Here is a 144179-nt window from a genome sequence, read left to right as displayed (position 1 = left end):
ATTCTGGTCCAATAAGAACAGTGGAAACACTGCACAAAACTAACTCAACTGTTTTCATGTCATTTCATAATTATGCACACATTATACCAACATTGTTTAACTTCAGCTTGCTGATAAGCAAAAAAGAACTCAAAGAAAAAGCATAAGTGGTCAGCTAATACAGGGAATTAACAGGAGCAACAAATGATGTGGGAGAGATTCTTCAGATGTCCCTGTCTGTTAGAATGCTATTCCTTCTTTCTGTGTTCAAAGCAAATTCTGGTTCAAGAGGAAAGTGTGACTTTTCAGGGCCTTCAGCATCCCCATTTACTCACTTTTATCTTGTACTTGCTTTGAGTCTTGCTGAACTGCTGTGTACAGTGAGTCCACCAGGATTCTGTGCTCAGGAAGGTGTTGAGTCCTACATGCAAATCGAGCAGCAAGGAACATCTTTTGCTCGTGCCACGTGCATCCCCTCTGCTCATACACATGCTCCATTGTCCCACAGGATTTCACTTACAAAACACAAAATCAAAGATGCAATTATTAAGAATTTCAGTAGCAGAGCATTAAACCAAGCAGGGGGCCTTCGTGAGCAAGTGATTCTGTGAGACTGCACAGGTCACACACCCTCAAAGCCAGTCTTTTGTACTGTCTTAATTTTCTGAGTGCTGCTGCTTTGTACCTAATAGCACTATATCCAAACTCCAAGTTCAGAAGAATGAATCATATTATAATAAGCTGAAGATACCTGATTTCAGTACACTGTGAAGACAACAAACTATGACAAATGGTTCCCAAGGGCTTTTCAAACTTCTATCATAACTGGTACAGGAGGCAGATACATATGTTTGCACACCAGGACTAAGGAATCATTTTTATTTGCAGACATTTATAATTGCTTGGCCATTGACTGAGCTATTAAATAGTCAAGTCTGAGCAGAGAGCAGGTAATTTAGTGGAGCAATATTTTCTCCTCCATTTCATTATTAAAATTGAATATAAGTTAAATTATACAGTAATGCAATTGCAAATATTTTAGCCAGGAGGACATTGTCCTCTTTAGCCTCTTTTGAAGGAAGAGACAATCATAAACAAGATGAACCATTTCCACAGTTCTTTGGGCCTGGGTTGATTTTGCATTTTTTTCTTGCAGTTTCTTCTCATGTGAACTCCAGTTCTGAGGGCATATTCTCTAGCAACCATAGAAAAAAACAAGTTTTCTTAAGTTACCATCATAACTTAGAACTGTCTTGACTTAAGGAGCCATTCTAAGATTGTTACTTAGACTATATCAAGAAAACAGGTTTTCTGGTCTTTTTAACAAATGAGAAAACTTAGTCTTATGAAGGCTAATTAACACACAGCTGGTAAATAGCATTAGAATTTGCACCCAGGACTGGCAGTGTATTTCTTACTCAGTTCATTATCAATTAGCTCACTAAAGACAGATATAGTAATGATAATATCTGTACAATTTTACAAAACTAGAGCTATTACATTCCTTTCTCCACTGTCTGATTTTTACATTTACATTAGTCAGTTCTGTTATGTTCTTATGTAGCACGGTATACATTTTTTGTCTTTCTACACTTTCTCACTTTTTTTTTTACTTCTCTGCCACAATTCAGTTCAAAAACTAGCTATAGGCCCCTGAAGTGATCGCTAAGGTTAAATTTCCCAGATTCAGGTTCTATCCCAACTTGCCTTTTGAAAGATTGCCTGGTTCAGATTTCAGCTCTGCCATTAATAATACAAGTATGTTTCTTAAACTACACTACAATTAGAAAATTTTGTACTAAACTTTTTCCTTGGTCATTCATATATATACAATACAAAAATATAAAATATATATTACATATTACATTTTATATGCATTTATGTTTATATATAATTTATAAATTAATAAAAAAAGACAAAGTAAAGTTATAAATTGTCTGAGAGATGTCACATTCTCACACCAAATATACTGATTTTAACATTTGATCAAACATTCAAAGAAACCGATTTCTTCATTATAGTGTCTATGTACATTTAGATATCTAAGTTTATCTTCCACATCCTGTGCAACATTTATTATTTACTCAGTAAAACTGAAGGCTAGTATATGCAAAGCAGTGAATTCAACATTTTATTTGAATAACTTGCATTTGCTTTACCAGGATGCCTAAAATGGTTCAATGTCTGATAGATGTTCTTTTCCAAACTTAAGGAGACCAAAGGCCCACATTGGAAGAAATAGCATTCTCTTAAGAATACAACTAAAATCAGACAGGCTGTGGAGTGGGTCACACAAAGAATTCCCTAAGGTAGGCCACATAAGGAAATAGCCATTCTTGTCACTGAGGATTTGACCTTGAATTCTTCGTATTTCTTTAGGAATAAGTAAAAGACTTTAAATGGGTTTTGTGGTTTATATAAATTCTGTTCCAATTTAGTTCAGAGAACATTCTGGTTGTATTCTTTGAGACTTTGGTTTCTGGGCAAAAGTATTTCATAGCAGATTTATTGGTGTGAGTTTCATTTTTTTATTTTGGTTCACTTTAATATGAGGATCCATCAAAGTCTGTATTTATACTCAAAGTCATAATTTATTTTATTTAAGAACCAGCTTATAATCAGGCAACTCAATAAGTGAACAAGTCAAAATACACAAGAAAATAGACAATAAAAGAGTTAATTGTATAAAAAAGACTCTAAATAATGTTAAGGAGAATTAAAAAGACTAAATATTTATGCTGTGCACAGTAGTTGATGTTCCAGGTGCTTCTTCCCAATTTAAAAGATTAAAAGTTGATATGCTTAATACATTTTGAGTTTATTCTTGTACGAGGTATAAGAAGGTGATCTAGTTTCATCTTCTTTCACATATCTGTCTAATTTTCCCAACACCATTTATTGAATATCTTTAGTCCATTTTATGTTTTTGCTACCTTTGTCAAATATTGATTATAATCCATGGGTTTATTTCTGGGGTCTCTATTCTGTTCCATTGATCTATATGTCTGTTTTTATGCCAGTACCATGCTGTTTTGATTACTATGGCCTTGTAGTATAGTTTGATATCAGCATGAGTCTTCCAACTTTGTTCTTCTTTTTCAAAATTGCTGAGGCTGTTTGGGGTATTTTGTGATTCCATATAAAGTTTTGAAACATTTGTTCTAATTCTTTGAAATATTCCATTGGTATCTTGATAGGAATTGCATGGAATCTGTACATTTCTGTGGGTAATATGGACCTTTTAATGACGTTAATTCTTCCTGTTCATGAACAAGGTATATGCTTCCACTTATTTGCATCTTCCTTAATTTCTTTATTCAGTGTCTTATAATTTTCTAAGTACAGGTCTTTTACATCCTTGGTTAAATTTATTCTTAGGCATTTTATTCAGTTTGAAGCAATTGTGAATGTCATTATTTTTTTAAATTTCCCTTTCTGATAGTTCATTAATGGTGTATAAAAATGTAATTGATTTCTGGATATTTATTTTGTATCCTGCTACTTTACTGAATTCATTTATAAGTTCTAGTGGGTTTTTTGGTGGAATCTTTAGGGTTCTCTATATACAATATCATGTCATCTGCAAATAATGACAGTTTTACTTCCTCCTTTCCAATTTGGATGCCTTTTATTTCTTCTTCTTATATGATTGCTGTGGCTACTACTTCCAGTACTATGTTGAATAAGGGTGGTGAAAGCAGACATCCCTGTCTTGCTCTCGATCATAAGGGAAACACTTGTAGTTTTTGCCCATGAGTATGATGTTAGCTGTGAGTTTGTCATATATGGCCTTTATTAAGTTGAGGTGTGTTCCCACTATTCCCACTTTGCTGAGAGTTTTTACTATAAATGAGTTCTGGATTTTATCAAATGCTTTTTCTGCATCTATTGATATGATCATGTGGTTGTTATCCTTCAATTTGTTTATGTGGTGCATCATGTTTATTGCTTTGCTGATATTGTACCAGCCTTCCATCCCAGGAATAAATCCCATTTGATCATGGCTTATGATCTTTTTAATATATTGCCAGATTAGGTTTGCTAATATTTTGTTGAGGATCTTAGAAGAAAACATAGACAGTAAAATCTCGGACATTTCTCATAGCAATATTTTTTTCTGATGCATCTCCTTTAGGAAGGGAAACAAAAGAAAAAATAAACAAATGGGACTACATAAAACTGAAGAGTTTTTGCACAGCAAAGAAAACCACCAACAAACTTGAAAGACAACCCACTGAATGAAAGAACATAATCACCAATAATACATCTGAAAAGGGTTAATATAAAAAAATTAAAGAACTTATAAAACTCAACACCAAAACAAGCAAAAAATTCAATTTTAAAATGGTTAAAAGACCTGAATAGACACTTTTGCAAAGAGGACATACAGATGGCCAATAGACATATGGAAAGATGCTCAATGTCACTAATCATCATGGAAATGAAAATTAAAACCACAATGAGATATGACCTCATGCGTGTGAGAATTGCTATCATTAATAAATCAACAAACAACAAGTGTTGGTGAGAATGTGGAGAAAAGAGAACCCTCGTGCACTGTTGGTGGGAATGCAGGTTGGTGTAGCCACTGTGGAAAGCAGTATGGAGTTACCTCAAAAAATTAAAAATGGAACTGCCTTTTGACCCAGTGATTCCACTTCAGGGAATTTATCTAAAGAAATATGAAACACTAATAGGAAAGAATATATGTAACTCTATGTTCATTACAGTTTTACATACAATAGCCAAGATCTGGAAGCAGCCCAAGTGCCCATTAGTAGATGAGTGGATAAAAACACTGTGGTACATCTACACAGTGGGATTACTACTCTGTCATAAAAAGGAAGAAAATTTTTATCCTTTGTGACAGCATGGATGGACCTAAAAAACATGCTAAGTGATATAAGCCAGTCAGAGAAAGACAAGTACTTACATTCATATGTGGAATTTGATGAACAAACTGAACTGCCAAGCAAAATAGAGACAGACTCATAGAGAGAGAGCAGGCAGGCAGCTCTAGGAGTGGGATGGGGGAGGCTTAGAGGAATTGAGAAAGAGAAAGAGATAGAACTCATGGATATGGACAACAGTGTGGTGATTGCAGGGTGAGTGCAGGTGGAAGAGGACATAAAGGAGATAAATGGTGATGGAAAAAATAAAATAAAATGAAAAAAACAGTTGAAGTGATCAGGCTCAGCTGATGCTTCTTGCTCTAGTCTTTGTCAACACAGATACTAAAAGGACTGAGATCAGAAAGTTATTTCTGTTTTTCTTTAATCTTCATCCAAGAATTTTTTATTGACTTTAGAGAGAGGGGAGGGAGAGAGAAAGAAACATCAATCGGTTGCCTCCAGAATGAACCTGACTGGGAATCAAACCCACAACCTTTCGGTGTTCAGGACAATGCTCCAACCAACTCAGCCACCAGCCAGGCAAAAACTATTTCTTTTTTGATATGGTCGGTCTAATATATACTTGTATCTGTGGAGCCTATTTAATTTTTTAAACTTTCAGTTTTGTGGTTTTCCTTTGAATTTTGGATTTCTGAAATATGTTTTTGATCTTTATAGTCTAGAAAGAATATAAATGAACAAAAGAATATCAGATAGGGAGGGAAAACAGAAATCTATAATGAAAAGTGTAAAACAGTTCCACCTTCGAAAATGAATTTTATTTTATTTTAAAACAGAAGGAAACTAAAAAAAATAATTATCTTAAATTTGAAGCTCAAAAACCAGCTACAGGTTCCTGAAGTGATGGCTGAACCAAAATTTCCCAAACATATTCAGGAGCTATCTCAATTTGCTTCTCGAAAGACTTTTATTTCATCTGCAAGGTCCAGAATGCCTGTGTTCAGATGGCAGCTCTGCCATTAATGATCATGCACTTTGGTCTGCATAGCATCATTGGTAAATAAGGTCAAACATGTGCTGTCAGGATCACCCACCCCTTCTCACCTTTTCTCTGATTGCCTTTTGGGGCAGTTAGCCCCTCTAAACCTTCTTTCTCTTATCTGTAAAGTAAGACAGTATTAGCACCTACCTCACTGTGGGGTTGTGAACTTATTATTAATGTGTTTTCCATATAAGGTTGTTAGTTTAGCATAGTGCCCAAAAATGTCATTTATTGTTTAGTTAAGGTAGGATAAAACTCTCCAGAATTGTAGGAATTCAATCCTTTATAAGGTAAGCTCCTTGAAAGCTTATTCTTCCTCCATGCACCAAATCATCTCCAAAAGCATCTGGATAAGATAGTTTGAAGTAATAATCTCCAACACAATCTGGGAGATGGAAAGAATGAATATGTTCATCCCACATTTTAAAGATGAGGAAACAGTCCCATAGAGGTTACTTACTGGATGTCACAGGGCTGGTAAGAGACAGAGCTGAACTTGACCACACGTGTTCTGACTACGTGTCTTGCCATGATTAAAATGAAGTATTTCACAATTGTGATGTTTCCAATAAAATGCCATCAACTGAGAAACAGTAACACTGAGTAACAGTAACTGAGAAACACTAATGTTTGATAATCTAAGTTCTTTTCTTTTTTAGCAAAATCCATTCAAGTCACAAATGTGGGCAAATGTGCCATCCGACAGGGACATAGATAGTGACAAATTCCTCCAAGTAAAACTTTCATTCATTCAAATGATCCTCTTACTAGTAAGAGATTCATTCATCTCTTACTAGTATGAATTTAGTTGCATTATATTTTTCCTGAAACAAACTAAAGTTCCAACTGGGCTTGCAGCCCTTGTTGTCATTGGGAGGTTTTGCTATAATGTTATTTGTTATGTGAACTACAGACTTAAGTGTGAGGGTAAAGACTTCAGAAGTTCTGGATTGCTGTGACATACTGTTCTTGCTTTGGTTTGGCTTAATTTTCTGGACTATCAGAAGCAAATTCAGACATAACAAATATTTAAAAGCCCTGTCATAATATTGGCTTGATAGCAAGCATTTTCTTCTGTGCAATAGCTTATCCCAAGACAACTATAAAATTTTTAAAAATGGTTTTTGCTCATATCTGGAGTGTAGTACATCTTTTACAGTGCTTTCTTGAGCACATCGATTGTTACTTAATCTCTAATGCTAATAGGCATACAAATAATATAAGAAAATCAAACATTTGATATATAAGTCTCAGTCCTTCAGCTTCTCAAAAAAAGTTAATTTTTCTTCCTTAAAAAACGTCATTTCCTTCCTACATGCTTTCATTGACAATGGTACTAACATGTTCAATCATTTAGAATTTTAATTTACCATCTCAAGTTGATCAGCTAAAACTTCCTTTACATAATAAGGAAGTTAGGACAAAGAAAATAAATTACTGTTTTTATCTGATTATGTAAGTAAAAACATGTGTTGGTTACAGGACATAATGCAATTAACAAATGAAAGTGTTCAGCTCTAATTCATAGATCTGTTTGTATCACAACACAGGCTAAGCCAACATTGTGCTTGCAAGTAACTAGCCATAGAAACAACTAATCACATGGATGTAGTTTACCAGTTGCTCTATTTTTAAACTCTTGCTCCCATAATTGTATATTAATTTTTAATCATAAGAACTTGACAATATTCAGATACATTTTACCTGTTCTTTCTGTATCATACTGTTTGCTCACATTTAATACTTGGGCATTTACATTCCCCTGGGATGGGGGACATTATGGCATAACAAAATAAAACATAAAAATGGAAAATCTCATTTCAGTAGTCATTCCTAACCTTTAGGAATCGAGATGCCTTTCTTGTCTTGTTTTGATTTTATAACATGGACTCATTTTTTTATAAGAGATCAGAATGCCATATATACTTTTCAACAGAATTAAGTGCAAATTAAATCACACAAAAAACTTTCCGGAAATATTAAATAGCTCTTGCTATAAAGACATACCAGTACACCAGTACACCAGAAATCAATGATTATGAGTCAAGCATTTAGAGCTTGAAGATAGTGCAGACCAAATATACCAAATATACCCCTCACTCATCTCTCTGCCTTCCATGGCATTCACATTCTGGGACATTAGAGGTAGAGAGCACTGCCATTACTGATCAAACTTTACTGATTAAGGAGGCTGTTGGTTGGTATAGGCAGTTATTGTGACGACTCACATCTCTGCTTGCACACAGCAGGGATTTGCCAGGGTGTATATAAGGTTGTCTCTGTTTCCTCAAAATGTTTTGTTGTTGTTTTAGAGATGTTAAGATTAGTGTTGGGGGGGGGGGGGGGAAGCTGTGGAACCAGGTAAGGTGAGAAATTGTTCAAAATCCCTTCTGCTCCTCTAAAACTACTTGAACTTTACATTTACAATTTATGAAAGATTAGAAAACCCTTTAACTGCTGTCAGCTCTTCTTACCTGAATCCAGTACTCCCTGATAGTGAGATGCTCCTGCTCTCAGAAGAAGCTATTACCACGTGAAGGATGGATGATTCGTATACAAAGATGCAAAGACAGCTAAAACAAACTCATTAAAATTATTGTCAAAGTCACTTATATGAGGACTTTAGAATTACAATTACTGCTGGATTACTTTTTTGAGTAGGAAAATTGAGAGTAGGTTAAAACAACACATCACACATATCATGAGAAAGATCATAGAGTTTAATATTAACATACACCAACACAGTCCCACACCCTCTTCCTTTAAATGGTGACATATTTCAGTGTGTGTATAGTGACAACTCATAGTAACCAAAATATTCTCTGACTTTATATTAAATCCACATGTAACTTTCAATGCCAGTTGTAGTTTTCTACTTGCAATCTTTCATAAAAATCAGTTGTAGACTCATTTGACTTTGGTCATTACTTAATTATTAGGGAGTTAAACTTGTATCCATACTTAATCAGTCTAGTTTTTAAAAACTACTACTTTTTTAAGGTGAAATTTGAGTTCACTCACAAATAATTTGCTAAGAAAACTTCCTTACTTTTCCATTCACTTAGTAAGCTTAGGCAAAGTTCCACTCAAAATTATCATATTTCTAGGTTAGCAAGAGCTCATAATTACATAAATCTGCTCTTATTTCAAATCTTCTATAAAATTTTGGGATGTTTCAACAAGAAAGCCTCCCTAAGAAAAAAAAACCCAAAACGTTTTCACATTTTATTTCATCTAAAATATAAAATTAACATTACATTATATATATAAAGTTAGGAAATTACATAAAAAATTGCTTTTTTCTGATTTTATTTGAGTTTAAAAAAACAAAACATGCTAGCCACATTTCCCTCTTGACTTCTCTACATTAATTTGTTTATTGGGTTCTCTGCTCTCTTTTCTGCACAGAGGGGAGGTTGCATAAATGCATATTGACATGTTCACTGCAGGCTTATGCTGAAGGAGAATTAATCCTCCATTGTGTAGCAGTCAAGTTCTATTTAGTGGTTTGACTGTGAAGATCAATACAGGTTCTCTAAGGCATAATGGCAGGCTCCATTCACTCTTACTAGACAAACAAACACCCCTTTAAAAGTCAGTTCATGAAAAAAAGCTTTTTCTAGGCACAACCAGCCCTGGGTAAAATTTTTCAACAGTCCAAGTTTGAATTTCAGTGCTGCAGGCTTTATTTCTGGGCCCTTTTCCCTTTGAGTGTGACATCTTTCCAACTTTCCCCATTAAAACCTGCCTTCAAGAAACAATCTGATATATAAATTCAATCCCAAAGAAACATACATGAGTTCAAGGGCTTAATGTGTTACTACTCTCAGAAGAGCTGAATTTTAACAAAGACAAGAATTTTTAGGCAGATAAGTCTCTAATTATGGAATCTAATAATTCAAAGAGCAAGAGTGATATGGAGTTGGCAGGAAGTTCTTTCAGCATCATCATCACAGAAGTTACTCCACCTACTCATAAGACCATCCCTGCTGCTAAGAGTTGCCTGGCCGTCTCTCTTAACAACACATTCCTTCTCATTATTGCTCAGCTAACTCCTTTTTATTCTTCTAGATTCAGTTCAAGTCTTGCCTCCTTGTGGATGTATTTCCCAGGTACACTCAACTCTCAAGGAATCCCACAATAATTTCTATTATAGTAGTAATTACACTTAAATGTTATTTCCTATGTTGCCTCTTTCCCTACTGGAAGTCACTAAGAGCAAGGACTGCTGCTTTTAATTTCTACCTTCCCACACGTAGCAGAGTGTTGGGGACATAACACATCCTCACCTGACCTCCTGTACCAAAGTTACATAAATAGTAGACAGCAACCAGGGCAATCAGCTCATTCTCCCTTTCATCTACTGTACACCCAATGACAGTAATGGGCGGTAGTAAAGGTGCAGATAAGGTGGGATACAGAGGCTCTTCTACTCTCTTTTCCAAGAAGTTACAGTTCCTAAAGTCAAGAATTACAAAATGTTTGAAAAATATATTTAGCAGTTTTAGGTAATGTTTTGTTGAATTATTTCAAACTCTTCCACAGGAAAATACTCTTTCCAAAGTGAGTTGATTACACAAAGAAAGTCGCTTTAAATCAGGGATTGGCAAACTACAACCTTCGGATTAAATACAGCCATTCCCTGTTTGTGTAATGCTTGCGATCTTTGAAGAGTATCTACATGTTTAAGTGGTTAGAACACAATCAAAAGAAGGAGAATATTTCTTGACACATCAAATTCTATGAAATTCAAATTTAGTGTCCATAAAAAGTTTATTTATTTATGGACACTGATATTTTTATGGGATTATAATCACCTTCATTCATTAATGGATTATCTAAGGCTATTTTTGCACTACAAGAATAAAGTTGAGTCATTGTAACAGAAGCCATATGTCCTGCAAAGCCTAAAATATTTACCATTTTGCTCTTTACAAAAGAGTACTTTAAGTGGATATATTAGGAACCACATAGGCAACCTAATGACATCATTTACATTTCTTTTTATTTTACTTTTTTACATCTCTTTTTAAAAATAATTCAGAAACAACTGGGATGAAGAAAGGCCTTTCACTTAGGCTTGAGGAGAATAAGCCACTGGGCATCCCTCCTCTGTGTGACAGTAGAGGGGTAAAGGGCATAGTCAACAACTGTTTCCAGGAGAAGTTAGATCAGATAAATCATGAATGCAAATAATAACTTTAGGCATCTTGGAGATAGGAGAAAAAGTATATATATATATAGAAACGAGATAATTAGAGTTCAATTATTTGTTTATTACTCCAACTTCTTTCCTTAACTGTGAGATCTTTTGTGGGGGGACCAAGTATTAAACTTATTATCAGTATCAAAGTTGCCCACTTACTGTAGAAACCAGATGAATTTTTGAGGAAGGGAGAAGGCAAAAAGGGAAAGAGAAAAGAAGAAAAATATATTTAAGAGAAATATTTGCTTTTAGCTTTATTGTTTGCTTTAACTTCTTTTTGTTTGTTTTTTATAAGTGGAAGTTTGCTACATTAAGTGCTTTTATCTAAGCAGACAACTTTATTTGTATTTATAAAACCACTAGCAAATGTTTCAAGGACTATTTTCAAGGAATGTTACTTCTGCTATTTCAAGTTTAGGCCTCATTTTCTCATTATGAAAATCAATCATCCTTGATCACATAGTGACTGCTCTTTAGAGGTTAAAGCACTGTGTTGTGAAGGCTTTATCTTACAATTGTAAATAAACTGTTATCATAAACCTTCATTAGTGGTAGAAATAACAAGTTGTCAAACAAATCTTAAAAATGTAGTCTAGCTATCTATGGCAATGACGTCTATAATGGAACAACTATGTTCATTCTTATTTTTAATTTAAAGCACACATCATATATTTTCATTTTATTGCCCAAACCCTCATCCACAATCTTATTCTCCTTTGTACATACAAATATGTTTTCTTTATTTAAATTTATAACTAACAGCCAGGCTTTGACTGATTTAGCTATAGACTTTCATTACTATAATAACAAACTGGAAGCAAATCAGATGACAAGTCAGCATGGGAAGTGCAGTACTTGGTAGCTAGTAAGATGCTTGACTCTTACCATTGTAATTAGCTAGTTATTATGATAGGAAAGGAGCAAAAGGGAAGCCAGACATTTATAAGCTTCACCAGGAAGCTGCAATTTCACAGTCCCCAGGGAACCACCAGTCCATTCCCTTCACATCATGGGGGAAGGGGAAGATGGATGTGTGCACAGTAAAGTCGGGGTGACATAGGTAAGGTGCCTGTCCTTCAACCCTGGGACAGCCTTGGCTGGTGTTGCTCAGTGGTTAGAGTATTAGCCCATGAGCTGGAGGGTTACAGGTTGGATTCCTGGTCTAGGGCATGTATCTGGGTTGCAGGTTCAATTCTCGGCCCTGTTGGGGCATGTGCAGGAGGCAGCCAATCCACATGTCTCTCTCACATCGATATTTCTCTCTTTCTCTTTCTCTTTTTCTCTTTCTCTCTGTTTCTCTCTCTCCTACTCCCTCCCTCCCTCCCTCCTTCCTTCCCTCCCACTCTCTCTAAAAAAATCAATGGAAAAAACACATTTGGGTGAGGATTAACCTAAATAAATAAATAAATAAAATGGATCTTTGTTTAGAAAAACAAAAACCTGGGACAGAGATCACCAATTAGAGGGAGTGGAGCCAATGCCAGCTTGCAAAAATTTGGGAATGCATAATCCCTAGACAAAGGAATTATCTCTCTGTTGTTCCTCTGTCTCTGTCTCTGCCCCTGCCTGTGTTCCCTCCATAGCCATGTGGCCCTAGAAGCCTCATGGCCCATGATCATGTGGACCCCACATGCAATGGACTGATGGACAAAAGCTAAGTTAGCCTGCTGGACTGGACTGTGTAAGTATGAAACAAAAACTCTGGGCAACAGCTTTAATTCTATCATTATTAAAGACACAGCTGGACTTCTTCCAATGCTGGATGGAGGGAGGGGGCGTTGGAAACTCAGAGGTTTAATTCCACCCAAATAAATGCCACTCATTCTCCTGCGCCTGTATCAGAAATTTTTTTTTTTCTCGTTACATTGCAAGAAGCCCACTTATACCAGCAACAGGTGGGAACATGGAGCACACCTCACTAATAACCAAACTGGAATCCAGGGCTTTTCCCGAAAGCTATGCTCTGCCCACCCCACCCTGGTTCACGGCTAAGGCCCATTCTGGTTCCAAGATGTTATGACCTAGATGCAGAGCTGTTGTTTTGTTGACTGACTCCAAACAAAACAACAACAAACATAACACCAAAAATAACAACAAAACAAAAGCAAAAAACTCCATCAACAGAAAGGCTCATGAGCAACTGAACTAATTGTGGAACTATATTCATTTTTAAAGGTAACTTAGTTTTATATATATTCACCTGCCCTTAAAATATGCTTTAATTTATTACTAATGGCATGCTCAATAATCTGTTGAAGGATACAACTCTGAAATTATTCATTCTAATTAAGAGCTTCTTGCTAGCACTTAGTCACCATAGGGCTTGGAAGCCCCAAGGGTCAGCATTTATTACATATCGTGCCCATTTCATATAAGTAGAACATTTTACAACCATCAGATATAATTAGAATATTGCTTCATGTTTGCATTTTTCCCTCCCTCTGTCAAAACAGATATTTTGGTTCTTTAGCTTATTCTCAATTTACAATGGGTTGAAATGTACATCTTTGACAAAAATTGAAAAACCTGGAGCCCACCCCTAGAAGAAGACCCAATTTTCCCTTCATATGTAAGGTAGGAAGGCGAATATAGCTGAGATGTTTCAAAAATCAGAACAACATGATACATGGCACTGTTAACCAATAAAGTCTTATCTACATAACTACCAGGACTCTAATTCTAGTAAAATGTAATTTTCTGCTTTTGGGGAGAGGGCTGAAGTCAATCAACAAAACAAAGGCTTTACATCCGGGTCATAACATTTTGGAACCACAATGAACTTTAACCATGAGCCATGCTGGGGCAGGCAGAGCATAGCTTTTGGGGAAAGCCCTGGGTTCCAGTTTGGTTATGCCTCTTACTAGCTGTCAAGTGCTGCATTCCCCAGGCTGATTTGCCATCTGATAGGCTTCCATTTTGGCCAGTGGGAGCACTAGCAGGAGACTGGGGGGAATGGGAGAGGAGTCAGGGTATGTGTCCTCTTTCTTTGCATCTTCTAAGACAGAAGATGGCCCTCTTTGGTGGCTTTAGCGCCTTCTGTAAAGGCCTGGTAAGGATCCTTGGACTCAGAAAGCTTTCTCCTTGTTTTCCCCTCCATCTTCACCATGGTTGTGGCTTCTGGCTGCTATTCTTGGGTTATCTCTAGTGTTGTCTTGGGTTTGAGTCTCTACAACTCCATTGCCCAAGCCCTTCATTAAGTTCATTCTGTGCTAAATACTTACAATGATTTCTATTTTCCTGCTTAAATTCTGAATACAAACAATACTATTTTAAAAGTAAGATATTGTGCCTATAATCTAATCTCATTTCTGAAAAAATTCAGTTTAGATAGGAACATACAAAGAGATGTAAGAAATTATGCATTTAATATGCTTGAAATGTGCGATATATATTCTAGATTTTTTAAAATTTTAATTTCTAGTTTCAACTTGTTTTTGCATAATTTGTTTAACCTTTTTTCTTAAAATGAAACTTCAGGAAAATAGTATTTTTATAGAAGATTTTCTAGTTGGTTTATGTTTAAGCAGATGTACTTTTTTTGTTTCATTTTTATTATTGTGTTTTGTGTTGTTATTTTAATAAGGCATCATCAGAATGCACCACAGGAACATTTTCATATATAAATCTGACCAGTTAAAACTATAAAGACATGAATTTATATTTATCCAGGGTATGCCCTAATTTACATAGTTAGTAGAAGAATAATTATTCAATCACTGCCTTAATCTCCTAAGAAGAAGTAAATAAATCTGAACACAAAATGCATGTGTTATTTTCATTTAATTTTAAGAAATAATTCTGTCTCACCTTGATTGGAATAACACTGCTCTCCAAAAGCAACTCTAATGTAAATATAAGCTCTTGGACTTTCATCAAAAACAAAGTTTGTTTAAGATTATAGAAACTTTCTAGGTTAATTGAAGGCTAGAATTTTAGTGAAAATGCCTGGAATTCTTTGGGAAGTTAAAATCACAGCTTCTCTGAATGATCTTCCTTTTGGATTTAAACAACTGCAAATATTTACATGAAGCAGAATTATATTAAATTGTTTATGCTTAAAGAATTTTGGAATTTTTAAGGAGGAAAAATTCCCTATTCAGTGACAGGGCAGAGCGATGCATAAATGAGGAAGGAACAAGGCAGGGTAGAAACTGGCTGTATGGCTTGTGAGAAACTGTTCTGTGGTGTGAGTTCCAAACTGGATCCTCACCTCCACCTCAGAGCAGGAGGAGCGCAGACCCTGCCCAAGGTGGTGAGCCGAGTGAAGGGTTCCAATTCATCAACAGAATTGCCATTAGATCATGCTATACACCAAAATGTTTGTGCCCCCCATCCAAATTCTTGTTAAATCTAATACCACTCAATGTCCCAATGTGATGGTTTTAGGAGGTGAGGGCCTTTGGGACGTGGTTAGGTCATTAAGGTGGAGCCCTCATGAATGGAATTACTGCCCCAGAGAGCTCCCTCTCCTCTATTACCATGTGAGGACACAGTGAGAAGACAGCTATGAACTAGTGTGCACTTACCAAATACCAAACCTAAAAGCACCATGATCTTGGACTTCCCAGCCTCCAGATCTGCTGAAGGGATACAACTTGCAATTGCAACAGCACCATCTCCGTCAGACACTGCTGCTGCCAAAACAGAGCCTAATTCCATGCCTCATTTGAGAGTCATCTTATTTCCAGTACAGTTAGATTTTTGTGCATTCTTTTCTATAAAACTTAAGATGTAGACAATAGGTAGCAAAATTACCAGGACTTCCTGGGCATATTAGAAACAAGAGATATATAAGGTCATTACTGGATAATACATAAATAATTTTAACATCTCCACTTCATGCTTTTATGCTGCCTTACTGAATTCCCCTCTAAGACTGGCTCTGCAGGCTTAACCCTGGGGACCAACTCCTCTTTCTTCAATGGCAAAGGCACCTAGGAGTCTTTGAACGGGTTGCAAACAAAGAAGAATTTTGGTGGTATCAGCAAGTGGAATACATGGCTGGTTATAAGAAAAACGACTAATGAACAGGACCATCAAAATGACATTGGGATTTGGCTCCTTGGGTGACAGCAGCAGTGACTTGGAACCATGAACAGTGGGAAGCTTCCTCCAGCAGAATTACCTTTCAAAGGACAGGAAGAGATGGAAGCAACAGCAGCAGGTCACTGAAGAAAGCTCACAGTGTGAAAGCAGCTGACAATGTTGAAAATGAAACCCTTTGGATGCAAAGCCAAAACACACATCTTATGGAGCTGGTGCCATCAATGCAAAGCCAAACTGACCTGGCATTCACTGGGACCTTGATTTACTTGATGGATTAAGTTTCTTCCAGTGGAAGACAAGGATACCTCCTCCAATGTATTCTGAGGGCATAACCAGAAAGGACCTTGTTAGGAACAATGGAGACCAAACAATGGCATTTCCAGAGAATTGCCGATGCTCACTATCTAAGATTAGCAGATTGCAAGAAGATATGAGAGGTATGGAGAGACCCAAGATAATATGTGAGAGTCAGAAAACCAGGAGCCGTATTCATTCAAATTAATGGCATTTAAGGATTGCAAAATCTGTCGAATTTGGGGAATTTGTATATTTAAATGCTGGCTAGATACATGTTGGTTAAGCATGTGACAATGAAAAATAGATAGAAACTGGAAAAGTGTCATGTCTCTCAGCTTCTCTGTTCATTTAAAATCAAGTAGGTTAAAAATGATCTCTCTGGGTATAAAAAGTAAGATTAATTGACTGTAGAAGTAGGTTATTCTGGGCATATTATCTAAGCATCCGAAGAGGAATTTAGACAAATTGAGGAGATGAGATGGTGCTGGGCTTGGAGAGGAAAAGAGAATCTGGTGAAAAGAAAGAGCGGTGTGTGTATTCCCTTTACTCCCTCCCATATTTATTGTTTACCATCAAAGCTCTCCCTGGAGGATTTATTTAAGCAATAAACATTTATTGAGTTTCAACTATTTGCTCAGCAATGGACAAGGTCTGTGCTAGACTTGGGTTTATAATGATATGATCCTTGACCTCCTGGGCCTCATAGTGTAATGGGAGAAAATAGATCTGTAAAAAACTAATTGTATTCTATTAGTTGCAAGCAGCATTGGAGGCATTGAAGAGGGAGAATATTACTTTTATTGGATGGAGACAAAATAGTCAAGAAGTTCTTCAAATAAGAACTGATGCTTGAACTTTATCAATGTAAATTAGTTCATCCAAAGGACTTATGCAAAGGGGAATATTCTACTAAGAACATTATATACAAAGGCATAGAGGAATGCAAGGATATAGTACATTCCAGTAATAGAAAGTTATTTGTTTCAATTAGAACATAGAGTATGTGTGGGTGAGCTGTGGAGGATGGGATGGCCAAGTCCCGAAAGGCTGTGTGTGTCATGCTAAGGAGCTGGAGTTTTTTCCTGCAGGTGATGGAGAGACAATGAAGGCTTTTATTCAGGAGACTGACATGATCAGACTCTAAGATATGTGAGGGTGAAAGGATAGCTCCAGGCAACAAAAACTAGGAACCAAATGCAAGATAAAATATTTCCGGTGGTCCCACAGCTGGGAAAGGCAGCCCTTAGTGTTTTTGTTTTTGTTTTTTAATGTGTGCCTCACAATAATCAATTGTACATATGTTTTCATAACTCTTTTAAATGAAGAATAAAGTGTTACAAACGTAAGCTCTGAAAAGCATACTTTGAAAACATTTTTAAAAAGAGACTATAAAGACTTTTACTGATAGTATTAATTTAGGTTAAAAAACATTTTTATTAGGATACTACATTATAATCTCATTTCATTTATAATCTTTAAAGCTTTATTTGATCATGTAATAGGCTTTTTAAAAGCAAGAGAAAAAATAAGAAACAGAAAAGAATTTATTTTTGAAAAGGCACAAGCTAGGGAACACAGTAAGCCCTACTGAAATCTAATTTTGAGCTTTAAGTATAAATGTGAGTAGATGTACTAAAAGCTTCTCATTAGCCCTTTCCTTGATTTTCCCCTTTTCTATACCCAAACCAAATATTTTAATTTTCCTTATTTTTCACACTAGGGGTCTTGGATAGAGGACTTTATGTTTAAAATTATGCTTTAGTTATATCTCACATTATAGAAATTTACTTATCCTTCTAAAAGAAATAGAAAATTATTTCAGAATTATTTTGCATCTTTTTGGAAACAGAGTGAAAATAGATAATCAATAAAATGGTGAAGTCTGGTCTTATTCAACTATTCTTAGAGAAATAAAATGCCCAAAATAGATCTTAAATATTGAATGTGTGTAGTCAAAGATAAGGAATCAGTACAAGTAATTTACTGGAAATATTCTCTTAGCTTGTGGAAACCAAGAAGGATCCCGGTTTGTTTTCAAACTTTCATTTAGGTTTTTATGCCCCCTAGTGGATATTTGGTACTTCTGTAGCTGTAAAATAATGCTGACATTTTTACAGCATCTCCTTTGTGTCTTCAAACTGTTTATATAGACAACATATGACATTGATGTACCCCCTAATTATTCAAATCATAATGGTTTAACATTATTTGGGCCCCACAACTTTTGATAATTTAATAAAAGCTCTCAAAACTTTCAAGAAAATGCCTATGAAATCATAACTGTTATAGAGTTCCCTGACTCATCTGAATTTTATCCATGAATTCATTAAGAGCCCATGGACTCTGGCTAGGACTACTAATTAAGGTGTGGGATCCTATAGCTGCCCTTTCATTTAGTAGATGCTAAGATTACTAACGTTCTGAGCAAATCGAAAAGGAAAAATATAATTTTAAATAGTAGCTCAGAATTTGGCTTAGAGTTAAGGAAACAAGAGAGATCACAGAATACTTCAAATAACTATATATACAATATAGTCCAAAAAATTTATCAAACCTTCAACACAGGTAAGATAAGATAGTGATTGATCCTACAGACAAGGGAGTTGGAGACAAAATCAAGAGAGCTTTTTAGGCAAACATTACTTTTAAAATGTCAAATAGAAATCTATCATTGAAGTAAGACCAGGGCCCCTTTGGCAAACAAGTTCTGTACCACAAGCAGGGTGTTATATAGCAACACTCTAAAAACAGTCACTTGCTATTTGCAAACATTGCAGCCACTATAAAAATTATCCATCAAACTATGATCTTTCTAGAATACCAAGTTGATGGCAGAAAATCCATAAATAACATAGCTAGTGAGACCCTAAGGGGTAGAAATATTAATTGATAAGTGATCCAGCTTACAGGTCAGAATAAATTATTTCTCAGACCTTTGTGACTACCAGTCAGGTCCAGGAGAAAAATTCAGAGCCAGCATCAGTAATTACAGTACACACACACAATCAGCTAATAGCTTTCACCATGACATTTTGTACATATCACTTTCATTTCACTTTTTAAGGATAGTGTCTTAGTCTGTTTGGGCTGCTATAACAAAATACCAGAGACTTGGTAGTTTATAAACAGCAGAAATGTATTTCTCACAGTTCTGGAGGCAAGAGCCCACTTCCTAGTTCATACACTGCCTTTTTCACTGTGTCATGAGGTGGTGGAAGGGGCTAGGGAATTCTGTAGGGTGTCTTTTTTTTATAAGAGCACTAATCCCATTTATGAGAGATTTGTCCTCACTACCTAATCATCACCCAAAAGCCCCAGCTCCTCATATCATCACATTGAGCATTAGGATTTCAACAGATAAATTTGTGGTTGACACATGCAGACATATCACAGTATATATCTATTTTTCAAATGTACTCCCAAATAATGGTTCATATCCTATATGAAGTTGCTGAGTTGCTGTTTTTTAAAATTAATGTAGTACTTGAAATATATACAATATTTGTTGAACCAGCTCCTGCCCTATACAATGTATAAGGTACTCCTGGACTTCTGTGTAGCTGTGCAGGATCTATTCACTCTGTTTCTTACACTTAGAGTTTTAAGACTTTGTCATGGTAAAAAAAAGAATCAGAAGAGTGAGAGACTGAGTTACAGTAAGCACTGAGGTTTATTTTCAAATCAGCATTTCTTCCCTGTTATTTGAAGTTCTTTTCTACTTTCATGATTGTTTATGAAACACATGCTTTTTGTTTTCTCTATCAGTACCTATGGGAAATAGTTTCACAGATAGAAATCCATGACTTAACTGGGAAGGTTTGCCTTATATAACATTTCTACTTTATCAAATGAGCCTATATTTATACTCTTCAAATAAGAAGAGAAGAAAAAATAGAAACTATATGAATAGGACCAGGAAGCTAGCAGGATTGTGTTTGAACTCTGTGTAAGAAGAAGCAGAGGAAAGTAGAAGAAATATGGGGAAACTTTCCTTCAGTAAGCAAAGTTCAAGCCTGCTCATTTCATTTTTGGTATGTACAACTTCTTGGTAGTTATTCTTTTATATTATGCTATGCTTTCTCCTGTTTTCTTCTATCTTTTAAGACTTCAATATTTATCTTATTTGACCTTAGAGGACCCTATCATCTTTGAATCAGTTTTATTTAAATATTTTTAAATGTTTCTATGAAAACAAACCACATTTATATAATGTTTTAGTGTAACTCTTTGGGAAATGGATTTTTGAAGACTGGAGACATAATATTAAAGTCTGATAAAAATAAAACAGAAAGAACAGAATATATAATATTGCTGGGCTTAGCATAAATTTAAGAATAAGAAGCCGGGGGAAATTCAGTGTGTTTTCATATGGAACATACAGAATAAAATACCAACCAGTACACAAGTTACCTAGGATAGAAATAATCATTGAAAGATGACAGTATTATAGGCAATATTTTATTAAATGATCATTTAGCCAAAGTAAGTGTCACTTCTCATTATAAATCTTTCTATTCTAAGTCTTTCCTCCACGGAATTTCAGAGAAATGACACCTGAGGTATACAATGTTATTTTGCTTCTTACTCAGAGTTTGAATACTAGTTATACAAAAGAAAACAGCTGGTTTTGCCAGAGATAAATATTCCTCGTTCCAAGCAGATTCTGTGTCGAATTACATCTTTATGGATAAAAATTATCTACTTTCATTTCTCAAAGTCATTCCTAAAGAAGATGAGAGACAGTGTAAGAACAGATGCAAATCATACCATGTATTTCTCATGGTTCTCCAACATATTCAAACAAGTAAAATATACCTAAAATATTGCCAGTATCAGCAGCAGTCCAATCCTAAAAAGGGGAAGAGAGCAGGCAGAAAAACCAAAAAGGTGATGTATACAGAACCACGGGATGTATGGAAAGAGGCAGCAGGTGCTCCTTGGGAATCAGCCTTGGCTCAGGTTGTCATTAGAAATAATCACAGGACAGCCTGGATGACCTTCAAACACCCTGCCCATTCCCCTCCCTTGTGCCCCCTCACCATAGCCCTCTGCCTTAGTCTCACAACAGCAGAGTCTTAGAGACCATCTTAATTTGTTATAATGTGAGAAAGCTCTGGCTTTCCACTCTAGAGTAAAAAGATAAGAGAAGATGATCTAATCAATGAGCAATTTTTTCTCCCCTCTTCTTCCCACTGTGATCATCGTGGTGCTGACCAGGCATCTCCAGTACTCCTCTTCACTTTTTTGATTGTGAAGGAATTTTGGATTACAAAACAAATATGGCAGAGATAAATAATAACTATAACTGCATTTGATACAGATTAGCATAGTTTATGACATCAAACCACCGTTAAGTATCCGTTATCTCTTTTCCCTTAAGGATCCTTCTAGTCTATGAATTTGCTGCCTTCCTGCAAGCTGATTCATATCCTTACTTTTTATCATTCTATCACAAAGCAAACAAGATTATTTCATCATACTTATTTTTCCTCCTCTGAATAACAAGTTCACTTTCTGTTTTATTGATTTATATTATAATCTGTTTACATTCAAAAAAGATATGAAGTGATTTGTTTTTTCTCTAGTGGAATCCCAGGCACCTCATCAAAAATTGCTTTCCCAGGGAAACGGGCTTTATCAGTTGTCCCAGAATCCCTTTGACTAAGTCCCTCAGAATTGATTTTCTCCCTTCTGTTAGCTGCAGCCCTTCTGAGTGCATGAATCTCCCCTCCCTATTCCCTCCACCATTTGCTACCTGAATTTACCAGTCTCCTGTCTGCTTAAAGTCTTACTAAGATTTGGGTCCATACCATACACTTAGGATCTTAATTTTAAAGATTACAAATATGCAGGCATGGCTTACTCTATGACATAGTGAGCTTAGAATACAAAAAAAAAAAAGTAGTGAATAAATGCTAATTTTTAAAAGTTTCTTAAAGAGAGGTGGGAAAGACTATATATGATAGATTCATTTAGTTATTTTATTTTATGTATTTGTATTTTAAAAGGCTTATTTTAATTACATGGACTCAATGCTTGTCTTCTTTAGCCATTACAAATAGCTGAACTTTATTTACTTTCCCTTGTAAGAAATACTTTCTAGGTCCTAATTGGTAGACATTAAAATGAAGAAGAAAAGCTTTTGAAAAGTGACTCATCTGTGTGCGCATACTGGGATATGTGGGCTCTCATTTCCCCAGGGCCTACTGCATAATCAGTGCAAAGGGAAAGATTTTATAAATAAGGCTGGACACTTAGTGTGAATTGTGGCAAACATGGAAACTGGCTCATGTGCACAAGGCATTATATAAAAAATTGACCTTCCAATTCTACTGACACATCACTATAGTAAGAAAGTTTTCAAGCCTTTTTGTCTCACCTTGTAAATTCCTTTTGTTTCCACCGTTTCCTCACTAACATAATGAAATTAGGATTTAGCTCTACCAGTGAACTACAAAAAATAACCAAGCTTAATATGGACACAGTATTCCAGTTCTCGGCTTATTATTATTTTTTACTATAAATTAATATTGTCACTTGGATGCCAAAACCTTGCAGGTATTTTAGTTACAGTGAATCAGCTCAACTGCTGGTCACTCACAAACACTGACAAGAATGAGTAACTGGCCTTCGATGCAGAGAACCAGAGGCTGGGATGGGGTCACTAAAGGCAGTACTAATCAGCAGAGGCTGCCATCATCTCACGAGCCTTTCCTGGGCCAATTCCTCAACAACTTTCATCTCCAGATTGACGCACAAACGTGTTCCCACACAAACAACAGTGACTGCCTAGATCACCCTTCAAGATACAGTCTCCTCAAATACTCCTAAAGACTCCTTGAGTCTGGATTCCAATACCTGAGCTCCTCTGAGCCCTGTTCCTAAAGACTAAACTCTCAAAGACCCCCGAGCTCCATAGTGAGCAGGAGGTAGTTGGAGCTATAGTGCTGCAGCTGGATAATTTCTGCAATAATAAGAGCAAAAGACCTCCTTCTTGCCCCTACTCCAAGGAATGAACTCCTAGAACTTTGTATAAGTAAGGTAGGGACAATGTATTCATTCAGCTAATATTTACTAAGAGCCTGCTTTGTGCTAGTGAGACACAAAGTAGGCCAACTCACCCTGGCCATTGTGGCTCAATTGGTTGGAGTGTCATCCTGTGCACCAAAAGTTCACCAGTTCTTTTCCCAGTCAGGGCACATGCCTGGTTTGTGGGTTTGGTCCTCAGTTGGGGTGTGTAGGGAGGCAACCAATCTATGTTTATCTTTCACATCAATGTTTCTTTCTCTCTTCCTCTCTCTCTCAAATCAATTAAAAAAATATTTTTTTAAAAAGTCAGGGAGTCACACTCATTTACAGTTAAAAAAATATATATATATAACAACTCCTGATTATATTCTAATGCTGGCAGGGCAAGTGGGGAGCCAGAAAATAAATACATTAAAAATTAGAAAATATTACTTTTTAAGTACTGTGTAGGTAATCAAATGAGAAAATGACAGGGAAGGAATAAGACCACTATGGATAAGACTGCCAGAAAATCACTTCTCAAAGGGATACCTTTAAGTTATGATGATCTGGGACTGCACATGTGACAGAAAGCCAGATATGGTGGGAGAGCAGTGAGCTTGGTGGAGGGTGGTGTGAAATGCAAGCAGTAACAAAATTATATAGGGCCTCAGAGAAAAAAGGGAGGAGTTTGCATTTATTTTTGTTTCAAATCTATTAGAAGGTGAAGCAAGGTAGCAACAGTCCAATCTCCATTTTTAAAACCATTAACTCTGGCTGCTACATTGCCATGAATTGTAAAGTGGTAAATGTGGAAAAGAGAATTCAGATAAGAAGCTATCTCCATGGTTCTGGCAATAGACGAAGGCTTAGATTATTGTGGGAAAATGGAGGCTGAGGAAAGAGAATCAAGTAGGACATAATTTGGTTGGGTGAGACACAACAAGACTAGCTGAGAAATGAGATGAGGGGACTGAGTACTGGGTGGCTGTTTCAATTCTGATATAGGTAATTGGATGGTTTGCAGTTCTATTTAATTAGAGGTGATAGGCTATGTGGGAGGAACAGATTTGAGGGGAACAGAAGAAGCTAGGGAAATGAAAGTTCCTTTTTGGCTGACTTAAGTCTTACTGGCTCTTAAACATCCAGAGGTAAGAATTTTCTGACCAGATCATTGAAAACATGTGTCTGATTTTCAAGATAGACATCAAGGCTGTCAATATAAATTAGAATATCATCAGCATATAGATAGAAGTTTTAAGCCAGGAGATTGGAATATCACATAGGTTTATATGAAGAAGTTAAGAGGATTTGAGTTTTTGAGACCTAAATTAGCCCAAGATTTAGAAATCAGTTAAGGGAAAAGGAGCCAGAAAGAAGATAAACAGCCAATGTGGTAAAAGCACCACTAAGGAAATTTTCTGATACTGAAGCCAACAAAACATGTTTCAAGGAGAGAGAAGTCAACTGACCAAATACAACTGAGAGACTGAGTAAGATTATCATGTAGAAATGGTCATTGAATTTCACAAGTGAAGGTTAATGGGACCTTGGAAAATTTATTTTTAAGTGATTATACCTGATGAAAGGATTGTGATGTATCACTTTTTCTACTTAAGTTTTATAACAAATCCAATGTTGAAAAAATTAAGTGGAAAAGTATGTTATCCAGACCATAAAATTTAGCATATAAATATTTATGATTAAATAAATGTGAAGAAATATGCCATATTATAGGAAGGGCAAATTGAAGGGCTATTATTAAATCATCTGGCTTAAAATATTTTCCAAGCAAAGAGGTTTCTAAATGTCTAGAATTAATTTCTGCAACATTAAAAGATAATTTTTTATATTCATGCATTTTGAATTTCTGGTTTATTAAAGTCTTAAGCCATGTGTATTGTAGTCATGAACTAGAGATAGACTGCTCCAAAAGAATCTTTTGGCTTAAAGCAAAAAGATATTTTTAGCAGGTAGGAATAACTTTCTGTGACTTAAAACTATATATATATATTTTTTCCTTTCTAAACCAGGTATGGTGACATGGTACCAAAAACCATAGCAGGGAAGATTTTTGGATCCATCTGCTCATTGAGTGGGGTCTTGGTTATTGCTCTACCTGTTCCAGTGATTGTGTCCAACTTCAGTCGGATCTACCACCAAAATCAACGTGCAGACAAAAGGAGAGCACAAAAGGTGCGTATTCAGCTCTGCGTAACCATGATTTAGCATCTCCCACTTTTCACAGTGAGCTTTAAAACCCCTTACTGGCTATTCAGTGTTCCAGATTTGGTCGATAGTTGCATCAGTCAGCACAAGCTAGATTATACTACAGCAAAGAACCTTAATATCTCAGTGACTTAACACAACAAGGAATATTTCTCAATCATGCTACAAGTCAATTACTGCTCCAGTGATGGAAACTCCATCTTGACAATGTATTTCTGCAATCATTTAAGCAGAAGTAAAAGGACATGATGAATCACACACTGATTCCTAAAACCTCCTACTGGAAGTGGGCCAAGCCACTTCCATCTCTATTGCATTAGCCAAAGCAATTCACATAGCCATGTGTAACTTCAAAGTAGGCAGGGAAATACAATAGTACTGTGCAACCAGGGGCAGAAACAAAGAAATATGTAGTGAGCAACACTAATGACAGTAGTAAAATCAAATATAGATTCTTGGCAAATTTTATTAGAATCAGATTTCTAGATCTGATTCATTTAGTCTCTGTCCACCAGGGTTCAAGCTGATCCCAGTACACAAGGTGTCCTGTTAAAGGGCACCAAAATGTGTCTTGGTTATTTTACAAAATTGACACAGGAGGCAGGAGAAATCTGATCACTTGTAGCTAAGTTCTATTCCTGGCCCAACAGTTTACTGTTTCTCTGAACTTCACACCAGTTAATTAATCCCTCTAAAAGTAAGCAGGGTACATACTCCTCTGCAAAATGGGGAAAACAATACCTACCTCACATTAAGACTGAGATTATATGCAAGTGTATATAAATCTATATAAGCTTTCCATAACATTAACACTTTAAATATTTACTAATGGCTTACTGTGTGCCAGGTGCTGGTTTAATGTTTTTCAAAAAATAATTGTTAAAACCTTTCAAGTGTAGGAGTTAATTACCAAAATTATTCCTAGTTTGTGAGAATCCTAATGTACTCAGAAATTGAGAAATTTTAAGGTCATATACCTAATAAATTGGAAAACCATCATTTAGTTCAATCCAAGCCAATGTGGCTCCCATGTTCATTAAACACAATGGTAGACTGCCTCTAAAAAGAACTGACTAAATGTTAGTACACTTCCCTTCACCATTCTTTTGTCAAAATAATCACCTTGAGAGTCAGGACCCTTGTTGCTTAGAATTAATTTTGGAAATTTTTCTTTGTAATTTCCTCAGATCTATGGTGCTAGATTTTCAGTATTCTTCACAGACACAATATCTTTATCTTTTAAGGTTGGATTCACTTTTTTTTTAATATCCAAGAAACATGTATAACCATGACCAAGGTAGATGCACAACCTGGGTAATGTGGAATAACCATAAAATATCATGAGAGATTTTCTTGCACCAGTTCATAATTGAATGTGTAGGTAACTCCAGAACAGGATTTTAAATATGCATTTGAACTATGTTAATCTCTTTAGTAAAGTATAAAATGTCATAAAGTAACTCTTTAGAAAGTTCAAGTTAATAAGTACAGTCACATAGCGTATTGTTCAGAGAACTTGTTCATGTCCATTGTCAGAGGTCCTCTTCCTCTACAAAAGAATCATTCTTTAAGCTTTATAGTTTCTTGATTTACAGAATCTCTCTCTCCTTTTTTAAAAGTATCTAAACTTTAACTAATTATTGTAGAGCATAATAATAAATAGTAGTTCAGTTACCATGAATATGTAGACTTGATAATCCAGTATACAGTGAGGGTTGAAAAAAAGAAGGCACCCTCTAGACAGTTATAGTCTCATTCAGGGCACAGTTTTGGCCAGAAGAGATGGAGGAATTTCTACCAGAGACTTTCCTACACCTCAACCATGACTCTGGCCACACTTTAAAAACTCTCTATTGAGCACACAAGTATATTGTTTACAATAACAAAAATATTACAAAAATCTTAGCTCCCCAGTACCCATCAATCTTCATTCTCAAAATTCCTTCTTTAATATAAGAACTAACTATAAATATTTTTTTCATTGCCATAAAAAGCTATCTCTATGAAAACTGTAGGAACTACAAATCTGATTTTCAAATAAACCAATCTCCAAAATATACAAACTTTTTTCAAACTTTGCCATTTGTAACAAGCAAATCAACAAAGGAAATCCTATATTTTACAAGCTTTTTTGCCTACAGAAATTTAAAATGGAAAAAATTTTAAATGTGATGTAAGTAAGTACACCAAATTGAAAAGCATGTTTTATGAAGGTTTTCCGGTGTTTTTAAAATATCTCCTATTTCTCAGTGCTGCCATAAAGCAATGAATTTTACATTTCATGACTACTAAAAATATTGGCTATATAAAGCCAAATATAATAACCTGGTATAAATAGTCTGTGACCAATAAACTGAGAATAGTTATCTAAGAAAGAGCAGTGAATATGGAACTAAATAGGTTACCAAGGCATACTTCCTATATTCCTTCCCAGGAGATGAAAACAAAAACAGAATCAATATTCATTAGGCCAAGATAGTTTAGATTTATCTGGAACTGGGTGATTTGACAAATACCAAAGGTATGCAAAAATAACCGTCTAATTCAGCCAAGCAAGGAGTCCAGTCCATTTAGTAAAACATCAGTCAAGCAGAATAATAAGTAATATTGCAAAATGTTTTTTTAGATAGGGTTTTGAGGTGTTTGGTCCCATTGCAAACTCCAAGCTCAAGAAAAAACATTAGATATACACAATATGCATTTGAGAATGTTCCCATCTTCACTAAGGGATACTTTCCCTCTTCTAGATTTTTTCCACTAGCAAGTATTCTTCTTGTTTTCACTACCTGTTCCTACCCTTTAAAGGGAATGCATCATTTACCCCATTTCTATCACTCCTTGATAAACTCTTAACAAAACACTGACATGTGAGTGAATGCAGGTTAAACCTGTAACATCTTTCCCCTACCCTTATAGTTAATTGTATTTTAATAGACTTATTTATTCACTCAGTTATTCAATAAACATTTATTAAATAGAATATATTAGCCAAAGTGAAGCTAAGCTGATACAGTGACAGGTGGCAGGGTTGATATTTTGAAGCAAAGAGCCTACCCTGTATTAAAATTCAAATCACACCTCTTAATCATCTGCATACTTACAAAGCTAACTGGTGAGTAATTATCATGCATAATAGTAATAATAATTATAATTTAATAATGATAATAGCAACAACAACCACCCTCTCTAGAGTTTCTAGTATGTCCCAGGTGTTTTATATCTGTTATTTATAATTTCACAATTAACTTGCAAAGGAAGTGTTATTATTTCTATTTTACAGATTACTTGCTTGCATTCACATACCTATTAATTAAAATCTAAAACAAGAAAATTCTGGCATTATTAGAACTATGAATCTTTAGGGATTTTCCTATAGATAATTCTAAATACAGTGAGAAGCTTGAAATCAATGAGCCAATTGATGTACAGACAATGTATTATGTAAATGAATTATTTTACTTTTCACATGAAGATGTTGACTTTGACACAAAAAAATATATTATCAATATTCAATCTACTATTTATCATACTCTGCTATGGTGGTTCTCAAACTTTAGATTCATTGGGATCATTGGAAGAGCTTCTTCAAATACAAATTGCTGGACTCTACCCCCAAAGCATCTGATTTAGTAGTTTTGGAGGACAGCCTGGAAATTTGCATTTCCAACAAGTTCCCAAATGATGCTGACACTGCTGATCAGGAGACCACACTTTGAGAACCATTGCCTATACATTCAGCAAAGTAAAAACAGTGAAAGAAGGAACAGTGAGGTCTTATTCACCTTTACATGCCCTCCATTCTTAGAGTAGAGTGGGCAATACTAGGACCAACTGAAAATAGTATTGGGAAGCATGATTTTGTCCCTGATGCCTGCTTACATCCTGTTTCAGTTCTCCCCTCTTTCTACATCCAGTCCTCTTGCTGCTCTCTCATTCCACTGACCTTTCCTCTGAGCCTTCCAGTGTCCCTTCCACTGACCTAAATCCCAGCACCACTTCTGTCCAGCCCTGCCATCTCCAAGATGAACAAACTTTAGAGCTGGAAATCTTACACTTTCTCCCACTGACTTCCTTCCTCTCTTTCTTTTATTATTATTTGGCACAAACTTGTCTCATTTCTAGGGTTTTCCTTAACAAATGGTAAGATTCCAATAAAATCCTTAAACTAAATTTTTAAAAGCTGACAAAGCTTAATATGCTACTTCCACATGAGACATTTTATTAAACTTTAAATGAAAGTTACAAATATAAATACAATTTCCTGAATAAAATATACAGAAAGTATGTGGTCTGATATTTGAGAAGTAAAGAATTGCCCCAGATTACAAGGGAGAAAGCCTTCTCTATCTCACAAGGCTGCCTAAGATACCTTTATTTTTCAAAAGTATTGAAAACATTTTGTGATTTGATAAGAAGATAGTGTAATATAATGTCTTTCAATCTACATCATACCTTACTTAGAAGATGAAACCCATTTAAAGAAGTTGCTGTCTCAATGGTTTAAGACTTATGCATCTTTTTCTGATTGGCATCCCGGCCTCTGTTCCAGAGAATACATTGTAGAGTCTATATAATGTTATTTGGTGCAATTGAAAAAACAATCAACTTGCTAAAAAGTACTGCACACTAGCCTTTGGATGCTCCACAATAAAAGGACTTCATGCCAAATTAGTCTGAGAACAATTGCATACTATATCCCCCTTTCATCTTCACAATGAAGATCCACAATGTGATCTGTTGGGAGAAATCCAAATTCAAGGAAACCTGCTTAACCTCTCAGCATTTCCCAAACTTTCTTGATCACAGAACCAGTTAACTTCATTTAGTTTTTACCTATAACAGTTATGAGTTTTATGGAATTAACTTTGAGAAACCCCCAAGTTTAGAGAATTAAGAAAAATAAATAAATTTATGAAGAATTGGGATGCATAGTGAAAATGAGCTTATAAGACAAACAATTTTTTCCCAACACCATCAATATTTCTAAAGGCAGATAAGGAATTTAAAAATAACTGCAAAGCTATTTTTTATACTGACAATATAAGCCTTATTTTTAATTAAATTTTGGCAGCCTCCTATTTTTCATATAGGCTTAATATTTACTGAAACCTTCCTCTAATTCCATAATATTTTCTAGTACTTGACCATGCAAAGAAGCTGTATTTCCTACAAGGCTGAGGGTAGCTGGCTGGAAGGAATACAGTTCCTCTTACTAGTGAAAATAGTATTCTTTTAACCTCCCAATTACACAGCCAGAGTTGCCAAGACTGTCATACTGAGTGGATCAGAAGTAAAGTGATTTTCTAAAATAGCTTTGTAAAAGAATTTCTCTCAATTACCTGCTGGAAACAAAGATATAATCACAGGTCATAAAGGCTAGCATTCAACAGATATTTGATGTGGTGCTCCACAAGAACAATTAAACCAATAACCCAAAATGAAAGAAAACTGGTAATTGAAATTGAGATGGGAGGTGTGTTTTTTTTTCTAGCACAGTACATGACTTAGAAAAATGGCTATTCTGTCTCTAACATAACTGCTTCTTTTTCCCTAAGCATTAGAACTACTTCTATGGTAGTGGTTACCACTATATATAGGCTTTCCATGAGAAAGATATTTCATTTTCCTTTTGGTTAATCTATATGCCCCCTTTATGAAAGGCATGATGTGCCTAATACATCTGCTAAATGCAGAGAGAATGACATAGGTAAGATTAGTAACTATGATATAGAAACTAGTAACTATGATGATATATAATTGCAATCAGTAGTTGCAGAAAGAGAGAGACAAAGAGGAGGATGAGGGAAGGAAGGAAGGGAGGAAGGAAGGAAGGAAGGAAGGAAGGAAGGAAGGAAGGAAGGAAGGAAGGAAGGAAGGAAGGAAGGAAGGAAGGAGGCAGGCAGAAGAGAGGGAGGGAGGGATGAAGGGAGGAAGGGAGGAAGGGAAGCAAACAAAGCATTGATTGTTCCAGGAATCCAATGAGACTTAAAGGCTGACATTTCAACAATAACCCTTTTCTGAAAATGAAATGTGTATTTAACTTACTTATTTCTGAATTTCTACTGTCAATTCTAAGTTATTTCCAAATATGCGTCATTTGCTATTGTTTTGTTGAGCCTGGCCTGCAATCCTGGTTAGCAGCATGGCTCTGAAGTTAAGCATTTTCTAACTTCCAACTTCTTTGTGTAGATTGTTTCAGTATTTTAGGTGATGCAAACATTATACTGTCAACAATGAGAAAAAGTTGCCTACTTTTCCCATCACTTATAAATATGATCTTGGTACAAAGCTTTATTTTAACCTGGAATCAGCACACAAGAAGAATAAATTCATGGAGAAAGAGAGGAGTAAAGTTGAAGCCAGATGATATATTAAATGCTATTTTGAGAACTTCAGACATCTCAGTGTTACTTTTAAATGCTGTGGGTGAGAGGTCATCTAGGTACAACAACTTTGGAGTAAGTTTGGTAAAACCTATCAAACAAAACACACACACACACATACACACATCTTGGTCGAGGGATAATTCGGCTTCAAGAAATTTGTTTTGCTGACAAACTGATTATCATATTTAAAACAGGCAGCATTGCTTGTAGTAGCAAATGACACTAAAAATCAGTTGTAGTTGCCTGGCTAAATAAATGATGCTTCATTCATACAGTGGTATATTATACATCTATAAACAAGTGAGGTGGATCTAGATATGTAGATATGGAAGGAGTTGTAAGCTGTATTAAATGTGATGAGGGTGAAAAGAAATGAGTGTAAAAGTGTGAAAAATACTCTCCCAAGTAAAATGTATGTGTATATACATCTACACATACTTGCTTTTATATGCCTAGAAAACTGGCAAGATTCTCTAGAAATATTGTCAGTGGTTGCCTCTGAAGCATAAAAGTAAGGTAGCTCCAAGGGTCCAGAGAGACTGACTTTTTCCATGCATGTTTGTAGTATTAAATTTTTTGTCACATGTATGTATTCATTTTCCATTTTTAAAATCTAGATAATTTTTAAATTGTTATTAAAAGGAATATTCCATGGCTAGAAACTAAAGATGGTATGGGGGGAGAAAGGGAGTTTTTATTAGATAATTTTACAAAAAAGTTTTTATCCAAGATATCCCAGTTGCTTCTTTACACACACATGCTAGATACATGTCATATAAATGGAATGGTCACCAAAACAGTGCTCTCCAGGAAGTGAAAATCAGATTCATTCCATGACAGTCTGGAGCAGACATATGACAGCAGTTCTAGAGCAGAATGAAAACCTGGAAATCTGGCTCAACTGTCAGTTTGCTCAACAATATCACATTGATGATCTTTCTGTCAATGTGAACAATTCACTGACCACCCAAAACCCTCTAAATTGAAGAGCATTCTCTATACATAAATGCTTTAAAAATTAAAAATAATCTTATGAGTCTCTCCAGTGAGGAGCACTATGAGTGAAATTTAAGAGTGAAATAGAAATCAGATGAGCATGTTTTTGTGTGGACCTGTGCCATTAAGAAGTGGAGAAATTTAGGAATTTTTTTAGAAGCCCCTATTGTTCAGCTTGGGTTCTACATTGGCCAATAGAGCAAATTGATTGGAAAAAAAAGTTTATATTTAGGGCATGGATGCAACTAAATACTTTTCTGTATTTTGTTTTTTGCTTTTTTAAGGGATGGAGAGAGGAAGAAAGAAAAAAAGAATGGCAATTGGTTTCTGAAACTTAATTACTAATTTTTAAAAGGACATATAATTTAAATGAAAAGAGTTGGAAGCTGTTTTGCTGGGTCTTTATTTCATTACGTTACTCAGATTGGGATAATTGAAAATATAAGTAAAGTAATACAGCTATTTTTCTCTTAACACAATTGACAGAAGCAATAATGAAATAACTTGATCTTACTGTAAAGACTTAATTACAATCCTTAAATGCATAACCCAGCTCCAAAGTAGTTAATTGATCTTGCTGATCTGGTAACTAAAATAAAGCACTCATATTGTTACCAGACTGATTCTGCTCTCAGGGTTGGTCCTGCTGGGCATAGTCCAGGACCTTTCCCAAGTCAAGCATTACATTCAGGTTCTTGACTCATTCCGGAAAAATTTCAAGACATGAGTGTAGGTGAAAGTGATGGTAAATTTATTAAAGTTTAGGACAGTGAGGCAAAGAAAGGACCCCTGGAGATAGGATTGGGGGTACTTCCAGGACAGGCTGCCACTGCCCATTGCTCCCCTGGGTGCAGGTCTTGTTGGGACCCTTAGATCTTAGAATAGAAGAAACAAAGTACACGCCTGAGGAAAAGGGGGTGTGGATGTGCTCGGAGAAGTACATAGTGGCATCTTTTGTCCTGAGTGTTTTATCTATTTTCTATAGGTGGGAATTTTAGGGGAGGTCCCAGGGGAAGATCTCAAAAGAATATTCATTACATTTCTGGGTGTGTTGTTTAATATGCTGATGTGTTAAAATGAGCATATAATGGAGTCTGGGGTCATTTTCTAGTCATTTTTACCTTTATGTTGGATTAGTCTGGCTTTAATTGGTTTCTGTTATCTACCTCCCTGACTATGGTGATTTATACCATCTGCTTTTAGACATCTTCAGTTAGGGAGATAGGGTCTCATGATTTATTGCTGAGCTGTTCTGACAGTTTGTTTAGCCATTTGTGTGTTTGTTCAGTCGTTTGTCTCAGTTTCCTCATTCCACTTGCCAGGGAATTTTCCGACTTTCTTACTAACCTGCCTCAATATGATGAAAATTTAATTGTCAATAGTTACAGAAGCTGGCATATTTTTAAACATACGTATGCTGACATTGGAATTATACAAGAGTATACACACTGTTTTAAGAATACAATTCATTAAGTATTAACAGGACATTCATTTTTCTTCTCCTATAGAAAGCCAGACTTGCCAGGATACGGGCAGCCAAAAGCGGGAGTGCAAATGCTTACATGCAAAGTAAACGGAATGGTTTACTCAGTAATCAACTGCAGGTATGGTCAAGCACCTCACTTTTTTAATGCTCAATTTATTGATGTAATATTGATTAATTTCTACTTAACCACATAATTTTATTGTGGGTAGTTATGAAAATGGTTACTAAAACAACGAAAGTGTCATTTTTTAATAACCTCTCCCTACAGTCTTATTGATGGTAGCAGATTAGAAACTGGTCTATTAAATATTGCCAGTGAATCATGATTCTCATTTGTGATTGGGCAAGATTTTTAGACACTCTGATGTAAACGCAGTGTGATGTTGTGATTTCTAATAAGGAATATATGTATATTTGGTTCTTCCTACTTCTAAGTTCCTAGAATTTCCTAACGGAGGAGAGTTTAAAAGGTGCCTTTTGTTATGTTAATGAGGTGACTTCTGGAGCTGATCTAAGGTTGGGAGCTGGTTATCAGTGGAACCAACTAAGTGATTGGAAGGTTAGAACTTTCAATCCCACCCCACAACCTCCTCGGAATGGAGAAGGATCAGAGATTGAGTTCAACACCAATGGCCAATGGTTTATTTAATTTATCATGCCTAGGTAATGAAGCTTCCACAAAAACTCAAAAGAAGGGAGTTTGGAGAGCTTTCTGGTTAGTGAACAGGTAGAGATTTTTGTTGCCAGTGGAAATGGGGTCCTCTCATGGAGTCACAAAAAATGCATTTCCAAGGACCCACATATGGGAGGATGAGATGTAGTGGTAAGATTTATTGGAATAGAAATAGAAGGTTGCCTCAGGTTTCTGGTGTCTCATCTCCATTCATCCCACTGTGGGGTGAAAAAAGTCCAGCCTTGTATTTTCATCAAGCCCAGAAGAAGGTCCAGAGTCCAAAAATTGTGTGCCATTGGCTTAGTCCATGACAAAGTTTACTCTAGCTCAGCTTTTGTCCCTGCCCAGCTAGTGAAGCTTCTATTCCCTGTGGAACTTCAGCTGGTGCTGCATTATTGTATCCAGGCTTGGAGCTGAAGACAACACTTGGAGCCTACACTTGGAGCCTACACTTGGAGCTCCCCGGCTGATGTGCCCCAGGCAGCTGCTAGCCCACGTGGCTGCTATGGAGAGAGAGAGCACATGAACACATGAACCCACAAATGTGTGTTACCCTGAGGAGAGAGTGCTGAGAGAGAAAAAGAGAGAGCACTTGCCTTTGTGAAGCTTGGATTATATTATATCAGGCTTGGGAAGCACCAGGTGCTCTTTCAAAATAACTAAACAATCCTTTGTGGACTTATGCTGGGTCCTCCTCCTTTCCAATCCATTTCCTAGATCTTTCAGGTTCTCTGTCCCTTGTCCAATTAAATTCTTTTCCCAGGCTAGGCTCTGCCCCATCTTAGTTTTTACTGCACATACTTCATAGTGGAAGGACCTCTCCTTGGACCATCTTGGCTTCTACTGAGCATGTGCCCAGCAGAGAAATTTCTCCTTTATTGATTTATTACTCCCCCCTTAGTCTGGGAAAGTGGGCTGGTTGTACCCTGAGTTGATTGGAAAGCTGGTCCTTCCTCCCAACACAAGAAACGGAGGAGTGTTAATCCCTTTGGTGGTAAAACTCTGTGATCCCCAGTGGTGTCTGAAACTGTCACTTCCAGACTTAATCAGGTTTATTTGATTCAGCTCTCTAGTTTATTAGGCATGATGTCTGGTTCAGCTCCCTAGTTGATTAGGCTTCTTAATATCTTATTCCCTTTGCTCCCTTCTTTTATTAATATCTAACTAATTACGTTAACAATTTGAGAAGGTGACATACTCAGAGAGCATGGAAGCCCCTCACCCCTTTCACATACCTTGCCTTATGCATCTCTTCCATTTGACTGTTCCTAAATCATATTATATCCTTTTATAATAAACCATTAATCTAGTAAATAAAATGTTTCTCTGAGTTCTGTGAGCTGCTCCAGCAAACTAATCAAATTCAGGGAGCAGATTGTGGGAATCTCTGATTTATAGCCAGTTGGTAAGAAGCACAGGTAACTATTCCACTTGCAATTGACATCTGAAGTTCAAGGGAAGGGTCACTAGAACCTCTCCAATCTATAGCCAGATGGTCAGAAGCACAGGTGATAATTTATGATTGCAACTGGAATCTCACGGGGGGAGAGGGAGAGCAGTTTTGCAAGACTGAGCCCTCAACCTGTGTAAAGTGATGCTATCTCCAGGTAGATAGTGTCCAAATTGAGTTGACTTGTAGATACCCACTAGTGTTCACAGCATTTCATTGTTTGATGGTGTTGGAGATAACCTTGGCCACTTTGGAGGTGAGTTTAGAACTCTTTTTACATGAGAAAGATAAAAAATGCTCCATGACTTAAATACCCAATTATTTTTTATTTCAAAATTACTTATCTACCTTAAAGTTCATTTGAGTGGGAGTAGGGGATGAGATGAGGTCTCCTTTTATTTTTTTAAAAAAGTTATTTTAATCCTTACTCAAGGATATTTTTTTCCATTGCATTTCAGAGAGAGTGAAAGAGAGAGAGAGAGAAACTTGATGTGAGAGAGACACATGATTGGTCGCCTCCCACTTGTGCCCTGACTGGGGTCACGGATTGAGACTGCAACCAAGGTACATGCCCTTGACCAGAATCGAACCTGATACCCTTGAGTACTCAGGCTGATGCTCTAACCACTGGGCAAAAACAGCTAGAGCTCCTTTTACTTTTTAATAGAGAGGGAACACCATGTAGTGTTATAGAAGTCACACAGTATGAAATACAATTTGAGAAGCCACTTATAACTCAAAACTTTCTTTTTATAGTTAGGATTCCAATCATCTTTACTTACAAAATAGTTTTTATTTAGGTGAGCACGATACCATTTTCAGGATTATTTAAGTAGTAGATTAAATTTTATTATCCAAAAATAACGGCTATCAGGTTTTCAAAGATAGTTGGTAGTTGAATGAGTAGAAAAAATTTAAGTTTTCTGTTCAGGGAGACAAATCTAAAAGGCCAGACTGCTAATTTGAAAAGAAAAAAAAATGCAAATAATGATTATCAAACTTAAAAGCAACTGCTTGGTTGTCCTTTTCTAACTAAAAATAATAATAATAATAAAATGTTGCCACTTAATTTCAGGAAATAGGCCAGATTTCTCTATGGAAATGTGCAGTTGATGTTCTCATTGTTTGCAAATAAAATAGAAAACACTCTGTCCTCTCTGTGTTCACAGTCCTCTGAGGATGAGCAGGCTTTTGTCAGCAAATCCGGCTCCAGCTTTGAAACCCAGCACCACCACCTGCTTCACTGCCTGGAAAAAACGACGGTAAGGAACCAGCATAACTGCCTGCCCTAATACTCACAGTAATCCCATTTGCTTCTGTGAATACTCAATCCTTCCAGGCAGGATTTTACTGCCTGCATTACTGGAAAATATAATAAAAGACAAAAACAACCCACAATATTTGAAATTACTCTGAAAGACTATATTGTGACATTTCAGTTTGGAAAGTGTTTTAGAGACTTATTAAAATGTTTTTATCCTTAGTTGTTATCTTCACTCTAGTCTAAAATACTAGTTTAATGCAGATGGAGAGTAGTTTTCTAATAGCCAACTGCAAGTCCTATAAAACATCATTTTACCCTGATTCTAAAACTGCTAATTAAACAGGAAAAAAAAATAATGAAGTTCAAGTCTTCCTGACATCTGGACTAAGGGAATATCAATAGCAATAATAAAAAATAGAGAATGAATAAATATAAGCATTTCTTTCACTCACAGGTATAATGAACACAGATAGATAATAAAACTATCTGTTTTTATAAGAAAAAATATGGTGTTTAATCAGTGTCATGACCCTTTGACTGAGGATTGAGTGTTCATTTCTCCATTGGCTCCCAATTAGACCTCCTCTTTAGCAAACACACCCATTCTCTAGCTAACTTGTCAAAAGACGTCACAGTGTGTGACCACAGAGCAGAACAAAACTTTCACCATATTTGGATCAAGTCGTCTCACTCACTCACCAGAGATGCATATTTGTATTCTCAGTTCCAACATATCGCCCATACATTTATTCATCTACTTTCATTTACCTATATAATAATTCAACAAATATGTACTACGTGCCTACCATGTACCACACAGTGAGACAAGACCGTAGATATGCCAGGAAGTCAGGTGTGGTCTCTGCCCCCATCAAACTCTACGTGTTGGACAAAATACAGATATTACTAGAGAACAGCAATGAGCAGCAAAGCAACAACTGGCCACAGTGATTGGAGCAAAGAGGGTGGAACCATAGGGTAAAGGATCAGGAAAGGCTTCCTGGAGGAACCTGAGTTGAAACCCACTGGATGACTAAGAGCGAGCTAGGTGAAGAAATAAAGGGGCTAAAATGTGATGTAACCTGAGGAAGGCTAGAATTTGATCTAAGAGGACATTGAGGATAGTAAGAAGGAGAGAGTGTAGCATAGCACAAGAGGAGACAGAGAGAAAGGCAGTAACTAGAAATGCTAGGTTTTTGAGGCATGTGAAAAATTTGGATCTTCATCTGAAATGGAAAATTATTTGAGGCTTTAAACAGGGAAATTATAGGACTGTAGCTGCATTTTAAATAAAATTATGGACAGGTCTATAACTTACTAAGATAATTCTTTGAAATTTAAATAATAATAGAAGGTATTTATGACTATCTTTTCATTTATTTTTTTTTACTATTTTACCATTTAGGGCTTTTTCAATCAAAAAATATTTAATACCAATCAGTATAGTTTAAGTTGAGCTACCTACAAAAATATATGGTAACCAGCAGCAGAATGACTTCTTCCAGTCACTGAAAAGATAAATTAAAATCTCACACATTATAAATTTTATTATGTACGTGAAATGTGCATTACAAGAGAAGAAAACAATATGAATCCTTAGTGAACTATATTTTTCTATAAAATTTAATATTTAACATAAAATTCTATCTTATCTGAACACATTTTTCTCTGGACTTTCAATTGTAGCATGTTAAATTTCATTTACTTCAAAATGCTTGTCTCAGCAAAGAAATGACAAAATGAGTAACTAAAACAATCTATTTCCTATTAGCCAGTGAATTGCTTCAATTGTTTTGCTAATGTTTAAGATGAGAGATAGTTAAGTGGAATTCTGCATGTGCAAAGTCTCCCATTATAAAACTATTCCCACCAACACAAAGAAAAAAATGGTAATTGAAATAATTTTTAGTAGCTAGGACCAAAAATGCTTTTCCTTATATTACTGAGGTAAAAGTCTTCCATAAGCATTTTAGGAGATACTTATTTCATTTTTAAAGCAAATTTTACATTGTGTTTCTCTAAGATGTAGTATATGAAATGATGTCCATCACTATTTGCTTCTTGGCTAGAAGGACTCTAAACACAGCTAGAGATTCTGAATATGAAATCCAACACAATGGGTTGGGATGCCTGTCACCTCTTGAGCCAGTTAAGCAGAGACAGGGTTGAATTGTATATGAGCATTTATTCCAGTAATGCTGGCAAAATGGGAGAGCATCAGGATTTGTCCACATAAAATCTGCTTTAACCCACCCCCCCATAAGCCGGTTCCTTATATTGGGTAGCAGGACAAAGATTACATGGGGAAGTGAGCAAAGAGGAATAAGAATGGGTATAATGGTTTATAGGTTACAAAAATTTCAGGTTGGAGGTTGCAAAAGGGTGGGATGTCTCTAGGTCCCTTATGTTTCTAAAACAAGGTTGTTAATCTTTCCATGATCATAGACAATAAAGGAGAATGGATCACATTCTGATTGTCCTGGGGCATACAACTCCCAACCAGGTTAGAATGCACTTCCTTTAGTTAGAACAGAACAATCATAGTTAACAGAACATGATTGATATTTCTTATAACTATAGCTAAAATCATGGTTAACAGAGCATGACTAATATTTCTTCCCCCAAAAGATACACCTACTGCTGTATCACAGAGATAAGAAAGGAGACCTGAAAAGTTCGGTGCTAACCCCCTCTTCAGGGTCAAACATAAAGTGACACATTTTGCAGATAAATATATTGTATTTATTTAACTAATAAGTCATATTTTTTTCTCTACTGAGAATGTTATAGGAACATCTAAAGAAATGTGAAGTGTCCTAGGTACCTTATTTTCTAGTTTAAAAATGTTTTCAATTCCATGTGAAAATAATTGCTTTTATATAACAGGCAATCTAACTTGGATTAAAATAGTCTCTTTCTCATAATTTCAATCTGTTTAAAAATAAATCAATGTGAATTTACACATTTTTGTGGGTGTTATCTATATTCATTTTCAAGGTTTTTTTCTTTAGTTTATAACTTTTAGTTTTGATATTTAATAAATGATATTTCAAGATAAAGTTAGCCTACAAATAGTTACTAAATCAGCCTTCATGTAGCAATCTCAAGGTCTCACTAGAGAGATTTTATTTTCCCACAAATGCCAGTATTAAGTGGCTTTGATATGCTAATCTTTATGAAAATGGTATTAGTTACCCATTGGATAGTCTAAATGTAGGTGGACATTTTTTAGTTTTAAAAATAAAGCTATTCGTTTTCTTTTTTAAAGTTAAAGTATGTTTCTGTCTTTCTTCACATTTTCTTACAACTATGGAACAGAATCACGAGTTTGTGGATGAACAAGCCTTTGAAGAAAGTTGCATGGAGGTTTCGACTGTTAATCGCCCTTCAAGTCACAGTCCCTCTCTCTCTTCACAACAAGGAGTCACCGGCACTTGCTGTTCACGAAGACACAAAAAAACTTTCCGCATCCCAAATGCCAATGTATCAGGAAGCCATCGAGGCAGTGTGCAAGAACTCAGTACAATTCAGATCAGATGTGTGGAGAGAAATCCGCTATCTAACAGGTAGATTAATCTATGTGGACACACACCTGTGGTGGTTCCCAGAGCATATCTCCACCTGCAGTTTTGTTGCTACATTTGTGGCCTCTAAATCCTAGTTCCTAGAGTTTAGAATGAGACAAAGCTTAGACTGTAACAAATAGGAAAATGGATCTACTGTAATATTCATTAAGAGTTATAAGAGTAGTTGTAGCAATATTAAAAAAGTAGAGAGAAGACAAGGCAGTCAGGCAACCACAAATGTATTCCTGCCTCTTCAGTTCTATAGCTGTTTCTTATTTGAACAGACACCTCTATACTCAGGAGCCCCTTAGGTAAACCTAAGTAGCCTGAAATGATAGTCAACACTGGTAAAAGAGACAAATGAAACTGACAGTAATATGATTAAAAAGTATTTAACAGCACCTATAAATAAATCAACAGAGTCTATGTGACAGTGAAAAATGAAAATGTCTACACAAATCTTTTGAATCAATGTACGATTTTGATCAAAAAAGTATTTTGGCCACAATAAACACAAAAATCAATCCAATTCAAAGAAAGATAAGTGAAATGCTAAAATGTTTACCTCTGGTGAGTTTATGGACAATTTAAGTAAAATTTTTCTATTGGTGTTTTTTTTTTTTGCTTAAACATTTAAATTGTTTTCCATGAAAGTAAAATAGTTTGAAGTTCCTATGTATATCCTCCTTTCTCCTTTCCCTCTCCCCCCCTCCCCACTTAGAGTATAAAACTCATGCAAGAATACCAGTTGGAGAAAGCCTTTAAGTATTAATAATGGCTACCTTTTTGGGATTCTTAACATTTGGGTGTCACAAAGTTGAAAGCTTTAAGGGCACCCTATATCCCAAAGAGACAAGATAGTAAAATGATTCTGTGGTCAAAGAATCGAGGCATATTTATAGGATATATCCTCTTTACAATGGTATCTCAAACCTCTCAGAGGTTCTGTCTTAAAGAAAACTATTTTGCACAACCCAGTGTTTCAAAAATTACCTGATCCTCTTTCTTACATTTTTATATAACATTGATGAGTCCAAATTTAGCTGGTTTTTACACATTTATATATGATTATGGACCTGACTGATGTTCACTTTAACATATAGGGTGGGGTAAATGTAGGTTTACAGTTGTGAGTATGTGAAATACAGAGTTTATTCTTATATTATTATTTATTAACTATTGTATTATTTTCCATACGAACAACTGCAAACCTACTTTTGCCAACCCTGTATATTAAAGTTTGGTGCTTCCTTTTTTTAAATTATGATGATTGTTCTTAGACATTTAAAATGTTACTTATAAATGTGACACTATGTATACCTCCGTTGTAGGGAAAAAAAATTTAAGTAAACAACTTACCTTCTTAAATCTATTTTTTTCCTCATCAGCCGATCCAGTTTAAATGCCAAAATGGAAGAGTGTGTTAAACTAAACTGTGAACAACCTTATGTGACTACAGCAATAATAAGCATCCCAACACCTCCAGTAACCACTCCTGAAGGAGATGACAGGCCAGAATCTCCCGAGTACTCAGGAGGAAACATTGTCAGAGTGTCTGCTTTGTAAGACAATTGAAATCAGGTCTAGGAGAATTTGAGCCCTGGCTGTGGAAAGAATACCAATGTAGAAGAAAGAAGAAAAGATAAACGTTTTGCAGATAAAAGCGGCAAAGCAAGAATGTTGCAAGTGAAACAAAAACAAAGCTTCCAAACTAGAGGATGGAAATAAAACCACCAAATGGCATTTCTTTAGAGTTTGACCTGTTGTACAGAGGAATAGTCTGTGGCCCTTTGGCTTTTGTGAATGAGCACAATGAAATGCCGCCTATTGATGCTTCTTATGACCAGAACTCTTTTTTAATAAAATAAAATAAATCTTTGAACCTAATGTTCCGGTTGAATGCAAAACAAACAAAAAAATAGAAAACATTTTGATAAAAATTTTTCCTGTTAAAACCATGAACATTGTGGCTATGACAAAGATTACTGCATATTAAAAAAACTCATGCAACACATTTGTATTGACTGAAGGAAACCATCATAATGCATGCTAGAATTCTTTGGAGTAGTGATCTCAGTTTCCTTATGTTGTCTTCAGAATAGGCATGATACACTATAAATGTAGAAAGGGGGAATTTCTGTGCACTTACAACAAGCTGATTGTTCATGTTCCATGGTGGGCTGTGCAAATAAACTCCTTTAGGAACTGCAGTATTTCTCATGGAGATGCTCTATGGTAAACCTAAAGTGTTCAGATAGTTCAGTATTAGTTATCATTTTACCTTGCACCTAGATACTGTTACAACTGCAATAATTCACTGTACACCTGTTGTATCAGGAATCAGGATTTTTGTTGTAATACTTTCCAAATCTTCATAAATTCTGTAAGAGTAAGAGCCACATTCATAGAAAAACTTTTAGTGTGGCCAGGTTTTAGATAACTTTTTAATCCAAAACTCTTGTGTCATAAATGTTTTTCAGTAATATTCTTTGGTCCACTGTGTTCCCGTGACAGTGCATTTCCTGTTCCTGTGTTTCTATAGCGCCTTTCTATTGGGTTTATTGTCATCAACTGGACTAATGTTTTGTAGTTCAATTGACTTTCCTACTTTTGTATTCCCAGCAAAGCATCTTGTAAGTAGATTATCATCATCAATCCCCTTGTCAAAAATTAGAAGAAAAGAGTTGATATCCATAAATTATCTCTAACTTCTTTGCTGTCATGGAAAAGCCCAAATATTGGATATACCACTGTTTGTTTCATAAAAAGAGTTGGCTGGGACCATTATCTCAGAATCAGTGATCCCAGAATCTCACTTGATGTATTACTTATTTTGCTCTAGATCTCGAATAAATTTTGAGAATAACTAATGTGAATTGAAATGCAGAGATAAACTGAAGTGCTTTATGTAACAATATTTGATGAAAACACGCTTTCTATGCCATCGGAAAGGTGGCACAAATTTATCTCAGAAAGTTTTCTGTATGTTGCAAAGAGTAATTTTCTCCACTAAATCAGGAGGACAGGTGTTTGATGATGCAAAGTTGATTTCTATGGTCATTTAAATAAAAAGTCTAGATATTTTTTCACCTTTAAAATATATCCGCAGACATGTCTGCACGTGACAGTGTAAAAAAGTTTTTATGTCAAATGAAAAGTTTTGTTCATTCCAAGCCACCAGTGTAAGGAATAAAGTTTAGCTTCTACACATGGAAAAAGTTAATAATTATCCTCTACTGTAGAGATTTTTAAATGCTTATCATAATTTATCATACAAAGGAATTAATCCAACTATTTTCAAGTAAAGCCAGAAATTATTGCTTCCCATTTCTAGAATGGCTTCTAGAACAATGCTGTGCACACAGTAGATTTTAATAAGCATTTGCTGAGTGAAAGTAAGATAAACTCTTTTCTCTCTCGGGAAGAACTGGCTTTATTTCTAGTATGTCTTTTAAAAAGTTACTAACCTTCTTGGAGTGTGAATACTAACAATTATATTAACACCTGCCTCATGTCACTTTATGCTTCTAGAGCAAATATATAGTGAAACTTATTTGATGATATTTGTTGAAAAACTTTTTCAAAAGTAGACTAAACAAACCACAATCAGGAATACTTAGGTCTTTTGATTCCCAATGAGAAGTTCTATTTTTACGTTCTGAGTATTACATTTAAAAAATGCAATTCAGTTAGATCATTTCAGTTGATAATTCTGCTTCTTTTTCAACTTATCATTTATCCCAAACTATTACTTTGTTTAGACTTTTGGAAAAGAAAAAAAAAACAACAACTTTTTGATGTTTTAGGTGAGTTAAAAATATACTGTGTTGGTGGTGAATGACTATTGATGACTGTGCTAAGTGCATCTGTATTGTAAGTGAAATGTAATTATTTCTGTGTGCCATATGGAGTAACCAAGGTCATTGTTTTTGACAATTTTGTTTGAAACTCATATATCTTATTTTAAAGGGTAGCATAATATCTGCATTATGCTGGAAAAAATAGACCTGGAGAATACTTAAATAAAACATGTGCATGCTTGAACAGGATAACATGGTGGCTGTTGTCCTTTTTTCTTAGACTTTCTTATTTTCCAAAATCTAGTATGTGCCACACTCCTAATACATATCTAGGAGAACTCTGTAATGTACAGACACAAAGAACCCATCAATTATAACAATTAAATCTAATCTAAGCCAGTGGAGATAGTAGTACTGCCAATAATGAGAAATTTGAGACTTTAAGGGAAATTTTAATATCATTTAAAGATAAAAGAGTGTCACTGCTTCTTTAAATGGTCTTTTTTGAAAATATCTTGGCAACTTCAACTCCATAGCTACTAATTATGATAGTTTAACTCTACTGCAAGATTTTATTGGTCATTAAAAAAGATGTAGTATGGTAAATATCAGGGTTTTTATATATAATACTCTCTCTGCAGGGAGTGGCCCACAGTTTACTAGCCTGCACCCTCCATGCCACTTGTTTCTTGCACAGTGTGGACCAGAGAGAAGCCTGCTGCCTGAACCTTATAAATTTCTTGACCACCACTACTTGAGTTAAGCAAGGAGACGTTCTGAGATAATAACTTGGGTCAGAACTCAGTAGATTCTTAGTCAAACACTCTTTTCTATCTAAGGGAACAGAGTGATTTATTTGTCTAGCTGTGTGTGTGCGTGTGTGTGTGTGTGTGTGTACTCATACATATTCATAGACTTTTATTCATTTTGTAAAAAATATGCACATACCGATGCTTGATAGTTTCTGTTCAGTATGGGACAAAAAGTAAGAAAATGTTAAGAAATTATTAGGAGAAAGAAACAGAGTAAATCATTTAATGCAGAGAGTGATTTTAACTAGTGACCCTCTTGGTGGACAGTTTCTAGTTTTTTCTTATTAATTTTTCGTTACAGGTCTTAATTTACTGAGATATAAATCTTGTATTGAAAAGGTTCAATATATCTCCCTATTCCTTCAACTTAGTTACAGTGTTGGCTTAGAAGTAGCTTCCAGAGAGTTATATCAATGTCTGCCAGCAACATTGCTCAAAAGAATAAAAAATGGTTCTTGATATCAAATAAATAGAGTTTCATAAGAAAGACATCTCGTCTTCCTACGGTGTTTTAGGTGTTTATTTTATGAACTCACAGGTACAAAAAGGGTTATTGCTCTGCACTGCGTAAACTTCACTAGAATTTTCAACACAATTGTGCAGACACACTATTTTTTTGAAAAAAATAAGTTTAAATTTCTATCTACCTGAGCTGGTTGTATTTAGGGTGGTAAACATTTGTAAAGAGAAAGATTTTTTACTTGTAAGAAATAATTACTTTTGAATAGCATATTTGCTTAAGATAATTATATAATATATTTATTGCAAAACATTTTTAGTGTAAACAATATTAGATCCATCTTGTACCTTCTACCCCTTTGCTCTCTACTGCTTGCCTTACTTTTTCCTTTCTTTCTCTAGAGCACTAGCAATTCTTTTATTAGATTATTCTCCCTTTTTCCCTAATCACATTTTCCTCTGGTTTTTCTATGGAAATCTACTAGATGACTTCTCTTTATTATACACATAACTCAAATCCTTGAGTATGAAGGATGTGCCAGACATTGCATTAGGTGCTAGAGAAATAGAGATTAAGATTCCAGACCAAATCCTCCTCAGGCAGTTATATAGGAAAAAACTTCAAGTACTCTCTGCTTCACACACAAGCATTCTCCTTTCTGCCTATTGAGAGTCATTCAGCTACTTCAATCCCCCAAAGACATCTCTTCAACAGAGGCAGCATCAAGGTAGTGTTCTTTAAAATTCTTTCTAAAATCTTCCCCTCACATCATTAAAATTCTCTTTCTATAGGCCATCATCCTCTTTCTATTGGAAGAGGCATTACAGAAAGGGACACCCATATCTCGACCTACCTACTTGGAGAAAGATTAGAAAGCAAGCCAACACAAAACAAAACAGAAAAGGAAGCAGAACTTTACATTTATGATTTGGGCAGGGTAAAAACCAGCGTTTTCTAAGTATCCACTCTGCCCTTCCTACCATAGTTTCAGAGGATCTGAAGAAAGCTACTAAAATGGTTTTGCAGGAGGAGTACCACTCAGTGCTGCTGTGAATCTTAACAACACACCTCAAATTAGTTCACCTGATTAATCCCATTGAAGTATGGAAGGGAATGGGACAACAGAGCAGTAAATCAAGAAAGAACAGTAAGTTTATAATCAGCAGCACTCTCCAGAATGTGGACCTTCGTGGCCTATGTCATTTTCAAAGTCTGGGGCTGGCTGAAGGAGGGTACTGAGGACTGGGTATCAAAGACTAGAGAGAGATATGGTGGAATCCTAGAAGACAAGGTTGGGAAGTTGACTAGGCTACAGGTGAATGAGAGGCATCTTGGGCTTTTATTCTAATTGACAATCCAGCATTTTTTAATTTTATCAAGTTAATTCCTTTGTTAGAGCTAAAAATTATAACACCAAAAGTTACTTATCTTAACTTACTCAGTTTTAATAGTAAAGCACTGACAAATTGCTCTGAGATTTCCCAGGTTCCCTGTACAACAGAGGACAAAACCCTGAAAGAGCAGCATAAGGAACTAATACTGAGAAGTGAGAAAGAGAATTAAAAGAGCCAAAGCATGGACCTTGACCTTGCATAGATGAATCTGTTCAACTTCCTTATCAGAGGCACTGGACATAAAAACTTCAAAATTAAAATATGTCATGCACATCACAACGTTACATAAGACTTAATCTGGATTGTCACTATTATTTTTATTACCAGCCAACCTGGTAAAAATGAACAAACAAACAAAACAACAATGTACAAACCACAGAAATAAAGTCTTAATGCAGCCTTTCAATATACAGCTTCTTTCTTCCACAGATTCACAGTGAACACTAAATAATAGTGAATATAACAACCATGAGAAGATAACATTGTTACTGAGCACACATAGAAGCCAAAACTATGATGCTGACTTTTGAGGAAAGAAAGCTTTTTATTGTTGAGTCTACACACGGGAGACAGAGGCACTGCTAAGTCTTTCTCCCTGAACTGGGGTCTGGACAGGTCTTAAGGGTTAAGGAGAACAGGGTGGCATGTGGTAGAGCTGGCCTAGCAGGTTTTGATTGGAGGGTTTTGGAATTTGACCAATTAAAGTATAGAGTAGAGAGGTAAGAGAAAGCACAAAGGAATTCCAATCTAGGAGGGTTTGCTTGGTCAGTTCTGTATTTATCCATATTTTCTGTGTAAGCACTGGATCTTCCTTATTGAAGGAACTTTCCCTTCATATAGGGCTCTGGTGGCCACAATTCTGTTACTTGAGTTCTGTATACTGAAGATTCTAGGTTCCGGGTCCACTTGAGGACAGGGGTAGCACATGGGTGGTGCTCTCTCTAAAATAAGGATTATATTAACCACCACTCTGCTTTAAAGAAGCAGAACCAGTGTGCTGTTTCAACAACAATAACAATGACTGCTAACTTTTACTGACTCCTAAATATATGCCCAGGAACTGTGCTAATCACTTTACTATATATATCATTCCATTAGCCATGTTTCTTTTGAGACCATTACTTTAACATTGTACAATGAATTTTCCTAATTCAGAAAATATACATTTTTAAGTTAAATCGTGTATTTCTGTGATGGTGTTCTACTTTGTAGAAATATTGATGCTACTTCTTCTTTTAGAGTAAAACAGAAATGAAAGGAAGTAGGGGACAGGAGAAAGCTGGGTAATTTTCATGCCCTGTTGGTTGCAAAGCCATTATCAAGAACAATTGATTTTTCTTCCCATTTTCTTTGGTCTAATTTTTTACTTTGAAAAATGTGCTGCTAATAGCTATTTCTGATTGACTATTAGTGACTTAAAATAAAAATGGAACCTGACTGAAGAGGATATTGCTGTCCTAACTGACAAAGGACAACTTCATGTCAGCACAGCATACACAAGAAGCTAATTTTCCAGTAACAGTTATATGTTAGAGCTTTCAACCTCTCTCACTTGCTCCCACTTTTGAACAAGGCCTGCCAAAATGTACAAGTGTTGTTCAGGGCTGCAGTGATAGCCTGCAACAAAATAGTTGACCCATGGTCAAGTCCTGGAGGCTCATAATAACAGAAGAGAAATATTTTGGAATATTTTTCAAACCGCAATTCCCACCCTTGATTATTTTTGCATCTTCCTCAAATTATTGCAGGCGAACATTCTGAGGCACAACAATGAAGTGCTCATTGGCATTTAATAACACATGAAAATAAGGCACAGGAGGATTCAGATAGGCAACATAACTGCATCATTCAGTATCCCAAATTAATATGATACAGTAAAAAACTTCTTAGATTTTTTTATCCTCACAAAGAATTCCAAAATTTTTCTGTAATTTGTTGATATTTTTTATTTGCTCTTAATAAAATAGAAAACTTCAATAAAGGTATAAACACAGACATTTGATTTACACAGGAATGTAAAAAATTTAATGTACCTTATAAAATGGTATTTGGGATATAACTACTTGTCATAAAACTTATTCTTTGTGTTTCATCATTTGCTTGTTTTATGTTCCATATAGCACTGGCCTATTAATAATATATTTTTACCTTTCACTTCAATCTTTCCTTTCTTACTCTGAAAAGGTAAATGTGTTATTTATCACAAGTATCAATATTGTGTCCAAACCTTATTTAACATGAAAACTTAAGGTGCAGTTATGATTTAAAAGAAAAGTATCAAAAATTTAATATTATTTATGGTTTATCATTGTCAAATCCTATTGACATGATGATAACATAAATATTTGCTTCAATGATATAAAGTTTCTTCAAATTGTCTTATAAAGGATAAAAATTCTCATTTCTGTTTTTTTCCCAAAGTAGGAATATGTAGCAGGTAAACTCTAATATAAATATCACACTATAATTTGCAAAGGAGGCATTTATATAATATCCAACAGTCCCACCAGTATCTAAAACAAAATGCTCAAGGCCACTAATGAGAGACTAAGAGAGAAATGGAACCATGAGTGACTAGAGGAACCTGAAACTATATATCCTTTGAAAGATACAGAGTTTGAAAAACTAAAAAATTCAACATCCTCTCAGTTTCTTTGGCTAGCTTATCTAGAATTCAGTTCATTGACAAAGATTCTGAGAACTTTGTTTGTACACTGTATTTACTATTAGATACAGATTATAAATTATGTAGGATTACTTAAAATTAATTTAAGACATTTCCCTCATTACCTCTAGCTTCAAATTGTAAGTATCTAAACCTAAATTTAGACTAAATGCTAAAATTATTATTATGAGCTCAAGTTAGGAGAATAAGGGTAAGTCCATAAGTCAAAAAATGAGAGTATAAATGCCTCACTTTATGTGTCTGAGTATCTCTGATAAATGCATTTCTATAATAATCCCTGACCATAATCAAAATTTAAATACAAATGAAATTTAGAATGATTATGGATTATTTTTAATTAGTTGTACTTCCCTTCTCCATTTCTTCTTATAACAGGGAAAAATATATTTGATGCCCTTAATGTATTATAAGAGCACAGTCTCAACAAATGGTTTTTCATAAATAAAAGGTTGCTATAAAAATATAAGCTCTTAGGAAATTTCTTGTACATACATTTTCTATTTTAAAATCATAGATTACCATACAATTTATGTAGTGGTTTTCTTATGAAATCCCTTTTATGTCTCAGATAAAAGAAGAGAAAATGTGAGAGGAAGAGATTAAACATATAGCTACACACACACACACACATACACACAAAATGAGACAGGCAGAATGTGGAGTTCCACTTATTTGACTACCTGATATAATTTAATGAAATGTGGAAAGAAACTTTTTCTTGCCAGTAATCATTATATCTTCTGGTGTGTTTTTTTCTTTGTTGATTGTACAAAATTATAATGTAGCTATGGCTAGGCTTTTTAAATGAATCTTCCTGAAAAGAACTATCAGAAGTAACATTCTTAGGATTACCAAACAGCGTTGTCTTTTTTTCTAAAGCTTAAATACCTAGAATGCTGACACCTGCATTAGCTGGAGCATGGAGGAAATAAAATAGCAGTGATTTTGAGCTCACACCTGAAAAAGAAACTCTGCTTATTAACTTGCAAATGTATTGAGAACCTATACCTTTCTAGGTTACTTTTCAGTAAAGCAATCCATAGATTTAAAATATATATATATTCCACTTCTTAGCTAAATTTGTTTTAAACTTTAAGGTAATCATTTCTGATAGTGGGATTGTGAAAAGCAAACTATCCTTCTATTTTATTACCATGAAAGTGAAAAGGACGCCAAGCACTTCAAAATCTTGTTTTTGAAATGTATCTATGAGCTTCTGTGCTATGCTTCTCCCTACTTTTCAAGTGGCTAGGTCATTTTCTTTGCACTTTGTAATTTATAAGGATCACAGATATATGCACACACACCCCTTTCTCCAGTCCATTTTAATCACTGTATATGACACCACGTGGAGAACTGGGAACACACCAAGAAGAAGGAAACAAAGTCTTCTCACTCAAAGGTTATGTTAAATACTTCCAGGATATTAAACAGTGTGAAATGCAACTCAAGATTTCTAATATGGCAGGAATTTTTTAAAGGCAGGGTTCTTGCATTATATGTCAGCTCTGACTAAAACAGTATGCAAAGGGGTATACAGACACTCAGGCTGTAGAGGTAGACATTCTATTCATTCATTTTCTTTGTTTTTTCTTTCTTTAAAAAATATATCTTTATTGATTTCAGAGAGAGGAAAGGAGAGGTAGAGAGAGAGATAGAAACATCAATGATGAGAGAGTCACTGATCGAACCCACAACCCGGGCATGTGCCCTGACAGAGAATCGAACCCCGATTGCCTGGATCCTAGGTTGACGCTCAACCGCTGAGCCATGAGGTCTTGCCCTTGATATCCTAGGAGAGGAAAAATAATTTTCCCTCTATCTTTCTGGGTTCTCAGCTGAAGCCCTCTATAACAAAGCATAAATTAACAAGAGGAAAACAATTAAGGTTGGTAATGTGTATACCTCAAGTATACAGGGAGATACCCAGGGAAACGAACCCTCTGAGGTGGTCTAGAATTCAGGATTAAATAGCATCTTAATAGAGGAAGGAAATGTAGGGGGATGAAGACTGCTTAGAGGAGAGTAAATGATTTTTAGGGAAGATGAATGAGCCCTTAGAAGAAGAGATGGGAATTATGACAGATTGTGGCAAAGTTTGTCTCGATGTGGTGTTGGCTTCTCATCCCCTCTCTTGTGACAAGAGTTGACAAAACTCCTTGGGAGGGGATTTATGACAATTGAGTTCCTTTGGAGGATGTATGTTTAGGCAAATAAAGAGAGTTCAGAGAAAGTCTGTCCTTGCATTTGCTGTTTTTCAAGTACCTATGAACCAAAATAATCAATACCCAAAGAGGCATATTTTGAGATGGCATGTTTTGCTACCCTTCACTATTTATAGTGTACTCGTTGACTTGGACCCAAAACAGGTAGAAATGTAATTAAGGAACCTAACTTTAGAGTGAGATACATTCTGGGAAAAAGTATAGTGTTCAGATCAGCAATGAAATGGTGGCGGGGGTGGAGGGAGGTATTAATATGGTGTTGAAGAAAAGGCCTCCAGATAAAGATACATGAGACCTGCAGAAGGAAGAGCCAGCCATGCAAAGAACATTCCAGGCCTGGGACACAGCCATACATTTTCTCTGGGTACATAAAGGACTAATCTATTTGATTTCAGTAAAATTCATAGATTTTAATTTTTTCCTTCTACTACCTGTAATTTCAGGCCAAATTTTCCTAGGTGTTTTTAAAATAATCAATAGTTTATCATTCTTCTTTTTTTAAATTTATCTTTATTATTGAAAGTATTGCAAATGTCCCCGTTTCCCCCCATTGATGCCCTCCAACTTGTACCCCTCCCCCTAGGCCTTCACCCCACTATTGTCTGTGTCTATGGGTTATGCATATATGCATATAAATTCTTAGGTTAATCTCTCCCAACCCACCCTCACCTTCCCTCTGAGATTTGTCAGTCTGTTCCATGCTTCTGTGTCTCTGGGTCTATTTTGTTCATCTCTTTATTTGTTCATTAGATTCCACATATGAGTAAGATCATGTGACACTTGTCTTTCTTTAACTGGCTTATTTTGCTTAGCATAATGCTATCCAGGTCCCACCATGCTGCTCAAAGGGAAAGGGATCCTTCATTTTTACAGCTGCATAGTTTTCCATAGTGCAAATGTCCAAGAAGATGCTTGATATGATTTCCATCTTCTTGAACTCAGAGACTTGTTTTGTGTCCAAACATGTGGTCTATCTTTGAAAATGTCCCATGTGCACTTGAGGAAATGATTATTCTGCTGATTTGGAGTGGAATGTTCTGTAAATGTCAATTAAATCTGTCTGACCTAGTGTGTCATTTAGAGTCACTGTTTTCTTGTTGATTTTTTGTCTGGAAGATCTATCCAGTAAAGTCAGTGGGGTGTTAAATTCCCCTACTATGACTGTATTGTAAATATCTCCTTGAAAGTCCTCCAGTTCTTTATTTGTTTTTTTCCAGCCTAAATGAGTCTTCTGTTCTGAAGTAGGTCTCTTGTAGACAACATATATTTGGGTCATGTTTTCTTATCCACTCAGCTGCCCTGTGTCTTTTGATTGAGATATTTAATCCATTTATATTTAAGGTTATTAGTAATAGGTACTTATCTATTGCCATTTTAATTCTTTATGCCTATATTTCTCATTCTCTCTATTTCAACTTATTACAGCAGTCCCTTTAACATTTCCTGCAATGCTCATTTGGTGGTGATAAATTCCTTTCACCTTTTTTTGTCTGGAAAGCTCTTTATTTCACCAACAATTTTGAATGATAGTCTTGCTGGATAGAATAGTCTTGGTTTCAGATCCTTGTTTTGCATTACCTTGAACACTTCTTGCCATTCCCTTCTGGCCTATAGAGTGTCTGATGAGAAATCACCTGACAGCATTATGGGAGTTCCTTTGTAGGTAACACTTTGCTTTTCTCTTGCTACCTTTAATATTCTCTCTTTATCTTTAATTTTTGGCATTTTAATTATGATGTGTCTGGGCATGGGCCTCTTTGGGTTTTTCTTGATTAGGACTCTCTGTGCCTCCAGAACCTGTGTGCCTTTTTCCCTGGCCAGGTTATGGAAGTTTTCTGCCATTATTTCTTCAAACAGGTTCTCTAATCCTTTATTACTTTTGACCTTACAGGTACTCCTATGATGCAAATATTGCTATGTTTCATGTTATCCCGCAGCTCCATTAGACTGTCCTCCTGTTTTTTCATTGTTTTTTATTTTTGGTTCTCTAATTGAGTGATTTTTTTATACCCTGTCTTCTAATTTGCTGATCCAATCCTCACCTTTCCCTAATCTGCTATTCATTCCTTCCAATGCTTTTTGTTATTATTTCTACTATGTCATTCTTAATTTCCTTCTTTATTTCTATCTTTTGTCATGCTGTTGAGCATCTTTATGATCAGTATTCTGAACTCTATCTCTGATAGATTGCTTATCTCCATTTCATTTAGCTCTTCTTCTGGAGAATTCTTTTGTTCTTTCATTTGGGGCTTGTTTTTTTGTCTCCCCATTTTGGCTGTCTGTTTGAATTTGTTTCTACGTGTTAGGTAGCTCTGCTAAGACTCCCAGTCTTTTGTACGGTCTCTGGTGCAGGCCAATGTCAGACACCATTTGTGACTGGCCTTGAGTACCCTGTTTAAAGCTTTCTGCACCCCATAGCTTGTGGTTTCCTCTGCTGGGGCTGAATGTATTTGGACAGGACCAAGATGTGCACCAAGGAGGAGCCCAGCAACCCCTCTCATGCCTCTGTACTTTCTTCCAGTCTCTATGTGGTTTCTACTTTTCATCCTTGTTTATAAGAGCGCTTCAGTTGAAGTTGATTATTCAGGTTGGTTTTTCTATATGTTAATTGGTCTGCTTTGCCAAGCTCTGGGTCCAGAAGCAAATCAGGCAAAGACTCAAAGCACTCAGATGCTGTTATTCAGTCTCTTAAGGAGCCTTAAGCTATAGAAACTCCTTGGGGCAGGGCTAGAGGTTTTCCAGCAGGGTGAGGCAATCACTTTCCCCCCTTACCCCTGGGCAAAAACTGCTTGGAAGGTAAATGTCTGCCTGAAGAAAGATGTCCTCTGCTATATGGGGGAATGACTCAGCACCGGGGTCCAGATGGACACCCTCTGAGATCTTTTTCCCCAGCCAGCTCCTCTGGATTCTCCCCACACAGCTCCAGTTCACTCTGCCTCCACTGGAGCCCAAGGTGTGTGGCTGCACATGAAACTTTGTGCTTGGGCTCTTTAAGAGGGTGCCTGCATTTCCAGCTGTCTCTCCCTGTCAGACAGAAATCCTGCTGCTTTTCACAGCCAGATGTTATGTGGCACCTTTCTCAGTTCTGGTGCTTTGGGCTGGGGAGTTCAGCTTGGGGCTTAAGCCTCAGAGTCCTCATTGGGAACCCCCCGCAGCTGAGATATCCTTCCAGATTTTCAGCTATTGCCTGTGGGAGTCCAGCCAGCCCTCTCATGCCTCCACATTTCCTAGCAGTCTCTATGTGGTCTCTACTTTTCCTCCTTGGTTGTGACGGTACTCCCCTGCTAGTCTTCAGTTGCCGTTGATTATTCAGGATGGTTTTTCTATATTTTAGTTGTAATTCCAGTTTGGTCCTGGGAGAGTGTCAGTGTAGCTCAATCCACCACCATCTTGGATCTCTTAGTTTATCATTCTTTATTCCTGTTTCTTTCCCTTTCATATTTAAGTGCCAAAAATAAAGGTCTTTCTGTGTGAATGTCAGCTAACATTATTCACTAAGCAACAACAGGAGCCATTTACTTCTTTGCAATTTTCTGCTTGTATTAGGATAAACACTTCCCAAGTGAGGGAACTGAAGTGAGGGAAGTTAAGTAACTTGCCCCTGGCCGCACACTGGTAAATGATTAAGATGGAATTCAAACCTAGGTCTGATAGCAAAGCTGAACTCTTTCCCCTCTAACAGAGTCTCTCATTTTCTTAACAATAAAAGTAAATAGTATTAAACTTGCATACAACACATAATTCTGGATTTCATCACTTAAAGACAAGTTTAGGAGCATATTCTGTCTTCTTACATCTGTATTATTGTGTTTTTATCATTAAAATGACTATACTAAGTATTTTTTTATTCCTCACCTGAGGACATGCTTAGAGAAGGGAAGAGGGGAGGGGAGAGAGAGACAGAGAGAGGAGAGAGAGAGAGAGAGAGAGAGACAAAGATGTAGGAGAGAAACATCGATCGTTTGGTTGCCCTCAATACATGCCCCAACTGGGGATCAAACCTGCAAACCACTTATGTGCCCTGACCAAGAATCAAATGAACAACCTTTTAGTGCACAGGACAAAGCTCAACCAACTGAGCCACTCCAGCAGGGCACTACTAATTATTATTTTTGTTTGTTTGTTAATACTCACCAAGGATATTTTTTCCATTGATTTTTTTTTTTTTTTTTTTTAAGAGAGAGTGGAAGGGAGGGGGAGAGACTGAAGCCCAGGACTGAGCCTGTAACTCAGGCACATGGCCTTGACAGGAATTGAACCTGAGACCTTTCAGAGGGCCGGCTGATGTTCTAACCACTGAGCCGAACCAGCTAGAGCTACTAACTATTTTTATAAGCCAGAATTTATTCATTCACTTTAGTAAGTCAACAAATATTGATTAGGCACTGTTCTGCTAGACACTTGAAATAAAACAATAGAAAAGACAAATATGATTTTCCATTATTGTGGCATTTGCATCTTTGAAAAGGCTATCATTAAGAAAATAAACATACAGATAATGTGTAACTGCAAATTATGGTGTCATAATGGAAAATAATGGGTACTACAGAAGAGATAATAGAAGCATTCTCATTAAGATTTAAGGTCCAGAAAAGTTCTCTTTGAGGATTTGGCATTTATTGTGTCCTAAATGAGAAGTGGGAATTATCCAAAAATGCAGAAAAAAAATTTCAGGCAGCAGACACTAGGAACAAAATTATAGTTCACAAGACAGAAAACCTCGTGTAACATTTACAAACCTGTTAGAAGGCCTGTATAGATGAGCCACGATGAGTGAGTGGGGAGTGACTATTAATTGGAAAGTGGGCATGGCAAAGGATATGTATGAATTTATAGACCTTTTCACTTAAGGATTTTGAATTTTGTCCTCAGTCCAATGGGAAACCATGAAGTATTTTAAACTCAGAAGTGACATGATCCAATTTATGTTGTTTAAGGATCACTCTAGTTTCTGTGCTGAAGAATTGTTGGGAGAAGGGACAGGAGAGGAAGCAGGGAAACCAATTAGGAAACCAGTTCAGTTACTCAAGTGAGACAGGAGGTATGGCTGATTTAGAGTGGCACTGAGAATACTAGACAATTTAAGGAACATTGGAGTTAAAGTCAAGGAGACTTGGTAGTAATTGGTGTCAGCATGAGAAAATTCTAGGAAAGCTGTTGATTTCTGATGTGAGTAGCTGAGTGGAAGAAAATGTCATTTGCTAAGATGATCAGTTCTGCTTTGAACATGTCATGAATCACCCGAGAAGAGGGGGCAAATAAAGCAATAATAATAAAAATTGATATTTATTAAATGCTTACTATTAATATTTATTAAATATTTAACTGGGCCAGCCACAGGTTTTAAGGGTTTTAAATGTATTAACTCATTTATCATCATTTACTACTAGCTTTCCTACTATAGTGGTACCTGGGGTTTCAAATGTAATCCGTTCCGGAAGACCTTTTGAGTTCTCAAACATTCGAAAACCGAGGGGTCAACAGCCAACAGCTAGGCCTCAGGATCTTGCCCTCAGTGGAAGCTGTGTGGCATGTTCAACTTCCAAGGTGAGTTTGAAAATCCAAAGCATTTACTTCTGGGTTTGTGGCATTTGTAAACAAAAATGATCATCAGTGGAGACATTTGAAAACCAAGGTACCACTGTGCTAGTTTATAGATAGAGACATTTTATCCATAAGCATAGAAATGTCACATAACTTACCTAGAGTCATATAAAAATAATTTGCAAAAGGAGGATTGAACCCCAGGTTTCTGACTTTGGCTCTAAAGCCTGAAAACTTACCCACCATAAAGATCTCTCTCTGTGGTTGTTAAGTAAACAGTTAGATTCAGGAGTATACAGCACAGAAGAGGATTCAAGAGTTATTCCTTTTGGGAATCAACATCATGTAGTAGGTATTAAATCCAGGGGAATGGAATAAAGTACAGAATAAGCAGAGGATTCCTGGAAGAGCAAAAAGAAATCTGAGAAAGAGTAGCCAGACAAGTGTGAGGAAGCCAAGAGACTGTGGAAGCATTTCAACAAAAGGGAAGGTTTGACTCAAGGAATGCTGCAGAAATGTCTGGTAAGGTACAAACTGAAAGTGTCGGGACCATCTAGCACCAGAGTGGTCATTGTTCAACTGAGCAAAAGCACATGACATGATACAGTGAGCACAAAAGCTAGATTGAATTAGAGATTCAAAGGGTAGAAAACATTCTTGAGCTGTTTGACTCCGAAGGACAGCTTCGAGATGAAATTTCTAAGGGAACATGGGTGAAAGAAGGTGGAGTTTTTATTTTCTTGATTTGATAGGATGTAATATGACATGTTCCAATCTTGGTAAGAAAGATCTGATGGATAGAAAAGGAAAAGTTGAAGTTGCAGGAAAGAGAGGAAGAATATAAAGAGCAAAGGAAGGGAAGGCATGGAATTAGAGTGCAGGAAAAGGAAGAGGCCCTGGGTGGGAAGGGCCAATAGGCCCATCTCTGAAAGGTGTTCTGTGTGGCAATGCGTGACCGAGCAGGGAATATTCACTGAGTGTGCTCACTTGTGCTCACCAAGGGGTTACTGTGTCTACTGGGAACAAATTTTCCCTTTCACTGTTCTGAATAAAAGGAAGAATGACCATAACTCTGGAGCACCTGCTAACCTCTGAAGCACAGAACTGCACCAGGCTAGTGTGGCACTCAGCAAAATTTGGAAACAACTGATTTTTTCATCAGTTTCCTCTGAATTCCTTTCTGTACTCTCTTTTCATTCCCCGGTGTTAGCCAAATCTATGGATGAGAAGGAATCTCTGTGATCCAGGGAAGTAATTCGGAAGATGTCATCTCAGCCATCAAGCCACCCACCACCCAGTGTCCCTAGATTTCCTTTTCTGAGACTCTTTGCATTGGCTCAGATCTCTGATTGTTGTCAGGAAGTGCCTGGAGGAACACAATCTAATTATCATAACTCACAGGAAGATACAGATGAGGGATGCAACTCCCAGGATATTTGCAATTGAAAATAGACCACTTAAACTTAATGAATCTCTAGAGATATATTAATATTGAGAGAGAAGATGTCTGTGTCCCCTGATTATTCTTGAGGGAGCTGTCTATTCTGCCCAATCTGCCTATCTATCAGTATGGCTCTTTATACTCAAAGGCACACCAGATACACACACAGGCACACACACACATCCACATACTCAGACACATACCAATGTATTGAGACAGACATATGTTATACACAACATACACATAAACACAATATGCATGTAAATACACAAAACACAGATACGCAGGTGCACACGGTGTGTGCTAATATACCTAAGCACTGTGGGGTTTTTTTTACATTGAGCACATGTTTTTTAATAACACATATTGCAATCTTTATTTATCTGTTCATCATCTACTAAATTTATGAGTCCATCCATTATTCACTAAATCAGAGCTTCCTACTGGTGTGCCCAGCTTATTGATTCCAATTCTAGTTATGTATTGTTTTTCTCACATAGCATGCACAAGTAGATAATCTCCCTCACTTTTATGGGATACTCCTGACTTCAGTCAGGTATTCTGTTCAATTGTTTCTCATAATCACTGCTCAAACTGTGTATTCTTTTTTTTTTCCCCAAATCAATACTTAGCTTGTATTGCATCTTCAAAATATCACAAATCAGTCTGAGAAATCCTCAGGCATCTTGCTGTTTCTGTAGCCAGACAACTTAGATATTATTCATCAGCCTGCTAAACTGTTCTTTTTTCAGAAACATAGATACAATCCAAAGTTTTTCTGATATCCTTGCTGAATAAAAGCAGCTGAATTTAATAAGTTCAATGTCGTTTCATTCAAGAACTAACTCATCTTTCTTGAAATATGGAATAAGCAATACCCTACAGATGTATTTTTCACCCCAAAAATTTCTGATTTCAATAAGAGAACCATTCTGAATAATGACATTGATGAGGAAGTGAGCGTACACAGACCTCATGTTGTAACAGAAGCTCAGTGTAACTCACTTGATCATGTTCTGTGCATGACTGCAAGTAGTATGAACAGTGGCCAGTTCCTTTCTCTTTTCCCACCATTTGCTAACTGGGAGCCTCTTTTTTTTCTTTCCTAGGGGACTTAGTTCTACATTGATGTGATTCAAGTTCCTCTGCAGGGTACCTGTGGGGCCCTTCTCAATAACTGTGCTTCCCTTCAGAATGACGTGGACATTTTCTGATTGCTGAGAATGATCTTCTTCTCTGTAGATGGGGCAAAGAGCTACATATTCTAATTTTTTAATGACAATTGAAGTAAGATTTAAATTACAATTTAGATTTTTTTATCAAATCATATTGCATGTGTGTGTGTGTGTGTGTGTGTGTGTGTGTGTGAAAGAGAAAGGAGTGAGTCAGTATCTCTGGCTAATGGGCAAGAACAAAAATATGTAAAACATCCTAAGTTAGAGCAAAAACTTTGAGTGTATTATTCTAAGTGAATTCGAAAGCCATAAAGAGCTTTTACAAGGAGTGAAAAGAACTGATTTCATTTACAAATACTGCCATGGCTGTGCAATGGAGAATACTTATGATGGCCAGAGAAGGAGGTAGAAAACCTATTAGGAAGCAACTGCTATGTTCCAGATGAGAAGAGAGGTAGCTTGAACTAGGGTGGTAACAGTGGAGAGGGAGAAAGCTTGGAAGATCCAGGAAAGATATTGTAGGAAGTGCTGACGGTCTTGCTGTGGGAATAGACAGGAGATAAAGAGGAGCTTAAACAACTGGGTGGATTTATTAAAAAGAGAAGGCATGGAGAGAACATGGGGAATCCAGAGTTCTGTTAGTCACGGTACATTTTAAATTCACATAATCCGTGTGAAGATGTCAAAGAGCAGCTGGATATATGTATAAAACTGGGATTGCAGGAGGAGGTCAGGGCTGAAGATGGAAATATAAGAATTGTGAGAATAGAGATGGTGGATAAAGGATGGCCCTAGAGGATGTTAGTAAGGTGAGCATGCACATAAATAAGAATCCCTGAGCAGCTGGGGACTCTCCAATCTTTTAAGGCAAACAAAGGAGGGGCAGTGAAGAAAATAGTAGAAACTATCAGTGAAAGATGAGATACAGCAACAGAAAGGTTTTTCTTTAACATTTTTTATCAGTTTTACTAGTACGTGAAACAGCTGAAAAGGAACAAATTTATTTTATGTGCTTTCTCCTGCAAAAGCTAAGAATTTGGGCAAGGTATCATGGTGGTTTTAATGGTATATCCACAAATTCTTTACTATTCTTCCCTCCAAGGAGTGGAGCTGAATCCCCTCTCTCTCATCTCCTACCACCACCCCTGTAGGCCTCCTTAATGAATCACTTTGGGTTAATTGAATCTACAGTAGTGATAGGCTAACACTTCAAGATTAGATTATAAAAAGGCTTCAGATTTTATCTTGGGTGCTCCTTCCCACTGTCTAGAATCACTTGCTCTGAGGCAAGCTGACTGCTATGTAATAAGGTGACCCATAAGGAGAGATAGCAAGAGCCCCAATCAACAGCTAGTATCAACTTGCCAGCCATGTGAGTGAACCAACTCAGAAGTGGATCCTTCATTTTCAGTCAAAACCCCAGGTAACTGTAGCTTCATCCAATATCTTCATTACAGACCCTGAACCAGAATCACCAGCCAAGTGGTTTCTCTCAGAAACTGTGAAACAATGTGTTTTTTTAAACCACTAAATTTGGGGGTAATGTTAGGAAGCAAGAGGTAACTAATTCTGAACGGGGACAGAAAATGATATGTAACTAGGTGTGATAATCTTCCCCCCAATGTTGGTATTGCTTTGCTCCTAAGGAAAAAAAATCAAATCTACTAAATGTATTTGGGGAGACCAGAAGTGATATCACTTTTTCCCCACACAGGAATGCAATTTTTTGGCATGGATCCATGTGTTTAACATCTTTTGGTCAAAGCACTGCCTACCTCAATTAGTGTTTCTGGTAATGAAACACATCCCTAGAGGTAAGTGTCAATACATGGTGGATTTCGTAAAGAATTTTCAAAAGGAATTACTTTAAACCCTCCCCAATCTCACTTAAATTAGTTCAAGATCAAGAGAGCACATAGAAGGTAAGGAGAATGAAAAGTCAGTGAGATATAAAGGAAAGGCACAGACAAGTTCTATCACCTCCCAGCTGTGACACCTGGAAGTTTATCCAACCTGTTGAGCCTCAATGCCTGCATCTCTAAAATGAAGTTCTGCCTAGCTCACACATGGATGGGAGGGTTAAATAAAATAAAGCATGTAAAACACAATTGTAAATGACAAGGTTTAAGATGATCACACAAGTTATCCCTGTGTACTCCGTCTGCTGTTAATATGTTGATGGGAAAAGCAGGATAGAGGTCAATGGTTTGTTGGACGATAGAACACATTTATTCAGGTGACCCTGAGCGTTCGTCTTTCAAATCGTTCATATCCTGTATGAGCTCAGCACATTTCACTCCAAAGCACAGCCCCATACACTTGATTCAGCTATTCTTCTATTTTACTTTTAATAAGGGATTATTAGGAACTTGTTCTTTCTCCTCTTGGGCAATTCTTGGTATGAACTGTTTTATCTGAATTAGAGACAGAAAATCTTAGGGAATAATTGCAGAATCCAAGTCACGTTAGCTAACATTTTCAGCTTCAGTTTCTACTCTCATTTCTCTCTGTTGAAATCATTAAAAAGATCATACTAATCAGAGCAGTCACTTGTAAACAGATGATCATTTAAAAAATCACTTACTGGACTTACAAAATGGCTGCAGAATAGGTGAAAGCAACACATACCTCCTCCCAGCACCTAATTGGATTTACAGCTAAAACTTAGAGCAATCAACCTGAGTAAATAATTGATGGGCACCCGAACAGAAGTATTTTACTCAAGGATTGTAAAAAGAGGCTGCACAGAAATTGGTAAGAAGGGTGGAGATATGGAGAGGGCTGGTCCCTGCACCCAGGTGCCACACCTGAGAAGCCAGAGGGATATTGTGACTGCAAAAGTTCCTCTTGAGGAAAGTGGGGTTTGAACTCCACACTTGGACCCCTAAACCAGAGCACCAGGATCAGTAAGAAAAGCCTACATAACATCAGGCAGCAAAAATAAGCAGTGATTTTACCTGCTGGAAACTGGGGAGTCTGCTAGAATCCCAAGTGCTCTCCTTAAGGGTCAACACACAGCCTTGGGCCCTCACCCAGGGCTCTGGTAAAGGAAAGGAGACTCAAGGCATATGAAGCCATAAGTAAAAGATCTAGGTGTCATAGCTCTGGAGATCTGGAAAGTTGACTACTGAGGTACAGGTCTTGAGACAACATCCCACACCACCCTTAGGCACCATCTTCCAGGGTTGAGCACTTCTATTCTTACCACACCAGCTGGAGAAAGTGCACTAACCCCATCCTCCAAATACTGATGACACCACCCTCCCAAGATTGAATCCAGCAGAAAGGACTGTTAGCTGCACCCAACAGGGATCTGAGGTGCATTCTTTTCCTGGAGAAACTATAGACAATAGTTTCTCAGATGATCATTGAACTGAGTGGCTTTGGAACAAGGGCCAATTTTTTCCTCCCACCCATGGGTTAGACAGGCACCATCCCCAATGGAAGACTCCCTTGTCAAGGTCTCAGGCAGTGGGCAGCTGCAAAGCTAGGGGTAGGCTGCATTAACACCCATCCTGGGGCCCTGCACCACTCCCAGTGGAGGGCTGCCTTGATTTGCATTCCCAAATTCTACTGGAACCATCTTGCCAAGCACAGTTCCACTGGGATATTTGATGCAACTCCCTCAGTGTCCTCCATCAGGGTCTCTGCCAATGCTCTGCCAAACTAGGAGAAGGTGAGCAGCTTGTTCCCCTCTGGAGGATCAGAGGCTAGTGCTACCCCAAACAAGGGGCAGCTTGATTTACCTTCCCAAATCCTTCAAGCCCCATCCTGCTAAGCTCAGATCCATGGTGGGAATGGGGTGTAATTCAGAACTGAGACATCTGACATAATCCCCTTGGAGCCTTCTGTCAGGGTCTCTGGCAGCACACTGTGGAGCTAGGGAGAGGTAAAGAGCTGTTTCCTCTCCCAAGGTCCAGTGTCACCTTCAGCAGAGGACTGCCTTGATCTATCCTTCAAGCCCTGCCAGCACCATCCCACTGGTACAACCTCTCAGGGGAAAGGTGATAACTCAGAACTGGGACATCTGGTGTGATCCTCTAGGAGCCTTCCATCAGCCTCTCTGGTGGTGTGCTGCCAAGCTAAGGGAAGGCCAGTAGCTCGCTCCCTTCCTGAGGGCCAGCACCACACCCAGTGGAGGGCTGCTTTGATCTGTTCTTCTAAGCCATGCAGAGGGGAAGGGAGCTGGTAATACAGCTCAGAGCCTGGAGCTTTGGAATGTAGCTCCATAGAGGTCTCTGAAGGAGTAGCTGCAGATCTAGGAGGAGGAGGCATGCAGCTTTCTCCCCTCAAGCAGGACAGCAACACCATCAAGCAAAGACTGCCTTGATCTGTTTTCATAAACCCCCTGGCCTCATGTTGCTAAGCTCAGATTTTGAGGGGAAATGAGGCTCTGCTCAGAGCTGGGACATTCAGAGTGCATCTACCTCAGAGGCTTCAGTCCAGAGTTGGAGCAGGCCTGGATACAGAGCCAAAAAGAGTGCAACTTGCCCTTCTTCCACAGCACAGTTGGTTCTACCCCCAAAAGTAGGCTTTCTCAATCTGTTTGCCCAAGTCCCAGTGACCCTCTCTTGTCCTGCCAAACTTTCTCCTGCAGGGAGGAGAGCTGGCTACACCCAACTTTAACCTGCAGTGCACTCCTGCAGAAGCTAGAGTTGGAGACTGACACACACTGAATGGTAGGGTTCTGGAGTAGGGGCATTTTTTTCTCCACTGAGTGCCTGATCATGCTGCCCCAAACTAGGGTACCCACTAGCCGTGTCCACCTGACCCTCAGGAAGGGTCAGTGGAGTGTGCCAGCTTGGGCCCACTCTACAACCTTTCTGCATAAGACTCTGGAGGAAGTCCAGGAAACATTGAGGAGGAGTGGAGTAGCCAACAAGTGGATGCTGACCTCAGGGAGCCTTGGTCTTTTATTGATCTTACCCCAGGTCAGAGCTTCACCATCAAGCAAAGACTGCCTTGATCTGTTTTCATAAACCCCCTGGCCTCATGTTGCTAAGCTCAGATTTTGAGGGGAAATGAGGCTCTGCTCAGAGCTGAGACATTCAGAGTGCATCTACCTCAGAGGCTCAGTAGACCCATCTACACATAATGGCCTCTCTCCCCTGCACACCCAGGTCCAGTAAACACAGACACAAACAGTGAACAGCATGGTAGCTCCAGACAGGTAACTCAAAACTGGTTACAAGCAAGTCTTACAATAACCTGTACCTGAACCCCACCCAAGTGGACCCAGAACCAACACAACCAATGGTGGGCTTCAGACCACACCAGAGCTCAACCAAACCAGTCATACAAGTGACACACCCAAAGGAAGATTCCAACAGGCACCAGACTCTTCTGGGAACAACTCCACCCTGCACAGTGTCTCATACACGGTGATTGAGGTTTACTCTTATAGCCACCCAGCCTGAAGATTTAACTCCACTCAAGAAAGGGCCAACAGTATTCATCAAGATGCAACTAGAACAGGGGGTGAACAAAACCCCCAAGAAACATTCCTGGAGAATGGAGTACAGGTGATCTGGAAAATTGTGTCAATGAGCCCAACAAAACACCTCAAGACTGCACCTGCATAACAGCTTACACACTGTGGTAGGGGTTGAGCAGCAGTCAGCCAACCTAAGGGTCAATTGCACTGCACCCATGAAATCAAGACCCAATTACAACAGGAGGGCTAAATAACCAACACAAAAGACATTCTTAGAACACCCAACTCAGGAGATCAAGGACACTGCACCACTGAGTCCCACAGTAAACCTACTACAGAAGGGCACCACACCAAGTCTGGGAGTCATAGCAGTTCTAATACATAGAAACAAACACAAAGATACAGCCAAAATTGGGGGAAAAGAAACAGGCCCCAAATAAAATAACAAGAGGAATATTCAGAAAAAGAGATAAAGAAATGAAGGCAAGCAATTTATCAGAAACAGAGCTCAAAGTAATGGTTATAAGGATGCTCAACAGCATGAAAAAGGACATAGAAACCATGAAAAATAATCAGACAGAAATGAATAATACCATAGCTGATATAAAGAATACACTGAAAGGAATAAAAAGGAGTTTCAATGAAGCAGAGGATCAAATCAGCAATTTGTAAGACAAGACAGAAAAACATCACCCAATCAGAGCAGCAAGAAAAAAGAATTAAAAAGCAGGGAAATAGTTTAAGAGAACTGTTGGACAACATGAAACAAAACAACATCTGTATCATAAGGGTACCAGAAGGAGAATAAAGTGAACGAGGGATAGACAACCTTTTTGAAGAAATAATAACAGGAAACTTCCCTAACCTGGTAAAAGAAAAAGTCACACAAGTTCAGGAAGCACAGATAGTCCCAAATAAGATTAACGCAAAGAGACCCACACCAAGACACATCATAATTAAAATGGCAAACATTAAAGACAAAGAGCAAATATTAAAAGCAGCAAGAGAGAGACAGTTAGTTACCTACAAGGGACTTCCCTTCCCATTAGGATGTTAGCAGATTTCTCAACAGAAACACTTCAGGCCAGGAGGGATTGGCAGGAAGTATTCAAAGTAATGAAAACCAAGAACCTACAACCAAGATTACTCTCTCCAGCAAGGTTATCATTTAAAATTGGAGGCAAAATAAAGAACATCCCAGACAAAAGACGGCTAAAGGAGCTCAGTAGCACCAAAGTAGCATTACAAGAAATGTTAACAGGACTGCTCTAAATGGAAGAAGAAATAGAGACAGGGAGAGGAACATAGGCATAAAGAATAAAATGACAATAAGTAAGTACCTATCAGTAATAAACTTAAATGTAAATGGATTAAATACTCCAATAAAAAGACATAGATTAGTTGAATGGATAAGAAAACATGACCCATATATACACAGTCTACAAGAGTCTCACCTCAGAACAAAGATTCACACAGGCTGAAAGTGAAGGAATGGGAAAAAAAAAAATTCCATGCAAACAGAAACAAAAATAGCTGGGGTAGCAATACCTAATCCTGACAAAATAGACTTCAAAACAAAGGCCATAAAAGAGACAAAGAAGGTCACTATATAATACTAAAGGATCAATCCAACAAGAGAATATAACCCTTACAAACATATATGCACCTAATATGGGAGCAACTAACTATATTAAAAAACTTTGGTGGACTTTAAGGGAGAAATCCACAGCAATACAGTCATAGTAAGGGACTTTTAACCCCCACTGTCATCACTGGATAGGTCTTACAGACAAAAAAATCAACCAGAAAATAGTGACACACTAGATCAGATGGATTTAATTGGTATTTAAAGAACATTTCATCTCAAAGCTGAAGATACAAATAAGTGGAACCACATACCATGTTCATGGGTTGGAAGAATAAACACCATTAAAATGTTTATATTACCTAAAGCAACCTATGGAATCATCACAGTTATTCTCCAGTGCACATGGAACATTCTCAAAGATAGACCACATGTGAGGGCGCAAAACAAGTCTCTACAAGTTCATGAAGATTAAAATCATACCAATCATCTCAGACACAATGGCATGAAACTAGAAATCAACTACAATAAAAGAACTCAAAAATATTTAAACACATGTAGGCTAAATATGCTATTAAACAATTAATGGGTTGACCAGCTAGATCAAGGAAGAAATTAAAAATTACCTGGAAACAAATGAAAAGGAACACACAACAACCCAAAATCTATGAGACACAGCAAAAGCAGTCCTGAGAGGCCTGTCTCAAGAAGTAAGAATTATCTCAAATACGCCATCTAACCCTACAACTAAGAAAATTAGATAAAGCACAACAGAAAAAGCCCAGAGGAAGTAGGAGGAAAGAAATAATAAAGATCAGAACAGAAATAAATGACATAGAAACTAAAAAAAGAATACAAAAGATCAATGAAACCAAGAGCTGTTTCCTTGAAAAGATAAACAAGATTGATGAACCTTTAACAAGACTCATCAAGAAATAAGGTGAAAGGAGCCAAATAAGTAAAATCAGGAAAAAAAGAGTAGAAGTAACAAATGACATCACAGAAATAGAACTGTAAGAAAATATTATGAACAACTATATGGCAACAAATTGTACAACCTGGGCAAAATGGACAAATTCCTAGAAACAGACAATCTTCCAAAAATGAATCAAGAAGAATAAGAAAACTTGAACAGACCAATAACAACTATTGAACTCAAAGCAGTAATAAAAAAACTCCCAGTGAACAAATGCTTGGGACCAAATGGCTTCACAGGTGCGTTTTAGCAAATATTCAGTGAAGAACTAACACCTATTCTCCTTTAACTATTCTAAAAAATTCAAGAGGAGGATAGACTTCCAAGCTCTTTTTACCAACCCGACATTATCCTAATTCCAAAACCAGATTAAAATACTACAAAGAAAGGAAATTATAGGCCAATATCTCTGATGAACATAATGCTAAAACCTCAAAAAACTATTAGCAAATCAGACAGCAATACATTAAAAACATCATACACCCTCACCAAGTGGGATTGAATTCTGGGGATGGAAGGTTGGTACAATATTTGGAAATCAGTAAATGTGATAGATCACATTAAAATAATGAAAAATGAAAATCACATGATCATATCAACAGATGCAGAAAATGCATTCAATAAAATCCAGCACCATTTATGATAAAAACTCATGGCTAAGTGGGAATAGAGGGCTCATACCTAAACATAATAAAGGCCATATATGAAAAACCTACAGCCAACATCATATTCAGCAGGCAAAAACTAAAAATGTTTCCCTTAAGATCAGAAACAAGACAAAAACCTTTTTTACCACTCTCATTCAACATAGTACTGGAAGTTCTAGCAACAGAGATCAGAAAAGAAGAAATAAAAGGCATCCAAATTGGAAAGGGGGAAATACAACTCTTTATTTTCAGATGACATGATATTGCATACAGAAAACCCTAAACACTCCACCAAAAACTACTAGATCTAATAAATGAATTCAGCAAAGTATCAGGCTACAAAATCAACACCCAGAAATTGATGGCATTTTTATACACCAATAATAAACTATCAGAAAGAGAAACTAAGAAAAAAATCTTATTTACTATTGCAACAACAATAAAAAAATTAATGTACCTAGGAATAAATTTAATGAAGGAGGTAAAGCACCTGTACTCAGAAAACTATAGGACATTGAAAAAAAAATCTGAGGAAGATACAAATAAGTGGAACCATATGCCATGTTTGTGGATTAAAATGTTCATTTTAATGTTCACCATTAAAATGCTCATATTACCTAAAGCAATCTATAGAATCATTGCAATCCTTATTATAATAACAGTGGCATATTTCACAGACCTAGAAAAAATATTCCATAAATTTATATGGAACCCCAAAAGACCCCATATAGCCTTAGCAATCTTGAGAAAGAAGAAAAAAGTTCAACAGATTACAATACTGGATATCAAACTGTACTATAAGGCCATTGTAATCAAACATACTGGAACTGGCATAAGAACAGGCATATAGATCAGTGGAACAGAGCAGAGAGCCCAGAAATCAACCCACACCTCTATTAATATTTGACAAAGGAGGCAAGAGTGTACAGTGAAGTAAAGACAATCTCTTCAATAAATGGTGTTGGGAAAATTGGACAGGTACATGCAAAAAAATGAAACAAGACCACCAACTTACACCATACACAAAGAGAAACTCAAAATGGGTAAAAGACTAAAATGCAAGTTGTGAAACCAGAACATCCTAGAAGAAGACATAGGCAGTAAAATCTCAGACATCTCTCCTAGCAATATTTTTGCTGAAATGTTTCCTATGGCGAGGAAAACAAAGAAAAAATAAACAAATGGCATTACATCAAAATAAAAAGCTTCTGCACAGCAAAAGAAACCATCAACAAAATGAAAAGGAAACCCACTGTATGGAAGAACATAATTGCCAATGATACATCTGATAAGGGGTTAATTTCCAAAATATATAAATAACTTTTACAACACCAGGAAGACAAACAATCCAATTTAAAAATAGACAAAGGAACTAAAGAGATACTTCTCTAAAAAGGACATACTGATGGCCAATAGACATATGAAAAAATACTCAGTCACTAATCATCAGGGAGATGCAAATTAAAACCACAATGGTATATCACCTCACACCTGCCAGAATGGCTACCATCAATAAATCAACTAGAAATAAGTGCTGGCAAGGATGTAGAGGAAAGGGAACCCTAGTGCATTGTTCTTGGGAATGCAGAATGGTGCTGCCACTGTGGAGAACAGTATGCAGCTTCCTCAAAAAATTAAAAATGGAACTGCCAACTGACCCAGAAATCCCATTTCTGCGAATATATCCTAAGAATCCCAAAACACCAATCAGAAAGAATATATGCATCCTTATGTTCATAAAAGCATTGTTTACAATAGCCAAGACCTGTAAACAGCCCCAGTGCCCATCAGTAGATGAGTAGATCAAAAAGCTGTGGTACATTTACACAGTGGAATATTACACAGCTGTGGGAAAAAAAAAACAAGGAACTCTTACCTTTTGAGACAGCATGGATGGACCTGGAGATTATTATGCTAAGCAACATAAGCCAGTCTGAGAAAGATAAATACCATATGATCTCACTTATGTGTAGAATCTAATTAAAAAAATAAACTGACAGCCAGGCCAGGCGTGGCTCAGAGGTTGAGCGTTGACCTAGGATCCAGGCGATAGGGGTTTGATTCCTGGTCAGGGCACATGCCCGGGTTGAGGGCTTGATCCCCATTAGGGGGCTTGAGGGAGGCAGCTGATCAATGACTCTCTCATCATTGATGTTTCTCTCTCTCTCCTTCTCTTTTCCTCTTTCTGAAATCAATAAAGATATATTTAAAAAATAAATAAACAAACTGAAGAACAAAATAGAATCAGAGACATGGATACATGGTACAGTCTGATAGATGTCAGAGGGGAAGTAGGTGGGGTGCACAGGATGGAAGAAAGTAAAGGGATTAGCCAAAGAACATATGTGCAAAGTCCATGTACACAGACAATAATGTGGTGAGGGCCAGAAGGAGGGGAGGGTGGGTCTGGGTGGAAGAGGGGAAAAGCAGGGGGGGGAAGAATAGGGAACATCTGTAATAATGTCAACAATAAAAATAAAATGTAATTATAAATAAAGAAAAATAAAAGTCACTTACTAATAAAGCCCACACTTTGAGAAATGCCTTACAGATAAAATGTGTATAAACAAAATATATGTGTTCATGGATAGTTATTGAGATAACTGTCGCTTCAGACTTATTTTTTTCATTTTCTTTTTGGCTTCCTCTTCTCCTAACCTTTTATATAGAAGAACAACATTCATAAGGGAAGCTGATGGTCTTTAGGAATAAATGCATAAAAGCATCATAATGCCAAGATTGATCCTCATAACTAGTCAAAGAAACAGGCAGAATTAGGATCTCATCACAAAAAATTTAAATTGGAACAAATATTTCATCTATTTCTGTCTTCATCTTCTTTGAAGTTAATTTTTATGTAATCAATTTCTTTTAAGGATCCTTATTTCCAAACTTCAGCAAATGTTTTCAAATGTGATCTGTACTGTAAACATAGGTACTTGTAATTCTTGGGTTCATCTCAATTATTTGAGATTTTTAAATATTTTTAATATGAAATATTGTGAAAATACTGAAAAGTAGGAAGAATAAAGAAACATTCATGTTCTCACCACTAAGATCCAACAAATGTTAATATTGTGTCTGTTTGTTTCAGATATTCCAGAGGTTATTTACTGGCTCAGAGCTAACACTAACCCAGGGAGATCCTATAAGTCAGTGTGCTCTAGTAGTCAGAGTAGGAAGTTATGGAAGTCAATTGCCTACATTAAGTGGGGTTTAGGAATCAGAAATTCTTTATTATAATGCAGGAAGAGAAATGCAAAAATCAGAGTTCATCTCACAGTGGATTGAGTCTGTGATCTCATGCGTGCTTAACTATGCAGTTTCTAAATGCAAATCATACATTATTCCACAGGAAATATACCCACTTTATTTTATTTATTTATTTATTTATTTATTTATTTATTTATTTATTTATTTAAATATCTTTATTGATTTCAGGAAATATACCCACTTTAGCTCTTTGATCTACAGAGCAGAAAGGATCAAACAAAAGGAGCTAGAATACCTCTTCCTTGAAAAATAGAAAATCACCAATAATAATTCAGAGATTAGTGCCACTATCAAATTTAAAAGATAAAGGGTGGAGATTTCTATCAATTCCCCCTTATAATTCACTTATGAAGTCTGTGCTAAAGAAAGATGGATTTTATAGAATTATGTGAATATAATTAGGTAGTATTAACACCTACACAGTTGTTCAAGATGTGGTTAACAGTATGCCACTATTAAATCTGGCAAATGCTTTTTCTCTAGATTAATTAGTAAAGATTAGAGAAGCAATTCACTCTTATGTAGCAGGGACAGTATTATAGATTACTGTATTAACTCAGGACTTTGAAGTCTCTTGGCTCTCTATGATAACCAAGGTCCAAGAACCTTGATTACCTTACCATCCCACCAGGCATTATGTTGGTCCACTATTTTGGTAACATCATTCTAATTGACCCTGGAAGTACATTTGTGGGAATATTGTTACACTGAAATGGAATTCCTGCAAGTCTTCCTTTACCTTGACAAATATTAGAACTTATTCTCAGCATGCAACTCCTTTTCTTCCTTTTGTCACTGTACCTGATAAACATTTTATACCCTCACAATTTTCCCTTAAATGACTTCTCTTAAGTGATGTGTTCATTTTAAAATATATATATTTTTATTGGTTTCAGAGAGAGGACGGGAGAGGGAGAGAGAGATAGAATCATCAATGATGAGAGAGAATCATCGATTGGCTGCCTCTTATACACCCCTTACTGGGGATTTAGCCCACAACCCCGGCATGTGCCCTGACCAGGAATCTAACCATGCCCTGGTACATAGGTCGACACTCAACCACTGAGCCACACTGGCCAGCCTATAATGTGTTCATTTTTTAAAAATCTTCCAACCATTTCTTCTCTGTGTCTTTCATTTGTTCTATTTGTTCTCCAACACACACAAAATAATATAGCTCATTCTAGGTCATTGCTCATCACCATCACAGAATGTGTTTTTGTCTCAGGATTCAAGAGAAAATAAGACTCCAGTCTAGAAATTTTTCATAGAAAAGAGTTTAATACAGGGAATTAGTGAGACACAACTTTAGGGCTAGAGGATGCAAAAGTCAGTCCAGCCTTGGCCAAGTGGCTCAGTTGGTTGGAGCATCATCCCATGGACCAAAATGTTGCTGGTTCAATTCCCAGTCAGGTCACATACCCAGTTTATGGGTTCAATCTCTGGTTAGGGTGCATACGGGAGGCAACCAACTGATGTTTCACTCTCACATCAATGTTTCTCTCTTTCTTTTTTTGTTCCTCTCTCTCTAAAGTCAAAAAAACAAACAGACAAAAAACATATCCCGGGCCAAGGATTAAGAAAAAAGCTCAGGAGGTGGCCAGAAATCTAGAAGTGACTGTTTACAAGCATGAGGCCACCAGTGTGAGAAGTCAGTCTACAGCTGCCATAGGAAGAAGAGAGGACTAAGTCTTCTGAACATCAGGAAAGTGGCTCTCATTGGAATAATCTACCCTAAAGCTGTATAAGAAGGATATTTTGAGGAATGAGTTCTTCAGCAATGTGAACTCAAGTTTTTACTCTGTACACTCCCAGGTCAACAAATGTAGATTTAAAAGTTAAAGGATTTAGAGTTAGGCATAAAACCATTTTATAAATCTAAGACACTATTATATTATTAGGCCACAAGTACAATTTAATAGCTCACTCAGACAATTATAAGACTGTACTGAGCTTTAAACACATTCTGCAGATCCAATCTACATCCATTTACAGCTAAATGAGTACTTAGCCCATGATAAACCAATGTCCCCTATCTTAGTCAAGAACAGATGACCTCCTTTAGTGCAGTTTCTCCTTACTGAAATTACTTTGGACAATGGCTTTTTTTAAATCCTCACCTGGGGATACATTTATTGATTTGAGAGAGAGAGAGAGAAAAGAAGAGGGAGAGAGAGAGAGACAGAGAGAGAAAAAGAAACATCCAAGTAAGAGAGAGACATCAATTGGTTGCTTCCTTTCTGTACCTCAACCAGGGATCGAATCTGCAAGGTATGTGACCTGAGCAGGAATCAAACCTACAACCTTTGGTGTATGGGAAGACGTTCCAAACAACCAACTGAGCCATCCAGCCAGAGCTGGACAATGGCTTTTGATTCATTAAACTAACTCATAATTCATACATTTATTAATTCGTACACATAGTGAATAAATATGCAACTGATAGATAAAAAACACTACCTAGCCTTATGCAAAATGTTGAGTGGGATACAAAACAACATAATATTTGTTCTCAAGAGAGACCAGAAATACAAAGAGAAAATAAAAATAATATGAATAAAAATATTATGAAATAAAAAATACAAGGATGAAACTATATAATACTATAAAATAGAAAATACAAGAACCAAACTAGCAACAAATAAATGCTGAGCCCAGAGTAGGAAGGAGTGCTGTGGGGTAGAGTAGTCAGGGAAAGCTTCATGTAAGAAGTGGCTGCTGAACTGGGACTTGAAGGCTGAGTGCAAGGTGAACCTGTGAAGATGAAGGTATATCAGAGAAGCACCACGATGTGACAAAAACCAAAGACACACAGGATATGTGGAATTTTAAAGCAATGAATAGACAGGCTATGGTTGGCTCATTGGGTTGATGTATAGTGATATGTAAAGGTAACTATGAGGATTTGGGTTTTAAAAAATAAGTTCAAGTAGATTTTATTCCGCAAGTATTGAAAAATGTGGCAGAGATTGCTAGTTAACACAAATACATTTCCCCCTTGTTTTGTGGTCACAGAACTTACTGGTTAACTGTATACATGGGTGTCAGAACAAAAAGTCTTTTCTCTGCTCCCCTACCCCCAGTCCTCATAGCCATGAGATGTGAATGGAAGTGATGTGTGCTTCTGGGGAAGGATATCCTTAAAGGGAAGCAGCATGCTTCCTCCCCTTCCACTTTTCCTTCTCCAGTCTGCTGCCTGAAATATGGAAGTAGAGGGTGCCATTTGGAACCAGATGAACAAGGAAAATTGATACTTAAAATAGGTGATATATATTTCCTCAATAAAATTGATTAAAGAAATTGACTGTGTGTATATGCTAGATAGAACATTGGGAGGAGACAAGAGGTGGGGGGAGAAGAGCAATTTATGGCTTCAATCAAAGCTTTAGATAATTAGGACTTGTTCTGGAAAAATAGGAAGAATGAAATCAGATAGACAAAAGAGGCATCTTGAGGGAAGAAGTAAGAGACTTTGGAGACAAATCAAACCTAGAGAAGCTGATTCACAAGTAGAAGGATCTGGTTTTTCTTTTTTTTTTCTTTTTTAATATATCTTTATTGATTTCAGAGAGAGGAAAGGAGAGAGAGAGAGAGAGAGAGAGAGAGAGAAACATCAATGATGAGAGAGTCATTGATCGAACCTACAACCCGGGCATGTGCCCTGATTGGGAATCAAACCCTGATCACCTGGATCTTAGGTTGACGCTCAACCGCTGAGCGGTACGCCTGGCCGGGCAATCTGGCTTTTCTATGTAAAAAAATATATCCTTGGGTGAGGGTTAACAAAAAAAAACAACACAAAAAAGCTGGGGGAGGGGTGTTCCTTTTTCCACAAAAGTTTCAGTGGTGTATATATATATATTTTTTAACCTCCATTGACTCATCCACAGGAGTGGGAGTTCAGACAAAAGGAAGTTCTTACAACATCCTGCTTAAGATTCTCCTCATAGAAGATTTGGTTCTCAGCCCATTTTCTGTCAGGCTTCCTGAGCTCGGAAAGCAATGTACAAAAATTCCCAGGCTTGACAGTGAGCTCTCTTGAGCTTCAGACTGGAAGGTCTGGCTGCCTGCAGACATCTCCATCTGCATGTCCTGCAGGCATGTCCAACTCAGTGTGTCCAAACCAAATTAATCACACTGCCATTCCCACTCCAGTCTTCTATCTAGGTTACTGCCATTGCCAATTTACCAAGTACAAAATCTAGAAATTTTAGTTCTTTCACTTCTCATCTGACACTCCCCAAGACTAATCTGCTGCCTGTTTTTGGAGATTTACCCTGTTGTAACCTGTTTAATGCACTACATTTTGACTCCGGGTGTACTGGTGAGGGTTCTTGTCTCTCTCTAGGACCACAGCAACAGCAATCTAGCCAGCCAAGCCCTGGAGCCTCCAGTGTCTACAACCCCACAGAGAGCTGTACATGTACCTAGACTAGCTAAAGAACAGCCCACCCTGGGGAGTGGTACAACAGGTACCACTGTCTCCCTGCCTTCAGTTTCTCACTTGACTAATCTGGTTAAATTTCCGAAACACACATAAACTTCTCTTTCTGAAAACACTTAAGTGACTCTCCATTGAACTTATAGAATTAAGTCCAAACACCCAAATTTCACCCATTTCCTTTCCTATGATATCTTTTCAAGCATTCTATGCTCTAACCACATTGAAAGATGGGTCCTGCCCCCAAAATAACATATGCTTCTTAACTTCAAGGTAGTGGCTTATGGCATGTTCTCTGTGAGTCGGCTAAGCTCCACTCTTCTTTCCTGACTCAGCTTGAAGGCCATTTCCTTCATGTAGCTGCCTTAATTCTATTCTCTTCAGTCTCACGTTGCTAAGCATGACCCCACTGACTGCATAGTCCTGTGCATATTAATTTTATATTTTTTGGTGCTAGAAGATAAACACCATCTCTTACTGTCATCTCTGAATCTCCAGGGCACTTTGAATTGACTATTAACCAATCTAAAAATAATCTTCTTAAATGTTACTTTTAAAAAATGGTGATTTTCACAAAAGAAAGCTTTTAAAAATTCCCAGATAACCACTTAACAATTTTGTTTGCAATGTACCCAAACAGTGAACACCCTCAGCTCTGGCATATTAAATACACTTTTTAAAGCTCCTGGCAGTTTTATTATTGCAGGTGCACTGCTACCATAAGAGACCTTTGTAGACCTCTGCTATAAATTCCATTTGTTCCCATTAAGCAAGTTCATAAGCATATAAGATGATTGTCTAAATATATATTGATTATTCTAGAGTATTAAGTCAGGCAATATATCAAAATATCTGAAGTCTAAAAATGTAGAAATCAACTTCTATTTACAAATTAAATTGTTTTTTTACCAAGTTTAATAAAATATATGCTTGTTCTTTCTGTGACATCAAAAGAAAAGCAGCCACATTTGACTGTTATCCAAATAATTCAAATAACACTCATAGCTGTTTAAATTACTTGGGCATTTTAGGTAAAATTATAGGGAGCTGGGGTGCTGAGGGAATTATAAAAAGGGCTGCTTTTGATTCTGATTCAGTTTTCACTTAAATCTATGAAAGAGATGAAATCTAGCTGTTGATTTAAAATATTGTATTCCTTAGGCTCATTATCTCTTAAAATTACTTTGAAGCCCTAGTTGGTTTGGCTCAGTGGTTAGAGCATCAGCTCATGGACTGAAGTGTTCTGGGTTCAGTTCCAGCCAAAGACACATACTTCTGTTGCAGGCTCCATCCCTGGCCCCAGCCTGGACACCTGCAGGAGGTAACCAATCGATGTGTCTCTCTTACATCTATATTTCTCTCTCCTCTCTCTCCCTCCCACTCTCTCTGAAAAACAATGAAAAACGATATCTTCGGGTGAGGATTAAAAAGAAAAAAATTACTGTAAAAACTGTAATATGAAAATATTGAGGAGATAAATGAACACAAATCACAAATAGGTGCATTTATATATTATATCAAATGGTAACATTATTTATAATTTAGCTCAAAATCAAACTTGAAAAGTAAATGAGCACCTTTTTATCTTCTCAGTGAAAATACATATTCTTATAGATTAGCTTGAGTTTAGAAATCATTATTATTATTATATTCAATCATTTCTTCTCACATTTTTCTCCCTTTGGTAATCTTCTCGAGTGGTAAAAGTGCTTACGATGTATGAAAATTAGACAGACAGATTATTACTCTCTAGAAAATATTTATTGACAAGTTTTACTTTGCTTTCCATTCTCTTGAGAAATAAACATTATACACAAAATACAGTAAAATGCACTTTTCTCATTTCAAATAAATATATTTTACTCTTGTAAAATATTTAATAATCTGTGTAATTCACCATAGCATCTTAATCAGTGAAATAAAGCAAGGAAATTCACTTATTTTTATGATTCTCACAGCATTTTGCTAGAGAAAGGGAACACTATTCTGTGTAGAATTATATTCAGACTTGGATGCTGTCACTTCTTGTTTGGAGAAGGCAAAGATAAGCTTCTTTAAAAAGTGTTTAGTGTCAAAAAGTGTTTAGTCTTAGTTTGGGAGAAAGACAGAGTCCAAGTCTTTGCTAAATGAACTAAGTTATGTGTAAACTTTCTTGTTAATACTCCTTAGAGACCAGACTACATTCTGAATCATAATGACTCCTTTCGTATCACACTAGCAATTTTTCAAAATTAGTGGTTAAATATTTAAATTAGCAGTTATGTATGTAATATAAAACCAAAACAATTTAAAACTATTAACAGGAAAGGTTAAAAATAATTGTGTTATGCAGGACAAATTTATCCATTTCACAACTGTTATTAACATTGTGAGAACTGAAATCTACTGAATTATACGGACTTCACACAGACTCTCATACACACATAGATCCCTGATCAGTTTAAGACGATGTGTTAGTTTGCTCTTGTAAGCTAGGAAGTAGTTACTAGCAAAAATCACATTTAGGTAGTCACCAATCTTCAGAGTTTTCTTATGTCTAATCTATTTTACCCTCAAAAGAATATATCACCAAGGAATAAAAATCATTAGTACTGTCTAACTTCCTATGTTAGCAGTTAATTGGTACTTTATATACTAGCAAGCTTACAGAAATACGTCGAACTTTACTGTAGCTCCAATCCCACAACAGCAGGGCTTGTTTACATGCAGAAACCTTGGTCAATCTGTATCAAAGCATAAACCTCAAAGCATAACTGTGTTTAGTAAAATTCTTACCCAAGCTATACAGTGGGTACTAGATCTGTCCTCAGCATTATAAAGGGCAACTACTATTGACCAGGCGATAACATAACATATGGAACTTGTCCCTCTTCGTTTTAAAGGGTACAAAATTATATGCTTAGGCATTGTTTTATGGCAACGTTTTTATTTCTACACATTTATGAAACAACTGTGTGCTCAAACATGCACAAGTAAAATAAAATAAGTGTGTGGCTTCCTTCTTTCACATCCTCTATAATTCCTCCATCTCAAAGTGTGTATTAAAGCTGTTTGCCATGGGTGTGTGTTCAAAGATCCTCGTCAGGCTTGGTTTCAACAGTTCTACTGAGTGACATGACAGGTGCTGAGTCGTGTCGTTCTTCAGGGACATCATTTGGTCTGCCCCAGGCTCCCGTCTGTCGTAATAGAGAGCCCAGAGCAGAGTAATGGTGAGGATCATGGCCAGGATCTGTGTCACTCCAATGGAGATTCCCAGAAACCGCAGCACCTGCAGTTGTTTGGTTCCTCTCAAAAAGGAATACATTTTCTTCCCACAACCCTGTAAAAGAAATAACATGGTCAAAATTACTTTGGGTGTCTTATAGAGGGTCAAAATGGTGAAAACAAACCATCTGTATCAGTTAATGGAACCAAACGACTGAATCATAAAGTTTAAAACAGTAGCTCTCAACAGGGACACCTGTGAGAAGCTGGAAGGGAGATAGAGATGGGAACTTTTTGAAAAGCCTGCCCAGGTGATTTCTTCTGTCTTCCTCATAATCTGACATTGAGAACTACTGGTATAAAACACATCTAGAGCAAGGGTTGGCACACTTTTTTGATAAAGAGCCAGATAGTAAATCTTTTAGGTTTTGCAGGCCATGTGCTCTCCGTTCCGACTACTCATCTCTGCCACTGTTACACCAAAGAAGCCACAGACAATATGTAAATGAACGGATGTAACTGTGTTCCAATGGAACTTCATGAACAAAAAGGCAACAGGCCAGATTTGGGGCACAGGCCATTAAGTGCCGACTCCTGATATAGACTGAGTCAAAATTTTCAAAAATAAGGTTTCATTATTATTATTTGTATTCACTATTTGATTTTTGTTCATTTGGTCAGAAACTTTTCCCCAAGGATCAAGAATATTTCCCCAATCTGCTGCTGAAACATGCTGGTGGGCGGAGATCAATCTATTCCCTTCTCCCTACCCTCCCAATGCACACACACTTCTGTCCGCTGCCTGCAGCAGAAATATATATGGGGGACTTTCTGACACCAAGTTCTAGTTCTACCAGGTACAAACTTGACATCTGACTTAAAAAGATTAGCAAGATTTTTGCTTCTGTTTAGTTTTAATTCAAAAGGCTAATGAGTAACTATGGTAGCCAAAGGAGAGAATTCAGAAAGAAGAGGAGGAATCAAAAGAGAAAAAAAATCCATGAGCAAGGAAAATGGGGAGATGAGGGACAAAGAAAAGAAGGTAAAATGTGACTAACAATTGTTATATGCCACCTCGCAGGTGACCAAAGCAGGCTACCTGCCATGCCTCTACTGAATCCACAGCAAAAAAAATGAAAATTCATATTTATGTTTATTTGTAACCCCAACAAGCATCCTTATGTGACAGCTCATAATTATGATGAAAACCAGTGGCCTAGCCCTGGCCGGTGTGGTTCAGCTGGTTAGGCACTGTCCCATGCACTGAAAAGTTGCCCATTAGATTCCAGGTTGGGATACATACTTAGGTTGTGGGCTTGATCCCCAGTGGGGGGCATGCAGGAGGCAGCTGATCAATGTTTCGATCTCACATCGACGTTTCTCCTTCTCCCTTCCTCTCTCTCTAAATTCTATTATAAAAATCTTTTAAAAGCATGCAAAACAAAAACCAGTAGCCTAGAAGCCACCAGAGGTAACAAAATAGGGGTAGAGCTACTTTAAAGTCCCATTACTAGAGAATTGTCATTATTTGTTGCATCTGGTGCTTCAACTGGAAAACCTTACTTGCAAGGCTGTCTTTATTTGAACCTTATACGCAGATCAACCAGGGTCCCTTCACCCCCATGTTTGTCAAAAGCAACCAGAGGTAACTGTTGAACACTGAGGCTACCTGAAGTGGTAGATGACAGTTGCACACAATGGGTGAGCCAAAAAACTGAAAAGAAAAAGCTGGGGTAAAGAGAAGCCCATAGGGGCCTTAGCAAAGCTCTGACGCATTCGTGGGGATCTAGAAAGTTACATGAGTAGAGTTGTGCTCAAGCCTAGGACTGTACACATGCTAAGAAAGACCTAGGAAGGCACTAAAATCTCACCTCTGGCTAACCTTGAGGCTTTGTGCACCCTTGGCAAAGGCTAGGAGACTTACTGGTTCTAGGCATCTAAGAAATCTCTGTTCATTCATTAACTGACCACAAAGTTAACTGAGCAGAGACTTCACGGGCCCCACACGACAAAGAATACAGACCTTATAAAATTAGTTCAGGAATGTCATTAATGATCAAATAACAACAATAATGAACAACAAACTTTGGGGAGGAGGGAAAACCTGATTTCCAGAGTTGCCATATTATATTACTTAAAATGTACAGTTTTCAACAACGATAAATATCACAAGATGTACAAAGAAACAAGAAAGTATGGCTCATACACAAACAAAGATACATCAAAGAAAATGCTTTTAATGAGAGGAACTCCCAGCCTCACTAGACAGTTCTGTCCACATTTGAAAAACAGTAGGTCTTTTTTTTTTAATATATCTTTATTGATTTCAGAGAGAGGAAAGGAGGGGGAAAGAGAGAGATAGAAACATCAATGATGAGAGAGTCATTGATCGGCTGCAGCCCACAACCAGGGCATGTGCCCTGAGCGGGAATCAAACCCCGATCTCCTGGATCCTAGGTCGATGCTCAACAGCTGAGCCACACCCGGCCGGGCTGAAAAACAGTAGATCTTAACAAGCATTTCCTTGTTGGAACCTGTCTCTTAATAAGATACACTGGTCCTGGTTCTGCTCTCAAACAATCCCTTTTCCAGAAGGCAGAGAGCCATGTCTAATGAGATGTGACTTTCCCTTTAACCATTCTCTTCTCCAGACTAAATATTCCTATTTCATCCTAGTTTTCCAAATATATACACTTCATCATCCTGATGATCTCTTTCTGGATTGTCTGATTTTATTAATGTTTCTTTTTAACACTGATTTTTAACTTTAACAAAAACTAGAAAATGCAATAAAATGTTAAGACAACTAAGGTCGTTGTAAACAGGTTTGGATTTCACACAAAAAGCTTTTCAGGTACCCCAGAGGAGTGGACATGTGGTTGTATCACACGGGACATAGTCAGGACCTGGTCTCCTTCCTGATAAATGGAACCTGAAGATTATGTCCATGCTGAGGTGGGCAAGGGATGCTTATTCAAAGCAAAGATCCTAGTTCGATTCCTCAAATTTTATAAAAATGTGTCAGTCTTATCACTTCCTCAGTTTACAAAATACATAGATAACCCCTCAAAACAACACAAAATTTAAGTACTTAAGCTTGTCATCAGAATTCGTTAATTATAATTTATGCTTTTCTATCAGAAAAAGATGTTACCTACAGATTATTTAAAATATGAAATTGACATCTCTGTGTATTTTAAATCATGTACAAGTATCAAATCAACCACTGGAATCTGCTATTTTGGAATGTATTAGCCTATGCCCTGGCAGAGCATTCTCCACTAAGGTGTATTTAAGAACACCATAAGGAACTGCCCAATAAAATTAGTGGAAAATAATATTGAAGATATTTTCCTAGGTAACTTAGAGTAGAAGATTTTTTTTAAATCCCACTTGAAAAAATACTTTAGAATTTTGTTCCCTTTGAAAATGTGGAATATTCTATTCTAATATTAAATCATGTAAATAATTCTGTCTCCTTTTCACCTGGGCTTTCAGGAAGCTGAGGGGTAAATATGAAACTCCATAACCCCATTTGTCCTCATATGAAGCATGTCTAATTACTCTGTTCTTAACCCTGACTTTCCAATATTATTTATGTGTTATTATTAATTCATTGCATCTTTCTTGTTGTGTATAGCATTAAATCCTTTATTTAATAAAAAGATACAGAGTGTAAATATATAAATAAAAGCACAAATCTCTCTATACTGAAACAATTTAATATTTGATGACTCAGAAGGCATTGTAAAAAACATGCAGCATATTGCTCAATATTAGTGATTCATTTACACAACTACTTAATGTTGGGGATTAACTTTCCAAAACAATATTCCTCTTCTTGATAAGACAGTATTTTCCCAGATTTCTTTAAATAAAATAACTGTCCCCCTTAGCCACTCTCTAAATTCTCAATAGAAACAACTTTGGGTTTATGGTCCTTTTTGCATTAACCCCATTGAAACAATTCAATCTGAACAGTAGTTGTGAACTTATTTTAAGCCAATCAAATAATCATGCATAAGGTTTACACTTTTCAATGCAAACTTGGACACTTACATTGAAAAGCAATACACTAAACCTAGAGAAGAAAAAATATCAATGTGTCTCTATATAATCTCTTGTACTATTCATACAAATTTAGTTGCAAAAATGAACATTTTTGTAAGTGAGTCAAAAGAGGAAATAGAAGTGTTAGAGTTCAAAACTGCATTCTATTTCACAAAGGGTGTTTTATTCAGAATAGGAAAGAAATGAATTGCACTTATTGGCTTTTCTCAAAATAAAATACTTTGAGTTGGTTTACCTTGAATATGTGTTCTTCCAAATAAAGCTATGCTAACCTTACATTAATAACCTAAGATAATTCAAAGCTATGAATAAGACATATTGGCTAGCCTACTTTACTTGCTGCAACATTAAAATTCTGGTCAACTATTAACTGTAAATAATAACATTACCTTTTTATCAGAGAAAAATTACTAATCCCTACATTTCCTGGAATCTATTTGAAGGCATGTCAGATGCCTCATTTCACTTGAGGGAATTATACACTTGAAATTATTCTCTGATCTATCTCCAAAATGAGTTTCTAAAATTAGAAAAGCACCCATGGCTTTCACAGGCCATGTCAAAGAGTTAGATCTCATATGCTTATGAAATAAAGTATAAATAAAATCTAGGGGCCATACATACCAGTATGATATTTTTATAATTGATTTTTGATAATAAACATGACTGTCAAGTTTGAAATGACCGTGTTAATTATCAGGTACAAATATATAATCTTCTTCTCTATTTCTTCTAAAATTAAAAAATGAATGATAGTAGTTCATGAGCTTTAAACAGGTTGTACCACAAGTTCTCCACTGATAATCATAAGCTTTGCAGGGAAATAAATGCATCCTTTAAAAAAAAATTAAACAGCAAGTAATAAAATTCACTACAGGACTTTCTGTTCTCTTAAGAGGAAGGTTAACCAAACCCATGCACAGGAAATATAGTAGAACAAGTCTTCTTATTTCTTAAAAATGACAGACCCACATATTTCATTTAATCCTCACAATCTATCCCCATTAGATAGGCAGAACCATCAAATTGAAAAGACCACGTTTACCGAACATATTTCATTTTTACGAAAAAAAAATGTGGTTATAAACAGACTAGAGTCAGAAAACCCAGAAGGTGCTGTCCTCTCCAGTGAGGCCAGTTCCAGAAGCTGGCATTCCCTGCCTGGCTGAGCAGAGGAACCTTTCCAAAATGCTTGTTCAAGCATTGTCTTTCATTGGGCCCTTTGTCTACCTAAAGTTCATCTATAAGGAGTGGGAAGGTGTTGAAACAAGCAAAGTGGGAAACTACATGAAGTCCCCAAAACCCTGACCTAAAACTCTAGCTTCAGCCAGCACAAATGCATATAACCAGAAAACACATACTTTCTGGTCCTCATGGGCAAAACTAAGGGTAATTTGGCTAATGAAAACTCTAATCATAAGCTGCTAATTTTTCTATTTACTTAAGTAAGTGTTAATAAATTACTATTATTATTGTCATTAGCAACCACTAGGCTTTGAAGATTTGTATTTATTATCAAACCAAGTGGTTTGCTAAGTGTTTCTCATTAAGTAGCTTGATTTATCTTTGTAGGACTATAATGATGTAGGTATTATTATTATCTCATTTAATAGATAGAAAGGTAAAGTTTAGAAGTGAAAAAAATCTATAAACACTCAGCTTACTCCTCATCATGTGTTCTATATCTCAAAATTTTAGAGATAAAAGTATGGGCTCTAAAAGTATGGGCTTTGGAATCAATTCGATCTGACCTCAGTCACTGACTAGCTCTATGACTAGCTAGGTCACTTACCCTCTTTGGGCCTCATTTTTCTCATCTGTAAAATTGAGATAAAAATACTGTAACCTTCAAAGAATTGTGTTAGGGCTTAAAAGAGATAATGCATATAAAATACTTGCTCATAGATCCATAAAAATATATAGCCTATTTGAAAAACACAATGTATACTTTTCAATATCTGATTTATTTTAACTCTTAGCTATTCTAGTAGTATATACTACAAACAGGCACTGTTTTAAGGGTTTTTAATAGGTTAATTCACTTAACTCTCCAAACAACCCTAAGAGATAAGTACTCTGGTAATCCTCTTTTTTCAGGTTGGATCTCACCAAAAAAGATGAGAAAAATGAAGCACAGGAAGTTTAAAAACTTGCCCAAGGTCACACAGCTAGTAAGAAGCAGATCAAAGATTTAATCCAAAGAGTCTGGCCTCAGAGACGAGTCTTAAATGCTGAACAATGCTCATTCCTAAAAACCTTCTCCTCTGACTCTCAGCACACTGCTTTCCGTTTCTTCTGTGCCTACAGTTGGTGATGCCTCCTCTGCCCTTAAGTGTTGCCATTCCCCAACTTCTCACCTTGGCCTCCAAATCATCCCAGTCTACTCTCCACCTCTTCATATAGTCTGTCGGAACACAGACTACTAGCCCGAGACCACATTTCCCGCCTTCCTTGCAGCTAAGCACAGCCATGTGAGGCCTAGCCAGTGGAATGTGAGCAGAGGGGATGAACGTAGAGCTTAATGCATGGGATGTGTTCCTTCCCACTTCCTCCCTTCCCCACTGACTGGAACTGGAGAAAAACAGGAGCAACTTTGGAAGGTAGGTATTAAAAAAAGGCAAAGGTGTCTCACCATCCTGGGCCCCTGATGAACTTATGCAGCAGAGCTGCCTGATACTCTGGACCAGCTGACTGGTCTATGAGAGAGAAATAGACTCCAACCTTATTCAAGCTATTGTATTTTGAGTTAGCTCTTTCCCTAATTAATACATACAAAATCCATATCTCTGGCTGAGTTCTGTCTCCTAAGCTTCATATTTCCTACTGGGAGTATATGGAGTACCTGGACAGGACCCTTAAACGCAGCATTTCCAATGTGGTATAATCAAAGCCAACATCTCCCCTCAAGAAATGGCTTCTACATCTATTCAGGGTCCAAGTCAAGTGTCCTTGTAGTTTCCCTGTCACTCACTCCCCACAGTCAATTCATCACCTAGTCCTGTTCATTCTCCCTCTTTCATATCCTTCACTTTCATCCCCTCTTCTCCATCCTGAATGGCACAACCAGAATCCAAGTCCTTACAATCACTCATGTGAGTGACCCGCAACAGCTTCCTACAGATTCCCAGGCCTCAAGCAAGACCCAACTCTCACCTCAACTCATTCTCTGCCAATACAGATTTTTAAGCACTAATCTAAAATTGTTACTTTGTGAGGTATTTTTCCAGGGTAAAATATTATAATGGCTTTCATATCAGTAAATTCTAAAGGCAAAATTTGTTTCTACAAATAAAGAATGGGGGGCAATGGGGAGTGTTGTTTGAATAGTGAATAGGTAACTGGAAACTCACAATTGAATTACATTGAAAAAGAGAGTAAAAGGAAATAAGAATGCATTGTATACCTGAAGCAAAACTGGCAAGATAGTTCAAGGCCTGATTAGATCAAGCAAAGCCTAGAGATAAAAGGGATTTCCACCCTCCCACCAAGCCCAAACTGGCCCTGTAGGGCTTTGAATGATAAAACAGATATCACCCACGTCAGAGTCCAGCTGATCCCTGCCAGCAGTTGCTGAGGAGATAATGAAATCAGCAGAGAGGCAGGAGGGAGTGTCTTTAACTTTATATAAAAGAACCCTGAGAATGGAACTTCTTGGGGAGATTTCATCTAAATAACCACTGAGCCTGAAAGCTGCCTACCTTTTACTGTCTGGGCAGGAGATTCTATGTATGTTTATCTGAGAATAGAGCTTCATTATGAATAAATCAGGATCCCAGGACTACTCTGTCCTAAGCCTTCCTTTCATAATAATGCCTCCATTTTGTAAACATGTTCGCGTTTTTTATTTCGCAACTATTCGCAGACCTCTGTAGAAAATGCATGTGTTATGAGGTCATCCAGGGCTCTTCATAATCCAGCGCCAGTCCTGTCCAGCCATGTCTGCTTGGGTCTCCTCAGGCCTTGTGCTCCCTCCATGCTGTCTCCCTTCCAGATCTAATTGCACCCTTGCCTCTTTGCTTGGAATGGCCTTTTTCAGCCCCATGCCACCCAAATATTTTCTGCACCTGGCTAATGCCTGTTTATTTTTTAAGATTGGAAGCCCAAATTAATTTCTATGCCCTCTACGCGCTTCCACTGTATATCTCAAACATAAACACAATGGCAATTAAGGACTGCCTACCCTATGTCAGGCTCCTTCTTGTGCCCCAATTCAAGATCATCTAATTCCTACCTCTATTTAGCCACTGATGTGAGAATCGTTCCTATGCAGATTTGACTCACTTTAGGTTAGCGTAATTGGTCAGTACCTGGCAAGGGGCCTAAGCTGCTACATCTCACTTTCTGTCTTGGACTTTCTTTCAACACCTACCACCCTAATTGTGTTTGTTTCTAGTATGGCAATCTACTTGGTTCTAAGAAGAATCCCACTAGTAGCTTAAGGGCCGGGTTACCTGGGAGAAAAATGATCACTACCATAACTACACGAACTTGCCCGAAGGAGACACCTCTACTCCCACAGCACTGTGAAGTCTACCTCTGGCTCAGAAGTGCTGAGGAAATATTTACATGTTTCAGATGTTGTGTGTGAAAATTATAAATAAAATTTGTTTCTATTAGTCAAAACAGATATATAGTTTGACTCACTTTTCTAATTGGTCAAAGATGTTAGCAAGAGAAGAGTTTTAACAAAAATTGCTGAGGGCTGAGATACTGCCCAGAAAATAAAAAAATGAACATAGCTTATAAAACAAAAAGCACTTGCCAAGAATTGCTGGGTACAAAGGAGATGGGTAGGGACAGGACCACAAAACTGCTCTCAACACACAGAGCAGGTAACATATAACTGAGAGAATAAAAACCTCAAACAACCCATCCCGCATGGTTCACCATGAGCTGCCCCCATCTTTAACGTGGAGGACCATCCCTATATATCCGTTTACTATCTGTGAGCACTGCAGACATGTGCATTCTTATCATCTGGGTTCTTTGTACCACAAGCCAGAAAGATCACATCTCTTCATATCTACACTCCCTGCCCATCTCTAAGCTCCCTATTTTTGTTTCCTGTTACTCAGAGAAGAAATAAACAATCATCTAAAGAGGCAGAAATGATTTGGTTCAAATTACTTGTCACAAAAAAGTTATTAAGAGTATTTGATATTCAAACCCAACACCTCATGGAACATATAAAGAACAAGGGTCTAAAGGAAAAGTGTCCCAAAGGTACACAGAAAACAACTCTGTCCAGCCCTTATGTAAACTTCTGTGAGTATAACTTTCCTGAAGAAGCAGTCACTGTCTTTTCCAGTGGTCTTTCTCCTAAAGACAAATTAAACTTGTCTTTGGGGCTACATTTTACTTGACTCTCTGTCCTTATTTGTTTGATATTTTTAGTTGGTCCATTTGAAGTAAGGTCTGTTGTGAGCCTGGTGACTTCTCTTTTTTATTTTTGAGGTGGCATACAGAGGGAGAAAATGCCATTTCAGCCCCTTTGAAGAGACCTTTGTGCTTCATTTATTACCTGAGATACCAACACTGCCACTATTCTCAACAGCTAGTCAGTCACACTTTTAGATAAGAGATACTAAGGAAAGTGTGGACAAAAAGGGGCCACATGCTAACCTGACTAGCTCAGGGCAGGCCTTGCAACCTCAGAGACCTAAAGCCACCACAAAGGATGGTCTGAAGTTAAAATTTTTCAACTAAAAGCAGTTTAGGGTGGGTAGTCACGTCCTAGGCCAGTGTCTTCCAACAAAGGCAAATCTTTACCTTAACTGAGTCTGCATCTATTGTATTTTGCATCTATAATAACATATCATTGGAATGTCAAAGTAGTTTTCCTTTCCCTGGACCCCTCAAAGCATAGGCACCATTCTGCGAAAACCACAAATCCCCTCATTGTTATTGAGTTAACTGTTGACTGTTAACTATCCTGCACCCACCTAAGTAAAAGAAGTGTGTCCATTATTTTACTTTTTATCCAACCCCAGAGGTTTCCCTGCTCTGCTTTCTCCCACCCCCCTAATCTATCACCAATGGATTTCATGTAACCCACTTATGTCCGCTCTTTTGATTGTAATGTATAAAACAAGGTACAAAACTGTCATTCTCTGGAGCATTATCTCAATCTGTTGAGATTCTGCTTCCGGGATTTGCCCACAGTTTGGCTCAAATAAATTCACAAAAATTCCTAACAGGTTTGAACAAAAGTTAATAAAAGCTATGGATCCTAGTCACTGAAAAAATGCATATAAACTATCAAAACCAATTTCAGCAGCATTACTTTTCTTTCCCTTGAAGCCCATCCAAGACATGCACAGGTCTATGGGAGAGGTTGGAAGTCCATGCTCTACAAAGACTTTTTCTCTACCTGCCATTTTTATTCTTCTTTCTCTCTTTTTTTCCTTCTCCAGATCAAGTATAGACACAGAACTCTAGTAACTAAGATGGTGGGAAATTCAGGTGAGAGAAGGAAGAGATGCATCCTAAGTCCTATGTTTTACCAGTTTAAACTATAAATCTGATGTTTTGCTGAAGCCAAATCTCACACCTTGTATTTGGAGAGTGTGGCTACACAAACAATTCCAAAGAACAGGGTAGTAAGCAATCAGTGATCATTGGCCCAGGCCACCACTGGGTGGGCTTTTGTGCTTGTAGTTCCTTAGGCTAAAAAAAATACTCTTCAACAGATCTTTGCATGGCTGGGCCCTTCTCATCAATTGGTTTCAGTTCAAATGTCACCTCCTAAGAGAGCCTGATCCTACCTGTTCTATCTTAAGTAGTTCCCTCACCAATAAAGTAATTCTCCAGCACATGACCTTGTTCAGAGTCTTCAAAGTGCTTAACACTACTTGAAATTATTTTTATTGCTGTTTTTTTCTTGTTAATTGTTTATATCCCTAACTAGAATATAAGTAAGTTATACAAGAGGAGAGATTTCTGTCTGCAACATTCTCCACTATATCCTCAGCACCCGGAGTCCAGTAGGTACTCACAAAACATTTTGAATGAATGAATGCGATGGAACCAAACTGATGGTCAGAGATGTTTTCAACTGTGATTTTTAAATGTATACTTACATACACACGTTGTGCTCAATGTAGATATTTGAGGAGTTGTTGTCAGACTCAACAATAACTCTGATGGGAAAGTTTCTAAAATGTGCAATTGTTGCTGTATTTCTGTTCTGTCATTTTTCACACATTTCAAATGTGTCATAAAATATTATTGGGTCAGGGACCAAGCAGGCCACCAGATGGTTGAGAATGATTTATTTCCTTGATTTCAGACTACTGAACAGAAACTGCAGGAAGAAAGCCAGTTCTTATCTCTGAGTTTACAGAATATGAAAGATAAAAGGGACCTTGAAGTTCATCTAGTCCAGATTCACTCTTAATTTAAAAACCCATTCTAATCACCAATGGCATGGCTATCTGACCTTGACTTTAATATTTTTAGAGATAAGACACTCACTATTTCACGAGAGAACCTGTATCACAATTGGATGTATTTTGATGAGCAAGGTCTTCCTTCTACTGACTCAAAATTTCCTTCCTGTGACTCCGGCCCTTGGAGCAACAATGGGTAAGTCTAGTTCCTGTTCTGAATGATGAACTTTGAAATATTTGAAGACTTCTGAAACAACTCCCCTTAGTACTCGCTACTTCAGAATAAACATTTGATATACCTCCAGCTGTCCCTCCCTTGTTCTTCTTTCTAGATCCCTCATCTTCCAGGTGGATGATCAGTGGGCACACTGCAATTAGGAAACATATGTTCTCCAGGGCAAAGTGGAATTAACTGTTATTTTTAATGATGGATTTAACTGTACTTGTGCCATAAAGCTACTAAGTGATCCACTTTTGTAAGTCAACTATGCATATAATGATGCACTATAACATTACCATTATCAGCATCTGTTATTAATTATAAAATGCAAAAGCAAATTACTCTGACATAATGAACCTCCATCTCTGCTGGAATTGTGTCTAAAGAAATATCTCATAACTAACAGTGCCAGCTTGCTATTGAGAGTCTTTTGATGAAAATATGAAAAAACTTTTAAAATAATCTGGGCCATCAAATTTGCCCCATGCACAAGAGTGTGGCTTCTTTCAATCTTTAAATTCATGAAACAAGCAATTATAGACATCATGAAAGTAAAGCATGATATTACTAGTAGAAATAATTAAGATAAGCTAGTAAAACTAAATAGCAATTTTACAAGAAAATTTTATTAAATCTCTACTGCATGCTTTTCAACTAAATAAAGTAAAATTGAAGTGAAGACTTTGTGGGAACATCTGGAAAATTGATTCATGTTTGCCATTCTCATGGTCAATATTAGTTATAATCATATTATCAGTATTAATCACAAAAGAAAATAAAAATTATTATATATGGGGTTGTAGTCCAATAATTTCCCATACTGATTTGCCACTCCTAAAAACTAACAAATGAATTAAGTTTACACAGGGAAAGTTAATAGGTTTTAATTCACATGCTTATATTTGTATCTGTACTGTAATCATCTGGGGTTTTTTAAAATCCAGTAGTGAGTTATAATGTGTTTGAATATCCACAATTATGCCTGTGTTTAATATTATCTTAGAAATGTTAAGCACTGTTTCTGTTTTATGGAATAAGCAGGACTTTAACTGTCACACTTGTTAGCTGGCCATCCCTACTACAGAGACCAGCCAATATTCAGCTTTCACCCAGAACACAAGATATAGCATAATCCCTGAGGATCTCGGAGACACTGGCCCAACAATTCTTTGTTCAATATACAATATTTTGGATATTCTTTTTTATTCAAGGCCAAAATGTTACTAAACATAGTATGTTTAAAATGATAATATCCAAACACACTGCTCCTCAGTAGTATGAGGCATGACTAAAATTATTTTGATTATCTTTTAAAATAAACAACCTGAGTTATTCAGCTGTTTCAACAATTTTTGTTATGAGTTGAATTGTGTCCCCTCCAAATGCATATGCTGAGGTCTTGATCCCCACTAACTCAGAACCTGATCTTATTTAGAAACAGAGTTGCTGCAGATGTGATTAGTTAAGATGAGGTCATACTGGAGAAGTGTGAGTGACTAATGTCCTTATAAAAAGGGAAATTTGGAAACAGACACAAACAAGAACTCCATATGAAGGTGAAGGCAGAGATCAGGGTGATGCTTCTACAAGCCGAGGAACACCAACGATGGCCAGCCAACCACCAGAAGCTGAGAGAGAGAAATGGAATAGGTTCTTCCTCACACCTCTCAGAAGGAACCAACCTTGCTTACATCTCGATCTCAGATTTACAGCCTTCAGAATTGTGAGACAATAAGTATTTGTTGTTTAAGCAACTCACTTAGTGGCACTTTGTTATAGTAATCTAAAAAACTGATACAATTCTGAATCTCTTAAAACAAATACTTGACACTTCTCTGTGCATGCCTTTGGAGCCCAAAGCACTTTATTTTGGATATCCTTAAATGTGACAGTCTTGTCCTCTGAGACGATTTTTTAACAGCCCAAAGTTACTCATATCTATGGCACGAATGTGATAGATCATTTGTGTAAGTGATCCAACATCTTTTTCAGATTAGTTAATTTACACTATAAATTAATGCAGCTGATTCCTGTTAATCTCCACAACTGACTTAGGTAAACTGCCTAAAAGATGTTTTGAACAATATTAATATTTTTAGGAAAAATGTTTAAGCTCCTAAAGTCACCATCTTGAAATAAACAAAAAGGCAAGTTTTAGAAATCTGATGTGGGTTTTTTTACAGTTTCATTCTTTATAGTTATACTCTGTGTGTGTGTGTGTGTGTGTGTGTGTGTATGTGTGTGTTTTATATCATGAATGTGTCTGTTAAGCCAGAGGTTTTCAACAGTGCTTTGTGGTAACCAGGTGCTTGACTCGAGATATATCTGGGAAATGATTCCAGCTCCTCAGCCTGAGCAGCTTCCCTTCCATTTTGAGCTTCCACTCTAGATCAAGGCTGCAATAATGTTTTTGGTGATGATGGAAATGTCTTGCATCTGCGTTGTCCAGTACAGGAGGAGCTAATCTTGAGAGGCTGCTGAACACTTGAAATGTGGCTAACACAAATGAGGAAATGAAATTTTTATATAATTTAATTTTAATTTAAATAGCCACATGTAGCTATTGGTTACAGTACAGGATGGTGTGGTTCTAGATTTTAATTTGAAAAAAGGTTTTGTTGCTAAAAAAATGTAAAAATCACCACTAAAAATAAAATGATAGGAAAACTTCTGCTAATAAAGAATAATAGATGATTTTGATAAATATATACAAGTTTCTTGGGCATGGGACACTTGATTTTATTTAATTCCAGTGAGCATCTAACTCCATTAAATGAGTTAACTAAAACACATCACTGATCATTAGTGAACAGGGGGAACAGTATTTTCTCTGGACAGTGGGATTTTTCCCCCTGCATGTTTTAATCTATGTGAAGTTCCACATCATATTCTGCTCAGGAACTCCAAACTGTGTTTTCCTGACTATCCAGAGTCAGCTACAGGCTTTGCATGTGTCTGTTTCAAAGGACCCCTAGGAGCAGGCAATAGAATTGATTCTTAGACAACACATTTTAAAATCCAATTAATTCTAAAACCTAGTCTTTCCCAACTTCCTTTGTTAAAATGTGATCAGTGTTCAGACTTTTATATTAATTTTTAGTTTTATCTTGTTTTTCCACATATCAGAGAAAAATTTTAAGGGCCTTTATATTTGTACAGAAGAGGAAAATTTCTTTGGCATGTTGTCGATTTTTTACTTGTCATTGTAAGAAAACTTTTATCCATGATAAGCTAAACACATACGGCCTTACCTCTTGATAAAGGTCACTGAGATCTTCCTGGTGGGCCTGTTTGGAACATCCTGGGAATTCCCTAACACAACAGGAATCTGGAGGCCAGTCCATCTCCGTCATTTCCAACCAGTCGGTGAAATATACCACTCCACAGCACTTGAACTGCAAAAGAATGACTGGTCAGTCTCAGAAACTACAAAAATATTTTCTTAATTTATAGGAGATTAAACATTAGATTTCTTAAATTTTTGTAGCCAAAGTTAACTTTGTTCTGTCATCATTTAATGATATGTGTCATCACTTAATTATATGTTGATGACAGAAATGTAGTAAAGGAGTCCATAATGGAACAATCCTGAACATCAATGCCCATAACACCTGAAAACAAATCAGGCATAACTAAGCCTCACTCCATCTTCTCCAACTGTAAGAGCCTCTACAAGTGATCATATAGCAACAGAGTTAATATACACAACTTATAACACAAATAGGTCAAACCTTATATTTACCACTAAGCCTCTAGGCACTGAAAAATAGCTGATAAATTTATGTGTACATGCCTAGATACCAGTTTAATTGCTTAAAATTCAAATATTACATTAAAAGTTTCTGTAATCTTTGTAGAAAGATTTGTTGACCAAAGTCCCCATTACAAAGACTACCAGATTTGGATTCATTAACCAGAAAAATTTTCAAAAATTTTTGAGATATAAACATAAATCTGGCAAATAAATTTTATTCAACCAAATAAGATTCTTAAAATAAATGATCATATTCTATCACATAAATCTCAGAAGAAATGATGTTCCTTTAGCTTAAAGTTAGATTTAAGAAAACCTGTTTTGTCTTCTTTTCTTTTTGACTTATTTCACCAAGGATTAGCAAAAACTTTCTCTGGCCAAGGTTTAGATATGCTGCTTATGGATGGATGTAGATTAGGTTCAGAATAATTAACTATGATAATTTTCTGCCCTGGGGTAGAGGGGAGTTACTCTTCATACAGTGAAAAACAAGCACTATGGGCAGTGTCTGAGGGGACGTCTGCCAAGAGTGACTGGCTCTGCAAATTATGTAGCCCAACCGATCAATCTGTGCCCAGGATTAACACTGTGCCATAAAATAACACAACCCACCATCATTTCAAAATTCAACTAAAATCCAACCTGAAGAATTCTAAACTTCTCATGTAAAATGAAACAAGGAAAATACTAAAAATGATTTTACGTTTTTTCATTTGTTTAAATATCTAATTTTAAAAAAGCAAAAATCACCTTGAGTATTATAAATGATGAATTACTGAACACTATGAGTAATACTAAAATTTTCCAAGAAACTTTAAAACATTTTTAGTAATTTCCTTTACAAACCTGTTCCAAAAGCAATGAATATATATCATAAGCATCACAAATTAAGTTAAACATAATTTGACATCACATATTTTATGTCATTAAGATTCCATAAAAATCATATGTAGTAAAAAGATTTTCTTTCTAAAAATCATAAACTACTTACTACATTTCCAAGTCAGTCTTTTAAAATCCTTGTACTCAGAGAAAACTTACCTCTCTCATTTCCTAATGACATGTGTTTTCCTAGGTTGATGACAGAAGAATAGTTCCTGGAACATTCTAACCCCATCCACAATAGAACAGCCCATTCATCTGCCCTTGTCAGGAAATGAGGTGCTCCACAGAAATGACTTTTTCCAAATAACTTAAGCATATTATGTTCAGTGCCAAACTTTTTATTTTATTTTAATAAGTCACTGAATTTTTTTTTCTTTTTACATAGTTGTTCTTCATCATTAACAGAAGATATTGAATTGAAACTTTTCCTGAAAACTCCCTTAAGCAAACCCATTATTATGCCACAGATGACTGGTCCACATTCCTTGTAGTTTTCCTGCATCCTTCAAAATCACATTGAGAGCAGGGCCACTCTTTCTAACATTGTATCAAATTCAAGAAAATACCATCACCATTTTATATATAAATAAACTGAGGTTCTGATGCATCAAGTAACTTGCCAGGATCACAGACCAACAGGTGGCAGAGCCGATTTGTTCCAAAGCCTATTCTCCAACCATTATGTTAAAATGAATAAACACATTTTTAAAACCCAGGTGTGTGTTTTTAAGGTATTAAATAAGTATCACTAGAGCTTAAATAAGAGTCCACTAAGCTGAGGGACATGCACAGAACAGCACTGAATGAGGAGCCAGGAAAACTGGGGCTGACAAGGTCCCTCTCAGCTCTACCATTTATTTTGTAAGAGGAATGTTATGGGCTGAATTGTCTGCTACCTGAAGTTCACGTTGAAGTTCTCATGCCCCAAATGTGACCATATTTGAAGATAGTGTCTTTGCAGAGGTAATTAAACCAAGGTCATTAGGGTGGGCCATAAACCCATATGACTGATGTCCCTATAAGGAGATGAAATTTAAACACAACACATACAGAGGGAAGCCAATGCGAAGACACTAGGAGAAGACAGCCATTTAGAAGCCCAGGACAGAGGCCTCCAAAGAAACCAACCCTGCACGCCTTGATCTCAGACTTTGAGCCTCCAGAACTATGAGACAACACATTTCTGTTGTTTAAGCCTCCCAGTCTGTGGTACTTTGTTACAGCCACAGCTCTAGAAAACTGGTACAAGGGGTTTTTAAAACTCAGGATAGCCAGAGGTCTTCACCACTTCCTCTGGGGTGAAATAGGCCTATGACATGGAGGAGGACATTTATCATGCAACAAATCTAAAAATATGGGTGCTGTCATTTGCAATGCTTGTACATTCTCTATCTAGGTGGAGCTCCTGTTCCTACCATTAGAAAAAATACCAAAACAAAACTTGCTTTGTTTTTTAACCTGGATTATCATGGTCTACATCACAAACCCAAAAATATAAAGAGCTCTGGGCAGCTTCTACCCAGGGCAGTAGCTGAACACAGCCTTCTATAAATTCCCTAATGCTTTACTTATTTTCCTTGCATGTTGTTTTTAGTACAAATGAACAGTAAACAAAGTGAGGAAGCTTTTGAATAAACAGGAAATCTGTGTTACAAAGATAATGCTCACCATCTCAACAACTGTAACACAAAGGGCCAGATTTGGAAATTATCTTGGACTTGAACTTCTGCCCATATCCAAGCCAGAGTAACTGACCAGAGAGCTGGTTATCTATTATGTAAGACACTGACTCTCAAATGTTTTGTGGCCCAGCCCTGGCCAGCTTGGCTCAGTGGCTGGAGCATAGGCCCCTTGGAATGAAGGGCCTGGTCAAGGGCACGTACCTCTGTTGCAGGCTTAATCCCCGGCCTGGTCAGGGTCAGGGTGTGTGTGGGAGGCAACCAGTCAATATGTCTCTCTCACATCCATCTCTCACTCTCTCCCCCTTCCACTTTCTCTGGAAAGCAATGGAAAAAGTATCCTCGGGTGAGGATTTAAAAAAAATTTTTTTTAAATAAAATAAAATAAAATAAAATGTTTTGTGGCCCAGCTCTAAATAAAGTTAAAAGAAACAAATATATTTGGTTATCTGGAAATGTCACTACAATCACAAGGAAACTGCTTGGGAGAGAAGCTTGGTTTGAAGCAAGATCAATGATTAACTTCAAGTCACCAGATTTTAAACATCCAAATATAGCCCCCCATTTGGGAAGATGATTGCTTGCAGTGCTATGTGAAAGTTAGGTAAGAAAAGTTAAAAGCCCTATACTTTGTAATGTTATTGTTAATAACCATAAGCTAAATAAGATAAAACTTATTTAATCTTCTCAAGAACTCAAGGAGGTATTTTATTATTCCCATTTTACAGGTAAGACTGAGGCTTAAGGAAGTTAAGTAAATTACAGAAGCTCATGAAAGAATAAGCAGCAGAGCCAGCATTTTCCGACTAGAAAGCTCATGCCTTTAATAATATATTGACTCTTAATTCTCAAATGAGAACAATCATCTAAAAATTTTAAATGATGTTTAAAATACAAATAGCTCTAAAAGTTATAAAAAATTATCTATTCAAATAGAATTTGGATATTAACTCATGAAAAGGAAACTTCACAGTAGCTTAGTAAAAAGGCTTTTAAAAAAACTCTTCACTCTAGTGAAGCTTGTGAAATGTAGAGGAAACGGTATATATGGGAAGAAAAGCAGAGCCTGGCGTTCCTTAAGGTATTTCTCAATAAAGAATCACACCAGTGGTAACTGAATCACAGGCTTAACTTTCAGCACAGAGAAAGTGACCGAGGCCAAAGCTTTCAACATTTGTTTTGAAAGTGTGCCATTTATTCCATACCCTTTACCTCAGAAATTGTAGCATTTACCTCTCTCTGAAAAAAATTCCAAGCGTGAGTAAGCCACCGGTATCTAGGTAAGCCATAATTTGTCATTCTGGCTTTCAAAGTGACCATGTCTGACCACTGTACTGGAACCTGAAGATAAAAAAACAAAGTATCAACAATTGTAACACACAAAGACACACACTCAGACACACATACATTCACAGATTTACAAACTCAATCACTCATAGTCTCATATACACATACTCACACATACTTGGAATGTGCTGCAATTGATAAGTATTTTGTAGTTGTTTGTAGCCTAAGTTAATTCAAAGCTACTAACCAGAGCTACTGAACAATCTCTATACTTAGATTTTTGTACTAAATAACGAGGTACATCATATTAAGCAAAGTAATGCAAAATCATTTAATGCCAATATGGAGCTCAAGGAGATCATAAAACAAGTACACTGTGAATTGTACAGACACACCTGAAGAGCTCCTCATAACACACGATCCTGTAGAGCAGTGCCTTTTGATTTCATTTCATAGCATTGCTGTTTCTGAAACAACTACAGATTATGGTATTAAAATAAAAAGGGAAGAGTTAAGAAGAAAAAGAGCTCAACTCAAGCCTCACTCTGGAATAAGTTTGTGAACACCTTCTCAAAATGTGGATTTTAGAGGCATGCTAGAATTCTAGAAAGATTAGTTTCCAAATTAAAGCACTGCTTGTGTTTCTATTCTCAAGCTGCCTAGCACCATGTCCCTTAACAGAGTGTTTAATCATGACAGAGCTTCAGGTACACAACATAACACTTGACCAGAAATCTAGTCAGCGCAGCATTCTAGGTTTTGTCAACAGTGCCAAGGGAGAAAGTGAGGCATACAAATCCTAGTCTCACGACATGTGCAGTATTAAAGTAAGTCTTGGGAGACTGGACAGACGTCCACATCTGATCTATGGAGTAATACAGACAAGGCTTAGACAAGCAAGCTTGACACTAACTCAAGAATTGTATTATTTGGAAATCTTATTTAAAAAACAGTGATATCACTAGGGATAGTTTAAAAATTGCTAACCACAGAAATTCTTCACTTTTTTCCTTTGTTAATTTTCTGTTTTATTACTTGGAAATGCACAATACAAAAGAAAACACCTCAACCCTTGGGCACACAACTTTGTTCTCTACCTAATGGGGTAACTGGGCAACTTAGTGTTCATGTGGTTTCAACAAAGCTGAAGGAACTCACCAAAGTTCAAGCTACTCACTATAAATTATTATTGCCTCGTATCCTTTTGAGCATAAAATACATCAAAATGAAATAAACTCCCTAGAAATTTATAATCTGCCACAATATTATTGTCAGATTTTTTTGAGAGAAGAAATAACAAATAACAACAGAAAGAATGGGGAAACAGACAATCTGATGTCAAATCTTTTGGTTTGGTTATTAGAACAGCCTTATTTTTAATGTTATTTTCCAAAATAAATGTAAGTTGTTTCTCCTTTTTGACCACAATCAATCTGAGACCAAATGTGGCAAGAAACAGAGAAGATCATTGAGGTTCTGGAACAAACTACTGTGATCTGGCCATAAAGGAAAACACATATTTTTTGGTCTCCTTGCATGGAACAGCTAAGAGCACAAAGTCCATTCTATACAAATGCTGGGTTCTGCACAATTTGGCAGCTAGTAAACTTTAATGGCACTTTTCACTCACACTGCTATTAGTGCAAAAACAATAAAAAAAAGTCCGTCAAAATTTTTTCTAATGAACTACTTTCCACATTTTACTTTTAAACAGGTCTTGCTCTATCCTGGTGAAGGACAGGTTAATGGGGAAGATTTACATAAGCAAAACAGTGATGTAGGCCATCAACTGAGATAACAGTGTGCAGCCATCTAGTACCACTGTGATACTTAAAAAATATTTGCAGATGACCCCCTAACAGAAGAAAGTATCTAAACAGTAACTCTAAATTTCTTTCAATTACCTCAAGTTTCTCAGAATTATATTAGAATCAAAATATTTCTAGTCAAATACATTAAATTAATTCATTTCAAACTTGTTTTAACTTAGATTTACCAACTATTAGTATGACATAAACACCATAGAAACCATTTTAAAAATCCACGAAAAGGAAACTCATTTCTAAAAACCTTTTAATTATCAAAAAGAATGCAATCAAAAGCTGAGGAGAGGGGATCAAGCATTAATTATACAATTTACTATCTTTTGCTTGAATATCAAGGAGATACATGCATTTTTTAAAAACAGAAAAAATTAAGAGACTATCTCTGTATCAGTAAAACACAGAAACTGAACCCCTGGAACTAATTTTTCACTTCCCAGTATATACAAAGTTTCTAGGGTAAGAAGTGAAAATATGATTCTTAAAGAGAGCAAGAGTATTTCTATTTAATAGGAGATTTAGTTTTCAGAAAGTTCTTAAGTTTACATTAAATTACACAGAAACTGCCCTGACTTTTCCACTTTTAATAGAGAAATAAATATTTCTAAATTATCTCTTCTTACTGAGAATTGTCATACATTGGAAGCATACTGATGGGGATACACTTAAGAGGGCTCTTCAGAGGGGTTCAGACCAGTGGCAGTGCCAAAGCATCATTCACATACAAATTGGAGCACGCAGAGAACCCACTAGTCTGCAATTACCACTTAGTAATCAAAACAATGTCACAGCAGATTCACCATAAAATCTTTAATAACTGCATCAGTACTGTAAACAACTTCAATTTTCTTACACAGCAGCCGAAATGCCTCTCTGAAACGCATACAAAATAATCTGCCTCTCTGCTTCAGAGCTCTTAAATTTTAAAGAGTTGAAAACTCAGCTGGAGAAATTGTCACAAATGCACATGCCCAGTCCTCTGTGCCTTCTCCCTCTGCTTTTCCCTCTATTCTGATTTAGCAGATCTGGCCCAGAGCCCTAAAATGCATATTTTTGAGAATCACATTGGGTGACTCCTGCTAGACAGTCCAAGGACTACATGTTGAAAAGTATTATCTTACTGAAACAGAATTACTCTGACACTTACAGTGGGAAAATCTGGCCTGCCACCATGAAAAAAGCCAGGTATCACAGACATGCAGAGGTGCTCAACCTCATGGTGATGAACCTACCAATTTCCACCAATAAAGTGAACAAACATTAAATAAGTAATAATGCCCAATGTGAGCGAGAGTGAAGTGCAAATGATAAATCAAACATAAATGCTAAAATCTTAAGATTGAGAAACTCTTACTCTCATCCATTCTAACATAACTATAAAAGTTGGTCCCATAGTCTCAACTGCAAAACTAAAAGAGAAAAAAGCTGAAGAGCCGTTTCCATGTACCCAAGTGTCAAACTGTGAGAGTGTTTCTAGGCTGGAGTAAACACACAGCAACTCTTCAAATAAGCTTCCTAAAGTAGAAGATGGTTCACTTTGTTGCAAATGGGTTACATGCATCCTTCTTATAAGGCTTTTGGGCAGATTTTCAAGCTTTCTTAAACCTTGTTGCAAATGTGACTCTTTCCATACTATATACTCAGAAGTTGGTAAAATTACTTTATATATTACTATATATGTTATTTGTAGTCTATTATTATACCCATGTTTAAGCACTCTGTGGAATTAAAGACATATATTGTAGTACACCAAATGAAATATTACAAATTATGGTTTGGAACTATGCTTTAGACACAGAAAAGAAAATGTTACTTTGCAGAGGTACTGGGACTATAAATTGTTATCATATAGTATAAATATTCAAATTAATAATAAAGTGCCTAAATTACTCCAAAGGATCTGATTTATAAGGCTGAGTTGGACATTGTTTCAGATTGTGATTGTATCCCAATTTGAACTCACCATAATTTCCTGCTCATATGTCCAAACACCACAAGCCAGTTCTACACAGAATATGACAAGTAAACTTCCAAAGTACTGTAAAAAAACCAGAAAATTAATGCTGTTACAGTAGAATTAAAGTAAAATATGGTCATTTGAGACAAGCTAAATATTACTCAGTGTTGTTTATCCAATGAAAAAGAAAAGACACACCAATTTGGGAAGCTCCTTCAGGAACAGATGAGAATAACTTCAGCAAATTTAGAGACATCTGCAGACAACATTTAATACTCACCTAAGTGGGCCATTTGGATAGTTCTCTATTTATCAAATACTTTCATAATTAATTAATTTAAAGATCTTGTAAAATGAATAGGACTACCTCATCTTACAAATGAGAAAATTAATGCAAAAAGTAGATGTGAATTGCTCAAAAATGTGCATAATAAATTTTGGGGGACCAGACCATTGCAGCTATGTTCTCTATGCTATAACTTATCACCTCTCCAGTTGTGGAGGTAACTTTCCAGAAGTAAGTAGTAAAAGTGTGAGAAAGAATGGGCTCTCTAAAGTTCTCTTCACTAATTGCAGCAGAAAGAAAACAGTGCCACTGTTCTTAAATCCTCCACTCTGCTCATGGTGTGGGGTCAGGATGGGGGTATCGGGTAGTGATGATAATTGATTATTTCCCTTCACTGGAGTGACAACTCCATTAAGGGCAGGAACTTTACTGTGTTCCTCATCCCAAAGCAGGCGTTCAATAAATAACTGTTATTAGAAGAATAAATTAAAACAAAGCAGAGTGCTATGGAAGTAAGGGACTGGGGGCTGACTGGGGCTGTGTGATTGGGAGAGGTCTCTTTATGAAGGTAATCTTTACGATGAGTCAGCAGTGACAAGAAGGTGATGCTGTGAAGATTTGTGGAAAAACAACCCAGGAACAGGAACTATCAAAAGCAAGGCAACTTTTCAGGGTGACTAGGTAGTTAAGGACTCAGTGGTACCTGGAGCACAGAGAGGGTGGGAAGGGTACAGGGGCACAGATTTAGTAGACCTTACAACAAATTAAATTTAAAGTTTAACTCAAAGAAAATATTTTTTTGCAAATGATGCTGCAGCTTCATGGTAGCTGTCTCTGTTTCATTGTCACTGCATTAGTCTCAAACATCCAGTCTTCTAATTCCAAGGAAAACGTTAAATGTCAAATCCATTCTTAATATAGCATACATAGATCAACTGCATTTATGTTTAAATTTTCTTCTTTTTTAATTTTTAAATTTTTTAAAATTTTATTATTTTTTAAATAAACCTTTCAATAAACCTTTTCAGAGAGGGGAAAGGAAAGGGAGAGAGAGAGAGATAGAAACATCAGTGATGAGAGAGTCATTGATCGGCTGCCTCCTGCAAGCCCCCGACTGGGGATCAAGCCCGCAACCAGGGCATGTGCTCTGACCGGGAATCAAACATCGATTGCCTGGATCCTAGGTCAACGCTCAACCGCTGAGCCACGCCCTGCCAGGCAAATTTTATTTTTTTAGAGAGAAAGGAAGAGAGAGGGAGAGAAACACTGACCTGTTGTTCCACTTATTTATGCATTCACTGGTTGACTTCTGTATGTGCCCTGACCAGGGATCAAACCTGCAACCTTGGTGTATCAGGAGGATGCTCTAACCAACTGAACTACCCAGCCAAGGCTACATTTTCTTTTTCAGTGAGCTCTGAGTCCTAGGTAAGGTCATCTTCTTGTTACTAAGTTGCACAAAGCATCACTCTGCCATTATTTAGTTTAAGGGCTGGATCTGAGTGAGGCATCTATTAGGCACAGTGTTAATCCACAGTTTCAATAAAACAAAACTAGCAAAGAATTAAGCAACAGCTCCCGCTCAGCTTTGTTATGGTTGGAAGTGTACATATGTGTCCCATTTCACTACAAAAACCATCTGTTGTCCTCAATGGTATTGGGAACATGTATACATATCTCCTTTAATGGTGTCGGATGTGTCTCTCATGCTTCTTTCCCAGTGCATGTGGTTTCATGAGATGCTCGTACCAACCTAGTTTGCTGATCTATTCTCTTCCTTCTTTTCCTTGAGTGCTATCCTTCTAGAATGGTGGAAAGAGCTCTGAATTTGGAGTCAGAAGATTGAAGTTCAAATACAGCTATGAAATACACTCTGTGATCTTTTGGCAAAATCATTATACTGCTCTGCCATCAGTTTGCTCATCTGTACAATGAAGGTAAAAATAAAGCCTTCTTTACTGTTATCAAGGTTGATTTGATAAATGGGAAAGTGGTTTGAAAAATTTTAACTTTTAAATTTATAAAGCATTATATAAATACTATTCTGGACCAGTTTGTGAAATACAATCCAATATCGACTTGTCCTTTTTTCCCGGACGTAGCCGTCATTCCCGTCAGTGTGCCGCAGCTTCCTCCTCATTGTTTTCCAGAATTTCATCTCTTGCTCTTTCCCATTTTACTTTTTGCATCCCTCCACGTATCAGGGTTTCTCTGTCTGCTGTACATCAATCCTTGGAGGCTTCGGCATTTAAACCAGTTAGCTGACTCCCCCACATGTCACAGTGCTCACTTCACTGCCAGACCACGGGTTCCGACTGGCAGAGATCTTGTCTTTAAATAGTATTTCATCCCCAGCACCTAAACAGTACCTGTCTCACAGCAGGTAGCCAATAAATGTTGGAATAATGATCAGCTTACCAACTGAAAAGAACAATTTTAGATTTCCATCTTACCAACTGAAGAAACCAATTTTAGATTTCCAGCTTACCAACTGAAAAAAACAATTTTGGATTTCCTTGAGTTTCTCTAAACCTGGAGTTTCTGGTTATCATTTGACTCTCCTTGACTTCTGCTTACAGATTTCTATTTTAAATATTGCCTCTGTTTTACTATGTGTCTTTTATGTGGATTATACTATGATAATTTAGTGTGCCTTTAAGCATTTAAGACAATTTACATAGCTAAAGAAAAGAAACAATATACAGACTTTCCCCATCTTTCCTGGGTTACTATTATCTAAACATTTGAAACAAATGAAGACTGGGAAAGTGTATGCTTATATAAGAAAATGAGAATGCAATTATTTGCATTACAAACTATTTTATTTGCTTTAAATACTATTCAATACAAAGTTCCTTAAAATAGCTAAGTTCTCTTACTGTAATTAAACTAAAATTTGTGTTCTACAAATAAGTTTTATCCCCAAACAGAATGTTCATAAAAAAATTAATCAAATAAAGCAAGCTGATAACAGGACACAGGCCTCAAATGATGTCATTAATTAGTGATTTTTTTTCATCAAGTCTCTCAAGCTGAGAATAATTACTTTTTGTCAAAAAGTGAGTGACCTTGCCCTGTCTGAGTGGCTCAGGTGGTTGGAGCATCATCCCATACACCAAAAGGTGCTGGGTTCGATTTCTGGCACAGCACATACCCTGTCCAGGTGAGTATGGAGGCAACCGATCAATTTTCCCTTACATGGATCTCCCTCCCTCTCCCTCTCCCTCTCTCTCTCCCTCTCCCTCTCTCTCTCTCCCTCTCTTTCTCTCTTCCTCCCTCACCTTCTCTCCCTCCCTCCCTCTATCTTTCTCTCAAAACAATAAAAACATATCCTTGGGTGAGGATTAAAAATAAATGAGTGCCCTCACTGGGTTAGATAACAGATTACATAAAACACTGCATGTGAACTTGCTTTGATGACCTTTTTCAATTTTTTTATTTTTATTTTTTACTATACAAATGGAAGAACATGGGCTCTGAAATAAAATAGACCTGATTCCAGACTCTGGCGACCTTATATACCGATTAGATGACCTCTAGCAAACCACTAAGCCTCCGTCTCCTCAAATGTAAAATGAGAACCTAAAATTACCTTGCAGTGTGGTGCTAAGGATTCAGTCAGGCCAGGTTCTGCCCCGTGGTAAGCACTACCTAAATGGCAGCCGTTATTAACCAGAAGAGAGCATCTCTTAGAATACAAACTCCAGGAGGACAAGTGGGATCATGTTTTAAATACTTAACATACTGTCTGTCGTAGAGCACATACTCAGTAATATGTGCTCAAATGTGCTCAAATATCTATGCCCGAATAGATGTAACTATGATTGGAGGTGGTGAGTAAAACTCTTTATGTCCTCCTAAGACTAGCAGTGTCATTCCCGCTAAAGCAATCTGGTTCCACAAGTAAAATCCCTGCCCAGTGCAAACATCTTTATTAGGAAACTAAAGCAGGAAAGGTGTGGAGGGTGGGGAATCCAAATTCATTAAAATACTGAAGTGAATTTGTCTGTTATTTTAAACTAAGGTAGACCATAGAATGGCAAGAATGGCAAAGGTTACCAGTGCCTCTGTCCTCTGGAAGTATCTGAGGAGAAAGGGAGGGGCGTAAAATCCCACCTTCCTATTTAAACCCCTGGTGACTTGTATGTAAATTCACCCCCCAACAGAAATAAAAGAAATTCATCCCCCCTACTAAATGTTTCATCCTATTATATGTGTGCAGAGAAAATAGTAAGATCTCAAGGAAGTCCGTTTTTAAAGGAACATTTATATAAAAGTGATTGGGTTCCTTGACACTCTCCCCCTCCCAGGATTTTCTAATAGAGAAAGCAGACTAAACACCTGCCCTTATCCCTTCTCCCTCTTGAAACTTCACTAGAATGACAATAAAGTGATATTTTAAAGGTATAAACCCAGAGATAAAGGAAAAAGACAACAGCAAGTATATTTTGGAAGGTAAAAAGAAAATAGAAGAGCAGCAAATTGTGCAGCAGTCCTTCAAAAGCCGAATGCTTAGGCAGTGGTGGGGAGAATGTGGAACAACCTAACTTGCACCACAGAGCCCTCAGATGCTCAGGTACTGGCAGTCCCAGTGACTTCTGGGAGTGGATGAAGGTAGGGCTAAAAGGGGGATGACTTGTTGAAAGCCAGTTTAGGAAGAAGTTAGAACCCTCAGATCCCTTCCCCATGCTGTACGGCTGGGTGACTACCCACCCCCACCAACACAGAAGCTGGAGGGGTCGTTGTTCTGTGGAAACAGTAAAGCTGAGTCTCAGGATCGGGGACAGAAGGTGCAGTAGAAGACAGAGTACAGTACTGGAAACAGAATCGAAGTTCAAATTTACAAACCTTTTCCACAAAGGTTCAAAACTCAAGTCAAACTAAAATAGCATTGGGTTTCTCAATAAAAATATTGGCCAAAAATTCCTTTATTTTTCCTTTCCCTTAATATGGTTACTTAAAGGCACAAGTGCTGCTTCAACTGCTAAGTTAAAATTTTTGACCAATTATATCAACAATTCCACCTTCTGTTCTTAGGTTTTGAACTTACATTAAGTCCGTCAGGTCAGCTTCTTTTAGAACTGATTATAAGAGAACTTTTGTTCTTATTCACATTTTACAGTTTTTATAATGAAGTATAAGTACCATGTAGCCAAAGAGTGCTTAACAATTCATTAAACTGAACTTTGATGAAAGCCATAAGTTAAAGTGATTTATTTTCTTTTTACATCTTCACCTCTTTACTGTTAATAATTGATATTAATAACATTTCTAAGAAAGTAATATTTGATTTTGCATAAAATATTTCAAATAATTTTCACTTTTGGGAAGACGGATTATTTTTAAATTTTCACTTCTAATATCAATCTAATGAAAACAAAAAAGCAGTCTGCCCTTACAAAGCCCCTTACTTTATTGAGGGCTTATATTTATTGAGAATATTAAACTCACTAAGCAGTGAAGAAATATAGGAAAAGATACTTTTGATTAGTAAGAGCATTTCTATAGAAAATACATTCTATTAATATAAAACTTAGCCTCATTCTATCCAGTTTCCTATCACAAATAAACAAAAGTTATTTTTCAAACTGTTTTTTCTATATAAATGCTAACTAGTAAAGAATTTTTACATTAAAACAAAGTTGTAATATCTTTCTTGAAAATTTACGTTTCTCTGTGCAAACAAGCAGGTAATCAACCAAGTGTCACAGAACCTCTTCACTAAGAATATATTTCACCGAGAGAAAAGTAAAAATTATAAACACTGAAAGGTTGTCTTAACCTGCTACTCCCTTAATTTATAACTAAAAATTCAGGTTCTTTTTTCATAACTAACATTCAACATATTTTGAAACCACAAAAGTCAGATTTACTTATCCTTAAAAATTAATACAACCTAAAATTCAACTCTCCCAAATAAAAACTATTTCAAAATATAACATACGTTATTGCATATTTTAATATTTTTAAAACGTGGTGCCTTTTGACTCCTATCTACATGCTACCTAACCAACACTTTTAATAAACAAAAAGTTTGATTAAAGGCCTGCATTCACTAAGTGATAAATGATAAACTCCAGTCTCTCCCCTGTCAAATACTAAACTCTGCAAGCTTTCAGTGCTAAGTATGTCTATGTCAGTTTGTTTATTTTGCCTTCCCCAGTGATTGGAGGTTTAAAAATATTATATTACTTATAGTTAGTAAATAAGAGAATTCCAGTGCCAAATATTTGTACAAGATAATGGAACAGCCGACATTCTGTTAAGAATCCACTGGGACTAAACTAACAGTCCAAGAGCCCTCACTGCTTAAAACACACCCACACAAGCCTCTGTTTTAGTCTTGTCTCGAAATGATGTCATAGCAGATGCAGACTTGGTACTTTCTGAAGGCCAAGTATTCACCACATTCTAGGTCTCTCTACAAAATATTAAAAGAAAAGACAATATTAAATATCCTTTCTTTTGAGAATCATAAATGGAATGAGTTCAGCCTAATTGAGAAAAAGCTAGAACTATAAGCCAGTTTTTGAAGAAACAAAGTCTTGTTACTCCTGAGCCCATGTAGAAATTCAAGCTAAAGTAAGAAAGTATTGGTATGCTGTGGCCCTTTGCTCATGCTTATATTTGAATAAATATAGAAGGCTATTTCTAATAATATATCTCAATTTACTCCCCTTTTCAATTTTATTTACACTGGTTATTGCTGAGCTAATTTCTTTATCAAAGATGTTGGGGAAGCTCAAATTAGTATGTGATTGCTTCATGTGCTGTTCAAACCTTTCGACAGAGAACTGGTTACACCAGGTTCTGAGGGACTCAGTCAAGTGCTGCAAGTTGCCAGAGTCAGTGATCTTTATCATGAGAGATAAAGCATTAAGACTGAGGCAATAAAGTAGCTGGACACACTAGACAGGTCACCGCATATATAGTTTCTGGTGTTTTGTAAGCGAGGTCTGCATGCTCAGCCCCATCTCAAAAGATTTACAAGGTGTTACCAGTCTCTGAAGAGGCTGTCTCTACATATTATTGGGCCATTCATCAGAATGCAAGACAGGGATCTTCATCACCAGAACCTGGACAGGAAAGTGCCAGTAGGAAGGAGTCTTAGAAATGTCTTAAAAGACACAGCCAAAGTAACACCAGACTTAATTCTGATCTAGATCATGCCTCTCACTCAGATCTGGCCAAATGTGGCCAGATCCCTCCCAAATATAAGGGACCATGAGTTCGTTATTGCAGGCACCCTTATGACACGTTTTACAAGACAAAAGGTTAGGAAATTGGCCATTTTAAAAGATGATGTTTTATTTGGTAGAAAGGGAACTCATACTTAATATCTGTCAATAACTTTTGCACCTATCTATGGCTCTATGTCTGTGAAAGTATCGTCTAAATCATGTTCTTTTATTTTGCCTTTATTTTCAGACAAAATATACACTTATATTTGCATATTCTCCAGAATAACCACAAACCTGTTTGTTGAAAGTACTAAAGGAGAAATATTTCCTTTAAATTTTAAAAATCCATGTATATAAATATTTATTCTTTTTTGTTATTATTCTTTTGATGAATTGATTTAAGCAAAAACACTTTCTTCCTGAACCAAAAATGTATTTTCTTCCTTTAAAGAAGAAAGTATAAGAATACAACCCAATTTGCAGTCATGCTTAATATAGTCCAGGGGGGAAAATCTTGTGTGAATAATGATAAAAGCATTAAGTTCTCACCAAAGTTGCTCAAACATCAGTAGTTCAGGCTAATTGAGAGAAGAAACAGTTTGGATTAAACAGAATGAATCATGGAATGATTTTAAAGAAATGCACTTTTATTACAACAAATATTTGAGTTATAAGGATGTTGAAAAGCAGAGACCCTTGAAGACCTGCTTTTATAAACAGGTCCATGATGACTTAAAGGGACACATCCATTATCTGTCTGTTCTCAAACAAGGTAAGCAGTTCTATAACAAGCCTCTGATACTAATGAATTGTTTATAGAACTACCCCCCCACACCCCCCGAGTCTGGAAATTGTTGTAGAGTTCCAAAGAACTACTGTTCTAACCCTTCCACAAGAGTCCTGACACTGGATTGTTTCCCTAAGGGCATCTTAGCCCAGCACTCAGTTTCCTAGTGACTATTTTAGCTTGATAATTATATTTTTGCTATGAAACCTGAATTAAACACACCCAGATCAACAGAATTTTGTTTATAATGTGCATCTGGAAAAAATTCTAAAACATCAGATAGACTTCTCCACCTGAGTACCTTTATTCCTTCATCAGAAAAGGCACCTTGTTAGCATAAAAGCATATCTTCCATTCTCTCTTCTATTATTAAAAAACAGTTCTGTAAATGAGACGCCACCTTAGCCCAGAGTGGCAAGACCAGATAGCTATTTTCTCCCAGATAAACAAGCAAAAGATCCAGAAGCAAGCAAGACAGACACTGCTACTTGGGTTATGTAGCAAAAGATAGATGAGTTCATATCACTCTACCACTCACAAAACTTCAAACTGCAGAGTACATATGTACAATATTAAGACTCTCCATTATTTGGCCATTGGTCGATCACACGGCCAACTCTCAGCCCTGCATACTTGGCACATATCTACCCATGACCTACACATGCCCTTCTCCAAACACACCCTGAGCTTCCTAGTCTTATCACTAATTTTCCTCCACTAGCCTTTCAGTTCCTCAAAAGTACCTTGCTCCCCCAGCAAGGGCCCTTCCATAAACCATTGCCCTACTCCTGACCATAACTCACCAATCTTCCAACACTCTGCCCTCCCCATCAGATCTCAGCTCAAACACTTCCTCGTGTCCCTTCATTAAATGTTCTCAGTGGAACAAGGCTATTGTTCCTTAGAGTTCTTTTAAAGTGACTTCAATAACACAAAGAGAAAACTTTTAAAATTAAAATATTTTAATTATAAAAGGCAAACCTCTCATTGTCTCATTTAAAAGTTACCAGTCCATGTCTACAGCTAGCTGTGCAAACCCTGCACAGACTTGGAATTTTAAAACATTTAAATTCTTGTTTCATAGAATAAACACCAAAAAAATCATATTTTTACTTAATTAAAAACAATTCTTTCATTGTCAAGTATCACCTAATAATATACCTATATTTGTAAAGGCAGTGTTTCTAAAATGTCTTCCTGGTTGTAATCATTTTGAGGAAATTTGCAGTTTTCAAATTTTAAAGTTTTAAAACTAAAATAATGGTAATCTAAAAAGAATTCAGAGATAAATACTTATTTTAGGATAATTCAAATGTATTGTTTAACAAGAATACTAAGTGGGCCCGGCCGGGCATGGCTCAGAGGTTGAGCATCGGCCTAGGATCCAGGAGATTATGGTTCGATTCCTGGTCAGGGCGCACGCCTGAGTTTAGGGCTCGATCCCCAGTAGGGGGCATGCAGGAGGCAGCCAATCAATGACTCTCTCATCATTGATGTTTCTATCTCTCTCTCTCCCTCTTCCTTCCTCTCTTTGAAATCAATAAAGATATATTTTTTAAAAAAAGAAAAAGAATACTAAGTGGTGCAGCTACAGTGTTTATACATTCTAAATAAAGTTTACATTAGTGTTTCTGTCATCTGAGCTGAAAAAAAAAAAAAGGTACATCTTGATCTGGGCACATAACCAGGGCCTGTTATCACCTTTTCTCTGAAATAGGGGAAAGATATATGGATGACAGTACTGAAAACGTAAAGTTTTAAAATTTATAAAATTTCATGCAAAAAGCTTAACTTTAATTCATAAGCTACTGTTTAGTCATCAACTTCATTAGACACTGCACATAAAGTAAATACTAAACATCATTTTACTAAAATATTTATCTGAAAGCTACTTTCGTCGTTGGCTTAAATGACAACTCTCTCATCTTTTACATGTTCTGTTCGCCGCCCTCTTATTTTAACTCTGTGCATTTAGGGACACTGTTTCCTGAGTCATCTAGACAACTTTTAAATTAATGTCTATGATCTATGTTTGACAGAGGAAGTCAATAGACTGACAACAGGGAAGAGCATGAGAATGCAAAAACACCACAATTGCTGAATTTACCCCTAAGGCAGCATTTAAACTGGTGACCAACATTCACAGCTAGGCAAGTCTTTCAATAGCACATGCTGATAGAGAAACAACTAGCTTTGAACTCTGCACACACTAAGGACAGTCACCAAATCAATAGATTTAGATTTATATGGCTTATATTTAACCAAAGTTATCTCAAATGTGTATACTAAGAAACAGAATATAATAAAGCTTAAAATGTTTGCTATGACAGAGTGCACCAAGTTATGCAAATGATATGTAAATACTTGAACCATTCACACTTCAAACTCTGAAGTAGGCAAAAGTCTGATGAACACTCAAATCCTGTCACAAAGACCCAACACTGAGGTTACAAACTGCACACCACTGTCTTGGGTCCGAGTCCCTGACACAACATTTACTGTTAAGGACATCTGCTCACATGCTTTTCAAGAGCATAATTAGAAGCATTCATACAGACATCACTTAAGAAACAGGAGTGGTCATGGAGCTTGGTTTAGGTCCTTGTGCATACAAAAACAAAATGTACAAACTGAGCTTCTCCAACCAGAAACGTCTAAATCATCTTCTGTTTCCTCTGCTTGAAATTTTTGTGAGTTTAACAACTACATTTAACAACTATAGTTTTTAGAAAATTCTAATTAACATGCACAATAAAATGCATAAATTTAAAGGATATGTTTCTGTTATGAAAAATGCATAAATATTGAATATTTTATTTCCTGATATCAAGTAATATAAACATTACTGTGGAAGGCAGTTAGACGCATAAGGAGAGAAAGGATGTTAGGCCAGGTATGGAGGTCACCAGGGCAGAAAGCCCCAGCTGTCTAGCAACAGGCAAAACTGGGAAAACAAGGATCTCGCCCCCAGGGTAATCTTTCTTCCCCTAGCATATTGCTAGTCATGCAGTTTAGACCCCCTCACCTTTCATATCGCTAGTCATGCAGTTCAGACTCTCCCCTGACCTTCCTCCCCTGGCATGTTACTAGTCAAGTTGTAGATCCCCTTGAAGGAGGAAGAAGGGGCCAAAGAGTGGCCTCATGGGACTCCCATGCCAGTGCTTGCACCACCACTCCCTTAAGCATTAACCTCTAGGGATAACATCTACGCCTCAGTTGTGTTTCAGCTCCAGGCCCAGAAAAGCAGCAAAACCAGACAAATGATGCCTTGGTGACATCAGGACCAGCTTTATCAACTAATGACCCACTGGCTGCCCCAGTGTGACAGTAAGTGCAAACCAGTACCCTGAAAGGACATACCTGGAAAGCTGATGAATATTCTAATGAGATCTGCCCCCTGACACCTCCAGATAAATACCCTCAAGACCCAGTGAGGCTCTCTCAATGGAGCATGCCTACACCTTTCTCCATGGCTTTCTCCCAGGAACGTGTTCCTTGCTTCTCTCTTTCTCCTAAGCTCCAAGGGCCCTTCTTTTGCCTTTGCAACTTGTTTCCTGAGCCCATTCCTCTAAAGCTCACTTCTACCTCTTTTACTTTCTAAATAAACTTTCTCTTATAAGTTGAGTCTTGGTTCTGAATTCTTTCTTAGTCAGAACTCGAACGCAGAGGTTACTGAACCCAGGTCGGGTCTAACAGCTGGTGCCATTTTCACCGCCTCTAACATTACTATCATGTGCAATTTTTTATCCATAATTCTATTCCAGCAAGGTCTACCGAATTCAGCTGCCTTCCTCAACTCCCCAAAGTCTTAGTTCCATCCAAGGCTTCTGAAAATTATAGTGTGACCACTAACAGGGCTTGCCAGTGCCTCCTTCCCTAAACATTATTATGCCATCACATGATAGAAACACCCATTGGTTCTCTCTAACCCAAGCATAACATCAGTCTCTCCTATAAAAACTCACAACTGGACTACTTCATGTTTCTCACTGTGCACCGAAGCCAGAACCACACTAAGTTTCTAAGTTTTGCTTAAATTTGCCACATTCCTTTACTCATCCATCTCTTTATGTCTTTGCACATAATCTTCATGTTGTTCTAGAGCCCCTTCCCTTCCTTTCTCCACCAGAAAGCTCTTACATATTTTCACTCTCCAGCTCAAATAACTGTCCTATAAAACCTGCTGGAGTCTCCAACTGCTCCTTATTCTGTGTTGCCACAGCAATTTACTTATAACTTTAATACTGTATTTTCCTTTGTTGTTTTCTTTGTATTCTCTGCTCTCATCTTTGTCCCTCAAGGGTCTTACACAGCCAGTTACTCCATATATGTTTAATTGGGGGGCAGGAGGGGAAAGAGGAGGAAGGAAAGGGGAATGGGAGGGAAGCGCGCAGCAGGGAAAGGAGAAGCAGTGTCCTTCCTTCACAGGATGAGAGAGAACCATGGCAGAACTTTTAGAGTTCCTTTTATAATAACGACATTAAAAGATTATATTTTAAAAGTTAAATGACTACTGAATGCCTTGGAATTATAAATGAAGTATGCTTAAGTCGTACAGAAATAATGCCAGTAATTAATGAACTATATTATAATAGCAGTGCAGGGGGTAAAACATGCATGGCTTTGAGTATAAGACAACATTTGCACACTACTCATAGCAACTATAGCAACTAGCAGCTGTGTATCTTTGGGAATCCTACTTCTCATCTGTCAAATACATCTGACCACATATAGTTCCTATAGGTATTTTCTCAGAAAACAAGGGTGAAACACTGGGCACATGCTGAACAAGCAGTCAATGATATGATGAACCTTGATTTAGAAATAAAGTTGCTAAGCTATCCATCAAATTTATAAACAGATAATAAAGATATTAAATTTAATAGTTTAATTTTAACTTAATAACTATATATATAAAAACTTTATAACTACTTAAGAGAAGCCCTTAAACAGAGTCTGTAGAAAATTACTATTTAAAGATATTCTGATTTTATATTATGATTTTAAACAACAAAACACTAAGGATGATTAATTTCTCCATGGCCATAACATTTTATTTTATTTCCTTTAAGAGAATCATTTCAAATCTGGTTCAGAGACTGTATATTTTAAGAAAGCTTTAGAAAAGCTTCCACACAATTAACAACCATAAGAAAATTCTCCTGAAAATAAAATTGAGAAAGAAAAGGAAACCTTAGCCTTTAAACACAAGGTATTGCCCTTAAGCATGAGACATGCATCCAACTTAATTTCTGACCATTGCTTGACTAGTTGTGGTTTGCTGGCAGTTCAGTACATATATTAGCATCCCACTTTGACAAATGATGATCTCCTGGCGGTGACATTCAGCTGTTGTCAATATTGTAACCATGTCTGTTCAATCTGTTTACAATCCCCCTGAGCTGGCACAGCTTTCCTAATGCCTATGTTAACAGCAAGGTAGAACTGCAATAACAAATGAATTTCATTTGCTCTACAGCTAAAAGCCTTGAGAAGTACCCATCTAAGGATTAAAACCAATTTCCATTTAGCTTCAATTTCTCTTTTAAAGAGAGAAGGAATTTCTGCTACTAAAATTACTTTGAAAGTCACGGTATAATCAAGTTTATTTTCCTAGTCATTTTTGGCTTGTTTTCCCAATATAATTAGAATTTAATTATTCCTAATCTCCTCATATAAATATATAAAAGTTTCTCTCCTATGACAATTTCACATTTATTAAGAACAAATGCAATCAGAGTAGGGTTGCCAAATTCAGCAAATAAAAATACATGATGCCCATTTAAACTTGAATTTCAGATAAACAATGAAGAATGTTTCAGTACATTACATCTTAATATTGCATGGGGCATACTTATAGTAAAATATTATTCATTGTTTATCTGGAATTCAAATTTAATTGAATGTCCTAAATGTTATTTGGGAACCTTAAATTAAGGTGTTTTAAAATTGCATCTATAATTCAACAGATGGTCAAATTCATGACCAAGGTTCACCAGAAGTGTTTTCCTATGGGTGTCCTCTTAGCCTGAAGAGTTGTGTTTTTGGGGGGTGAGGTGGTTATAAAGCTCTATTCTGAGGCTCTCTGACTTTTTCTTGATCAGTCTGATGAATAATGGCATTTTGATTTCGGCTCGATCAGCACCATAGCCCAGTTGCCGGCTCTTTTTTAGTAATCATCCAAGAGATATGGTGGTTCTCAGAGATACAGGTTGTCTTAAGAAAAAAAAAAAAAATGTCCTCCTGCTAATCTGACTACCAAGGTCTTATGTGCTTGGTAGTCAGAAGCATTAAGGCCTGAATCAAATCTCTACCCATTATTGCTGAGTGACCTTGGAAATACCACTGAACTTCTCAGAACCTCATTTATAATTATCGTTATTAGATTATTGTTGTCAGGTTTAAAATGAAAGGTCACAAGGAAAATATTTTACACAATGTGAGATATGTTTATAAGCATTTAGGAAAAGGCAGCAATTACAGAGTAAAAGAGTGATGTTGTTACAAATATGTTGTTGGAATTGGATTACCATGGTCTGGTTACCAGATTTCCCATTTACTAGCTATGCAAACTTTGGCAAATCACTTAACCAATCTGTGCCTCATTTCCTTATCTAGAGTATGGTAATAATCATAGTATCTATCTCATTAGAATTCTGGAGGGACAAAATTGATTAATTCATGTAAAACTCTTCATATAGAATTCATGTAAACCTCTGCAGCATCTGTAAGCACCTGAGAAACATTCACTGCTTTGATTACCACCATTATTTCTGTCATTATTAAGATTTCAGAAGATAGTCTGTCAGACAAATCTTAATGGGCTGGAAGTAATAAAACAAAAGTATTAAAAAGAAATTCACAACTAAGGGGACAGCAAGAATAAAACCAGGGAAGAATGGAGCAAAAAGTTTGTTCAAGGCTCAGAAGATACGATTTGATCAGAGAATAATGAAGTAGGTAAGAAAGCTAAAAATGGAAGACAAAAGACTTGAATGTAGAAGAAACTGATACCAGACTGAGGCATCACTAAATACTTCATTACCTGACCAGGGCTCTTTCAAGGTTTCAGAACAAAGGAGTAATATGATTACTGTTGCATTATATTAACCTGGTGGCATTAATTTGGGGTAAATCAGAAGGAAACAGAGGCAGGAAGTTTCATTAGGGGGCTCTGCACTGACAGAAGTCAGGAGAGCCTGAATCTCGGCATTCCAAATAAGAGGAGAAAAGAGGGGACAGGTTCCTGAGCTGTAGATCCAGAACTTACAGAACTTGGCAAGTGCTTAGAAGTGGAGACTCTGGAGAGGAAATCAAAGAAACTATCTGAGAAGCAGATCAGAGGCAGATCGGTTATGAGTGACAGGTAATTGGGAGTTGAGACCACAGATCATTCTTTAGTGAGGGAAAAGCTGTGTTGGGTCTAGACAAAGTAAGGTCTGGAAACTAGCTATAATAAGAGAAGCAGCCTAACAGGAATGGGGAATGAAATGTCCCAGGAAGTCAATGGGACGGAACAACCAAGATGCACAGACTGAATGGCAATGCACCAAAAGCTACTTTATGAAAAGGAGTGCAGCCAACCAGTAAGGAGGGATAGGATAAAGCATATCAATTTAGACTTATCATCCTCCTGGAGAAGGTGCTGAGCCCTTGGGGCTCAGCTTGGAGGTCTTCCTCTCTTCCTCAGAGCACCCAGTATAAACCCTACTCAAGGTCTTATCAGGAGTAGTGGAATTGTTTGTCTATCATACACACTGGTCTCTTGGCAGAAACTAGTAGTGCCTATATTCTCACTAAATATTTGAAGAATGAATGAATGAACAAGGTCCTTAGAACCTCAGTCAACCATATCACCTTTGCATCTTAAGTTTCTTTCCAGCCTCACACACTAGCTTCTCATGTACAAGTCTATGACTCATCCTGCCTCAAGTAGAGAACAAATTACTTTGTTTTTTGTCCACTTGCCTTACTAGGATTTGAACAGACTAATATGATACATAAATGACTTTGATATGTGTTCCTAAAAGCCTTTGGGTTCCATGAAATATGTTATCCTATCCCACCCATCCAACAGTCCAGGGACCATCCAGTCATACACATTGTCGAGAGGGGGAAAATAGTGGTCATACTTAAATTGGTTGTGTAAATAAAACATCATTGTGAGATTATGATTTTAAAAAAGGATTCTGAGTCCTGGTCAGTGTTGCTCAGTGGTTAGAGTGTTGGTCTGTGCACCGAAGTGTTGTGGGTTCAATTCCCAGTCAAGGGCATATACCTGGGTTGCAGGTTTGGATCCCTGGCGCCAGTTGGGGCCAGTGCTGGAAGCAACCAATCAATGTGTACTTCTCACAAAGATGTTTCTCTCCCTCCCCTTCCCCTCCTCCCTCCCTTCCACTCTCTCTAAAAACTCAATGGAAAAAATATCCTTGGGTAAGGATTAGCAAATGTAAATAAATAAATAAATAAGCATTCTGAGTTTATTTCAGTTTAAAATATCTTATTCCGTTTTTAAACTATCAGTTTCATATAAAGTAAGTCCTTTAGCTTATGCTTAAATTATTGTCCAAATATCTTAAATGGCAAAATAAGGTTCCAAACCCTTCTACCTTTCTTCTCATCAATGCAGAGAGAAGTGAAGCAGTGGGCATGTTCCCCTTCTCTGAATGTGGTTTATTTTCTGCAGCATATTCTGTTTTCTAATCATGTTTTCTAATCATGGACCTAAAGAGTTACCCTCCAAGAAACCAAGGAATACATTAACACAGGTTGTCCCTGTGAAATTCAAAGGTTTAGTGCAGCTTCACATTAAAATTCTGTTTTAATTGGCTTGGGATGGGAGCCAGTCAAGCACTGGTGTGCCAAAGCTGGCTCCTGAGAGCCAATTTGTACTCATCTCTCCCCAACTCTGCGTTCACTAATACCACGTTGGTAGCCTAAAACCCACCATGCTGGGAGTATTTACCTCACAGAAACCTGCAAATGCTACAAATCAGGGCTTTCTTTTCTGCCCAGAGATCCAGAATATCAGCAAACAGTTAGAAATTTGTTATGTTCCAAACAAGGAATTAATGCATAACTAGCCTTGAGAACTACTGCACAGAAATATACTCAAAGAATTAATTCTGAGGGGAGGGGGAGCATCTGATATGTCTGCAATGATATTAGCAGCCTCAAATACCTGGTGCCACTAACATGTAATATTTTATACACTCAATGCACTTCAAAAAATCCTTACATAAGCTGTATTTTTAATTGACTCAGATTTTTAAAAGACAGTTTGCTTATTTTTTAATTAAAAGTTTAAGCACATATTTTGTAATCATAGAATTTGAGTGCTGACAGGACTTTAAGAAGTAATCTAGCCCAACTCTTTCAGAATTAAAAAATAAAAAACCAGTGCCTGGCTGGTGTGTCTCAGTGGTTAAGCACTGACCCATGAACCAAGAGTTCCTTTGTTGATTCTCAGCCTGGGCACATGCCTGAGTTTCCGGCTCGATCCCCAGTAGGGGGAGTGCAGGAGGCAGCCAATTGATGTTTCTCTTTATCATCGATGTTTCTATCTCTATCCCTCTTCTTTCCTCTCTAAAATCAATAAAAACATAAAAAACTAAAAATAAAAACCACTAAGATAGAAACTGAGACTCATAAAAACTGAGACTCATTTATATCTGGTAACCTATGTAAACGCAGTGCCAGGACTGTAAAGTCCGTCTGATACCTGATCACCTGAACTTCCATATGACTTAATATGGCAGATTTGTTTTAAAAAAGAAGAGAAAAAGAAACAGAGTTCCATTATGACCTCAGTCTAATTCTGAGAGACCATTTAGAGTGGTAATAAGGTCCATGACACTAGAAAAAACTCATACTTTTGAATGAAAATGTCAACACATAGCCAAAGTAAAATAATTAAACAGAGCACATATTCCATATCTCATCATTTGAGTAAAGCAAATACATGTACTAAAATAGTCTATTCATGGAAAAAAAGCTTCCCTCTCATAGGCTGTTGAACAACCACCATAGACTAGAGTACTGCTATAACAGTTCCTTAAGCACATAATCTTGGGCACTGATGAAAAAATAATACATTACTGGTTGGTCTTTTAACCATAATAAAGAGAAGATAGAAACACCATACCCATTTAACCATAATAAAGAGAAGATAGAAATGCCATACCCATGCAAGAAGCAACAGATTTCTTTTCACTGTTCCACAGTATCCTAACATCCCCACAATGATAAGGAAACAGCAAACTGCAATCATGACCGGATGAACCACAGGAAAGTAAGTCAAGATGACAGCCTCCTCAACCCTGAAAAAAGAACAATAATGTCACATTACAAAGAAAATATAATCAAAAGGCACCCAAGACATGGTGCAAGACACAATTGTGATTGCTTCAATAATCTTAAGGTCATCATGCCTTAAAATGATAGCTGTATTGCTACTTTCAAAATCACCATGCTATCACCAATGTGCTTGCTTGTTTTATTTTTGTTTATAGATTTTTATACAAATGATACATTCCAATTTCAACTTATTTAAAATACAATATAAATAGGGGTCCTTAATAAGAAGTTGATCTACTATTAGCTCTGAAGTCCCAGCCTGAGTAACCACACTGGACCCTTCACTGTTTCCCAGCTGAGAAGAGTTTCCTCCCTCTTCTTCCCAGATCTGGGGCTCCATTTATAGCACTTTTTCCCCAGCAACTTATCCTTCCCAAGTGTGAAAGGGGAGTTGGTTTATATTAAGAGAAAAATGAAGAGGGAAAGATGGTTTTTGCTAGAAAACCATGAAAAAAGTCATTACAACCATAATAGGAAGAGTAATGAGGGTAAAAAAAATTACCATTACAACACTCTATTGTGTTAAGGACTTCACAGAAATGCCTCTCAGTTAATCCTTAGGACATTTCAGAGTGGAATATATTACATTCCCCATTTAGAGATTAAAAAAAAAAAAAAATGAGGCTAGAAGTTGAGTAATTTGTTCCTCGTGAGGTTTAGTGGACCAACCTTTGAAATGTGAGAAGAAATGGCATTGCTGGGTTTGGTTTTCATTAGCTCAGGAATATGAAGTTACAAGTTTGTCAGTGATTTTTGTAGGAAAAAAGTAGTTCTGCTGTCCTTTATATGCAAATATGACAGACCTGACACCCTGTCAGGGGGACAGGAATATTCTCTTAGGACCCGTGGCACACCTTAATGAGAATGCTAGAAAAATGCCGCCTCTGTAACAAAGGTTGCCATGGACAGGGAAAACTTTCCAAATGAATGGAAGAGCAATACCCTCTAAACAGCTGAGGGCAAAGTTACCTAGAAACTAGCGCTTGAGGAAACCTGATAAAAAAAATCAGTCATTATTGTAAAGCCTACCTTGTTTCTGCAGTTAAAGTCAGAACATTATTTAGGTAGTCCCTCATCCAAGCAGAAACTGCCAACACACTGATGGACATTAACTGGAAAAAAAAATCCAAATTGGTTACGAAGGATTTATGCTACATTGTCTGCCAGCTTAATAGTAAAAATAAATAAGGACTTTTTGTTACATAATCATTATACTTTTTCCTAATTACCTGTTGAAATTTACTTTTACTTTATATATCTGCCATTCCATTTTTCAATAATGACATAGCCACTAAATAGTATCTCACCAATTAGGATACACATAGCTAAACTATTAAATGAATAATTCCAGGTCCAGGACAGGAATTGCACAAAATGAGGACGCCACAGAACAATTAGATTATCAAATGTACAAAATGAGCCTAGAATATGTCATATGTAAAAGCAAGGAAGCAATCAAATACCACTGATGTCAAAAACAAATGTCACAGGAGCTAATTTGGAAGAGTGTTCATTGGCTAAAGTTCAAACAATTTGCGCATCAAACTAATAGCAATAATAATGAACACAATGGTTTGAAAAATCAAATATGTTAAAAATGTATGAATTCATAATCACACTTAAACAAAATTCACTGGTCACCTTTGTAGAATGTTGGATACTCAACTCATTATTCAGAAAACTGTTAAGAATCCAATATTTATCCTACCTTTTCTATAAAAACTAAAGAACCAAAGACATAATGAAAGCTTTTATAGATAAATTTCTACTAGTATGTGAAGAAAGCATGATAGAGTATCACTAATTAACAACCCCTTCTGAAATAATGAATTTCTAGGCAAGCATCCTCAATGGCTGCCAAAATGATTAGGTTAGTGGTTCTGAATTCTGTCTGTACAGCAAAATCACCTAGGACTCTAAACAAAATTACTGAGCCCAGATCCACCCTGGGCCAATTGTTGAAAGTGGGACCTGGGCATCAGAAATGTGTAAACGCTCCACAGATGTTCTAACATGTAGTCAGGGCTGAGAACCACTGCATCACGTGGAAATTTAGAATGGAGAGAGCAGGCTGACGTAAAATACCAGACCCCACTGATCAATCTTCGTATCACAGAAAGATATAATGTCTCCCAATGTGATACAATGAGAAGTACACAGAGATACCTTTGAAGTATTTCTACCAAAAAGTCAAAGCTGAACCTAATAAGCCCCCAGCTGTATACGTTTATAGGAAATACAGAGAATAGATTTAAACTTGTCAAATGCCATCATAAGGATGCAATCAGCAAAACTGATAATATGAGAAATTTACAGGGCAAATGATCTGATTTCTTCAATTTCAAAAACTGGCAAGTGGGGGGGAAAAAGGAGAAATGAGAAACCATATAAATTAAAAGAGATTTAAGAGGTTACCCAATGTGCCCTGGCTGGTTTGGCTGGGTGGTTGGAGAGTCAGCCCGAGGACTGAAGGGTCTCGGGTTCAATTCCGGCCAAAGGTACATGCCTTGGTTGCAGGCTCAATTCCCGGTCTGGGTAGGGAGTGTGCAGGAGGTGGCCAGTCAATGTCTCTCTCTCTCTCTCTCTCTCTCTCTCTCTCTCTCTCTCTCTCTCTCTCCCATCCACACTCTCTAAAAAGCAATTGAGGGAATATCCTCAGGAGGGGACTAAAAAAGAAAAAAAAAAAGAGGTTACCCAATGCAACATGTTGACCTGGTATGAATCCTTATGCAAACAAACCAACAAGGAGACATTTATGAGACAACTGGGGATATTTTAACATGTGTGGATATTTGAAAATATTAATAAATTATTGTTTATTATTTTAGATATAGCAATGGTATTAGAGTTGTTTTTAAAAAATAGATCCTTATCTTTTAGAGATATATGCTGAATGGTTGAATAAATAATCCAAAAAGCTGAAGATCAACCCCTATGGTCTGAAAGTCTTTCCTATTTTGATGGAAATATTTCTAAAATGTGCCTTATAGTTAGCTTTTTAAGCACAATATAGTGAAATTCTACTCCATTTGGTTTTTAATAATTTCTGGAACATTAACTACTATATCGGTTACCATTATGTGTTACGGATTTAGCTTTAAATGCTACAAGAAATAATGAATATACAAGACAGGAATGTGTCTATACTGGTTGAAGCCATGGCCATGAAACATGCTTTCTGGAAAAAGGCTTCAAGGTAAGTATCACATGTAGAGATCTGTGACCTCTTGTACAGTGAAGTATGGACACCTGCTTGGAAAATCTGTTAGTGAATTCACTTGTCCTTCATTCAGTTGCAAATATTTACTCAACACATACTATCTGCTTTCTACTGTCTGTGCTAGATTCAGAGACCCAACAATGTATAAGAGAAGCAAGATCCCAGACTTTGAGGAGCTTCTTGTGGGACACAAGGAATAAATATATAAACCAGATAATTATAGACTGTAAAAAGTACCATGAAACACAGAAAAGTGAGGTAACCTGTTCAAGGTCTTACAGACTTTAAGTAGCAGAGCTGGGATTCAAATCCAGGCCTTTGGAACTTTACACTCAGTCATTAACTGCATTCCGAATTCAGAGACAAGCATGAGAAATTCCATAGTGAGGAGACCAGCCTGCAGACCATGCAGGCTTCCTTTTCAAAAGGAGTGGGGGCTAGAAGAGGGGAAAGGGAGGTAGTCTGTAGTGGTCAAGCTCAGTCTGAATGTCTGAATGATATTTACTGGTGAATGGGGGCTCAGGGGCTTATGACCCAAAATAGTTTAGGAACCCTAGGACCACAGTTGAGAGGAGAATTAGGCCATTTATTATTGTCCTCATTTCTGTTGGGAATGAACAACAGATTGCAAACCTAGTAAAAGTTACCCAGTGAATCAGTCACACTGTTTTAACCATGCTTCTAGCTCCTGTAAACTGGATGCTTTGACATCTTTTCTACATGCTTATGCTGGACATGCCTTAGTCTGGACAAACTGATAATACACCCGAGTTACCTTGCCTTGGCCACCTGCCTTCCATCCCTGTTTGAGAGGAGTCCTTCTCCTGGGACTAACTTTTCATTTTCAAATACAAACTAACCAATGCAAAGCCCACACCCCCAACCACCTCCTTTACTGAGCTATCTCATTCTGGGCCACTCTAAACCTGCCCTAATCACTCCAAGATTCAGTGACAGACAACTAGAGACAGTCCCTTTACTCCATAAGCTGCTGAAATTATTCAAAGTAGCCAATCCAAAACCTACTTACCCTGCCTTGCTTATTCCTTTTCAAAGAAGCCACATTAAAAGTATTTGCCTGGTCTTGCCACCTCTTTGCCTTGTGATAGATCCCAGTGCTTCCCCTCTTGGCCCGCTGTGATGAGACATGCACTCTCTTGGGATCTGTGAGTATAATAAACTATCTTTTCAATGCCAGTCACCTCCTGATGTGTTGGTCTTACCAAAGCTATATAATAATAGAACCTGTTGAAACACACAGGGCTAGCAGGGGACCATGGACTACCTAATTAAATCTGAGGCTACATGTTCTCTTTCAATTTGGCTATACGTGGGCCTTTAAACACCTTTTAAGTTTCATGGCGACAAGAAAGTCTATTAATGTGCTATTTTATTTAATTACCTCAAATTCTCTTGCAGTTATAAATAATTCCTCCTCTTTTTATTACTCTTCAAAGTAATAAATGACCTGGATTTCCCCACCCTCTAATTTTTTACAAGCTGTTTAGCCAGTTTTCAATATTACAGCTCTATGGTGTCAAAAAAATATCGCATTCTTCATTTTGTATAATATATTATCAGTGGTTGTTATTATACACAGTTCCTCCATTTATAACAAAAAAGTGTATTTATTATAAATGGCATATTCTAAAATATTTGGATAGAATGGTTAAGACCATGGGTTTTGAAGTCATTCTTCCATCCAGAAAAGTATATGTTGATCAGCTCTGCTCTTTGCCATCTACTGTGCAATGTGATGGAGATACACAGATGGGCAATAACAGACAAACTCGATGCTGTGGTGAAGTTTACCAAGTGAAGAGTACACACACATTAATCAGCCCACCAGAGATATAAATGCATAACTGCAAACTGCAGTAAGTCCTAGGGAGGGATAATAGGAGTTGCTCTAAGAACTCCTTTTGGGATGTCTGACCTATTCCATGGGGTCAAAGGGACTTCTCTAAGACAGCTGAGATATGAAGGAAAATTATCAAGCTCATTAGGGAGAGGAAGGTTAAAAAGAACATTCCAGTCAAAAATAATAATAAAGGTCCCAGGGTGGAAGACATCGCGATATGTTGAAGGAAGGGAAATTGGCATGTGGTAAGAATAGAAAGCCAGGCAGGGATCAGATCACAGAGTCTTAGAGGTCATTTTAAGGCATATGAACTAGACCATAAGGGCAATGAGAAGCCATTGACTCAAAAAACCTCGGTTTGAATTCCAGCTCTGCTCCTTTTCAGCTATATAACTTTGGGTTGTCATTTAATCTTTCCTAAACCTCAGTTTCCTCACATATAAAATTATATAAAAAAAAGTCCAATCTCATAGAGGATTTATATGGTGAAATACAGAGTAGGATTCATATATATATATATATATAATATATTATATATTACTATCTCAAGTCACTTTTGATCTCAGAGCTTTCTCTTAGTCCTTCTCAGTCAGCTTAAGAGACAAGTCAACTGTAAAATCAGTTCAGAAACAAAATCATCATATATTTGAAGATCTACCAAACGAGTAAGGGCAGAAGCACGGTCGTGACATAGCTACCTACTGGATTTCCATGGCCATCCTCAATTTTGACATCTCTAAAACTGGACTAATTTCTACTCCTCTGGAAATCTACATGCCCCTCCCACCATTTTCCTATCTCAGTAAATGGTATAATCAACGCTTCAATCACATAAACTGGCAACTTGGCAGACAGCCTGAACCTCTCCTTCCTCAGTCCTACAACTAATTACTTGAAAGTCCTACAGACTGTTCCCGCAACAGGTCTGATGAATCCCTCCCCCCTCTCCTGCCACTCTTGGCTAATTCAGGTCCTCAATCTCTTACTAGGCAATTACAATCACCTTATAATAGAACTCTCCAGCTCACAGATTGCACCTCAAATTCACCTTTCCATTAGCTTTATAAAACAAAGATCAAGTTCTTCTGCTTATAAAGCCCGAACAGCTGCCCCTTGTGGCTCCTCCCCAACTCTCATTTCCTCTTCCTGCAACTCTCTCCTTGAGAATAAAGTTTAAACTCTTCAGCAGGGCACACAGGCCCTCTTCAGTCACCCTTTGACTTATCTCTTCAACCTGTTTCCTGCCAGCTCCTTCCCACACACATTCTTAATGCAGATGACAAAAAAACCTGTTTGCACATGTCCAATATTCACTATGTGCCTCTCCAAAGCCTCCATGTCTTTGCCCAGTTTCTTCTGCCTGCAATGCTATCCTGCCTCAGCCTTTCCAAACCCGTGGGTAGAACAACCTTATCCTGAAAGAACCAGCTCAAATATCAGCTAGAGTGCGAAGATGTTCTCCCAGTGCCCTCCTTCCCCAGTCAGGGCTCTTGTACAGACTTCACAGAGCAGTTTCTACTGTTTCCTATTTTTACCCACCTGTCTCACTCCTCCAGAGGACAAAACCACTACTTACAGCCCCATCAAACAGCAGAGTACCAGGCCCCATCGTGAAGCCTAATACATATCAGATGAACAAATGAGAAAAAAAATAAAGGGAGATGATTTCAACTTGCTAAATAAGCTATTAGAGAACTTTAGCAAAATTAGGAGATGCTTTAAGAATAATGAAGCTTTCTATCGCTGGAAGTTTTCCAGTAGAGAGACGTTTGCTGAATTACAAGATCAAAGATTTACATATCAGGTCAGAAGCTGGCTTAAGTGTTCTCAATTTGAGGTGCAATCTGTGAGTGTGGCTTAAGTGTTCTCAAAAGTCCTTTGAACTACAAACCTTGTGTCCTACTTGGCACTCCTGTATTTTTCACAGCAGTTACCCAAGCAGGGTAGCTGTGCACAGAACATTACTCAAAATAAATTATATCAACCCAAAGCCTTATTTTATAGTAAACAAGCAAATCTGAGAATAAATTGCTTTGTATTATGACATTATTTCCATCCACATTAAATGTCTAAGAACTGTTTCATTCTCAAAGAGTGATTTTATTCACTAGGGTTGAGAAAATAATAACAGTAACAACAGACATAGTGCGATCTATAGCAAGAAACTAAGCTAGAATGAGATGAGGTCACCTTCACAACTAATCCTGATGTGTTAAATCTAGAAAAACAAATTATGGGAGTAACTCAGGACTCTTTACTAATCATAGTATTTTCTACTAATTTTCCAGATTAAAATAAAAGAATTTTTCAACTCTTTCATGATGATTAAATTACTAGGAACACTGTAGTTACCATATGTAACTAGGCTTACAGCTCCTTGCATTTTCTCCCACATTGCAAAATATTATTTGTAATTCAAGGAAATATTTAGTAAATAACACAAATATTACCTTAAAGAGATATATTTAATATACTACTTAGCAGAACATTTGCCACATTCTGTCTTGCAAAACATTTAGAAAACGCTAGCTCTCAATAAATAGTTGAAATTTTTTGTGTAGGAGAGACAGTTTGGTTCTGCTTGAATCTAATTATGTAAAAACAAGCACTGAATCAAATTGTTTTCTAAATCAGAATTTTATGTGTACCCACATTCCCTAAATTTATTATGAAATGTATAGTTACAGTTTCTACCAAATAGTAAAGTCACAGTGAAAAAACAGATTTTTAAATCCTTTCACTGTCACTGCCATAAAATAAGATATAGTCTCATATAAGGTGACAGTGACACCAATCATTTCTGTTCCAGGCTGACAGATGTCTAAAACCACCTACTTGAACTTTTCCTTTTATGTGAGATCATTAGGAAGGAGCAGAATACAAAAGAGAGACAGGGAACTTAGTTACAGTTCTGACTCTGCAGAGAACTTGGAGAAGTAATACAATTGCTCTGAATCTCTGTTTGCTCATCTTAAAAATGGAGAAAATGGACTAGATGCTTTTTAAATTCCCTTTTTTCTCAAAAAAATAATTCAAGTTATTTATCGAAATATAAAGGCAAATCAATTCTTGATTATTTGGAGGCTACCAGCCTGATGCCAGTACTTCCCAGTAATGTGTCTATTTCATGTCTGCCTCCCTCTGCCTTTTGGTCAGTTGGTACCAAACATTTTCCCTTCTACCAGGGGATGAGCAGCAGACGGAGAGCAAAGAGGTAGCACTATTCAAGAATGCTGTGGGGGGAAACCGCGCTGTAAATGATAGATGAAATGAGTTCCAGAGGTTACTTGTGCATATCATTTAAGCATCAACATCTATTAATTGGAGCTGAATAAATCAATAGTACCCTGGAGTTGCTTTGACTAACAGTTTTTACAGATCATCATGCTGCTCTGTAGATAGGGAGACCATACATCCTGCTCTGTTCAGGCTTTAAGCCTCTGTTGTCCTGGCATAATTATTAGCAGGAACACCCCCTTCCTTTTACTCTCAAAATTGTCCTGGTTTCCATAAGAAGTTATTTGATCACCCTACAGAGATGGTAGGTAAAAGAAGGGTAAAATGCTTCATTCTGCAATGCAACCCAGATTGGGATTATTCTCGGAAGGGACAAATGAGTGAGGGGCTACTGCCCCAGTCTGCAGCGGGGCTGTGCTCCATGCTCCAAAGAATCCTCCCTGCCCTTCTCCTCAAAAGACATTCCTTAAGAAGCATGCAGTTTGCCCATAATTGCCCTGCTGAGCCACACTATAAAAAAAAAAAAAAAAAGTATCAGCTTTTCCCCTGAGACTAAAGTTTATTTTTAAAAAGCACTAATATTTGTTAGAGGGCTCTCCACTATTCCTTAGGAAGAGTTGAAGAAAACTGGAAGCCTGTCATAATGTCAAGATAGGGGCATTAATTTAGAAGGTAGTATTTGAATGCTACTATATATAAATGCTGTAGGAATGCAAATGTCCACTCACCAAGAATCCCTTTAGGGTATGAATGGGTCAAACACCTGAGGCTCACTACAGATGGCCAGAGGGAAAAAAACAGATCATTGCTTCTCTTTGTTTTTTCTACCTTTCATATATTCCAAAAGCATAAACTACATCTCCTATTCACTTTCTAGGCTTTCTTTTATATGTTTCTTTTTGTATTTCATCAAGGTAGTTCCTCTCTATTGCTATTATCTTTAGTAATGGTAAGTGAAAAACAATGGCTCTTATCTACTAATGAGAAATGGGAGGTGAAAACTATAAATGTGATATTATACTTTTAGAAAACAATAAACATATTTGATGAACATTAAGTTTTCACCAATTTCAAGAATTTCCAAAGAGAACCATATTTGTCCATATTTGTAATAGCAGAAAATATCATTGACATTCATATCATAAATCCACAGAATTTGTCTTTAAAATGGAGGAAAGGCCTGGCTAGTGTGGCTCAGTAGTTGAGTGTCTATCCATGCACCAGGAGGTCCCCAGTTGGGGCACATGCCGGGGTTTTGGGCTCGATCCCCAGCAGCGGGGGGGGGAGAAGGGGGCAGTGTGCAGGAGGCAGCCCATTGATGTTGATATTTCTCATTGATGTTTCTAAATTTCTCTCCCTCTCCCTCTCTCTAGGATCAATAAAAACATTTTTTTTTTTTTAAAGAAGCATTCCTTTAAAAAAATGGAGGAAAGCTTTCATTTATTTAAATAATATGCCATCTTAATAGTAAAAGTGGGATAAATTTAAAGATAATCCAGTTCCTTGCTCCATCGTGGCCAGAATGGGAATCATGGTCTCAAAAGAGTTGTAGGGGTAGTTTAATCACGTGCACTGTGTCCCACGTACCCTTTCCAATTACAAACACACCACACACATGACAAACCTACAAGGTCCAGTATCTGTCTGTCAAACCCAGTACACCTGTAGGGGCATCATGCTCCTAAGGAGGAAGAGTCACTCCACAGATGGCAAATCAAAGTGTCTGGATACATAGCAATGTGAATGCAGTACATCTGCAGTCTGAAATGTGCTGGGGATTGTCTCCTCTTAAACATGTCTATGCCTCACACCTCCAAAAATTAAATACTTATGATATACTTTTTTACTAAAAAAAAAATAAAAAAATCACTATGTGTGATTTTCAACTCCTAGAACAGCAAAACAAAATTGTATGCAGGTCTCAGTGTTTTCCCAATTAAGATTTACTTCTCTTTTCTCTAAAACCCTTGTGGGGTTGTGGGGCAGAGAAGGCAAGAGGGTTCCAGTATAGCAGACATAGGCTGGAAAAAGTCTATTTAAAATGCCGAGTGAAGAGCACAAAACTACAGCTCTTGATCTCACAGGTAATGAAGACAGGTTTCTCAATCTTACAAAACTAGAGCAAGAACAATTGCCCAGTCCATTCGCAGGATGTCAAGGCTGGTTTAAGAAGTGGGATTCATATGTCACACTGGTTTGTTCTGCTTCTAATTCCAATGACAACAAAAAGCAAGGACAAAAGCCTTGCTCCTCAAGATGTCGTACTCAGACCTGTAGCATCAGAATCACAAAGGAACTTTTTAGAAGTGCTGACTCTCAGGCCCAACCCCACACATACTCAATCAGAATCTGCATTTTAACATGCACGAAACCCAGGTGACTCCTCCGCACATGGAGGTTTGAGAAGCACTGTTCTAGAGGCCATGGAGTGAGCAGCAGACAGCTAATCCCTTCCTACTGAGGATGTTTACTTCTTTGCTGCAAATAAATTCCCCACTGTTTCCAGAAGTACATCTCTGCTGGCACTTGGAGAAAAAAATGGACTTTGTATCCCTGTTCTGTTATTGACTAGCAAGTTACTGAACTCTGAGTAACTTCCCTTTGCAAAAACAAACAAACAAGCAAAAACTAGTTTCCATGGGTGTTATGAGAATTAGATGAGAGTGTAGTGTAAGGATGGCCAGGCATGTGTCCAGCACAAGGCAGAAAACCGCTTCTACTTCAGTAGCAGTAGGAAACCAAGGATCAGCAAACACTGCTTTAACATTGAAAGAATAATGCCAGTTTCCCCAAAGCTAGCATATACATTTCATACAATTCCAATAAAACTCCCACAGTTATTTTTAATTGTATACCACAATCTTAAAGTCAATATGGAAAAAGAAATTACAAGAAAGGCAGGTGCTTCAAAAGAACAGAACATAAGAGAATGCATTAAATTCTACAGAAAAATTATATTAAAAACACAAAAAATTTTGTTTTTTATGCAGCAACAGATTACACAAATGAAATCAACAAACAATAGCACAAACCTAAATCTAAATATAAAATATTTAAGTAATATAAATTATGAATAAAGTGATATATAAATAATGCTATGCTCACTGTTAGTAGAGGAAATAAAAAATCAAGTAACAATGAGATAACACTTTAAACCAGTGATTTTCAACCGGTGTGCTGCAAGAATGCTTAAAACATGAAATACCTTACTATTTAGTCAAGGGCACTGATCTCTTTTCCCTTATATTGTCAATTTTTAAAAATGACAACAGCCAACACAACAATGCCATCCCGTGTGAATGAATCAAAATTATACCGATTTTTTGGTCAGATTGGCAAAAATTATATTTTTTGGTGTGCCACGGGATTTTAGTAATTAGTTTGTGTGCCATGAGATGAAAAAGGTTGAAAATCACTGCTTTAAACCTTTCAGACTGGTAAAAATTAAAAAGCGCCATAATACCATAAAGATGGCAACAAATATTTGTGTACATATAATGGGATGTAGTGGTGCTCTCCTTTCTAGGGGCTAGATTCCCAGGACAGGATTGCTGCCTCTAAGGAATGTAATAGTGATAACACTAGTAGCAGTGTTAAATTAATCACAATAATAACAATTGCCACCATTACTACTGCAAGGGTTCCTTTGACTCAACAATCCACCTCCTGGTAATCTACTTATAGGAGATCACTACTGTAGTAGTAGTATTAGCAGTAACAACTCCAAGTACTACTACTACTGCTACATAGATGTACTTAAGTGCCACTGTTCAAGCACTTTACATATAGTAACTCTGATCCTCACAACAACTCTAAAAAACAGAAAATATCACTCCTATTTTACAGTCTAGGAAACTGAGGCCTAGCAAATAAATGTGCCTAGCAAACATAAGAACTTATTTAAAAGTTAACTCTTTTGCTGCTGTTGTAACATATCCTCTGACAGCAATTCTACTTCTGCAATTCTAACCCAAATTTAAAAAAAAAATTTAATAAAAAATATTGTGAATGTACATCTGAATGTTCATGAACATTGGTACGAGTAAATATATCTTTGTATGAAATAAAAACAGAGAAGGACCCACACTAGGCAGTTCATATGGATTATTTCGTTGGAGGGAAAGTGATTTGGGGGGAGAAGAGGAGAGCTGGAGAAAGGAGGAAGCAATCTCAATAGTCAAAACACACACAAAGTGAGAATGCTGAAGTACAGAATAAAAACAAAAAAATAATATTTCACACTCTTTGAGGACACAAAGAGTTCTGGAGGAATTTAAGGAATAGGTATTTTCAAGCAAACTTCATTACTCAAAAGAGCAATAGTTTTGTTAAATGATTTGCCCCTCCCCCTGATGTAATACAAATTATTAAGAAAATTTCCAAAGCATTATTCTTTGTTCAACAAAAAGATCATAGTAATTCCAAGGTTCAGAACCCATAACACTCCATGTAAAGGCACTGTCTAGAGGAAAGAAAGCTGAGGTCTTCTCCTGGCATTGTCATCTTTGGGCTATTTGAACCTTTCGCCAGTTAATAACCTACACTTACATTTTCTCATGCACAAAGTAAGAAAGTTCAATCAGGTCATCTTCAAATATCTTTTTAGATATAAAAGTGTGATGATTCTATTATTTAAAAGCATAAAGCAAAAATCTAGCAAATAGGAGTTATAATTATTAACTTTTTAAAGAAAAAATGTTCAAAATCTTAATACCTTATAGCTAAGCAGGTAATTTAATGAACCACTTAAAACTATACATTTTTAGAACTAAAAACTGCAATAAGATCAATTAGTAATTTTACATTTTCAAGTGGTGAATTTAACTACTCAATGCTTTAATTTCCATGTTGAGGGGGAAAAAGCGGCCAGTTTAGCTATCATTCAGGTTACTCACTGAAGTAAGGCTTAATTTCTCATTTTAAAATGGAGCCATCCATATAGAACAGTTCAACCAAAATGTCATCCTCTAGAGACCACATGTAATAGTCAATGACAGCCAGTCAGCCAAATAAATAAATTACACATTACAATTTCTAACAGAAAAATTTTAATGTTATTAACAGAATACAAAATTGTCAAAAAAATTACCTGCTTAAGCATGACAATTTCCTAAAGCAAGAGTCAAAGTTTTAATTTTTATATTCTCCTCAAGAGTTTTATAAATAATAGTGTGAATATTAATAACACTAAATAAAAATTTATGCCTGGGTGCAAAGCATAAAAAGTCACTAGCTCATGGGGTATAAAGATTTCCATGAGCTTGTTAAATTTAATGTATTTTATTTCCTTAAATGGTTATGGGATTTTCCAAAAGCATAGACAAAATTCCTTAAAACTGCCAACTTAGGAACAGTTACATGAAAAGTACCTTTTCAGACTGATTGGAATCTTCTAGAAAAATACACCAAGTCTTTTGAACAAAGTAAGATTGGCTTGCCACAACCAGGTTTTTGAGACTAGGATGACGTAGGGAAGCAATTTATGTCTTGCACAGTTATCTGAAATTCCTGAAAACAAGCAGTTCCCTAAGTAGTAGGTCATAATTTTCTTATCTACAAGCACAGGCACGTGCATTTATTTATATCCCCAGATTAACTTCAAGTCTAATTTTACTGCCACTTAGTATCCAGGGGTGGATTTCTTTTTTGAAATGGAACTTGAGCTAGATCAAAGCCATTTTAAGGTCAAAATTTACTTCTCTGAAAAACAAAGGGTGTGATCCCATGTAATTAATTAATGCTTAGCCATGCCCTTTGGCGCATTCCGTGGTGGCAGGAGGAAGGAACCCTGTCCAGCCGTCCCCACCTGTTGGTGCGGTGGAACTGACTGACTTACCCAAAAGAGCAGATTGAGGGCGTAGAGCAGGCAGCGCAGGCACTTGACGGAATCTTCTCTGGCCATTGTGACCCCCGGAAGGGAGAAGCTCCATTCTTTCACCACATCCTACCACCAAGGGCAAGACGGCGGCGATCTGCAGGGGCGGGGAGGAACAGGGGACTGGCACCGCGCTCCACACCCCCTGCCCACCCCTCCTCCGCCAGCCCTCAGCGGGGTCCGGAGTTTGGTTCATTTGAGACACCGCTTCACTGAAAATCATTTGTTATAGTTATAATATCCTACCCCCCCCCCCAAAGTTCTAAACCGCCTTCAGATAACACCTGCTGAGAAGAGAACTGTCTCCCCAGATGAATGAAGGCGCACAGTAACCTCCCGTTCTCAGGGGACACGCGGCGGCGTCTTCTGCATTCTGACGAGACGCTCTTTAAAACCTCCCTCAATCCACGCCCCTCCTTGGGGACAGCTCCGCTCTAAACCAAACTAGCCCCTGGGACATCCCAGGCGTCGCCGGCGAGTCCGAGTGTCCCTCTCATTAGGACAGTTCCTGGGCCCCCCAACTCGGCAGCCCCGACCCCATCCCGCAGCTCGAGCGGGAACGCGCGGCACCGAAGGGGGCGCAGCGCGGAGGTGGGATTCCGCCCCGCGACTAGAGTTTCTTTGGGAGAACGTGAGAAATGAAGTTTCGGCCCCCGAATGATGGATTAGCCGGGGGCGGGGGCGGGGGCGGGGAGGGGCGCAGGGGAATTAGGGCCCGCGCAGCTGTGCAGGCACCGGTTTAGTCACTCACGTCCCCTCCCCCGGCCCGGCCGCCGCCGCGACCCCGCGCTCCCAGCCGCCGAAGGAGCACAAAGCCGCGCGGTGACCCGCCCGCCACCGCGTCCGCGCGCCCCCGGCAGGGCGCCAGGGGAAGCGCAGGCGGCGGGGCGCGCAGAGGCAGCCTCTAAGTAGTTTAGCACACAGCGCCCGGGGCAGCGCCGGCGGGCTGGCGGGACAGCGGGCAGGAAAGACGGGAGACGTGCGGCCACTCACCGTCTGCGTTTGGCCCCGCTCCGCACTCCCGCCCGAGAACTGTCGGGGACGCACTGAGGGGGCTCATCAGGGCAAGGACGCTCCTCCCGCAGAGCCGAAGGGCTGCATTGGCTCAAGCTGGAGACGCTTCCTTCGCTTCCTCTCCCCCCGCCGCCGCCGTCGCTGCCTCCTGGGAAAAAGAAAAAAAAAAAAAGAGTCCTGGGCAGCAGTTGCTGGAAAGTCTCTGCTAAGCCACCTCCCAGCACCGCTGTCCCTCCCAAGTTCTCGCCAAGTCCCGACGAGGCTGCGGCGGCGGCCAGGGCTAGCGGCACGAACCCTCGGCGCATGCTCGGGCCGCTGCCGCGGGGCCGGAGCCTAGTGGGTGTTTCTTGTCCAGTCACCGGAGCGAGCCCCTGCGGGGACGCCTCACCTCTGCAGGACGCCGTCCAGGGGGAGAGAAAGCCGGGGGACTCTGGGGAAGGCCACGCGGAGAACCCCTTTAAAATGGTGGTGCCGGAGGAGGGGAGGCTCGGTTATAACCATAGGGAAACAGGCTTTTATTATATGAAAATATTTGTGTTTGAGAAGGGGGGTGAAGGAGTGGACCAACCCAATTCCTGCAATGAGAAACCAGTTTTCACAACCTTTCGAGAACCACCTCCTGTGATTTGTCACTAACTTGGTGCCCTGTGATCCTTTTTATTGCTTTGTTGCCCTCCCTGATTAAACACACACACACCACACACAGTTCTTCCCTACTTCCATAATGCACTAATAGCATTTACGGAAGGAAACACTAGACTAAACGTGTCCAGGTCTGACATCTATCATAGGAAGAAAATATTTTTAACTCTTTCACAGGTAATCCAAAATTTTCTCCTAATAAGATTGAGTTTTAAGTGGGTGATTTACCTTGAATTCTGTACATAGTAATGAGACTTTGAATTTCTTTTTAAGCTAGACATTCAGGAAGTATTAAAATACTAATAGGAGTCTATCTTTTTCAAAAAGTTTTTTTTTTGGAAGTAAGAAGTTTCACACTTAAAAATCACTCCATCAGATCTCCATATAAAATTTTGATGTTTTATGCCTCAAGAGAGTCCACACTCCTATAATTATTTGTGTGCACATTGTGTGGCAAATAAATCTACACTAACAAGTCTGAATTCCCTAAAATAAAAGCAACATTTTTTTAGAGAGAATTATTATGAGTTTATTTGAGCCAAACTGACAACAATTTCCAGGAAGCAAAGTCTCAACGAATTAAGAAAATGCTCCAGAAAATAGGAGTTATACTGCTTATTTTATCGTATTTTATTTTATTATAGTTTACATGCACTATTGCTTTGTACTAGTTTCAGGTGTACAGCACAGTGGTCAGACAATCACACTTCACAAAGTGCCCCCCCATATTTCTAGGACCCACTTGGCAACATACATAGTTATTACAATATTATATGTATTTGTTTTACTCTGACTGACTTATTACACTTAGCACAATACCCTCTAGGGCCATCCATGCTATTGCAAATGGTAAGATTTTTGTTCTTTTTTATGGCTGAGTAATATTCCTTTGTACAGATGTACTACCACTTTTTTAGCCACTTGTCTGTTGATGGCATTTGGGTTGTTTCTACATCTTGGCTATTGTAAATAACACTGCAATGAACATAGGGGTGTATATATTTTTTCAAATTAGTGTTTCAGTTTTCTTTGGATATATACTCAGAAGTAGAATTGCTGGGTCATAAGGCAGTTTCATTTTTAATGTTTTGAGAACATGGCATACTGCTTCCATAGTGACTTCACCAATTTGCATTTCTACCAATAGTACACAAGGATTCTCTTCTCTTTACATCTTCACCAACACTTGTTTGTTGATTTATTGATGATAGCCATTGTGACAGGTGTGAGGTGATATATCTTTGAAGTTTTAATTTGCATTTCTCTGGTGATTAGTGATGTTGAGCATCTTTTTGTGTGTCTATCAGCCATCTGTATGTCCTCTTTGGAGAAGCATCTATCCTGGTCATCTGGCCATTTTTAAATTGGATTGTTTGCTTTTTGGTGTTGAGTTGTATGACTTCCTTATAAATTCTGGAAATTAACCCCCTATCGGATATATCATTAGCAAATATATTCTCCCATTCAGTAGGTTGTCTTTTTGTTTTGCAAGCAACATATTTGAGAAAACCTAATAATGGGAGTCCTCCTTACATTGCTGTAAGGGGGGAAAAATAGAATCCTGTGTTTGTCATTGCCTGTCTACGGTCAGTTTCTTCATGAACAAAATGACAGTGAGGCAGACACTCACTTGGGTAGAAGTAAAATTAAGACTACAAGAGAACCAATGTTCTGGGTTAGAGTTAGGACAATTTTTGGAAAGCAAATCACTAAGCTGAATGTAAGGCAGCAAGCCCAAAAGAGCTCAAAGACAGCCATCCACACAAAACACCAAGAAAAGTATCCAGTCATCCATCAGATGACTCTAACTATGACAGCAAAGTATCTTCTAGAAACATGGAGAAGAGCAAAGAAACCTACTTTTACCCAGTATCAGTTTATGCTCAAATTAGAGAACTGCTGAGATAACCCACCATCTGAATGCTGTTGGCACCACACATTCCTCTGAGAGATAGAAATGTCCCCTCATCAGCAGTCTATGACTACCATCAAAACTGACAAAAAGAGCACAAAAAACTTCCATGTCACTAAACAGAGGTCCTTTTTCTATTTCTGGAATGCAGTCAAGTGCCTTTCCATAATTCATACATTTCAAGGGCCCTAGAATAATACAATTTTAGAGGAAGGTGCTTTGGAAGTATGGATGTCCCCCCCTTTTTAGTAAATATGGAATCATAGAAAGTTAAAGGAGTTGCTCAACATTATATATCTCTAGTTAAATCAGATTCCAAACTAAAATTCAGAATCATACTCTCTAACAGTACGTGAGTTCCATGATTCTCAAAATTGCTGTATATTAGAATCATTTGGAAGTTTAGAAAAAATTCTAACACTTAAGCCATACCCCACACCAGTTAAACCAGAGTCTCTGCAGATGTGGTCTAGACATCCAGATTTTTCAAAGTTCCCAAGTTAATTCTAATCTGCAGCAAAGGTTGAAAATCACTGCAACTAATGCGTTACAGATGCCAGAAAACTAGCAAAGGGGTCTTTTCAGGTTTAGCTGGATCAGACCCCTCACTTGTGAGTTGATAAATTAAAATTAATATTCTCATTTATAAGTTAAGAAGAAAACAGAACTCTAGTTACTGCTATAATATTCCTAATAAACCATTATCAGAATATATGAATCAAATTTCAGTAGAGGAGATCTCACCACATTTGAGACATTGTAGGATTGGGCAGTCTTGATTGTTTCAAGCTGACCACGCCTCCGTTTAACTTCTGCCCCTCATCTCTAGTTCTGCATTTTGGAGTCCACAGCTTGAGCAATGTTTCTCCCATCTGCAACCCTTCAACTCCCTGAGGGCAGCCACTATTCCCTCCCTCTCCAATTCTTGTCTTCTCCAGAATTACAGAAGCACAGTAATACTTGACATCACAGCTGTCATTGGATAGGCTCTATAGTTTTCTTTGTGAGAATAACTTTTTTTTTTTTTTCTGTGCATACACAAAATAAAACAAAAAAACAAAAATGGAAAAGAGAAAAATTCCAAAATGTGCATGGCAATTTGAATGTAGAATAACACATTAGGAAGATTGTGTGGTCTATTCATTGCCCATGAGGCAAGAAACCCAATTCTACAACTATGTATGCTTCCTTAAATACCTTTTGAGTGTGCGACACCTAGTGTGCCACATGCTGAAGATACTAATAATAAGATGGGTTCCTATCCTCCAAGAAAAGGCAAAACTATTATTTTCAGTTTAGATGGGAACAGCTGCTATTTATGAACAATCTCATATGTGTCAGTCTCAGTCAGAAATAAAACTCAGCTATGCACTGAGGTAACATAAGTTCCTCACTCCACAAGGCAACTCATTTGTCTATATGTTATTCCTCTCATTCTTCTCAAGTTATACAGAGGAATGAGCAGCATGGGTATTTGGTAGAATGATTGAGTTTCTATTGTTTCTTAGTATAATACCTTTACAGTACACTTAAGACACTTCTTCATCAATGCAGAAAAAAGACATAATATGTTTTGAGCAAGTAATATGTGTCTGACATGTTAGATGCTTCTCATAGTGTATCTTATTAATTCATCATAACCACACAGTAAGATACTGAGATTCGGTTGATTTCTCCAGGGTCATACAGGCAGTGAGCAACAAAACAGATTTTAAGATGTGTCTGACTCTTTGCTATGTTAATCTGCATTAAAACAATATTTCAAATCTGGGTGGGGAGTCATTGACAAGCCTCAAGAAGAAAAACACTCTAGGCATTTTTTATTAGCTCTTGAGAATATGAGACTGAATTTCAAATATATATACTCAAACTATGACTGGTAAATCTACTTTTACCTTTTATTTCTGGCAGAGTACACCCAATAGAACCTGAAAAAGCCTTTCATCACTGAATTAGTCAAACTTCTCTCAAGTACAGGCTTAAGATTGGCAAAAAAAAATACAGGATTCCTGGTAACATTAGAAATTCAGATAAACAACAAATACTTTTTTGGTTTAAGGATGTCCAAATATTGCATGGGACAAATACCACATTGGACATACATATACTAAAAATTATTTATGATTTATTGGAAATTCGAATTTAGCTGCACATCCATACTATTGATGAAAAGACGAATCTCAGAGAGATGGAGGAGGGCAGGTGGGTGGAGGGGGAGAGATTAACCAAAGAATTCATAGGCATATATGCACAACCCAAGGACATGGACAATGGTGTGGAAAGGGCCTGGGGAGGCGGTGGGAAGAGGTGGAATGGGTCATTGGGGAGAAAAAGGGACATCTGTAATATTTTAAACAAAAACAAACACATACAAAAAAAGGATTGCCCAAAGCAGCAACCTCATAGTAACCCCCTAGAATACTTTCTTGTTAAAGTTTATCCAAATCCAGCCTTTGTACAAAATTTAGAGATCTGGACTCATTTCATCAGCTTACATTGGTACAAATAATCCAGTCTTATTCAGTAAATATTTATTGAATTGTTACTACAAACTCAGAACAATGATAAGAGATACCAAAAGCTATAAAGTCATTTTGACTCTCAAAGAATTTACATCTTCATTACCACACATACTCTTCTGAAAGTCTTAACTTGCAGTTCTTTGAAACAAACTATAAACAAAGGGAAGGAATACAGGTCCATTTACAAATAGCTGTCAAATCCTAGTTTTCTTAGAATGATCCTTCAGGAATTATTCCATTACACTACTACATCACCTTCTTGTCATGCCCACAGGACAGCAGCTAGGGGAAAGATAAACAGTTGCCATGCATATTAGTCACTTGTCTTCATCTGCTGTCCCTTCAATTCACTTGCTGTGTTTTAAAATTTCCAGGTTATTCCAACTGTACAATACTAATATGTTTATTTATTTACACCAGAAAAATATTCAATTTTAAAATTTATTTTCAATTAGCTAATCCAAGCTCACAAGTGTTCTTTACTTACCACATATAAACCAACCATTTTATGTACAAAAACAATTGTGATTTTTGTGGTTATAATTTAGCCTTTAAAAAAGTTTTATCACTGCAATTTAAACTTTCTATTCCTATGCTATTTGTGTGTGTGTGTGTGTATTAGCCCTAACCATGTAAGACACACTAGAGATGTAGTGAATTTTCATTTTGTATGAATGCATTAATGGTTGACTGATTAATAAGAAAATAAAGTTAGTGTTCCTGCTTTCTTTCAGTGATGCTGCTGCTTTTTTTGTTCTTGCAAAGAACTAACAATTGCCACTATGTTTAACTATTTTTGTATTGTCAGTATTCTTTCTTAGAAATATTAATGATTACTGTTCACAGAGATACAGGAGGAGATGTCATGTCAGAGACAGAAGACACCCACATGTAACTCAGAGAATTAGTTTTAATAACTTAGAAGCATTTCTGTTATTTTAATACATTTCTTAGTTTTATCAGTAAAATTACTCACTGTAAATGACCAGAAAAAAGACTTGGGATGTAATATGGTTGGTTTAGAAAACTTATGCATATTTTCCAAAATGACTAGTAGGAATTAAATTATGTGTTTTCTGGTGGGAGTTTTATATTTAGGGTGTTTTATGAGTCGCTGTCACCTTAACACTGGGTCATAGAGAGGAATCTTTCCAAGTCTGTCAATGTGGAGATGATTTGGTTTTCACTTCAGGGAAGGTGGCCTAAAACGTGGCAACAGTCAGTTGGGCAGCAAGGCTGACCATATGTTAACTTAATTAACTAGATCCCAGCAGCCATTTTTTGCATCAGACATAAAGACTGAAAATGTAGCAACCAAGAATTTATGTTACTTAAGTTTACTCTCTTTCTTGAATTTTTTTTAATGTCCCCAACTTGCACTTTACTAAGGGTATTATAAATCATTTCCCTTCTTCCCTTCCCTCCACAACCTTCACTCTATTCAGGCAAGTTGTGCCAACTATCCAGTGAACTCATCATGTTTGCTCTACATCTAAAGTTTCACAAACATGTCTTATTCAGTTATGGAGCAGACAGGGATGGCCAGAACCTAAAAACTAGCCCAATCAGTTAGGGTGTGAGTGAAGACCCATCAAAAGGCTATGTAAATTCAGGCAGAACCAGGTATGAGGGGAATGTGTTAGC

The 144179-nt window shown here is 37.1% G+C and overlaps 2 protein-coding genes across 6 annotated transcripts in view; one reads left to right on the top strand and one right to left on the bottom strand.

Moving 5' to 3' along the window:
• The window catches only part of KCND2 (potassium voltage-gated channel subfamily D member 2), a 483545-nt gene extending 438014 nt beyond the window's left edge, over positions 1–45531 (top strand). The window contains exons 2-6 of the mRNA XM_081147460.1: positions 25465–25627; positions 34551–34646; positions 37821–37913; positions 41234–41481; positions 42870–45531. Of these exons, the coding sequence (XP_081003586.1) occupies positions 25465–25627; positions 34551–34646; positions 37821–37913; positions 41234–41481; positions 42870–43047 (778 nt within the window). The 3' untranslated portion in view covers positions 43048–45531. The remainder of the gene's footprint in view (positions 1–25464; positions 25628–34550; positions 34647–37820; positions 37914–41233; positions 41482–42869) is intronic.
• A 33587-nt stretch (positions 45532–79118) lies between these two features.
• Positions 79119–137983, bottom strand: TSPAN12 (tetraspanin 12). Of its 5 annotated transcripts, XM_081147896.1 has the most exons (9): positions 137848–137983; positions 137439–137607; positions 136407–136542; positions 123282–123364; positions 122080–122215; positions 103649–103723; positions 99809–99916; positions 95509–95652; positions 79119–80693 (listed from the first exon to the last, which is right to left on the bottom strand). In XM_081147896.1, the coding sequence occupies exons 3-9, from the start codon at positions 136470–136472 to the stop codon at positions 80388–80390; spliced, it is 918 nt and encodes a 305-aa protein (XP_081004022.1). In that variant the 5' UTR covers positions 136473–136542; positions 137439–137607; positions 137848–137983; the 3' UTR covers positions 79119–80387. The 5 variants fall into 5 exon arrangements, with proteins under 5 accessions (XP_081004022.1, XP_081004024.1, XP_081004023.1 ...); XM_081147898.1 differs by lacking the exons at positions 137439–137607; positions 137848–137983 and adding an exon at positions 137197–137290; XM_081147897.1 differs by lacking the exons at positions 137439–137607; positions 137848–137983 and adding an exon at positions 136730–137246.
• Between the last annotated feature and the right edge of the window lie 6196 nt (positions 137984–144179).

This window comes from Miniopterus schreibersii (assembly GCF_964146895.1).
Source record: "Miniopterus schreibersii genome assembly, chromosome: 9".
NCBI classification, from domain to species: Eukaryota; Metazoa; Chordata; class Mammalia; order Chiroptera; family Miniopteridae; genus Miniopterus; species Miniopterus schreibersii.
This window is presented reverse-complemented; position numbering and strand designations above follow the sequence as displayed.

Coding starts and splice junctions, on each gene's coding strand:
- TSPAN12 (XM_081147896.1), bottom strand. CDS start 136,472: ATGGCCAGAGAAGATTCCGTCAAGTGCCTGCGCTGCCTGCTCTACGCC. Junction 123,365..136,406: donor CCCTCAATCTGCTCTTTTGG/GTAAGTCAGTCA, acceptor TTTTTTTTCCAG/TTAATGTCCATCAGTGTGTT. Junction 80,694..95,508: donor TCAGTGACCTTTATCAAGAG/GTAAGGCCGTAT, acceptor TTTCTTTTACAG/GGTTGTGGGAAGAAAATGTA.